At 39.1% G+C, this 130,220-nt stretch overlaps 4 protein-coding genes and 1 long non-coding RNA gene across 8 annotated transcripts in view; all 5 read left to right on the plus strand.

Annotated features, from left to right (window-relative positions):
- The window catches only part of sptlc1 (serine palmitoyltransferase, long chain base subunit 1), a 12,555-nt gene extending 10,896 nt beyond the window's left edge, over positions 1-1,659 (plus strand). The window contains exon 15 of the mRNA XM_058412531.1: positions 398-1,659. Coding sequence (XP_058268514.1) covers positions 398-491 — 94 coding nt within the window. The 3' untranslated portion in view covers positions 492-1,659. The remainder of the gene's footprint in view (positions 1-397) is intronic.
- A 720-nt stretch (positions 1,660-2,379) lies between these two features.
- ror2 (receptor tyrosine kinase-like orphan receptor 2) lies at positions 2,380-68,805 on the plus strand. Of its 2 annotated transcripts, none has more exons than XM_058412110.1 (9): positions 2,380-2,766; positions 45,726-45,806; positions 53,030-53,317; positions 54,623-54,653; positions 63,460-63,581; positions 64,685-64,999; positions 65,505-65,762; positions 65,888-66,093; positions 66,442-68,805. In XM_058412110.1, exons 1-9 carry the CDS (start codon positions 2,610-2,612, stop codon positions 67,867-67,869), a joined length of 2,886 nt encoding a protein of 961 aa, XP_058268093.1. In that variant the 5' UTR covers positions 2,380-2,609; the 3' UTR covers positions 67,870-68,805. The 2 variants fall into 2 exon arrangements, with proteins under 2 accessions (XP_058268093.1, XP_058268094.1); XM_058412111.1 differs by having other exon boundaries at positions 65,517-65,762.
- Positions 68,806-72,324: 3,519 nt separating this feature from the next.
- nfil3 (nuclear factor, interleukin 3 regulated) lies at positions 72,325-77,810 on the plus strand. Its single transcript, XM_058412178.1, has 2 exons — positions 72,325-72,464; positions 75,786-77,810. Exon 2 carries the CDS (start codon positions 75,914-75,916, stop codon positions 77,270-77,272), a length of 1,359 nt encoding a protein of 452 aa, XP_058268161.1. The 5' UTR covers positions 72,325-72,464; positions 75,786-75,913; the 3' UTR covers positions 77,273-77,810.
- auh (AU RNA binding protein/enoyl-CoA hydratase) lies at positions 72,325-103,976 on the plus strand. Of its 3 annotated transcripts, XM_058412179.1 has the most exons (10): positions 79,673-79,954; positions 80,986-81,053; positions 81,155-81,242; positions 81,411-81,497; positions 84,186-84,278; positions 85,251-85,307; positions 98,699-98,886; positions 100,611-100,661; positions 102,817-102,864; positions 103,295-103,976. In XM_058412179.1, the coding sequence occupies exons 1-10, from the start codon at positions 79,741-79,743 to the stop codon at positions 103,370-103,372; spliced, it is 972 nt and encodes a 323-aa protein (XP_058268162.1). In that variant the 5' UTR covers positions 79,673-79,740; the 3' UTR covers positions 103,373-103,976. The 3 variants fall into 3 exon arrangements, with proteins under 3 accessions (XP_058268165.1, XP_058268164.1, XP_058268162.1); XM_058412182.1 differs by lacking the exons at positions 79,673-79,954; positions 80,986-81,053 and adding an exon at positions 72,325-72,464; XM_058412181.1 differs by lacking the exon at positions 85,251-85,307 and having other exon boundaries at positions 79,671-79,954.
- Positions 103,977-106,137: 2,161 nt separating this feature from the next.
- Positions 106,138-118,109, plus strand: LOC131367014 (uncharacterized). The gene is made up of 3 exons (XR_009206875.1): positions 106,138-107,196; positions 109,452-109,562; positions 109,703-118,109. It is a non-coding gene; the product is annotated as an uncharacterized LOC131367014 (long non-coding RNA).
- The last annotated feature ends 12,111 nt before the right edge of the window (positions 118,110-130,220 follow it).

The following is a 130,220-nucleotide window of genomic DNA, read 5'->3' on the forward strand; positions in this document are numbered from 1 at the left end:
ATGGCATCTTAATGAGACAAACTCCTGCACCACTGATGACCTAGAAAATAATGTAATTCTCTGTAAAAATACAAATATATTCCATTTTATAACAAAAACCCTGATATTTATTATGCTTTTAAATTAATTTCATATAGTATAATGACAGTTTCTGATATAAAAGGGAAACACTTTTTTTTTAACTCTTTCTAAATATTTACTTTTTTTTAATGAAGATGTTTACTGGCGAATTCTCTTATCTGTCTTTAAAATAGTAAAATAATAGTAAAATGTTTTTTTCATGCCTCAATAAATATCTTATTTGCATATGTTTAGTATGCATGTTACACATACTTTTTTTTTTTTTTAATCTTGTGCCTGAAATGTCTTCTGCTTGAATTCCCTTCCCTCTCTCTAGCATCAGAGTGGTGGTGACTGTTGAGCAGACGGAGGAGGAAATTGAGAAAGCCGCATCCTGTATTCGAGAGGCAGCTCTTGTGACACTTAAGTAATTGCGAATGCCTCCAGCCTGGTGACAGACACTGAAATCAACAATAACATGTCTGTGGATGTGCAGACCATCTCCCGTTCTCCTCGTGATGGTGAATTAGCCATGGCTGTGGGAACTGCAGACCTCAGTCCACCGTGGGACATTCAGTGTGTCATGCATCATGAGAACTGAATTAATAGTTGCAGCTTTTTGTCTCATTATAAATATTATTTCTAAAACACTGATCTGTTTTGTGTTGCAGTTTCACACTGAAATGAATGTAGAAGTTCCATTCACCAAATATCTTTTTCATCTGATGCCTTGAATGAAAGTTGTTCAAACTGCAGTAAATACTAAAAACCTATAGATAGAATACATTATACTCCAGTTCCTTTTATACACATCTTCCCCCAACATTTCCACAAGAAAGACATTTCACAATGCTTTTTTATTTTAATGAAAAGTACATTTGGTTTTTTTTTTTTTTTTTATTAAAATGAGAACATTTTTTAATCCAGGAAAAATGAAATTATTTTTTACATGATTTTTTTTTTTCTTTTTTCATACCTTGCATGAAACTGTCAGCTTCTTTTGACAGCATGACTGCACATAGCATTATGGACACATTTTACATTTATTTTTTTAATACTGATGTATTATTGAAATAATTTCAGTCTTGGATTTCAAAAAAAAAAAAAAAGTACCAGTAAGCAACATTAAGAGTTCTTGTGTTTATCAGAACCCTACAACAGAAAGAGCTTTCAGAACTTGTTTAATGTTGAACCCTGTAAAAAGAATACAAAAAGGACCTTATATTAATATTATTTATTTTCTTATTATTACTGGATATCATGTTTATTTTTTGATAACAAAATGGCTACTTAACATTTTTTTTTTGGTTTACAAATAAATTATAAATTTTGGCCTTAATCCAATTCTTCTCTCTTAAAAAGAGCTATTCAGCACTATTAAAGGTTCTTTGGTTCTCAGACAGGGGGGAAGCATTAAAGGTTCTATCAGAATCTGAGAACAGAGGGTTTCCTTTAAGAAAATAGTGTCCTTAAAAAAAAAAAGCTAGAACCGTTAACATCCAAAGAACTCTTGATGTGTCTTCTTCCCCAAAAGAGTATATCCTGTGTTGCTGCTAACTGTGTGGGGTTTTCTTTAATAAAATCAATTTATAAATTGGGCGTTGTGTTTTGTCTGTAATTTTGTTCTTTTAGAAAGTAAAAATGAAGTCTTTGGTTCATGTCACACTGAAGAAAGTTCCTCCAGGTTTCTATAATAACCTTAAAGGAAAAAATCCACGCTGAAAAACATAAGTGCTTGTTTTTACTGAAATATTTGTGATGTGTTCAGTGATTCTGCTGCTAATTTGGGTTTAAGTTAACGGTCGATGAGACGAGCAGGATGCAGTGTTAGTGTGAAATCTTAGGAACCTTATCTGACCACAGAGTAGAGATAAGGAGGTGAGACAGCTGAATAAACTAAAGGATTAAAGCGCTGCAGCATCGCTCTCTATAGGCAAAGGTGAATTCACATTCAGCAGGCAGTTTGATAGCATTGTGAGTAATTTCAGAAACTTGACCAGAAAATAGTCGATGGAAAGTTTAAAAACGTCTAATCAAACGTATATAATAAAAAAACGTCGATTTTCCTTACAAAATAAATCACTTCAGACTCCATTGAAGAGCACGTGTTCATCATAAAGAGGGTGGATGTTTGATTTTATTTCACTAAGAACTTGTGTTACAATACTTCTTACCTTTCATTGTCCTCTGACTAGTGCGCAGTCACTACACTTTATCACCCGTAGGTGGCGCGTTTCATTCATTCCAGGATCCCGGATCCATGTTATCCCGCTTCCCTCCCTCAGGATCGATCCTTGCTACGTCACGAAACACCTCCGTTCCTCTCCACTCACAGTTTCAGTATTGAGAAGCGCAGACGCGGTGTTCACTTCGCCCGGAATGAAACGCGCAGTTCTTTTGGAAATCAGCCATCACCAACAAGAGCTTTATTCACAGCGCACCTGTTATTTTTCAACCAAAACTTGGCCTGTTTTCCCAGACTTTTAAATCAATCTCGGAGTAGTTTGTTCCTCCTAACTGACCGAACTGACTGTCCATACCTGTGCTGGATGTCGGATGCCCTGTCTATAGATTTCCCCCCATCTACCTGGCAGAGATTATTTCCTGGAAGGATGCATATTTCAAGGATTACTCGTTTTGCTTTTCGCAATTCTTTGAAAACTTTTCTTCTGGCGTTGTCCGTCTTGACCACTGCGAGAGTCGCAGGTAAGGGATCTCCTTGTTTTTCTAAATAAGCAGATAAAAGTAACCGACCTCTCATGGAGCATGGTAACCAAGAAGCTGTGAAGATGCAGTAGAAACACAAATACAGTTTTAGGTTGCATTGTTTAATGTGCTGAGAGTTTGTGATAAAGTGTGCACGGATAGAGTGAAGTAATCTAGCAAGCCTAATAAATCTGGTGCCTCAGGCTGTGCGTAATTGTTTCAAGTGAATTTTCCATCTCCCTGAAAATGTGTGTGTGTGTGTGTGTGTGTGTGTGCGCATATCCAACACCCATCCATAGCCAATACAAACTGAGATCCAATTCCTCAACATATTCCAGAGATTTCCTGTCCAATCAATAAGATTATTTGAAAGTGATCTCTTTCCTTTGTTGAAGTCACTAATTCATTTAGTTCACTGCAGGGGTGGGGGTGACAGATGTCCATGTTTCCTGTTTTGAGCTTGCCCTCTCCAGCCTTGCTGTTCCATTTGGTTAAAGAGTTTAGGGGGTGGTGGTGGGGTTGGGGCAGATGTTGAGACCTGGATGGTGTCTCCTAACCCTTTTATCACCCTTTCCAGCAGTGTAGATTCTTGTCTCTCCCCTAAAAGAGGTTCACAGCATAAGGAACACAGTTTGGCTGGTTAAGTCTGAAGCCTGGGATTTAGCACCGTTACTACTCTGAGTATGATGAATAAATTGGACTTTATCAGTGAATAAATGTGTGAGTAAGCGACAGCCACATCACTGCTTTGAGTTAAAGGCTCATGGGGGGCGTTTGTGCCTAACCACAGGAGGCTGAGCTCTTTTGGCCAGCACCACTCACCCCCCGTGAACAAGGTGTGGGGATATTCAACAAGGTCATTGACATGCTAATTGATTCACTTGCTAAGAAGAGTCCTCGAATCCAGAGCCGATTGTCTCGGAGCCAAACAAAGGAGGACTTTTGGTTAAAAAAAAAAAAAAAAAAAAAGTGGGATGGATTTTTCAAACATGAATCTTTAATTTACATTTTGACCTCCCTAATTTAATAGAATATCTGTAACCCTATTTGTGGTGAGTCTGTTTTGTTTGGGCTATGGCTTTTATGATAACTAATTGGATGCTATTAAACTGAGGGTCAGTTAAGGGCTTGAAATTAAGACTTGTTAACTTTGTCATCAAATGCTGTTTGAGTCAGTGAGGTTGGTGTTCTGGGCATACAACCATGACATTCCAATTTCCCATCATGCCCAAGACTAATCCAGCAAGGCGAATGTGAACAATAACAGCCAGTCAGAATGATTGATGTTGAGTTTCCCGCTGTGCAGCTTACTTGAGCCCTGCTTCCAAAGAGGTCCTCACTGACGCTAAATTAGTATAGGACTTTTTAATAACAGATCTACCCGGATTGGAAGGAGCACATCTGGGGTATATTTACAGTACTTATAGAAATCTCCCCCCACTGGTGTATAAAAATGGGTTCTGCCAATCTGCCAACAAACACGACCACTCTGGCCTGATTTATGAGGGTCTAAGTTGTTACAGCACTTTTGGTATGATGAAACAAAGAAGAAAAGTGCACATTGTTTTGTTTTTTTTTTTTTTTTTTTTTGTTTTTTTTTTTTTTATAACAACACCTTCCTCCCCCCAATCCATGCCTCGCTTCTGAGCTGTGAAAATAAGCAGAGCAAGAAGGAGTGGACATGGTTGAGGAGTTCACTGTGTTAATCCTGTGTTAACCAGGGCAAGGGCGTAAATCTACAAAGAGCCTAACACCCTGAGCCACAACAGAGGATTTGCAAGTGGAAATCCATGAAAAGGATAGTTGATCCTTTAGGATCATTGGATATAGAGAGTATCTTCATCAATAGTCTGCCAACCCCTTAAACTGATCAGCATGGACAAGGGTTAAACGAGGATTAGACATCAAAGTGCCTCTGCCTGACCGATGAGAGTGTTTGGACCAGTGAAAATGAGCATTAAATACACTTTTTTCTCCATTAAAAGGTAGTTACAAAGTATGGACCTGTCATGATGATGATCTGCACGCAGTGTGACTTTTGAACACTTTTTGAGTTGTGGGCAAAACTGAGAGAGAGGGTGGGGATTTGTACAGTAGGGTGCATTAATCAGCACAGTCTGCATTGCTAATAAAGTTGCTTGCACTGCTTCTGGAAAGACCTGTCATGATGATGAAAGGCATCCCTTGATTTCCAACATGCAAAAGACTGCATTTAAGAGGGCTGCGGTCAGCAGGCTGGGTATGAAATGGAAATGTTTTTCGAATGGTTTTAAGCTTTGAGTCTACGGTTCCAGAGAATCTCAATTCCAAACATACGTGACTTGCTTTTTTATTCCCCTCAGTGCAGTGACGTGCCAGGGAAGGCACCAAAGGTGACAAACTTACCGTCCATAACTTGGGAGATGCTCCGAAGGATGGCTGTGGTTTGTGTAACGCAGAAGTCTATAGATATGAGATCACAGCTGCATGGCTGTAGATATCCTGCTGCACCTTTTCTTCAGAAAAAAGCTTTAATAAGAGTGGTGTAGTACTGTGGAAATATGATGAATTGGAAGTGATCTGGATTATTATTATTAATATTATTATTATAGGCTTAATACTAAAATCTGGTCTGATTTAAAAAAAAAAAAAAATACCTGGTCTCGATTGTTCTGAATAATCCAAAAAAGCTGTACTGAAGATTTATAAGCACATTCCTGGAACTTTGCAGCAAAACTTGAATTACTTGAAACTCTCCACTCCTTGAATTGCTGTCTGCAGTTTTCTAAAACTATAGACATTTGCTTCTGTCACTGTTGTTTATGATCCTTTACATTTTATGTAAGGCATATGTTTAATAGTCTTACTGACAATCATGTTCTTGCATTTAAACTGTTCTATTCCCTTCTTTGTTTCTGTTGGTGGATGACTTAAGTCTGTGGAATTTCTACTGTCTCCAGCTTCTAAGATTTCATCTGACAGTTTAAGGACCCCAATTCATCCAGACTCCATGTTAAGCCCATAAAGCGACATTTTTCCAAGGGCCACCCAGCTTTAGCTCGCGAATAAACTCCCTAAGCCTAGCGGAGCCAGGGATCAGTCTGAATCAACAGTGAGTGTATTTTTATTATTAATAGAAAAATTTCCTCCCCTTATAAACCTCTCAACCTTTACCTCCAGCAAGGGCTCTTTTTAACGGTCTAGAAAGCTTGTACAGGTTAGGGATGTTTTCTGACTGTTGTGCTTGGGAAACATTTAGAGTTGTAGTTATATTACCTGTATTTATTTAAAAGAAGCTTTTATTCTAAGCAAGTCAGAGTATAATTCAAGTACAGCGACATTGCTAAGCTAGAATTTCAGCAAAATAAAGTCATTGCATAATGTGCACTTTTTTGCCTGGATGCCAGACTGTAGTAGGAAAAGCAGTGGTGATATTCAGAATTGGCCATTAAATGAAAATAACCAAAAAATAACATGATGCTAGTAATAGGGGAGGAAATGAGATCTCGCATTATAATACCAGATCTACCCTTCTTTATTTTCGTCTTACAATAAACCTCCAGTACTTCTCAAGCTTTCATCTTAATATCCCTTCACTTACAGTACATTTAACTGGCTAGTAGATTTGAAACAGAAATGGGGGGAAAAAGTCATGAACCCCACTGATTAGTTCTGATTCTCCTCATTGCAGCTGGTAGGTAGTAAAGTATGCTTAAACAAAACTGAACCATGTGTTTGTTTGTAGTCTTTTATGGATAGATATGGAATAATAACTTTTACAAACATCAGTATTGTGTTGTCACTGGGCAAAGTATGTTATTTGAGATGTATGTGATCAGTGGTGCTGTATGTTATTATAAAGCTATGAAACTGTTTCTGACCTCTGACCTTTTAAGATGCTGTTAAATGCTACAAGTTAAATCATTCAAGTGCTGTATGATTAAGGATCCACCAGCTGACCACAAACATGTAGAAGATAAAACAGAATGTTTAGCATTTAGTACTTGTAACTATGAACGATGGACTAGTTTGACATGTGAGACCGTCATAAATCCCATAACAGGTATCAACTGATATATGACGAGTTTAACAGATTTTGTGTATTTCACCAGTAAATTATTCATGATTTGGTTTGTACTCCGTCTGTCCCGAGTCCGTATGAAAAAGTGCATACTGCAGTTTCTGAATAGATGATCGTACCTGGCTATGAATTTTACAATAAAAGAAGTTGTTTTCTTAATCCTGAACAGATGATGGCTCTGATGACGGTATATACATGCAGTTCTTATCTCCCTCTGATGTGCCAGGCGATGATCCTCTGACATAAACCAGAATTTCCTATCTTCTTACCTAAACATTGACACATCATTATCTTGTCTAACGCATGCTTCCTCGAAGCTGTGTGGAAGACATATGTTTCATTTGTACTGAAATAGCACAAACAGTATGTCATATCAAGACTCAAGACTGGCTGATTTTTTTTTTCCATCTTAAGCACCGGTAGCTTAGCAGGAGTCACCATGACTTATTGTAGAGCTGACATGGCAATTTTTGTTACAAAGACCCATCAGCAATGGAGCACGTTCAGCCCCAGTAGAGAAATATTAATGCGGTTGCCTTCTGTTGGAAAATTGGATCAAGTCTTAGCCCATGGTGAAATACTGATGTGAATTCTTTATCTGGTAATTTGCAGGAAGCTCTGTATGTTAAACATGTTTAAAGCCATTTTTAAAAGTCTTGTATTTGTTCTTGGTTTGTCTGGAGAGATTGCCTGGAATAATGTAATACATCACTAAGGATAAGCATAGTGTCTTCTAGCCTTCAGACCGTGAAGTGTTCTTCTTTCTGCTATGAAGAATACTGAAGCAATGCAGTTCACTCAGAGTTGTTAGTTTGTGGTCGAAATGGAAACAAATCCAGCATCATTTATTATTATTCCAATACATCAGCAAAAAATCTCACATTTCTTTTAAACGTACCATCATTTTTGGCCTCATTTTCTTCGTTAATGATGGTGAAATATGTTGCGAGATTGCTCTCAGGCCTCAACCATAATCACTGCAGTCCAAAACTGTTGTTTTATTGCTCGGCTGTTAAACAGCATCTCTGGATTTGGAATTTGATTTGTGCCTGTAAAAGTTTTACATTTGAAATGTATTATATTATTTTAAATTTAACATGTTTACCTCGAAGTACATAACATGGCTCAAAGAACTAATTACAAAGTTCTAAGTGCGTTAAATGTAAAAGCAAACACCCTGCTGGGGAAAAAAGACCCCAAAACAAGTCCAGCCTGTCTATAAATACCATGAGGGGTTTTTTCAGAGGAAATGACTGATTATTTGGCCGGTGTCTTATCAGAGTCTTAAAATTAAATGTTTTCAAATGTTTTTAAATATGATGTATCTTCAGTCCAGTGCCTTAATGCTAATCAAAAGCATTATGTAATGACATTGAGGTTTGGTTGGACTGTGTGTGTCTGGAAGAGCTGCTAATCTTTTCCAAGCTGAGGGATAAAGAATGGTATGCTCAGGGGCTGGTTTAGGGGTGCAACTTGCAAATGTGGATAAAAGGAGGCATTTTGAATGTGAGTGACATCAAATAGATTTGACAAGCCACAAATGTCCAGTCAGATTGTTAAACACATGGAAAGGGAGGTGCAAGCGCCAGTTTGACGACTTTGAACTAGAGATACGGTTTATGAGGGATTTTTTTGGCTGCAGTTTGCTCGTTAATAATTTTAGCAATATGAAAACAGGTGTTACTGCTCACTCAGTCAAGTGGTTTGTGGTTTCTCTGCCTTGCTCTTGGAAAACGTGTAAGAATAACTTGACAACAATCGTGTTCTTCATTTCACATCTTTAAAGCAAATATATGCATAAGGAGTGAGAACTAGCTGTTCCATAATGAGAACTCGTCAGGTTTATTGTGCTTTTCATTTTAAAAGTTATTGCCATAACACCCTGTTTTCAAGATATTTCATTACGTCTCATTTACTTTGATTTGCGAGTCAGGTTTTATTGGCCTTTCTTCTTTTCGTTTTGACACGACCTCACATTTTCTTGTCAAATGAACATTTTTATAGCTCGCTCTTGAAGATGATCCACACCTAGGATAGACACGAACTGTCAGAAAACCTCAGACCTTCTTGGTGCCCCCCCTTCAGTAACACACCCCTCCGGTTTGGCCTGTCCAGATAACATCTGTTACTGCCCCGCTCACCCTCCTCCAAATGAATTCACCAGGGATGTGTAGAGGATCATCTGCTCGAGACCTGAAACAGATTGTGAAAGTCAGCCAGATGACGATGGAGCACAGAGAGTCTTTTATTAGTGTCCGTCATGTATCTGTCCTCGCTGATTTGAGGTCCCAGCTGTTTTCTCCAGAGAACTGGCATTTTATCAGGTGGCACCTCAGCCTGGCACTGAAGCAGACGGGGGAAGCTGAAAGTGAAAAGACGGGAGGGAAGGAAGGAAGGAAGGAAGAAAGAAAGAAAGAAAGAAAAAGAAGCTGATGAGTGAAAATAGTTTTTTTTTGCAGTCATGGCACAGAACAAAGAATGTACTTGAAATGTCCTCCAATTATGTGCTGCACTGACAGACATAAGAGGATGAAATACCTTTTGTTTAACATTGGAGATCCTGGTGTTAGGCACTGCACGGAATATGGTTTGTTTCTAGTGAACTTGAAATGAACTCTTCAATAGTATTTAAATGTATTAAGACTATGGGTGGACCTTTAGAAAAGTTCTGGGGACTGGAATGATGACATGACAGATAAATAAATCAAGATAAAAACATGCGTGAACAACGAGGCACCAGGTTAATTTGCACTAAAAGGTTTTCTAAAGAATTACCCTCATCTGTATCGAGCATGTTTCACAGAAAATATGTTTTGATTTTAACTAGTGTTTAAAAGAGCACCAGCTTTTTAAATATTTCCAGCATTCATGGATGACGGAAGCTTTGGAAGTCTTTTAAAAGTTAGTTGCTGTGGTTTACATCACTGACATTGTCTCTTAGTGAACCTGTTAGAAGAAAAAAATAAAGTAAACCAAAGAGTGTGGTCTCACATGCTGATGATTATAATTGGCCATTATGACGGCTACATCTGGGTTTAAACCTCACACTTTATATTTGCCTTCATGCAGTGATTGCAGTTTCCTATAAATAAATATCTGATAGAAGTGATCATATTGCTGTGTCACGCAAACCTCCAAGGAGCCTTATAGAACCTCGCCTGCGCCATGCTTATTTATCCAGATGTAAGAGTTTTATTATAGAGACGACATTTTTATCATGGACGTCACCCTGAGAAACTAACATCCTCAAAAAGAAATAAACTAAATTTAAAAAACATATGCATCAGATTCTGCCACATTCTTTTATAGGAATAAAACATAAAATGGTGTGCTGGGAGAGGAAAATAAAGTTGCTAATGGTCCAGAAGTCGATAGTTGAACTGTAGTGTTTTATTCACAATTCAGCAATTTTACCAGTGATGAATTTTTTTTCAGTTAGTAGAGAACTGGCCACCTCCACGGTCCTTCAGTAAAAACAAAAAGTTCACAGCTTTACCTCCAGCACTGACATTGGAAACTCCTTCTAGAAAAACTGAACAAATGCCAACTCACAAAAATGGCACCATATCAACAATTATACACGTTTGTAATCTGTTTATGTGGCGCATCTGCCATTTAAGGCCCTTTTTCTATAAAAATATAACACATTAGTATAATGGTATTCATTTCAACTTGTACAGCCAGAACTCCTGTAAGCATTATAGTGTGCTGCCATAGAACATTAATCAATGCCTTCTGAATCAAGACTATTACAGCACTTTTATATAAACGTTTTAAATATACTACCCTTTCAAAAATGGATGGATTTGTGAGCTCAGCACCCTCTGCATGCTTTACACTTATGCTTCGATGATGTAGAACGTCGTTATTCTTGTTTACATTATACACATGTTCATGAAGAAGGAGAAAGTGATATTGCAAATAGTTTAGTCTGTTTAATCTGACTTTTTGAAATATCTTAGTCTTTAGGAAATAGACATTCTTTTCATCTTTCTTTGAGTTTCCAGTCAGCCTTGGGAAATTCCTTGGTTTAAGAAACATGAGGAAATTTCTGACGCAGCTGAGACTTTGCTGGTCTTTAATCCACAGTTTGAACCTTCACATGTTTTGAATGAACCACCAACATGGAGAGCAACACAACAGATTGGTACACTCTTAAGGAATAAAATTTCCTCTAGGGTTTTTGGATGGTTAATGCATCTAACTCTCAAAGAGGGTTAAAATTGTTTTTAACATAAATCTTTCTTTTGCAGGGCTCTACATAAAACCATTAAGGCATTCTTTATACGGATAAATTTACAAATGTTTTGGGGAACTAGATTGAACCTAAAAGTGTAGACTGAGAGATGTAGGTTTGTGTGCTAAAGTCTATATTATTCTTTAAGAGTCGAATTGGGAAATTGTCCGCACCATCCTTGTGCAATCTCTTTGTAACTAAATGTGCTTTTCAGCATCTGTGCCTCTGTTTTTGTGATACTAAGGAATTGAAAACCAGTTTTAAAAGTGGCATACTTTCCCAATGCATCGGAGCTTGGCTTTTAATCGGTTACTATTGTTTGTTTTTTATTCAGTTTCCATCTGATAGGATTGGACATTTCCATCCTTTTTTCCACATGTGCTTTGGAGACTTTTTGGAGGCGGCGTTAAGCAGTTCGGTCCTATAACGAGTCATTTTTTGTAGCGTTCTGCCGTCTGTTCTTAATTTAGCCTGTAAACACACACACACACACTTAGGACACTGTCTTATTGTGGATTGTGCATACTTGTTCAAGTGTGTAACTGTATGTCATAGAGTTTGTGAGGTTATGTCTATTTTTTTCGTTCTTGATTCTTTGGCTCTTCTCTGCTGCTATCTAGTTAATTAGAACAAATGGGTCTGAATCCAAACAGGCAGGTTTTTTCTTTTTGGCTGTTCCATTTCTTGATGGTTTCTGTGTAAGAAAATCCACTTGAAAGAGAGGTGTACTTAATAACAGAGTGCCTTAAACGCATGGCCATGAATTGAAGTTCTAATGAAAATTATTTCATATTGTGGTTGAATTTAAACCCTCTCCTGCTCTTTAGGCTTTTCTACTGTTGTCTTTTTCAGTGTAGTTACAAAGCTATACCAGGAAATGACATACGAGTAGCAGAAGTTTAACAATCTGTTAGACAAAGTTGACTGCTCTTTACACTCAGGCGCTTTGCTAATCATAGTTTGGTGATGGAGGCCAGAGAGAATTGTACAGCTAGCAGCTGCATGCAATGTTTTTAGTGTTCTAAAATACTAATCCCTAAACACATCTCACAATGATTTTTAGTTAAATTCACGAACCAACCAAAGCTCCTAAGCTGTTTACTCCGTTAGTACTTTTTCAACTTTCTTTCCCCACCCCCGTTTTAACATTTTTTTTTTTTTTTGCTTTGACTTCAAGAGAAGGTCCTGTATTTACGAGATGGAGACTGTTGTTTTAACCCAGGCATTGGGATGAAATTACCCTCCGTAAGCTACCTTAACGATGAGGGTTATCCCTGCTGCTGGTTGGAGATAACATCTGGGGGTTTTTGCGATCGGTGAAAATACCATTAGCATGCAGACAGTGATAAAATCTCCCAGCAGACGAAAAGCTTTGTTGTAGCTGAACCACTCGGCTCTCACCGACATACCGTTGCCGTAATGACAGAAATGGATCTGCTGATGGCTGTGTTCGATCAACAACATATCCAGATCGTGCTCGACAACGTTGATGGAGCCGATCAAACAACACTATGCGCCCTTTGAGAAAACCCACTTAAGTGTTGGCATGGTGTTGATGTTGTATGTACGTGTGCGTAATGCTATGTTTTATCAACAATAATTGTCTATGAGACACAAATTTAGGAAACGTGTAAAGATGTGCAGGTTTCTGTATGACACATTAGCATGGCTAACCTGATGGCACAGAGAAAGGGTGTGATTCCAGAAATCCCTTTATATTAAAATGACTAAATTGTAAAGGAGAAACATCTGTGTCGACTTGGCAGGAATCTACAGGTTGACTAATCACGCCTGACCCGTTTTGACAAGTCTGCAGCCTGTTTTGGGATATGTATTGCATTTCTTCAATCATTGAATTGCCTGCTTTTTTTCTCAAGGTTATTAATGGATACAAAGGCACTGATTGTGAAAGTAAGAAAATATTAATCATTTTGTTTGGAGGGGAGAGTATCTGTAACGTGAAAAACTGTTTAGTGGCATCTGCTTTTAATTACACTGCATCTGCAGACATTCGTGGCTTATGTTTAGAGCTCACTAACCCTCTCAGGCTATTCTCTCTCTCTCTCTCTCTCTCTCTCTCTCATTCTTTCGTTCACATACGGGCACATCTGATGTCATAATGTTTAGCACAAACTGACTCACTCACACATGCACCCATACTTACATTTTTCCATATTTTCCTGACAGATTCCCAGGCTGGAATTTTACCTTGGGACCACATCTCACTGGTCAGCAGTCAGAAGTGACTTGTTCTGTTTTGCTAGACAACTCACACACATCCCCTCTTCCAGCTCAGATTTCACTGAACCCTCACCACACACACACACTCTGTAGGCACTCCTAAACTTAGCCAATTAATAGGAGCCAGATGATGAAGACTTTGCATGCAGCAGCTTTAAGAAGATTTCTGACCAACCATATCCCCGTTTTTTCCTCATGTCTTATTACTCAAGTCGCTGTGATCTGTTCTCTCAGGCAGTCAAATTTCATGCTTGTCTTTTATTAATCTGTATTTCCAAATAGTTTGTGGAAGTTCATATCCAAGTGTATCCATGTTTTTATCCTTGGCTTTTGTGTTTGTTTAGGTTAGTTAATACTTTTAGCCTATAATCTCAAGCAGGATTTAAAACTTAAACCTGGAGAGGTAACCGCTGTGTTACTAAGAATTTATTTGTATTTTGTGAAAAATTGGCCACTCTTCCATTTATCATTTTGTGTATGCAAGATATATTTATTAACGATAATCAGTTATACAATATCTGCACACCTTATATAGTAGAATAATCGGTGGCAGGTCGGTGATATGTGAAATGTTAATGTTACCAGCCCGAAGTTGTTTATTTTCCAATACCAGCGTGTCCAATAGTGTTTTATTCTTCTCTGTTTTTTTTAAACACAGAAGTTTACTTTGCTAGCAGTCCTAACAATTTCTTATTTATTAAAGAACACATTGTACTTTTTATCAGCTTATAGTTAACATTTGAGAACATTCACAGAACAAGTTAACTTCTGTTATCTAACAGCTATAAACAGTTGTTCCCTCACCAGCTTTTCTTCTTCTCTCTTTCTCCAAGTTAATTCTACAAAAAAGGCAGCTTGTCATGCTACTGAGAAAACACAAAGCTCTCTGTCCTGTGAACCTTCCCTTGTCTGAAAATTTAAAGGAACAGACTTGTGACCAGCTCTTACAAAACAATGGCACTGGAGACTTCTTCCCATAATGTTAGATACATGTCTGTTTACAGAAAATTCACCATATCAACACTCACCTGTATAAAAAAAGAAAAAAAAATTTATGTGGAGTAACTAACATGCAAGTCCTTGTGAAGTAGCTGGTGTAGCTGAAACCGCTGTCAGAGCAGCTGGTATAGTGATTAGCAGTCACATGTTCATAGAGCGTTCATAAATTTGTTCTTAGATGTTTTTTCTAAAATCTGAGATGGTAAGTGATCATTTTGTATATTGAAATGGAACTGAATTTATTTCAGCAAGCAAATTTAGCTAGCTAATATAACATGACCCAGCGTGCAGCACTGGTTAGCTAGTTGTTTGTCAGCTTTCTCTTGGTACAGAATTAAACCTTGGGCAATTTAAAAGGCTGTAAATATATAACTCCTGAACATTTATAATAAATGCCAGGTTTATGTGTGTTGTGTACTGTAGTGCAAACATGGAAGCATAATTAGCGCTGCTGTATGTTTTTAGTTTGCTAAATGGCCTTCTCCTCGGTGAAAATGAATGGGACTACTTTGGCATCGGAAGCATTGCTCACACAAGCCAACAGCAGCTGCCTTTCACTACAAAACCGTTTCAAGCAGGTTTGCCCTTAGGGGCTTTTGTTTTGGATTTTTCTTCTTTCTCTACACCTGTATTAGCCCATAATCACTTCATTCAGCAGAGGACAATAGTTTTGCCGTCAGTACTGAATCTTTTGGTAGTGTTTCAGGACTTCTCTCTGTTGTGGGAGACACTAACTCAGTGTAACAAATTACATGTTTGCATCAGCGCCAGTGTATAGTCTGACTTCCCTTCTGTTGTTTAGTGAAAACATGACTGTAGAGTCCGTGCTAAAGAAACGTCTAGACAGACAGATTCATTAATTTGTCTCTTTATTTGCTTCTTCATTGCATGTGTGGCATGATTTTGTAATTCTTGCCATCACACTTTCCTCATTCCTTATCCACCTGTCCAGACTATGTCTTAGAGGATGTTGTATTTTTCTAGAAAATAACAGTCAACAAGAGTCAACATGAGAAGACTGATTGATTGGCATTCCATGGGTTTGTCTAAAAATGAGCCCTAAATGTCAGAGGGAGATGATCTGATCCCTACCCAGGATGTGTCTGAGCCCTTCAATTAAACTGACGGCGGTTGTGACGTTCCATGTCTGAGCGGCATCGGTGCTTGGAAAAGCGATCAGGATGCCACGATTATGGAACTCTGACTGCTTTTCCAGTTGACCTGCTTGGTTTTTCTTTTCTCTCTGTAAGAGTGGATGGTGAGGCTTTTTGTACGATGAGGTTTTAGAAGAGTAACGGTGCCGTCTTTACAGTGATATGTAAATGATTTTTCTTAGAATTGTCTCTACGTAAGGATTCGTCAGATTTACGACTTTAAATAACACTTTACTGATTTTACATGTCAGTTTAAGCAATCATTAAGCATCATTACCTCAATGTAGAATGAACATATAATGACAAATACTTTGTTCTACATTTATGAAGCATATGCAGTGGCTACTTCAGTCAAGTAAGACGACACTTGACCCTCCACAGAGACAGTGCCAGGGGGATTTTTAAATGCATTCGGACGCTTAAAGAAATCCCTTTGTTCTGTAATCTGGGACAGAGTCGTTGACTGAAGAGACCCATTATCGGCATGGCCACCTAGATCATTCCTCATTCGCTCTCCTTGCTAAGAGAGATACTCAATCCTTCTCTATTGTGTGCACCAAGTGGCTCCTGTTGTGTTTTCTTTTCCTCAGTTGGTTCACCGTTTCCCTCCAAGGGGCTTTGGTCTCATTCAGTTTAGTCAGTGTGTGGTGTCGCCATTTTGTTCCTGCTTGTATTGTTAGGAAGTCTTTATCGTGTGGTTGTTAAATGTGGTGTTTATACTGTAGAATGAATGTTGTGGAGTAGGTACCTTTTTTATTGTCTGTTCTCACTGCTCTTGGTGTTTATAAGAGAAGTGAAAAGAATGAATCCACCCTGAATCACCTGCATATTAATTTCTATAATAATAATGATCGTCACTGGCATACAAGACTTATTTTATTACTTCAAATTTCATAATCTACATATTTTCCCATTGGTGAAGATTTTCTTTACCCAGAATACACAGAATTCCGTTTTACTACCAGCTGATGGTGGCGCCAATGGAGTTGCATCTTGCATCACTACGTAACTAAAAAGAACCATGCAGCAGGACTTTTGTTGTTTAGTCTCTCCTGTGTTCTCATCTCCTCATCAGTACATGCTGCTCAAGCAAGCAAGCTTCCAAAACTTTCATGCTGACACCACCATCAGCACCATCCTGCTTTTCATCTCATAGATTGCTATGGGTTATTTAGTGGTAATTATAAAAAAGTGCTGTTGCTTGTGCAGACTTAGAAAACATGTCACCAGGAATAGAGATATTCTGGAGATTTTATGAATAAGAACAGGAAAGATTTCACTGAATAAGATAACAATAAAAATAGACATCAGACAAAGGTGGGAAAATTACCAAGTTGTTACCAAATGTCTGAAATCTGCAGAGTGTTTCCATCAGGATTGTGCAAGGATTGTTGAGCTTTATCCAGGTCTAAAATGATGGCCATACACACCAGTACTTCTCATCAATTTCCAGATGATTTGCATCATCTGCAGCAGCAGCATGTCTACCAGACCTTCATGTCTTTCATCTGGTGCAAAAACACCGCATAGCAGGCTGACTAAATTTAGGTAAGGGGAATGGTCTGTAATTATTTAGTTTTTGTGGAACAAATGTTCTGCTGGAGGATGGGCTTTTGTAATTTAAATGCTAAGTAAATTTGATTAGGAAAACAGGTGGAATCTGATTATAAACCAACTCTAAAAATATGTGCATATGCTAAAGTTGTCTAGAAATGCTAACTAACCTTTTTTTTTTAAAAAAAACATTGGCAATGTTAGCATGCTAGTTTACATTATTTGACAAAACATATTGGTTCAGCTCAACAAAATTGAGCTGAACTGAATTTACAGTTGCACAAATAACTAGAGGTCATCATGTATGATGGAAGGCAAGATTAGGTTTTATTTTATTTCATTTATATTGTTTGAATCGTAAATAACATTATATATTAAAATTTTATTAAGATAAACAGTATTGCTGTTTGCCAATATATAGAAAGGAATTCAGTTCTGTTTTTGACATATAAAAAGCAACATAAACAAGCCAAGAATGGACAACACTCACTTCCAGGTTGTATTCTTCTGCAATACATCTCGAAATAAATACATTTATATACGAAAGATATTTCATGAAGCTTGGAGACATTATACAGTATGTATTACAGTATATAGGTTTGCTACCAGACTCCCAGCAAAACAGTAGTGTTGCATTAAAAACATTTATTTATCTCCAGAAAATTGACAAACAAAAAACATTGATCTATAAGAAATTCATTACAAAAGGTTAATTATAAAATTTTAACATCCAATCAGCTGCTTCCAAAAGAGTGAGGGTTATACGAATATAGTAACTAATAATACCTGCAAGAGGTATATTTCCATAATTCCTCCTGTTCTTATGTTTTGTGTTTGTGTTGGTAATTGATGGTAATTGATTATCTGCACAAATTCAGCTTCACCAAAACAATCTATCTTTTCCTGTTACAGATATAATAAAGGTCTGTTTAACTGCAGCTGCTCCACTGCTGCATACTTGTTTATTATTCATTTTTAATTTTGGGGCCTGGTGTTACTGTCTGAAATTTTCTTAGCCAGTCACATGATCTGGACTAGCACGGACATTAAATCATTTTGAGTGCTCTTTTATTACTGTCTGTTATGCCTGCTTTTGATTGCCAGAACCAAACACTCCTCCAAGTTGGGTACCAGGTCAATCCCTAAATAAGACCTGAATAATTAAACCTTATTGGCGAATGTAATGTTTTATGTTCTACTGGAAACATGGTGTTCCTATTAAACTGCTGAACAATACCAGAGCTGGCTGTTCCTGTCAGCTCTGTTGTTTGTCCAAGTTTAATATCCCCAGGATGTTAATGTTGGAATTGTGTCAGCATGCCGAACGCACATCATAACATCTCATAAATCTAAAGAAATAATTTAAACACTTTAAGAACCCATCAAATCTTTTGAGGAAAGAAAATTCTTGGCGGTCTGTGTGTGATGTGATGCTGTATTTTTTGAAATGTTCCATTCGCATCTTAAGGAACAGTTTAAAACATTTTCCTTTCGATGATCAGATACACTGACGTATTTTAAACGAACTCCTCTGAAGTCATTTCTGGAAAGCAGAAGCACTGAGCCTTTGAGATGCACTTTGAGTTCATTTTGTTATACTGCTAGATCTTTTAGTTGGCAATAACAAAAAAATGGTCATTATTTCTTGGTGTTGTTGCATAGTCAAAGCACATTATTTAAAATTAGACTAGCTAGCATTTTTATTATATTTAAATGATATGGTGGTCATAGATTACATGGCTCTTTTTTATTTTATTTGTCTCTACAATTTAATAATTTATTATTTTAAAAAGTCAGTGAATGTAATTCTTAATTTCTATTTTGCTGATTTTTCTCTGGATTTTTTTTTTTTTTTTTTTTGATTTGTAAATGTCTGTTCGGCACTGACTTGTGGTTTTGCTCCTTGTTCCTGGAGTGTGCTGTGGGTTTTGGGACAGACTTAGTGAGCCTTTAGGAGTTCTTGAGGTCTTCTGAGACAGCTAAATAGAGTTTACATAAACATTTCTTTAAATAAATCTTTTTTTTTTTTTTTCTTTTTTTTTTTACATTTATACAGTTGGCAGAAAGCCTTCATCCAAAACGACTAACAACTGAGGCGGAATGCGAGCCAGCGTTACAGCTAGTAAAGGGGCTGACAGGGAGGCAGATTCCTCTCAGTTGACTAAAAGTAAAAGACAATAAAGTTTATGAATAGAATTAAAAGCCCCTTAATGTAGAAGTGATATAAACACTAATCACAGTGTGGGCAGTTCAATTGATCTTATCCTGTGAGTCAAATAAGGCTTGAAATTATAATACTGATAGTAATAATATTAATAAAAATTATATAATAACAATAATAATAATAATTAAGCAGGAGAAACTCAAACCATCGATCACAATAAAGACCACCGTTAGACCATAAAACGCAGTAACATGGCCAAAAAGAAAGCACACCTATACATGTACCTACCCGAACACAGTAAAAAGGACAGATTTATTTCAATGTGTTCATTCTAAAACATTATCATTACTATAGCAACAACCTATTCTCAGTGATCTGTGTAGAAAACACTGTATGTAGCCTAACAGTGAACTAATTATAAAGCATGCTGTTATTTAACAAAGGGAAGTATATAGTCAGTGGCATGCTGTGGCTTTCTTTTAACATTTCTAGATGATTTCTAGATTATTTAACATTTCTAAATGAAGTCTGCAATGGCAAAACTTTGCAACAGTCATGAGGTTGTCTACCACAAGAGTCTTATTAACTTATTAAGTTCATGCAAAAGCAGAAGCTACTATAAATAGCCCCCTGACTCACCAGTTTCTTTTTTCTGCTTTCTCTTGAAGTTAACAGGACAAAAATAATAATTCTTTCACGTTACTGAGAAACCACAGTTCTCTGACAAACGACTGACTTTTAAATCAGTAAAAAATGTCAAATAAATGAAGTTAAATAAAGATCTCTTTAAAGAAAGCTACACCATTTTGTTGCATTTGTTTTATCTTATTAAATTCAAGAGAAAGCAGAAAAAAGACACTGTTGAGCCAGCGAGTATTTATAGTAGCTATAATTTAACAGGACAGGAATTTGTTTTGTGGATGTTTCACAACATTAAATGTAACTATAAACAATTAAAAAATTGTAATCATTGTCAAATTCCCTAGGAGAACATAAAAAAGGATTACGAGTCATATCGGAATGTGCTGTTGTAGGAAAATAATCAACTCCGGGGTGGTAACAGTTTTATGTCAATTACATAATGGTAGTAGCGTGTTTTTGTCGAATGACTAGATTGCTAAGAACATTTTGTTATCTTGAGTTGCAACTGGCCATCTTGTTGAAAAATAGCTATTATACCTAATTGCATTCCAGTTTCATGGTCCAAGTAAACACTTGGACAAAGAAAGTTTTGCAGCCACAAAGGCAATTTGTAATTTTGATGTAATTATGAGTCATATTATTTAAGAAGATTATTTTGCCAAATAATCTATCATATATCATGATGTTGGATTCTAGTATGCTAGCATTGTAAAATATGGAGTGAATGATGTTAAGGCTGATGAGTCTTGTGTTAAAGCTCCAGACTGAAGGAGGAAGCATGTCTCACATGCCTGCCAAAGGATGTCAAATATTATAGAGAGATAAAGCTCTCAGAATTCTGCCAGTCCAACATTTCGGTTCCAGGTTTTGTCAGGATGGGTTCCAGTTATGTTACTCTCTTTCCCTCCCTGCTAATCTGTTTGAGTAACACCTGGAAGACCTCCTTCTCTCTTGCCATTGGCTGCCTCCACTGTGAGGTAAACTTAAAGTGGCTGTGGTCTTGGCTTAACCATCTGGCGTGTGGACGATTGTGCAAATATGACTGCCAAGACCCCTCATATAAGACATTTAAGCACCTAATTTCAGAAAAGCTCTGCCAACACAACGCTTGGGTGTGCCAGTGCTTGGTTTAACCCAACAGAAAGTACGAACCAAAGAAAGGAACAAGAATATAGAGTGCAATTTTTTTATTAAACAAGCTGGATGTACCTTTAAGGTGTCTGTTCAATCTGGATCATTTCGCCATGTCAAGCCAAGAAGCTTTTATTGTCATTTCAACCACATATACCTGATGCAGTATAGGGTGAAATGAGACATCGTTCCTCCAAGACCCTGGTTCTACATAGACAACATAACAACATATAGCTACAGAACAAATACAACAACACAGAGCTAAGGACAGAAAGTAAGATGTCCTAGCTACATAAAGTGCAACGTGTGCAAGACAGAAAATACAACACAAAACGTTACAGGACACAAAAAAGTGCAAACTAGAAGAACTGTAAACAAGTGGTTTCTTGTAACATACATGTTTGTAAACATATACGTATAGCAGCAGTTGATGGCAGTATAAAATGTGTAAAAATAGCATCAATTGAAATAGTGTACAAATACAAGCATGTAAACAGTTATGATATGGCTGGAGGTATTGATGTACAGTATGTGTCTGGTCTCGGGTTCGGAACAGGTCAGTTCACACAGTTAAGTGTGTGTGTGTGTGATCTTTAAGTTAGTCCTACTGATAAACTACCATGGGTAATTTCAAAACTCAAAATTTTTAAAATCAGCTCTTCGTTGCTGAAGGCCCAAATCACAGCAACTGCAACCTGCCAACCACTGTGTAGATTTTGAGCAAATGCTTGAACTGCTTCCTGTGCTCTGATTTAGCAGACTTAGCATCACACCTTCTTTGGCCTTGCCTGCCTTGCCTTGGCAATTCTTTTTTTTTTTTTTTTTTTTTTACAGTATCTGCTGAACCACTTAGCAAGGTAGACCATGAGCTAATTCTTTTACCGGTATTTTGACAAAATAGAGGTCGAGCTTGAAGGCCTTAAAAAACACTGACAGGCCCATGTGAATCTCCTCACCAGGTGGCCACAAACCAGACCACACTAAATCTTCCAGCCCCCTCCTTACCTGTGCTCAGGTGTCCATGGTGAATTACTCTTAGCTCACTGACCATGTAGGCTGAGCCCTCTTTTCATTTGGAGTTTTCAGCTTCCTTCTTCGAATGTGAGGTTGGTACAGAACCCTGCTGTTCTCCCAGTGGGAACCATAGTCTCTCTGACTTAAGCAGCCTTGGAAATAACAAGGGGAAGACGTCTGTCTCTGTGATTGAAGACTGCCTTGGGATTTCTGCGCTGGCTTGAAACGTGCCCCCGTGCACAGTTGACATGGGCTCTAGTTTATTAGGAATGAATGGGGCAGACCCATGGGGAGCATTTCCTATAATGTTTAATGTTTCATCAGTGGAGAGAACACAACACATGAAAACTCACAGCAGCAGCTCGATGAATTAACATTATATAATTCTAAGAGTAAACCCATTATAATAATCTGAATTTTTGCACAAACCTGAAAAAGGAAACATACACAAACCTTTACGGTAATAGCCTAAAAATGGTAATTGAATTCAGGTGTTCTAATCAGTCCAGGTATATATTTGACCTGCCATGGACTTGAAGAAACCACATATATCTAGTTATTCATGCTTGACCGTGGAAATCCATTCCTATATAATATTGTTTAATCAAAAGATTTTAAGAAAGATCTTAGAAGAATAGAAGTTGTTGAACCTCATAAACTCTCATACATGATTTACAGAAAGACGAAAACAATGAATCAAGAATCTAAAGAACATTAAAGAACCTCAGTTTGGAAGATTAGTTTGTGAGGATGTCACTCTCCTGTGAGACTGGGATGAAGATTGTGGCAGAGGAAAAAGTACACTACAGTAGTGCCCCGTTTTACGTCGTTTCGACTCATGTCGATTTCGACTTTACATCGCTCATCCTTAAATATTAAATTGAAGAATTAAATCCATTTTACGGCGCTTCACACAGCCTTACGTCGGTCCCTCTGTCATATAGTAACAATGAAAAATGGCTAATAAAACCAAACTAAACAAAATACTTTTTTATAAAATAAGAAAATACATGCATTCATTCATGTGTCAGTATAGAGAAGCCGCTTCTCAACCTAAAAGCCTGCTGTATGTATAGAAGTATGATAGGTACTTAAAGCTTCCTTTGGAGTGTTAAAAGAACAAATGTCATGTTACCAGATTTTATTAATTTCTTTTTTGCTAAATCGCAAAAGCTGTTACCAGCTGTAAAACATCGCAACAGCATTGTGATGTAGAGCTGAGTCAGGACCTCAACAGCTTGTAACCATTGAGAAATCCGGAAATTCTGCAGCAGAATGTGAGGGCGTCTGTCTGTGATCTGAAGCTCAACAGAGGGTCAGGAATTCAACATGACTGATCCAAAACACAGGACTTAATCCTCAACAGAGGTTCAGGAATTCAACATAACAGTGGTGGAAAGCACAGCGCTTAATCAACAGCACATCAGTTTAGACAGAGGAAATGCATTCCTCTGCAGTAAATTCCTTATCCCCGTCAGATGAGGCTGTCTATCATGGAAACACTGAGTATGAGGCAGGAATACACCATACAATAGGATGCCAAACTATTTACTTTCCAGTAAAAATACAGTACTGTGTATATATCTCGTTTTAAAATGTTACCCCCTCTTCTTCCAGTTCAGTCATTTGCCAGTTCCCAGCTCATGATACATCACTGGGAACATGTGTGTTTTGGGGGGGGGCCTTAACTGCCCTCTTCCACATACATGAGCTCAGACACCCATGAACATTTTTCTAGGCCCTTTATAAGTATTTTTATATATTCTTATGACTTCCAGAGAATTCCAGAGTCTTTAACAAACCTTTTTTTTTTCCAGCACTAGAACTAAATAAATCATTTAAGCCCAAACAGCATTTTCAGTAGGAAGTAATTACTGTCTGGTTTAGCATCTTTACTTAAGGAGGGTATTTTAACCTTCCTCTCCTTTTGAGGGAGTCTGATTGCTTAATAAGCTCTGATCTAGGATTAGCAAGTTGTTAGTCCTCGGCCCGAACACCTCGGCAGTGTTATGACAAGCACTCATCAAATAAACACCTCCTTTATGAGATGACCTTTGGAATTGCGTAGTGGACATCTGATTAATGCTGCAATTAAAAAGCAGTTTGCGAAGGTAGCAATGGCATCCAGATGTTATGCCAAAAAAAAACCCATCCGAGTTTCCATTGAAAGTGTGGATCATATTCCCATCAGTTTGGCTGACAGTTGCCAGTCTTTCCATTTTTACTGTATCTGACATTCCCCTTATCTGTAATATACTCATTCTGGGTTTTTTTTTAATAGTTGCACACTGTTTTCATTTATTCATGCTTTTGTTGGTTTCCAGAACTGAAATTAGTTTAAGATTTAAGACGCCTTTAGAAGAAAAGAGAAATTATACCAAACACAATGTGCCGTCTTCTCCTTTAAAGTTGCCCTTGTTGAGGGTTTCCTGCATATCAATTATGATGTGGTTTGGCTCTGTTTTGGACAGGATGGAGATCAAAGACAGCAAGCAAACAACATCAGTTCAGCCATCTCAGGCAGTGGCTTGGAGAAACCAAAATCTTGCTCTTTTCACACTTACCTTGTGGCCCTAATTTTGATTCATGGAATATACCATGGAATCGGGACCTTTGTTTTGTCACCCACACAGTTAATCTCTTGCTAGTTTTATCTCAGGCTAGTTTGAGCTCACTAATTAGTGGTGTGGAGCCATGGAATGGTTGGCACTCTGGATTCTCACTATCCCTTAGTCGTGATCTTGGTTCCCGCCCACTCACTGAACTGTGACAGAGGTTTTCTGACTGTCCACATGGCAGTTGTGTTTGGACTTTGCAGGTGGTTGAGATTCTCTAAATCCCTGCCATATTGACCCAATCCTGTCATGTCTACATGAACACGATGCCCCTCAGAGATTTGAAGAGACTGTAAACTTTGTGTGAGGTGCTGAATGAAACACAAGTGAAGGCCTTGAAGCTAGGAGAGGCATGCACTAAGAAAACAACAGATCCAAGCACTGGCCAACCACACTGCTCTGTATATATGGAAACTGAAATAATTACAATATTACACACAAAACCAGAGGGCTGTTGAACTGTTTGTTCCAGTCCTGGGTTTTATCATGAGAGGCCTGCCAGAAAGGAGATGACTAGCAGTTAGCAGTGATGAATTTTTCGCACTGGTGTGTGGTCCTCTTGGAGAGGATATATAAGCTGCTTAAAACCCTGCTCGATGGTTGCTACTGTTTTTTTTTAATGTCTCTTAATTTGTAATTCATACAGTTGGAGGGACATCACCGATTTAGAAAGTCCAGGACAAAAGGTGCTTGCTGCTGGGTCAAAAGTGAAACGGTGGGCAGGGACAAGGCCATTAAGGGGGTCTCAATGTGACCAGCGATGGAAATCAACAAAGAACAAAGAGCCAAAAAGGGAGGGAATGTGGGGGGGAGTAGGAGGAAAAACACCTATTGAAAAGGAGTTTGAACTGAGAGAGGTAGAGGAGAGGGATGAGGCTTACCAGACGACCCTCTCATGTGCCCCTGTAGATGGAGTGGTCTGGCTCTCCATTTCTCAATGGATGTATTCATGGTCTGGCCAGTTGGCTGGAGGAATGCAACTAGAGCAGATATTGCCTCTCACTGGACTAATGGCAGTATCTTACTATACGCATGAGGAATTTATGAAAGATATATTATTAGCCTGTTATTGGAATACTGTAAAGCTAAAAAATTAGAACAAAAAAGGTATTCTGTAGGAGAGGTAACATTTACAATAATGTAGATATGGATTCTTGAAAAAATAAAGACGAATGTCAGGCAGACATTATCTTTTTCAGCAGTATGTAGACCATTCAATTGACCTCTCATTATGTCTTGCTTTATTTCTTATGTTTATTGAAAGTAGAAGATGTGGGTGGGAGAAGAGATGTGCTGCTGTTAGTGGGCTCAGACCCTTTTAAGTTTAATTGCAGTTGTTCACAGACACTAAAGACTTCCTCTGGTGACTTCTAGACCATAAATGCTTTCCTCCAACTTCAGCTTTGTGATGTTTTTTTTCTTCTTCTTTTTTTGTAATTCAGTAACTACATGTTCAAATGTGGTCAGCTCACTTGGGAACAAATTGAAGGAAATAGGCCTTATCTGACTTAGTGAGGTTATTAAATGTGGAAGGGGGCAAACAAAGCTCTTGTGTACAATCATTTATTTCAGTGTAGAATTGGTAATGTTATTTTAATCAGCAATGGATATTTTTGGCTCAGCAATGGATTGAGGGAAAATGGATTGAGATTCTAATGTGCTTAGTTGTGGTTGGACCTACAACATAGTTGTTTACTGAACGAGTCTCCAATGCTGACTTCATTCATTTTTCTGGAAACAAAAAAATTTTCATGTAACAGCTGCTGTGGACTGAACTTCAGGATGGAAGGATGGACTGCAATTTATATTAAAATGCTCCTGTCAGAAAGAAGGGAATGCTTAATACTGTTATAGCAGGTTTCAGACAGATTGCATAAAATGTATAATATAATTTACTTGGACAGTTTATATATCTTTTTAATTATAGAGTTTTTTTTACTTTATATAGATTCTTTAGATATATTTGTTTTTTTGAATGACTCCTTAAACCCCTGTCCAAAATGGGAAATGGTCAAAAGAGTACCATTGCCATTGACAGGTCCTAGTTTGTATTGGTCTGCATGGACATGTCTTCACAAGTGCCTGTTTGTTTAGCATTAACCTTCCTCTAAACTGCTCAGTGCAATGTTTGCAAAAAGTTACTGCCTCATTCGACATGGCTTTTAGTGAATTAAGTGGATTAAATTATCATGAAAAGAGTATTCAGCACCACCAAACATGCCTGCCACCAAACATCCACCAAACATCACAAGTCTATCCAGGTAATAAACCTTTAATTTTAACATGAGAACATTTACATGCATGTGAGTCATAATAAAAGCCAGGCAGCCATTTCACTGCTATGTAAATTGGCATCACAGTTTAATTAACAAGTATTCAGGTCATAGTTCAGATTCTGTAGGCAAAACCACTACACAAATGGGGTGGGGGGGTGGGGGGGCTTGGGATAAAACAAGAAAGCACTAGGCTTTGTTTCCTCACACATCTGCTGAGCACATGGCAGTGCCATGCAAGAGCAAATGGGAGATTGGAGTGCAGTTGCTGTATATCCCTGGGACTGATTACAGCTCATGAGGAACCAGAGATTCAAACAGTCATTCACATGGAATCTGTCCTGATTCTGAAGCACATATAGATATACCGAACTTTAATGGTTTGACTTCATACTGTGAATAAATACTTAAATGGATGAATATAAGTAGCTGTAGGAATAACTGTGATGGAATCAGAAACTTCAATAAAGCGCTAATTACACATACACTTCATACTAATGCTCTGAATATTCCAAAATCGCATACTCAAGCTCTCAGCCTCAGCATCAGTGTGAGAATTCTAAGCTTTATTTTGGCAACCTAAGGTTTCAGAATGTTAAACATGCTGGCTTGCTGCTCTGTTTTTACCCATGATTGACCCTTCTGGCTTCTTCCTAGCCACACATTTCTGGTTTGGTTTAGTTTGCTTGAGTCCACTCACTTTGGCCTGGCCTCGGCTTCATTTAAACTCGAACAGACAGTCCCACACACAGAAGCCCTAAGCACAGAGACTTTGATCAGTTCTTTCTCCTCTAAGGCCTTTGGATCCTGTTTGATGTTGCCCTCACTGATATGTTTCCCATCAGTGAGCTGGGTTTGTAGTATAGCACATGTGCATCATTGATGGAGGGAAGGGGGTGGGGCTTAGTGCAGAAGTTGTTAAAAGTAGAAAAACACTTGTTGGTCTGCAACTAGTCATGGAGAAGTCTGCACAGTTAGCCTTTGTTTTCTCAAATGGGGGCTGAGCGGTGAAGTTTCTCACTGGTTTTGAGTTCAAAATTGGGATCTTGAGTGAGACCCTAAATCAACTATGACATGCTTGGATTGGATTCTGCCTTGTTGCTATGTCTGCCTTGTGCTATGATAAAAGCATCTGCCAGAAATTGTGTTCATATCATGTGCAAGAAACATCAGTCCGAAATAAAAATAAAAAGACCAAACCCCCCCCCCCCCTGAAAGCTTTTAATTACTCATGAGGCATCCTTCATCTTCAGCCTGATATGATCCCATTGGGCTTTGGTTTGTGTGAGCTAAGATTTGGCCTGTCTACAGATTCCAGTCATATCTTAACAACAATCCTACATGTCACCTACATACTTTCTAACAGTTTTCAGAATGGTGTTGTGGTGTGGTTCAGAGGGAACATTGCTGCCTCACAGCTCTACAAGTGAGCTTGGGTTTCTGTCTGTGTGGAGATTTACATGGTCTCTCTGTGAAAAGTGGGGTTTTATCTGGGACCTCTGGTTTCCTCCCACCTCCCAAACTCATACCAGTACATAGACTGGTGAATATATGTTGTCCCTAGGTGTGAATGAGTGTGTGAATCCTTCTGGACTCTCTTCAGGTCAGCTTCTAGATCCATTGAAACTCTGACCAGTATAAAGCATTATACCAAGTGAATCGTTATACTAAAGGTAGAGTCAGAACACATGTTTAGTAAAACAATAACATTAAATCCCCCTCACTCAACTCATGCTAATAGCATTATCTTTCTATTGCATTTTCAGTTTGGCAAGAAACATGTGGACTTTATATTGTTTTAAATTGGTTGAACACCATCCCCTCAGCGATCATAGTAAGACATTTTGGGATCGTCAGGCTAACAACAGGCTTTTCCTTGCTGCTTTCTTCTTCTTGAAGTTCTACTGAGATTCCTCTGTATTTCCACCCGTGGGTGAGAACAAGGTTATGGTTAACTTAGAATAAAACCTTAATAGTAGAATCTTACAGCCAGTACCCAAAAGCACTCCTTTTGTTTTTCTCATATCCTCTGTAATGTCCTGGTATCTTCTAGAGTTACTGTAAATGATGGAGTTTTCACTTCACTGTGGTCAGAGAGATCTTGTTTTTGCTATGCTCCAGTGTGCTTGGACATGTGGTGCTTGAGGTCTGTTTACAGATGGTTTTGTTCATGTTGATTTTGGTTTATAACATCTTAACAGTTATTTGAACATTTGCAGAGCTTGCACTGTTAGAGGTGCACCACCCCATGTGGCACTGAAACAAACAGGACTGGCACTTGCTGAACTGATGGGTAGAAGTTTTATTCTACACCAATCATTCAGTGAAATCCTTAGATGAAGGTGAAATGGTTAAATACTGAATATGTTTTGTGTTTGATTGAGGTCCCAAAAAATAATGTTTTTCTTCAATTTCAGCATTTGACTCTGAAAGGTTTCTGGCACCACAGACCAAGAGCTTTTTAAACACCAATGCCTCCAAGGACTTTACTGGCCTCTGTACTGACCAGCATTAAATTGGTTGTTTGGAAATAACTTGTAACCATTAGAAAGAATGATCAAACAATACATAAGTACTACTTTGCTCACATCTGAGACTTTCTTTAAGAACATAAATAAGCTGTTGTTTTGACTCACATCTTTGACATTTTTTAAACCACTTCACGGTGGAGTGTGTACCATGTGTCTGGTGCGGCCCTCCCTTCCCCTTAGGAAGCTCGCACTGGGGAACTTGGAGAGAAGTGCACTGGTAAAGAATTAAAAGGAACCGCATTACAAAATATAAGGGTATTTTTGTAATTTCCACAAGTACCTGCCAAATCCTGAAGGCAAAAAGGACACCATAAAAGAACCATTTCCTGTCAAGAAAATGGAGATCCAAACTTTGACCCACACTTACCTTCGCTGAAGGTATATATATCTAAGCATGATGTAAATTTTGGTTAAATAAATCATGTTATTTACCTCTCAGGTAGAGACATTGTCTTTACATCAAAACAAATGAACTCCTGGAAGCCTCATTTAAATGTTATATAGTCTGAATTCTGAAGATTGGGAGGCTTTATGTAGTTAGCTGTCGGAAGTCCCAGTCATAATGGGGTTTTTAAAGATTTTTTTCAGATTTGTCCTTGGCATAAAGACAGAATATCTTTGCCTATTTTGGTTTAAAAAAGCGTAAAGACGACCTCATTTAAATTTGCCAATAGCATATACTATCTAATAGATTATGTGGGATAGAATTCCAAATATTAGAAGCTGTGGCACTGGGTTCTCTGGCTTCAACAGGGACAGTGTGGTTTTAAAAAGGACCACCAGTACTGTAGACCCACAACAGGATACCACAAAGCATTTTTCATTTAACCCTAGTGTTGCATTGTAAATGGTATCACAGTCACACAATCCCCAGAGAACTTCTATTTTCAAGGATACCATCATGCACTGCGATACAGAAAACAGGCCATAAACAACAGCACAAATTGTTCAGGATTTGTAAACATACAGTGCTATACTACATCTTTCAGTAGAGAAGTAGGCTTAGTGTGTTAGATGGGGTGTAAAAGTGTCAGAGCTCATACACATAAAAAGGACGAGACCATGCAGTGCTTGGCAGTAGTTACAAATGTAATGTGAGCCGAACAGAGAAGTTAGAAGTAGTTGGAGTTTATTAGGGTTTTTCTAATGTAGAGCAGTGAAAAGGGAATTGTAAAGCATGCAATGGGGTTTGGTGTCTTTTGGACCAAGAGAAAATAAATTTGACCAGAGACACAAAGTTGGAGAAAAGCAATTCCAATACATGACCTAATATTAGTTTTAAAATATAGGGCAGAAAAAAGTGAATATTAAATGTCACAAAGCCTAATAAGCCCACTTTCCTTAATTTTAAGACTCAAGATAATTGTGTCTATATGCTGTTCAGTTAAATGTCTTGCAAATTGAATGTTTTCATCTCATAGAACTTTTGGTATCTGTAAAGCAGGATTTCCTGGAGCCAGGAATCAACATAAATTTTGTGGGGGATAAAGAGGCAAAAATATCATTCTTCACTGAGGAAAAATGTAATAAACAGAGCAAGAACACTAATCTCTGAATTAGTATTTCATTTTAAATTCAAAGCTCTGGAGTAGAAAGATGAAAGAACAAAAAATGGTGTCTAATTACTTCCTGACTGCCCGATATGCCCCGCTTCCTCTCGGACACTCGGACACCCAGTACAGCACCTTCTAGAACATTCTAAATTTATCAGCTGTGTATGTAATCTCTATAACATTATATTTAAGTGCATACTCATTGACATTGTAATAAAACATATTACTTGGATGTAAAGGTTTGTTGTTAGTACTGTTATCAGTGTTATTTCTGTTTACATCTGATCCACTCAGATGAAAAAATAGTACATACTAACTCAACTTCCATAAAACTTCCATAAAATCAACTTCCATAACTTCCTGCTCTGATAAACAAAGCATCTAGGAATCTGTGTAATCACAGTGTGATATAAAATAACTGTGTGAAATGCTCGTGAAGTGAGGATGATGATGATTACACAGAAAGCCTGGTCATTCCAGGGCCCTAAAAGCCTAGTTTTGCCCAGAGCATTGAAGACAATTTGCACATACACTGAAGAAAGCTTTTGGTCCTTTAAGACTGAAAGAGACTGAACAGCTGATGTCAGTGAATCCTTTGTTGTTTACATGTTCTTGAAAAAGAAAATTGCATTTAGTGTGCAGTCTATTAACTAAGTATTTTTGTAAGTTATTGATTCAAGGTTACACTAGGAAAGACTCAAACCCTCATCATCAAGGCTCTTTCATTTGAAATCAATTGGGCAATGGACTGGCAGTTTGTTTAATAACTGCTTTTCAATGACTGATAAAATCATATAGAATAGCGACGTACTGTGGATGATTTCAGAGTAAATTATTCTGATACCCTTTCAGTGCCTTTTGGTATTTTGACCTATAACCATATTTGCAGCTGGTGGAATTCACATGAAAGACAAGGCATGGAGGAAACGGACAAACATTTACAATACACAATCAACAGACCATCTGAAATGCCTTACCATTTGTCTATACACCCCTGTCTAATGCATGAAACACACAGGCCCTTCATTTACCTCCAGAGTCATGAGGTGAACCATGCAAAGCTACACACTACTGGCCCCAAGCTCGTCCTCTTTGTTTAGTTTTCAGGCCTCCCTCCTTGTTCCCCCAGTCGTTGAAGTTGTCTATGATGGGTAAGCAAATTGCCTGATTTATTTGTACAAATTCCTGAAAAATAGTTGTTTTGTATTTGTATAAAATCTTTTTTTTATACATCTTTCTAGTCGTGAATACAGGTCCGTATCTGCTTAATTTCTTTCTTGGTTTCAGAGTAAACCAAGTAAGTTTTGAACACGGTGTGTTCAGCATGTGTGCAGGTTGTGTTGTGAGGACTGTAACATCTGCACAGCATGGGTATGGGTTTGAGTTTTTCATTTTAAGTGTTGAAAACCAGCTTTCTGTCCTATTCCGAATGAGCAAAAACCAGCTCTACAACTTTACTGCTGCAAGGAGTAAGATTTGCAGTTATAAGCCGGTGTCAGTCTTCTTTGTACAAGCCAAATACCAATCTCTCTTCAGTCCCTACAAGGCAACCGGCATCATATATTTACACAGATCTGTAGCACCCCTTTATTTCTGTCAGATTGTTTTCAGAGAGTGCGTATGACTGTAAGGATGGCACACAGATGTGTACGACCTGGCAGAGTTCCTCTCATGTAAACAAAGTTTGTCTCTTCACTGTTTGTAACAGCACAGTTTGTAAAATAAACTTGCTCGCTGGGGAAAAAAAAAAATTAACAACACAGAGCAGTCTGTAAATTCTCATAGATGAACTGCTCTGCCAGCCAGCTGTCCCTGCCCCTTTTCATCCACAAACCTATGCCTGACTGCCTTCCTCAAAACATCACATCAGTCACCCAGCTACGGAGCACCATAGTGGTTCTCTCTGGTGGGAGGTTTAGGTTCAGCCTCTGCCAGTGGGAATAATGTGAACCACAGAGATATGCTGGAGCTCAGTGTTTGGTTAATGTGTACTTTGTCAACTTTCCAGTGGGAGAATTAAATACGGGAGGAGCCACAGTCTGTACCTTCCAAGACCAGCTGGTAGTGTGCTTAAAATAAGACATTGTTTCTGGGCTTTCTGTTTTCAATGCCCGTGCTCAACAAGCTAACTTTCTAAAAGAGGAAGCTTTGATAACTGCTTTGGAGAAAAAAGCAAAAAGTGATTTGATGTGTAGAAGTTAACATTTAACACCATGAATTAAAGCATGGTTAGGGTGTTTAAGGGAAGATTCAAAGGTCTAACAGTACTATGACAGTGACTTTCAACACCATTTATAGCTATTGTCTTCATAACAATATACACAATATACATACTATTAAATTCTGTTTTGGTTCACAGCATATCATAAAATACTTAAAGTAGATGCTTAGAAGATATGTAAAGGAAGCAAAAGCCTTGGATGATGAATGATGTAAGTGCTTCTCCATGTCCTGTAGTTTGTCTCGGCTGAAAAAGGAAATGGCCATTGGGTTTCTAAGATCTGCCAAGGTCTAAAAAATGGATGGAAAATAAAATAGTCATGGCTCATGATAAAATGCTAACCATAAATTACAGAGAACCTTTGTACCTCATTGAGATCAGTATCTCCAAGTAAAGCTTTGTGTTACTGTGTAAGGAAAACTGAACCCGCCTGCTCTGCATAGAATGTTGGAGTATTGTACTACGAGTGGTCGAACTGTGAAAAGAATTCACGGGTGATGTGGGTACAAATGATTGGGTGAAGGGTGGGGAGAACATCAGAGGAGGATAGAAAAAAATTGTGAACAATCACACCCTTCTCAAATTGAGCTCAGTTGGCAAAGAAACTTACACTCTTGTTGGTTTCTCCATCATCATGGTATTTAACTACGAGTGTCCCATAATGCTGTATGAATGTTGGATGGAGGGTCCAGATGGAGTAATGTAGATTGCAGACTTTTCTTGAATGACTGCAGGTAGCCTGAGAGTTTTAGTAAGTTGATTCATTCATAATATACTGAAGAATGTTTGTTTTGTCTATCATCAACCGTACTGTATAAACTCATTTCTAAGTGTGGAGCAGTGTTTCTGGACTTCTTTTTATTCCAAGAGTCCGTTCTGCCTGCTGAGGTCATTGAAAAGTCATATGTAATTAAGTAATTTTTCTTGTTTTACATCTTTGACACCATGATAAATCTCCAAAAACAACCCATAGACCATTATTGATTTTGTTTTAAACAACCTCCCAAGTTATTCTGTGCTATAATTAGTTAATGTAGTTTATGACTTCAGTTGTTACATATAACAGTAACTCTGATAAAATATGCAATTTGCTACTTGCAGTCTAAGTTATTTAGTCAAGTATTTTTTATGTAACTGAAATGACAGTGTAAGAGAAGATTAATGGAGTTGTGTAGAATAGGTGCAGTTACTGAGGGCATTAATCTGCCATGCACACAGACACAGTTTTCCATTTTGAGCAACTTCCTGAGGTCTCTTAACATCATGTTTATTTATCCAACATTTGCAAAGTGGGGAAAAGGAGACGAAGGAGTGAGTCTCTTGTTTCTGGCTCTTTAGGGAAAAGAATTGCACTGTGTAAACCTAGCACTTTTAACTCTTACATCTAAAGGATTAACCCTTTTTTAAAAAATTTTTAACAGTCATCCACATGCACTAGTGAAAAGTTCAGTTAAGAAAAATGCACATGAGACATCACACATCATAAACTGCTACCAAAAAATAACAGCATTGTCCATCTCTAATGACCCATTCAATCTCCAGTAGGCCTCGTCAAACAGTCAAAGTCAAAAGCCAAGAATAACTTGCGTGTGTGTTACTTTGGCCTCTCACTTCAACTTTTGCTTCACATCGGGCCAAAACTGCATAAAATGGTTAGCCATAATGCCTCAACCGTGAACTGGTGGCCTTGACGGTGAGTTGTACATTCCTGTGCAACAGAATGAAAAAGCTGAAATCTCCTGCTTGTATAGTTAAATGTATGGAGGAGTTGATGTTAAAGCTTATTACATTTCATTTCGTTTCAGGGGGATTTTCTTTTTGCTCTCATAGTGCCATATTTGTAGCAATGTCATGCTTCAAATGAGACCTGAAGTTTAGTTTTACAGTTTAGATTAAAATTGACAAATTTCAGTTTTCTTGTACTTCTTTTGTAATTCCATATGTGTACTTGTTTTTAAATGTTATTGCTACTCAAGCAAAGAATAATCATTATACCTGCCCATCACACCCATACATGGTTTTCCATAACTTCCCATTTCATATTTTTCCCCTTTTTGCTAATATAATATTCTAAATTCTACTCTTCTTGGATGAGAAGGTACTGGGGTGCAGTTTGTGTTCAGGTGTATTCAGTGGGGTTGAGTTCAGGGCTTAAAGGCCACTTGAGTTCTTCTCTGCATCCTTGGCTAACTGTTTTCTTTTACCCAACTTTGCACACATGGGCATGGCCATGCTGGAAAATTGAGCTAGACCTCTTGGGTGGAAGGAAATTGTAAGGCTAAAGCATACAAAGACCATCTATACAATCGTGTGCTTCCAACTTTGTGGCAACTGTTTGAGGAAGATGTCCGTATGGGTGTGACTGTCAGTTGTACACATACTTTTGGCCATATAACGTATGTGAGTTTACAGATCAACATTGGTGGTCGGAGGTCTAAGCTACTTGTCTGTGTAATAGATCTTGGCCTGGAGGATAAGGATAGTTTTTTTGTACATTCTTCCACCATGACCTTATATGGGCAGAAGAAGAGTCCGTTGGAAGCCCAGAACCATTTAGTCCATAGTATCATTCCTATGGGATCCTATTATACATGTGTGCATAATTCTATGGATAAACATTTTACAGTTGCATAATGTGTACAGTTGCATAATGTGTGCATAATTCTATGGATAAACAGTTACATATGCAACAAATACATTCCAGAATTTCAGCATCATCCACAGACCCCTAACCACAGTAATCTTTCACATACTGACTGAATTCATTTTTGTTGAAATGAAATTCTTTTTAGGTGGGAACTTTGGTCACCAGTTCATTTTGGTGATTGTTCATATGTGCCTTAATGTTGCTTCTTGGAGGAGAGGATTTTTAATCCATTTATGAAATACCTCATGTTCATTTTAAAAGCTTTTAAACGGAATAGAGTTTGTTAGAATAGAGTCTTTGATCTTGTGCTGTTCTGCCTCGCAGATAACCCAGACATGCCATAACTGTAATCTCTGGCATGTACTCCAAGTTCCTCACTCTTTGAAGCTCTGGAACTGAAATTTTGATTAATTGCAAATACATATCGCATGAATAGTTGGGAAAATGTTTGTTTTTGGTGATGAATTTTAAACTCATCACCCCCATCATAAGTCAAAATGCTTGAACATGTTTTCTGACAAGCTGTGGGACTCAAACATAAATCATCAATGTTTGATTAATGATAATGACCATAATCTGAGCAAATGGCTGTAAAACTGTTTATGCTGGCATTTTGAAAATAAGCATTGCTATCCAACTAACCACCTGCGCTTATCATTAGAAAAAATGTGGACTTTCTGAAGACTGTATCTTTGTAGTTACATTGTCTATCAGGCTATAATACACAACATTAAGCTTTATGTCATAAAATGGCTGCATCTGCAAAACATACTAGCAAAGACCATCATTAATGAGCCAAGTTCTGCTCAACCTTTTAAATACTGGCATTCTTTTACAAAAATGGCTATTCCATATGCAACATAAACTGCCATTTTAGGGATTTATGAAGGTGTAAGTAGTGTACAATGAAATGGTTCCTGTTGTCTTGTGTATTAGCTCATTAAGAGCAGGCAGGGATGTTCCGTGAGCTCTGTTTGCTGAGATGTAAGCCTAAACTGTGTATCAGAGCCTGGCTGCTGTGTTGCTCCAAACCAAATAGAGAAATTTACTCAGGCCCTCTTCCTTTTGAAATACTATTAAGCCATGTAACTTTATTCTCATTTGCATAGCATTGCATGGAAAGCAGTTTATATTGCTCCTTTACTTGGTAATTTGTTATGTTCTGTGTTTTAAAATTTAGATTATATTTCAGGAAATTAGATGGCACCTTTTAACTTAAATCAAATCACACAATTGTTTAACAGCTTACACAAAAGACTTGATTGACCGCACATTTCTTGAAAATCAGAAATTCAGAAACATGCCCTGTGTGTTTTAAGATCTAAAATATAGCCCTGGTCAGGAATTTAAAAAGAACAACAATAAAAATTAAATAAAACCAACAGAGTTTTGATCCTTTGGACACATATGTCCAGGGACTAATGAGGTCCCCCCCCCCACACTTTTTGTCCCAAACCAAATATACACTCACTGGAAAACCTGTATGTCTACTAATTCATGGAAGTTATCCAATTAGCCATTCATGTGGCTACAGCATAGTGCATAAAAGCATGCATATTCAGGTCAAAAGATTCAGTTATTTTTCTCATCAGTGACTTTGACAGTATATTTGTTGGTGTACAATGGGCTGGTTTGAGTAGTTCAGATACTTCTGATACAGAAATCTTATAGGATTTTCATGCACAGCAGTCTTCTGAGTTTACCCATTGTAGATAACAAAACACATCCAGTGAGTAGCAGTTTTGTGGGATGAAATGCTTTAAAGAGGGACATCAGAGGAGAATGGTTAGACTGGTTTGAACTGACGAGAAGCCTATGGTAACTCAGACACTCTTTACAACCTTGGTGAATAGAAAAGAAACACTTTTCAAACACTTTGAACCTTGAACTGGATGAGGGACAAGAGTAGAAGAGCACATCAGGTTGTACTCCTGTCATTCTGTCACTGGACTGTTAAAATTAGACAAATATCAACTGGTCTTTTTCCACTTAGGTTTGATGCAGGGGTGATGCAGGGGTGATGCATGGACAAAATCAGCATTCACTTGCTGATGGTGCACTTTTTTCACTGGAGTCACTTTTGTTGCATCAGTATATGTTGTTGCAGGCTGCACAGCAATGACTTTATGTGACTGGCATTGGTGCTTGGATGCTTTTTTGATGGATACTAATAAATCCTTGAACCCAGTTTAATTGCTTGGTGTGACACATGTTGGAAAAAAATCTGGCTGATGTATAGTCAGAAACCTAATAAGCCAATTAGTAAAAATTGCTTGAGTGGTTCTTATTAATCTTCAGCAGTGGAAGGTGTGAGTTGGCTCATGTCTAACAGATTTTCCTCTTATTTACTGAGGAAGTGTGTGTGTGTGTGTGTGTGTGTACTGCAGTTGACTTACATTCAGTACTTTGACTTAAAATGTTCAGAGCCATGAAACCCCATTCATTCTTTTGGGTAGGAATTACTGGCCTCTGTTTTTCTTGGTGCTCAGCAAGTGATATGTGATATGATTTATGCCATGAGTCTGAGCAGCATGCGGTTGAATCTATAGCTCTGCTGGCACAGCATGCAGCCAGCCTAATTACAGTATAAGGTATAGGGGGCTGGCAGCACACATGTACCTGATATTGCAGTGCAGCCTCCATTTTGTTCACTTTTATATTTAGCGGCCTTGTTATGACTACCAGAATTCCTGTCGATAAACACAGAGCTTGGCGAGTTGTATGGAGTGCAGTTTATGTCTGTGGAGAGAGCTCGAAGAGCTGTTATTATCCCATCATTTGTGCAAAGGATCTGAGGAGCAGAGCTAGAGTGCTGCCATGTAATTACATTCTGGTTAAAAAAAAGCACACAGCTTTAGTAGAATCAGACCTTCCTTAAGTTCTTCATTCCTTCTCTTGTGTGTGTGTGTGTGTGTGTGTGTGTGTGTGTCTTTCTTGCTGTATTTTTAGCCAGTTGGCCACAGTGTTACATGTTGTACACTTCCGGACCTCCTTCAGTGACAAGAGTTCAGCTGCTTCTCTTTCAGGGTTTTCTGCTTACATGTGCAGTGAAGACGTCACTGTTAAAATGACATCAGCTTTGCTCCTCGCCTTTAACAAGTTAGCCATTCCAGTAGCGGTGAAAAAATTCCTGCTAGAATTGTGAAAACCTTATATAATTACGTAGTTATCTTAACATAAAGGGTTTTCCTCAGGGTCCTGGTTTAAGGTTCTTAACCTGAAGGCTGTTGCTAGCATCTCAAAAGCATCTCAGAACTCAATCACATCACACCAAAACCTATAAACTCATAATGTCTAAAACACAAATAATTATTTTCTGTCACTGTCCATTCTGTGGACTATTTTCAAAGACCTGGCCAAATCTTTACAAAAAGTATGCTACAGAACAGAGTCATTTAGGCAAGGCTTTGCTGAAGGTTCTTTGGGTAGACATCAGTCTAGCAGTAGCAAGGTGCACATCAAAAATAACACACACATTCTGTCCATGCTGTTGTGTATATAACTATACTTTGCAGATACTGATGACTAGTTTGGTAGCTTGCCAGCTAACTTTGCAAAGTTCTGGTTTAACATGACTAGGAAGAGATCAGGTTAAAATTTAATGGTCCCAAAAAATTGTAATCTTATTTTTAAGTGTTTACTTAAAATTAATAATCCCATTCTCTTTCTTAGAGAAACATAGCTAATTCAGCTAATTTGACTCCCATCTTTATGCTTTTCACAGTTGACATGATTAGCCATCTTGGAAAAGCAGCCTACAGATCTTTTTTCCTGTTTTCCTGATTCTTTTCCTGGGCTTACTACAATTTTTGCAGTAGATCATGTTCTGCTGAATGCTTTCTTATGATCTGGCCTCATCCCTCGTCAAAGAGTGCTAAACTTTATCTAGAGTTTGGTTTCCCACTGCAGTTTGGTTTGTGTGGATTTATGATGTGCTCCTTGATGTGGTGGAAAATTGCTGTACATTGATGTTTCCTGTAATTCCAGCACCTGTAAGTTTTACTGAGTAATAAAGAATGCTTAGTAGGAGAACATGCTATTGCTAAGTGTCTACTTTTGCAAGGTGACATGTTTCACTGTATCACATTATACAATTAGCAAATGTTTGCAGCCCAGGGTAAGAATTTGGCTTTTCCTTTCGGAGATGGATATACCATAATTATTACGTGGTGATGAAAACGTGTAGGAACCTCATTGGGTACCCTCTTGGTTGAACAATAGAGGTTTTGTGACGATGCCATTTATTCCTCCAGCCAGAAACTACAACTATGCACTTGTGCCTCACTGCGTCTGTCTCTTGGGGATGGACAGTGGTATTATGTCAACTGAGTGTCACAAGAATAACACACTTTAAAAGTTGGCATGAAATTACATCACCTCAGTCATTACAAGGTTCTTATATAGTGGTAAATTAAGTGTGTAATTCAAACCTTAGGAAATATAGTGAGGGGTCAGGAGTTTAGCATGACATTGCATTCTTGGTGAAAGGCCATTTCCAATTAGTAGGCTGGTTTAATGCAAGGCTCCAGAAGGCCATAGAGGATGTGGTCGTTCAATATTTTTTTCTTTTTCTGCAGTGTATAGTAGTAAAAGAAAAATGGCTTGGAATGGAGTGGCGATTATTGTAATGCACCACTAACATACTACTGATGTACTACTGTGCAGTTGGCTCACAGCCATCTAAACTCCGCATCCTCCCTAACATGCAGTAAAACCTCAAGACTGGCCTTCGAGACCTGAAAGTACAGGAGTCGATTCCGATGAAGGGGTCATGAGAGACTCATTGACCAGGGTCTTATTTCTTTTTGGCCTGAATTATAAACCTGAAAGGAAATGGACTCTGGTGTTCAGGTACTTCCCACCGTTCCTCTTCCAGGTCGTCGGATATGTGGGCCAGCGGATATCAGGCACCTCAGAAGAGCTGTTTCTCATAAATGTCACTCTGGGCTAAGAACATCTACAGACATACTACACCTTGGAGGGTTCCTTCTGTCCTCCAAGTGTGAGTCACGTGATTTCTGCCTGATTCCAGGTTATGTATACCAGTGCATGTTGTGTATGTCTTTGGTGTTTGGCAAAGAGAATAGTTTATGGCAAATTACACCAGATCTCAGAGCTAATCAGTCTATAGAAGACAGAATAAAATGATAGTTTGGGAAATTTGCTACCACTGCTCTGCACGACTTATTGTTATCTTTGTGTTTTTAGTGGGGGTTTTTTCCAGAAAGCAGCCAGCTACCCTAAAGTGACTGACACTTTTTCACATTTCCCTCATTTTATTTTACAACTCTGGCACCCATCTCATGACAGAACGGCCCACTGGAGGGCAAAAAAGAGTGTTAACAAGCTCCTGCATTTTCAACCTGGCCAAGAGTGCACCCTTGCCTCCTCTTTCCTCAATCCTGAGCCTGGCCATTCCCAATGGGGAGCTCGAGAAAGGGGACAGGGGCTGTTCGGTCTCTGTGCTGTTTGCCGTCACCTCTTTATGAGCGCTCGAGAGCGGCCTGCCGGTCAACGGTTGCCAGGCACAGTGTACACTGAAAAAGGAGAATGGGCCGTGAAAGGCGACGATTCAGGGCCTCGAGCACTCACAGGCATGTTGAGCCAAAATAATCAGATCAGCCTCTTGACCGAGGCTTCCACACTGGCCCTTTTGTTTTTTTTGTCCACCCTCCTTTCTGCGATTATAGGCACCCCAAACTCAGCTCTGCTTTTATAGAGGTGGAGGTAAATGGTGAAACTTTACCTTTTTCTGTTATTGTTGATTAAATGCATTTGGGTTGATTACAGGAATTCTGCTTGTAAGGATATTTAATTTATTGGGCAGTAAGAATGATTTAGTGCAAGAAAAGTTGAACATGACATTTTCAAGTAATGTATAAGACCATGTAGATTTCTGTATAGTCTTAACCTCAGATGCGGAAAGCCTCGATTCCTTTTGTACACTTCGCCGGCCAGAAGCTTCAGAATTATAAAGCATATATATGGCATATACTGTATATTTATCTGGCATATATTGAGAGGCGCTGGTGGCTCAAGTGGTTAAGGCTCTGGGTTGTTGACTGGAAGATCGGGGGCTCAAGCCCCAGCACCGCCAAGTTGCCACTGCGGGGCCCTTGAGCAAGGCCCTTAACCCTCTCTGCTCCAGGGGCGGTGCATCATGGCTGACCCTGCGCTCTGACCCCAACCCCCAAGGCTGGGATATGCGAAGAAAAGAATTTCACTGTGCTGTAATGTATATGTGACAAATAAAGGCTATTTATTTTATTTTTATTTACTATTTCAGCTGTTCATTAGGGAAAACAAGACGGTAACACTTATGACCGCTAGGTTTTCATTGCTAATGGTTGTTATGGGAGCAATTTGTGAGAAAATGTAAGGGAAAAAGAGCTTATCAACATTCTTGGAACTCTATGAAATAAATCTCGATGGTATTACATCAGCCATTTTAAATAAATCTGAGTTGATTTCCTGCAACTTTAGGAGCTTTCTCTAAAATGTGTTGTTTCTCTGTACACTTAACAAACTAAACATCTATTGATGCATCCACAGTTATTACTTTAAGCAGAATGCAATTACTCCCTGCATTTTTTTAAATATAGAAATTGTTCTATGCAGCAGACATCTGGTACAAGAAACAGGCAATGTGCAAGGTTTTAAAAAGATATTTCAGAGTTTTGCTTTAGGCCATTAGTGGCAAGTAAGTATCACATGGATACTAGCGCTTTACTACAAGAATATGTGGCTTGTTCTTTTAGGAAAAAAATTTGACTGAAAATGCGAAGAGGTTTTTGGCAAAGTCTTTGTCAAAATTTACCAAACTCCCTTAACTTACAGACAACTTTAGAGTCTAGCATAAGATTTGAAGTTTTATATAGCACAAATATTTAACAACAAAATCTCAAAATGATCTTTAGACAAAAAAAATTCATTTTCATATTATGTGAAATATTTGTATGAGATATTTGAAGTATTATATAAGATATTTGGTGTGATGTTACAATTTCCGGTGGCTGTTGATACATTCCATACTACTGCAGGTTTATAATGCTCTACTGTAAGAGCCACGTTTGGGAAAGCAGTTGTTCACACTTTCAAACATTTGTTAGCTCAAAGCCATGTGATGGAAGAGCTGATTTTGAACAAGCTGACAGCGAGCTATTGAGCTGATGTTAGCACTCAAACAATTAACGGCTCTGTCTTCATTTGTCAACCCGTGTGAGTTTAAATCGCTTTGGTTCCCAGCCAAATAACAGAGTTACTCATTCATCTTAGTTCATTCCCTCAGGACACGGCATAGCAGCATGGCCTGCACATTCTCTCCTTGTTTTTCCCTTGAGGGAGCTGCAAAATCTGTACTACGTGTTCAGAGGTTGGAAACTTGTTCACATTCCAGATGTGGCGAAATAAGTGTTGTTTTATCTCATTTATGTTTAATTTTTGAGATGGATAAATGTCATTTCTTATTCCTTGTTTTTAACTAAAGACCATGAAAACCAACAGTCTTTCCCAGGACAGTTCCCAGTGGTATGACCTAAACATTGTGGGAACTGCTTATTTTCAGCTTTCTTTGGATTTGTGTGAAGTTGTTACTTATCCTCCTACCTCACAACACATGGATAAGTCGCATCCTCCCTCTGTACATCCCCGTGGACTCGAACATTTGTAATGGTTCGGCTCATCCAGCCTGGTAGGCTGAGTTCTTCATCCAGCAATAACATTCCAAACTGCTTGTAGTCTGATTTTATTAGCGAGATCTGCTCAGCTAATCACGAGCTGCAAGAGGTCTTGTTTTGTCAGTCATCGTAATGGTCTCATAAAATCCGCCTTGGTTTTCAGCATATCATTCAGCTGTGCTTGAAGGAAAAGAAACATTCTAGGGGCAGTGATGAACTTATTCATTTTCAGAAAAACTGGTACTAAACTGTTTTGGGTTTGTTTTCCATGAGCCTGTCATGATGCCCTCAAGCATACACCTATTGTACATACACTATGTGTGTTTTTGCCAATTGTAGCTTTTAAATCTTTACTCAAAACGGAAATGACGGCTCAATTATCTACCTTAAATCTTTCTAAAGGTGCACGATGTCCACATTTCCAAGTTATAATTTCCAAGATATATATTAAAGCTTCAAAAGATCACTTCAAAAGCACACTTACCCAGCAACAAGGACAGCTTCAGTTTATTACCTTTTATTATTTGTGTATTCTGTGTGGGTTTTTATGGCATTTTGAAGGCAGATGGAATGTGCAGTTATAATAATAATAAAGGTTTTTAAATAAGTTTCTGCTTGGGCTGATTTTAATGTCTGTAAAATGTGCACTGAATTTGTGTAATAAATTAATGTGCTACTTGCTCCAGTCACATAGCTATAATAATCATTTTGAAAGCTAATGGTCGATTCACCACAACAGGTTCAATAAAACATTTAATCCAGGAACATATACTACAGATACCTTAAAATTCCCTTTCTTGACAAAATAATTGTTCCGAACTCTAGTAAACCCAGCAGATGTTCTTAAATCTTTATTCTCCCTCATGTTGTACAACCAGTGAGTGCAGGACTAGACGAGACACTCCTGATTAGACTTCATTACCCTTTGTTCATTGATGCTAATAGTCAGAGCAGTCGGCAGTGTATTCTTGCACACTCCATGCTAATAGAGTGCTGTGTAATTATGTGGGCGATTCCAGCATGGACCAGCTGCTTACTGCATGCCAAATGTGGTTTCCTACTCACACACTCCTAAAGCGATTATATACGAGGCAGTCATAAAGATTAGCAAAACGAAGAATAACAGTTGCATAAATCTTGACCTTCTGAGCGTTAGCCCGTTTTGATGTCTCGCTCTATCAGATGAGAGAGAAAAAGAAAGGTCAGAGGGATGTGTTTTAGTGTGAGTGTTTTCAGAAATAACATGTTATTAGGACTTTTAACCCCTCGGCACAAAATAACTCCCTGCCTTGTACAAATATAATGGTCCTTACGTATTATTTATTTCCAGAAGGAAGCCATTCTTCAGTTAAACAAGATTGTAATTAGCCTGTGATTATTTAAGGATGAGAATCTCCCGAAACCTCATATGAGCTACTATTCATGTGTTAGATGTAGCCCTTCACACTGCGTAGTCTTTTTCAGGTGCTTGTTGTTTTTGGACAGAAAGCCTCATTCCTCTTCGGTGTGTCAGAGGCATCAGTGCTTTTATCTCTCGTTTCTGTTTTCGATTTGCATGTGTTTTGCATTACATCAGAGCTGCACTAATCTCCCATGCTATGTTTTGTGATTAATTGAGCATTCCTATAGGTAAAGTCGCAGGGATGAACTCAACTGTTACTAAATCCCAGCTTTTGGCAACGTTTACTCTCATCAGCATCACAGTGATTGGGTATTTTATTGCTAAACATCTACCCACATACCCACGTAATGCATCTTCAGGTTTCAGTGTGAAATTTGTGTTTCTGTGAGGTCCACGCCTCTTGGATCCGAGTTGATTTTCTCCTGCAGCTAAACATTTTCTATGATTTGCCTCTCTGGTCATTGAATCTTTATAGAGTGGCTAATACTTAAATTTATTTCAACAGCATGCAGAAATAATGTTGGCGCATCCTGTACTGGGATTTGTCTTAAGTGCTCTTAACGGATAGCTTGTGTTATTTCTTGCTGAGTGACTCTTGTTGTGCATGTCTGTCTGCTGTTAAAAAGGGAGAATTGAGGTGAAAAAGCAGGAATTTTATTTCCATCATATCAAACCTGCTTGCCAAAACATGGAGCATTAGTTTCAGTTTAGACAAACATAAAGAGATTTTTAATCATTAAATCTTTCAACACTTACAAATAATTTGAAAACACGAAGTCCAGCTTTTATCCAAGATCATGTCAGTGAGAATCCACTAACTCTTTCTCTCTCTGTGATTTCTGCAGCAGCCAGCGTGAACCTGTCAGAGTCTGGAGAGATCGAGCCACTGGCCGAAGCCCAGAGCGGAGGCTTGCCAACATCTGAAGGTACACTCAACTCTGACCTCCTACATGCAGCCTACATGTATTTAAAAAAAAAATAGGCTCCTTTTAAATTATTGCTCCATCAACAGGCTGATTGTGTGGCGATTTTTCTTTTATCTGTTAATGGTTTATTTAAGGATTGCTGTTCTTGGTCAGTACCTCGGCCTCCAGCCTTTTCTCAGTCTTGGTCCATCTTTAGTTTTAGTCTGCTTTCACTAAGGTCTTGTTTCCTCAGCTGCTAGCACACGTTTTTTTTTTTTTTTTTTTATATAAAGTAATCATTTGGGAACTTTAAAAAAAAATCTTTTTTTTTTTTAAATTACCCAACCAATCAGGTTACAGTTCATGGTCAAGCAAGAAAAACTAACTAACTGCCTGTAGAAGAATCGTGTTGTTAATATGCCTGGTTTTGCTATTGCAGATGAAAATCTCTTGAAAAATTCTTGGCTTAATCTGTTACCTTTTCAGATGCTATTTTTTTCCTCTGTACTTCCTGATCTCTCTCTCTCTCTCTCTCTCTCTCTCTCTCTCAAGTGCACTTTGACAGTTGCAGTCCCTGATTCTCATACAATGCTAATCCTCTCATTTAAAGTTTAGGCCCATGACACGCTCGACTCTAGTTCTTCATGATTGCGAGTTACAGAAGTCATTATCCTTTAATTAAGCATAAGGTCAGATAGGTCACTTTTCCACCCTTCCTTTCTTGACTTATTTCTGTTCATGCCACTATCTCTGACCTGGAGGCAAAACAGGACGTCTGCTCCTCCTTAAAAGCGGTGACAACGAACCACCCCTCAGACATCATTCTGCAAGGAAATAATGACTTTAGGAGCGTTTACAATGCTCTGGTTCATCACATGTATGTCAGACCGCTTACGAAGGCTCCTCATGAAGATTTGGATCTTGATATATGTCTTTATGTGGTCGTGCAGGGCCACACGCCTTTACTCAAGCCTTCGACCCACATAAATCATGTAGAAAGGAAAATGCACCACTTGGTCCTGCCAGGCCCGTTTAAGAGCAGCTGAAGAAAAGGGAACGTTGCACCGTGGAGAATTACTATATTTGTGTTGGCCATGATGTGAAGGGTCTGGAAATTAACATAATCAGCAACGGGTTTTGAAAATGAGCACAAGACAAAGTGATGAGGAACGTGTTTCAAAAGCATGCTTTTATAACAGATGGCAGTGTGAAGTAAAATGTAAAGCTATTAACATGAGGTTTGACCTTTTGCTAAGGGCTGTTTGAGATCTGGGTTTTGTTTGGAGTTGTTAATTTTGAATCCTTCAAGGCAAAGTTGATACTCTGGAGTGTGTTTAAATTTCACTTTATTTGCATTTTTACACACTATAGTCAACGTGAGAGGGAAAGGAAAAAGTCACACACTAAGGAGTGAGGTCAGGAGTGAAAGCAGTGTAGTGTTTCAAATCCAACTGATTTACAAACGAAACCATGTAAGAATAATAACCTAGTCTGTTGCTATCCTGAGCAAGTGCTCATCTGTCATCACTTCATATTGCGTGGGACTTTGGACTTGTTAAGTGTATCTCATTGACTGTTTTGGCCATGCTGTTCATTTTCATCACACTCTCTGGATGGCCATTTACACAGCTGAGTATGTGTTGGCTTGAAGGAAGAGATGGCATTACCTGAAAGAGGAAGGAGTCTTGTCGTTCTGATTTATTCCTTTTGAAATTCAGAGTCACTGAGCTCCTTTCTGACATCTCTGTGCCAAAGATGAGACTTCATCTAGAGAATTCAACTTTTGACCAGTATTAACTATGAACTGCACCTAAATTACAAGCCAGAAACATATTTTGGTTCAATGCCTCAAGCTTAGTACAGTATTTGTGGTCGTGGTTGTTGTTGTTTTAAAAGCCTCTGCCACTGAGTGGAGGAAGTGCTATATTTTCAGTTCGTCGGACCGTCCATCTGTCCGAGATTCTCGTTAGTGGTTTTAAAGTGGCTGTGTGAGACACCTAACTATTCCATCTATTGGAACCGCTGCTCATGCTGCATCACAGGGCAGTGTAACACACTTATAGGAAAGCATTGTTAGCCCTCTTCCGCATACACAAGGCCACAGACACTCACAGTTAGCTAGTGCTCTAATTGTCAGGGGTGAAAGAGAGAACATTTGCCTTCCTTGTGATTGCTTTTATGATGTTCCACCAATGCACCTTAGGTGAACTGGTCTTGCTTTGAGTAAGAAGTCAGTGTCAAGTGGCCTGTAGCTGGTATGGTGGTTGGGTCAGGGAGGGCTATAGTGGCTTGTCAACAGCGTCTACATTGTTTAACACCTCAGTCATGGCCAGCCACAAAGCAAGCAAACTTGTGCTGACCAGTGTGCCAGCTCCTCTGACCGAGTAGCTGAATAGGTCTCAATGAGGAAGAAACAAATGGGGACTTTTCAGAGGATGAGGGGGAAAATAGAAAAAGGGGACAGCAAAATGGTAAAATAGACAGGCTGTGTTTCAGTGGGCTAGGAAACATTAATTAAACATTGTGGTGACATCATGGGTGAGTGCTCTTTTGTGGTGATGGGCGCCGTTAGCAGAGTTTCCATTGCGTCAGGTCTGAATCTGCCTCGAGCCCCTGCTGTACACCCATTTTAAGCACCCTCTCGTGTAGCTGGTGGCCTGGCTGCATGATCTGTGCGCATTCCTGTGCTGATTCAGTTGACTGTAATTTGCATTGGAGCAACCGAGGTGAAAGTATAGTTAAATCTGTCTGCGGTGGAATTCTTCAGATGGGTCATAAAAGTAAGTGCTGCCATTGGCGAATGCACTGTCCATGTACAACACAACTTTGCAGTATCACGGTTAGCGTGGTTTCTTAAAAATCCTTGAAGAAGTATGCCAAATCTTTCACCACTCGAGAGGTTGTTTTTGCCAATTCGGTTTATTCATGCTTTCTCTCACCAAAAATACAATTAGCAGATTTAAATGAATATTTAAGCTTTTTAGTATTTCATGTTTAAGCTTATTTGATATTTTTCTATTGACATTTGTACAGAATGTGCATTTACAACGAACAATAAAATAAATAAATTTCGTCTAGTAGAAAAAGATAATCCAGTTTATTATTTTAATGCTTATTAAAAGGACAATCTAAGGGAAGCTGTTTTGAGAGAAAGGTGCATTTGGTAAATACTCGACCATACAATTTTGAAAGTGATAAATTTCTGAAGTGTTTATTTTTGACAGCATCAGAGGGTGCTTCAGATTGGAGCCCGTGTGTTGTGCTACACTTTTTTTCCATTTGTTGTTTAAGCAGTCCCTCCAGAATTTTGAGTTTTATTGTTATTGTGGTTGAATTTTCTGCAGCTTGTTTGAAAAAAAAAATTGATGCAGCTTGCAGAGGGTTTTTTGTTGTTGTTGTTTTATAGAAAACTACTTGAATTGGTCAAATTGCAAGCACTGGAGTCTTCTTTTAAGCTACTACCAGTGAAGACCTGTGTAATTACTTGCTTTGATAGCTGTGCTCATGTTTGATGCACTTGAATTAAAAAGGGCTTTGGCTGAATGTGTATTGTGTTGAAGTCACATGATGTCATTGTAGCCCAAATCTGCAGAAAATGTGCAATAATTTTGAAAAATTTGGAGCTGAATTGTGTATGATTTTGTGTTAAACTCTGCTAAGGCTGAACATATTCAGAATGTAATGTCTGTTAACACAAATACATATATTCATGAAAAATTAACTGATAAGCTGAATGTAAATGTAAGAAAGTGCAATAAAACTGAAGCAAACCAGTTGCTCTTTCTCATTGCCTGGTGTTTACACAACCTATCTGGTGTGAATTCAGGATTAGGCTGAAGGAGGAAGGAAAATATTCTAGAATAAGAACCATGTTTTTTGCTCTTAGATGTCCATTACAAGAGGAGTTATAGATCCTCTTCTTAGAATAAGGAAGTTGTTATTATTAAGTGTGTTGTGTGCTGAACAGTTTAGAGGGATGACAATGTTGCCTTGTATGACAGAAGGGGTTATGTCTGTTCTTACCATACTAGTGTACATCAACTTCTAGAAAGCACTACATCACCCATTTGAAGCAGTCTAGCAGTTCCTCCAGCAAAAGTTCTTCCTTCCTGCCAAAGAGCAGATCAGTGCTATGCCACCATTTAAGGGTACATATCATGCCATCCTCCAGCTGTATGCAGCATGTCAGAGCCTGCCCATGTCCTGTTCCAGGCAGTCTGCAGGGGAAAACAGACAGCATGTGCTCTCATTTCTGTGGCTGTGAACTGGTCAGAGCTTAATTGAAATATGCGTGTCCAGCAACAGGTGTGGATTCTGTTAATCAGAATTCAACATTAAATCAGCATCACTGTCAGCTAAATTTCCCCATGTACGGATGATACAAAGCAAAATGTTAAACTCATTCAAATAGAAGTGGCTTGTCCCCACTCACCCTTTAGAAAGATGTTGTTTATTTATGCTTGTTCCAATCAGCAGATGGGCATCGTCCAACAGACCTGTTGCCTGTGGGAGGGGAAAAAACAAAGCAAATTATTCCACATTTGGAATTAGACTCTGATCTGCCCTTGCGTTTGCCTGCTTACTAACTGCACAAGTTTTTCATTTACTTTATCCAATTCAAAACCAAATTGTGTCTTGGCAAAGGGGAATAAGCAGTCTGGCTAAGTTGCCAAGTACGATGCGTCCCCCTTCGCTGTGTTTGCTGCCCTGTCCTTGCCCTTTGAGTGATGTATCTCCCATAATCCAAGTTCCTGGATTCAACTGGACAAGAACATGACTGTAGTTTTCCCACATAAACCACTATAGCTTGCTGTATCGGTCCCACATTTAACGTCTTATCAGTACTGTCCATCACTCAGGCGCATCAGAGCTCTAAATGAGCGTGCCCAGTACAGGCAGTTTGCAAATCATTTGCACCCACACTGATGAGAGATTGCTAAGAACCTGTAAGAACCTGCCCAATGTTGCACAATGTGTCACTTGCACTTTCTTTTTCTGTCTCTCTTGTGCTTTCTCTGTGTGCTGTTTTGGACAGGATGTATTACTGAAATGTCTACCCCACACCTCTTGTCTGTTTTTCTTTTTCTACCTCCTTTCTCATGGGATGAATATCATCCTCTGGATTACCCTGAGGCACGTCTTGTCAACACTCCTCTTTTTGTCAAGCCTAGTGGTTTCTGTAGCTTTTGTAGGACTTCCCATTTAAAGGATCTTAGCTTTTGCTGTGTTTGAGCTTCTGTTTATTGTCTTTTGTCACATGTGTGATTGTAAGTAGGGTAAAGTTCCATATATGGCTGTTCTTCTTGTCAGCCTTGTGCTTGGCCTTGTGGGTAAGGCCAGCACTGGGCCACAGAGACATAACCTCGGCTAGGTTTGGGAAGGACAGGGGGCTGGTGAGAACACGCTGATTGGCAGAGTGGGTCCTAATGTCTAGGTGATAAGATGGAGGTCCTGTGCTCCCGTCTCTCAGTGTTTATTTGAGCTTCGTCTGGCTCCTCACATGATCTGAGGTCATACCCTTCACACACTGAGGCTGACCAGAGCCCCCACCTTCCTTCCTTCCCTCCATTTTTTCTACCTCTGCTTCTCCCTTTCTTTTGCTCTCTTTCTTTGAATCCTGAATTCAATCTGACTTTCTCACTTTCAAAATGCATCTTGTTTTTTTATTCCTTAAATCCCTTTCACACATACAGTTGTGCTGTATGTTTATAAGATTTGCTAAGAAAAAAGAAAATATCCAAAAAGAAAAGAATAAAATGTTTATTAAAAAAATTAGAACAGTGTTTGGGAAGTGTGTTGGAGTAGCTTGGGCAGTGTTGTAACCTGAGCTGTATATTACTGTAGTTGGGGCGCAGTATGTAATTTGCGCAGTGTGTTATAGTTTAGACAGTGTTATGGTGTGTTTTTGTTTAGGCCACATGTTATCAAGTAATGTGTTGTAATTTGGCCAGGGTGTTGTTTTATGTACAGTTTATTGTAGTTTGGGCCGTGTGTTGTAGTTTAGTTTGTGTAAGTAGAGTTTGTTGTAGTTTAGCTAGAGTGTGTTGTAGTTTAGGTATTAGGTATTTTCTTTTCATTTACATCACAAATGAAACTGCCGATAAAAATAAATGCACATTATCTGTAAACAGAATCCAAAACCTTTCCTCTTATAGTGATGATATTTTTAAAGGTATATTTTAGCAAACACATTTTAAGACTGAAAAGAATTGCTTTCTTCTTATTTTTTTTTTTCCGTCAGTCACGTATCCTAACGTCACCTCTGCACTAATGTGTCATCTCTCACTCCTGTGTGAGGCTCTGACCTGTACTCACTCTTGCTTGCCGAAATTGAAACCTGCTGGATTCCGAGGCTGTGCTTGGTGAACCGCAGTTAGTCTCCGTCACATGTGAAGAGTAAAAACAGATTTCAGTCACTTTGTGTATGCTATGAAAACATTCGATACCATTAACCCCTCATCTTACTCTCTTTTGTTGGTTTAGAATAGCACTAATAATAGAACTCTAATTTGCATATGAGTAATTGCGATAATATTTCACACCAGTGCACAAAGTTACTGTGGGTAATCATTTTTCATAGGTTATCTGTGTTACTGTCCTGGTGTTTGTAGTAGTGATAATGTATACATAAAGATCAATATGACGTGTGTGTGTCTTACAATGGAAAAAAAAATCTCTTGCTGCAGATCCGCCAAAAACAACACAACCTTTCCTGATGCTCCATGTTCACCCTGCAGCTATCAAGCTGGAGCTGCTTAGAACAGTATGTTTGTTTCATGGGCTGAAAAAAGCTGCAGTTACTTAATCCAGATGTGGCAGATCACGCTCTCTGGAATTTTGTGCTTTGTGAAAGATCAGACCTTCAAAAGCAGGGTCGCTGGCCTGTAACTGCTAAATCTGATCTGCCACATTTCTGGCATGTGAAGGACAGAGATGCAGATGTGCACATAAAGAGAAATCTCGCAAATGATTCAAAATCACTGGGTTAGTGCATTGGCCTTTCCGTTGTGTTGTAGTTTGGGTGTGTTATTATTGTCATTAAGCAATGTCTGGTTGTATGGGCAGTGTGTTGTAGTCTTGACAGTGTGTTGTAGTTTGGGCCATATGTTGTAGTCTGTATAGTGTGGTGGTGTTTGTGCTGTCGTATGGGCCGTGTGTTGTAATCAGACTGTAATTCATTCCTTAATATCTAAATGTCTGCACTGATTCCAACTTTTGCTCTGTTCTTCAATTTTCATCACTAGGGTACTTCCTGGAATTTGTGGAGCCCCCAAACAACATGACCATCATGCAGGGTCAGACAGCTACGCTGCACTGCAAAGTGGCAGGTAACCCACGGCCCACAATCAAATGGCTGAAGAACGACGCACCAGTGGTGCCTGAGCAGGGCCGCATCTCGATCCGCAAAACTGAGTCTGGCTCAAAACTCCGCATCCAGGATCTGGACACTACTGACACTGGATATTATCAGTGTGTAGCCTCCAATGCCCTCAAGGTGATCACGGCCACCGGTGTTCTCTATGTGCGCCTCGGTAAGAGCTCTTTTTGGTTTCTAATACTAAGTATGTAGTTGTTTCTTCTTCATTGATGTTGAAGGTAGGTATCTATTTTAATGGATCCAAAAAATTGAAGAAAATCAGCAATGAATGATGATGCTGTCAAACAACATGCCTGTGGTTAGTGTCCAAAAACAAAGCTCTCTCTGATTTTGAAGGTATAATGTCCTTTTACTTCATCACATTTCTGAGAAGACCATTAACCATCATAATAACCGTATTCTCTTCAACTAAACGTCCACATCATAGGGGCAGTGTTTTCTTTCCTGTCTGCTTAATTTAGCTTATTATATGAATAGCCTGTTGGTTTGTAGCTTGAACTGAAGCAGCTCTGTTAAGAACCATATGCACAAAATCAGTACTGGGTATCAGAGCATTTGAGGTTTATAGCACAGCACTGGTATAAATCTCCGAGTCACACTGTTAGGGCTCCACTTTGGAAACAACTTCCCCACTGTTTTGGCTGCAATTCGTCCTTTAACAAGGAAACAACTCCTTTGTGTTCATATGGTTTGCTATCTAGTAGAAGTGAATTCTGTATTTAACACCTTGTTCCTGACAGCTTTAGGAGTGCTTTTGAGTGAAGCTCTGCCTTCTCTCTGCATGCAAAGCCATGTTAGTGTAGGAATACTGTTATTTTCCCTCCACTGAAATGCAAGATCAGGCCTCTTGAAAGCATTAGGTGGCTTTGCAAAGCTGATGTGGAAAGGCTGGAGGAGATAAAAGATCTGGTGCAGTTCTTCCTGGCTCAGATCAGTGTTGTATTACTGTACTCATGATGAAAGCTTTGCGCAGATGGAATGGTCTCCTCAGATGATGGTTGGAGTTTTAGCTTGCAACTTTAGGTAGTTGACCTTACATGCCACTTTGACACGTGTTTGAGGTGATTAGTGGTGATTATGGAGTTTAGACGTAGAGCTTTTTTTAGCTGATCTAATGAATTCAGCCTGATTTACACTGCGATTACAGCTGTTTATGTTTACTTAAATTAAAGATGGCTGTTTTATGCCTACATCACTGATCAGTGCAACGGCATAAACTGAAACATTCTGCTAAGTGGCCTTAACACTCACAGAACTTTTCTACAGCTGTCTGGTCACAGTAGCGCTAAATCAAACACTGGTTAGTGTATTATATTTTGTGTTCTCAGCCTGACATTGATATTAATTTAAGGACTAGGTTGTGCGATTTTTGTCTGCGACTATACAGTGTAAAACTGGCTTTAGTTACTTTACAGTTTATTTTAATTCTAAAATCCTCTTTATTTTTTCATCTTTACAGGCCAGTCACCTACCCCTGGTTCAGATGAAGGGTAAGTCTTGTGTGTGTGTGTGTGTCTGATGACATTTGACATCACTCTTTCAGAACAATTCCCTGCAGCCTTCATCATCTTCTTTTACATTTGAATGGAGAAAATCCTCCAGTAAATTAGTCATAAAGCAGTGCTCACTCATTAGCAGTGATAACGAGAGGCGACTGCTTGCTGGGGTCAGTGTGTGTTAAAAAACGGAGTCACCACAGTTCCAGTCAGCAATAGACAGTCATCTGGGTGTAACTCGTATCTGACAGCTCATCTCTGCTGAAGCCAAAACAAATCATTAAGAAGTGGGAAAAGCGGTGGTTTCTATCTCTTCTGTGCCTTAAAGAGCATTCAGTAGGAGCAGGACAGATGAAGGACAAGGTAGTGGCAATTCCATCAGCCCTTCTTACCCCTATATTTTATGCTTTAGAACGTAAAACACATCAGAGCTGAGTCATGAACAGGACGTTTATTCAGATATTTGTAACTGAGCAGATGTCATGACATCACTCTTCTTCTTTTCTTCTCTGTGCTGAGGTTCATGAGCCTGAGGAGCTGTGTGTACCCAAGTCCCCATACTCCTCAATGTTTGAAGTACTTTTTATTCCATCATATTAGTGCTGTAACATGAGCTGGTGCAGGTACAGGGCTCCAGACTACTTTTGTAAGACCTGTGCCACATTTCCACCACTTTAAGAAGTTTCTAAATGAATGACTTAAAATTTGATAAGTGGGGAAAAAATGGAAAGATTTGCGAGTTTTACCTCTCATTAAGAACATGTTACATATTGTTCTAGAAAGCCTACACAGAACAGATGCAAGAGTTTTTCATTTGGTTAAACTGGTTATCGCAAAGCACTTTAATTCTTTTCGTTATTAGCCTATTCTACTGGTCCCTTGGACTGAATGACTTTATTCCAAACCTCAGGAACTCAAAAACGTATTCAAGCAAACCATTAAACAGTCAGCTTAGACCTAGTGTGTTCAGGTTAATGATTTCAAAAAGTTAAAATTAAAAAAAAAAAAAAAAAAAAAAAATGAAATAAAAGCTATTGTTCTATGCCTATAATAAACACATATACACAATTAAAATAATGTTAATCATCTAATCGTACTGAGCAGGGTCCTAGGATTTTTTTTTAACAGTTAAATAGGTCTGTGGCTAGGAAAAAAGTTATGTGATTATAGATTTTTATGCTAATTATGTGAGAAGAATACAATTTGATGTTTTTATTAGAGCCTTCACTTGGTGTTTCTGTATGTGGTTGCTGAAAGGAAAATTTAGTTCGCAGTGTAGCTCCTCTTCATGCTTTATTTTAGTGGAAATTCCTCAGTCACTTCTCTGAATGTATAAAAGATTATGGAGGCTACATTACCTTCCTAGCTTTAGCAAAGCTGTGTAGTTTGTAATAATCATCAGTATAAAGTTTTCCCACTGCCGCTATTGTTTTTAATTACGGTTAGTATAACGTGTTTAATGTTTAATGTGGGAGTTCGTAATACACAGCACAGAAATAATAATCATGGAGAGCTTTGCAAATTGCAAAAATTTTTAAATGCTTTTTAATAAAAGTTGAAGCCTGAAGCAACCTAATGTATCTTCATTGAAAATACTTGCTGGAACAAAAGGCATGAACAAGGTTGAATTGCTTTTAGCTAATTATTTAGAAATGGTAAGTGCTTAAAGGAACATTTGTATTAGCAAATAAGCTCCTGTTTCGTTTGTTGTAATTCCCAGTTAATGAGGTTGTTGATTGTTGACCCCCATCTTTAAAAAGCCCACAAGGTGAAGTAACATTGCTGCAGTTGTTCGTTGTCATGACCCTGAAATCCTGACATCACTGTTTTGTTGTGGGGCTGCAAGCAAACTGTTTCTAAACTCTGCTCCTGCTCCTTTTTTTTGGTGGAAAAGGAGACAGTGTTCCCCAGTTTCTCACCTCTCATCTCCTGCCTCCATTATTCCATACTCCGTCTCTCCTTGTCCTCTGCCAGCTTTGCCGCAGCACTGCACTTCTTGTTTGTTTTGGCCATAAAACCCTGTGAGAGAGAGACTAAAACGTGTTAGCCCTGGAGCACTCTCCATAGATGCTGTGTGTACAGGGACCGTGGCTGGAGTCGGTGCTGCATAAGCAACAAAGGGCCTTTCTCACTCGGAGCAAGTTTTGGCTAAATTTCCCTGAGAACCAGGGAGCTGGTGGTCACCATGGCCTGAGGGAAGAAAGCACAGGGTGAGGGCCAAATTGATCCTTTTCCAACTTTTAAATAAAGGGTGTAATGTCTGAAGGGACATTCAGTGACAACTACGCTGACATTCAAAGTTGTTTTTAAACAAATTGTGGTTTTAGAGGCTTTCTAGATATTATGCTCTTGGAAATAAATGTGTATAGAACGGTCCTTGTTTCATGTTTTAAATGATATTTTACCTAGAAAAAGTGCATATGGCTAACTTTAATGAAAGTCTTACTTATTATACACCTTCAGTGGTTCTTAAAGGTTTCCAGATAAAAGATTCGGTGTACAGCATACATCTCGACACTGGCTTACCAGCAGCATGGAGCAGTACAGTTTAGTGCCTTTATTTCTGAGAGCGTAACAGGTAGGATTATGAAGTGCAAAGATTCTTCCACTGCCTGCTAGTTTCCTGTGTAATGTTTCCCTTAAAGGCTATGTAGGGGCTGTGAGGGGCTCAGCTGGTCTTCGGGTGGGTTGTAGGCACATAGGGGAGATCTTCTGTAGTGGGGAGTGGGTTGATGGTTTCAGCATATACATTCACTGTTACTGAAGCACAAAATACATCAGGGAATAAGTGTGTGTCTGTGTGTGTCTGTGTGTGTCTGTGTGTGTGTGTGTGTGTCTGTGTGTGTGTGTGAGAGAGGGAGGGAGGGAGGGAGGGAGAGAAAGGGATGGAGATAAGTGTTATTTCCATGATGCCAGAGCAGGCCCAGTGCTTACTCACAGGTCAGACTGATTAGGAGTGTGTTGTAAATTCCATTGTGCAGGAATGCTTTTGTCTGTCTCATTGCTCCTCCATCTATTGCCTTTCCTTTGAATTACTGCTGCCCTGTTCCTTAAGTGTGTGTGTGTGTGTGTGTGTGTTTGCTGATTATAGATATATGTAACACATAACACAATATCTGATACTGCCAACCTTTGGCAGTAGAAATCTAAGTAAGGATATGATTGGCTCTTTCACTCTGACTATGAGGCAATGTCTAAGCGTCAGGCCAGCGGCAGGGGGCGATATGAAGAAAAATTCCGAACACCATTTCTGTGATACCTGATTAACAATATTATTAACAGTAAGAAATTTTAAACACTGAAAAGGGGAAAAAATCAGTTTTAGCAAGGTTTTACCATTTAAAAATCCTATCAGCTAATCTGTTCAGTTTGTAATTATAAGTAATAATAATAATCATTCTAAAGGGATATCTCAAGATCCATAACATCTCAGGAAAGAATATTGTGTTGTTTTTTTATGATTTGATAGCGATATCATCATGCCCAACTCTGTTATGTCCCTGTTCTGGATCCATGTGTTAGTCAGCGCTTATTTTAGGGGTATTTATTGCCATCTTGTGGTGTAACAGATGCTGTACAATGACTTGGAATGAATGTTCTCAGTGCTCTGATTGTGCAGGAGGCCCCAGAGCACCATCATGTCCTGAATCCTCCATAAAGTGCAGTGTTTTATCACTTTGTGTTCTTTACAGAGATTCCCGGTCATTACCGTGTTTGTTTGGGAGAAATTTAAAGGCTCTCTTCCAATTAGTTGCTTCCTCCACTCAGCGCTCCAACTTTGAAATGTTCTCAGCAGTATTTGCTAAGTATTCCCAGCTTACTTCTGGCTCTGTTTACAGAATGCTCTCTGTTCTTGGCACAGGTCATGTTTGTTTGCTTGTATCCTTGCGTTTGCTCTCAGCATTGCTGGATGGAGATTCCCTTTAAGCTGTCCAGTTGGACGTCCACTCTAGCACGCCTGCCACTCAGTGTGAAGTGTTTAAATTAGCTCCAGGAAACATGGTCCTACTCAGGTACAATGGATCAGGCATTAGTTGGCATCAGTATTACCATCTGGTCTTCGTCAGAGCCTGACTAGGCCGACTGCCCGCTGGGATCAATCAGGCACATGTTTGTTTTCAGCCTTGTTCTTTTTTTCCTCTTATCCTCTTTGGTCTGTGTATCATTCATTTTCCATTTCAAAATACATTTGGGGAAACAAGGAAATAGATCTTTATTTAGCAGTTATGTTCCTTGGCATATACTTAAATTGGAAATTAATCTTTTTTTAATTTTTTTACTTGTAAAACTTATTTTTATTTGTTTTGCACACAAAGGCCAAATATCAAATGTTTATGAATTCTGTTATGGAAAAAATGCTTTTTCATCTGGTCATTGCTAATAATAAGACCTTACTCTGTTTTCATTAATAATATGATAAATAAATATATATGGATATGGAGAATTCAGTTTGGGTGGAATATTAAAGTAGTCTTAAATTGATTTTTGATATGAATTAAAATATATATAATTATATTTTAGTGAGTGTGTGTGTGTGTGTGTGTGTGTGTGCGCCCTGCGATGGGTTGGCACTCCGTCCAGGGTGTATCCTGCCTTGATCCCCAATGACGCCTGAGGCTCCCCGTGACCCGAGGATAGATCAGATAGACGATACAGACAAAGAAAATAATTATATTTTATAAAATATATAAAATAGATAATTATTTTTAATATTGAAAATACTTTTTATGTATTAATTATATGAATAATATGACTATATTACACAGTAATGTTGTGTAATGAAGTAGCAGCACAGTCAGCACTAATGATGTTCTGGGTCTCTGAAGTACAGCACAGACCTTCTGTGTTATCATTAATTTGATTACTTTGGTTAAACAATGCTCCATCCTAACGAGGACCTTTGAGCAGAAGACGTGTTTTTGTTGCTGAGGTGGTGAAGATTCTGTCAGCTTTTTGAATGAGGACATTGTTCCTGATGTGCAGCAGTGGGAGGGAGAGCTGATGAGTGTTGGCCCTCGGCAGGTACAGGCTCTGGGCTGCAGGTTCCACACAACACCTCCTCTGTTCCTATAAACTTCCTTCAAGGCCAGACCTTAAGCGTGAAGGCCGGTTCTTCATGTCACGTTTTTGCCGACAACGTGACATGGTTCAGGTCTCTGTATCAGATCTCTTCCCCATGTTTCCTGGCATCATCCTGAACTAATATCGATTTATTTCCTCAAAACCAACCTCCAGGGACTTGTTAGTTACGATCTGCTCTGTTTTCCCATCAACTCTTTTAATTATGAAAAATGGCTAAACGCAACCAGCATGTGATGGCCTGCAAAACATTATCTAAATGTGTTTATCTGTTACGTGCAGTCACAAAGCGACTTTGTTTTTTGAAGCAGAACAACCCGAGATCATTTTACATAAATACGGAGTCTGGAATGATTATATTACTTTCAGTGAGGAGAGTAATTGGTGGAGATTTGATCAAGGATCAAAAGCATTACTCTCAGTATATGAGCTTTGAGAGATGAGACAATTTAAAATGACCACATGAAGGCTTGTGTTTTGTTTTGTTTTTTTCCTAATAAAGGCTCAGAATATTTTAGTGGGATAAACAACCGAACTTTTTACAACAGACACAAAAATAAAAAGTGTTAAAAATCTACAGCTCTTCATTTAAGTTGAAATCTGTTCACATAAAGGTATTACTAAATGTTATGGTGTGAGTGTGTATATGGAAAAAGAAAGACAGTTCTTTGTAAAACTAAAACACTGCGAGTAAATTCATGTACTTTGGTACTCAGGCACTGTTCCAGTTCTTCAGTCCACTTTCTGTTTATGCAGGTATGTTCTTCCCCAATATCTTTTTTTTTTTTTTAACCGAAAGATGTAGGAAGTAAATCTAAATCTTGTTAAGCTGAAGTCTTCAGACATTTTCTGGAGAGACAAAATTCCTTCCCGTCGCTTTAGACTGCAGTAAAATTATAACCATATGTGATATGGATGTGAGCAGGACCAGCCGTTTTCTGGACATTACAGCATTCCGAGGCTTGAGCAAAATGCAATGCGAATTGTGCAAGACAAGTTCGGAAGAAAGGTTTTAAAAAGGTTTTTCCAACCCTCGCACAATATCAAATTTTTTATTTAAATTAGCAAATGAGAGGATGCCCCAATCTTCAAAGTCTGACAAGTCCAGCATGTGTTGGAGATCACGTTGCTTCTGGATTTTTAGAAAAGACTTGGAAACAGTTGCGGGGTTAGAGAAATTGCCAGGTTGCTTCCAAATCTCTCTTTTAACCGGGCGAAAATGATGCTGTACAGAACCTGCTGCATTCAAAACACAGGAACGTGAAGTCTGTCGTATCTGCCACTTTAAATTATAATACCTCTGTATCTTTCACACTCTGTTGTTGTAGGTCCTTTTATAGTAATACATGCAGTCCTGGAATTCATTACAGATCTTTGTGTTTATTTTCCGAAAATGAAATTCATAATGTGACACCAGCAGGTGGGTCCATGTCAAGCCTGCTTAAGTGTTATAACAGACAATTTGTATATGCTTCTGTAAATTTCATCCACTTTCAGATGATAGGCATGTCCATTAGGGCAGACTGATTTCATCCAAGTATAATGACAAAAACAACAAAGCCCAAAGGCAATACAATGAGCAACTGACCTCACTTCTCGCTGCAGGGGAACAAGGTCATCACAGGTGAAGACACCGAACACATCACTATAGCTGATCTGCTGAAACTCCCGGGTGTGGACTAAAAACAGATTGCGGTGGCCTTCCGATGTTTTACGAAAGATTATGAACCAACTATTGAACACAAACAGCTAAATGCTCATCAGAAGCAGCTTTTGTAGCATTTATGATTCTTCCCATGTAATGTGAGCGATGCCAAAAAAATGCTGTTGCTGATCGATTGGCTGCATTCCAATCACTTAACTGCCATTGTAATCTAATTCGGTCAAACAGCTCTTAATTATCTTGCGTCATTGCTCATTACAAACTCCGGAATTATGGAATAAAACATAACAGACTATTACCATCTGAGAATTCTCCTGTAACTGGACATCACAAAGTTGCTGTGGTTCCTGTCAAACCACATTTCCTTCATCACAGAAGGAAACTTTAACAACCATTAACAGGGTCAGGGGTCTCTGCATTAGAGCACTGAGATAAATATATTTCTTATTTAATCATGTTAAATGGAGCATCTGCCATATATGTCCTGTGACTACTGAAATGATTATATACACCGGTCAGCCATAACACTATGAGCAGTGAGAGGTGACGTGAATAAGACTGAGTATCTCCTCATCATGGCACCTGTTAGTGGGTGGGATATATTAGGCAGCAAGTCAACATTTTGTCCTCAAAGTTGATGTTAGAAGCAGGAAAAATGGACAAGTGTAAGGATTTGAGCTTTGAGTTTGACCAAAGGGCCAAATTGTGATGGCTAGACCACTGGATCAGAGCATCTCCAAAACTGCAGCTCTTGTGGTGTGTTCCCGGTCTGCAGTGGTCAGTATCTATCAAAAGTGGTCCAAGGAAGGAACAGTGGTGAACCGGTGACAGGGTCATTGGCGGTCGAGGGTCATTGATGCACGTGGGGAGAGAAGGCTGGCCCGTGTGATCCGATCCAACAGACGAGCTACTGTTGCTCAAATTACTGAAGAAGTTAATGCTGGTTCTGATAGAAAGGGGTCAGAATACACAGTGCAGGACGGGTCAGGGCTGTTTTGGCAGCAAAAAGGGGACCAACACAATATTAGACCGGTGGTCATAATGTTATGGCTGGTTGGTGTATTAAAACAAATTAATTCATTTAAACTTTTAAACAATTAATCAACACCTTCTGATGAATCAGATTTGAGGATTTAATGATGCTGTTGTATGAGGTTAATATAAGTGAGAATGCTGTTTTGTTTGTTTTGTGTACACGCGTGTGGGCATGTGCTCCTGCCCCATGTGGAAAGTCCTTTTGTGTTTTCCACTGCAGCATTTACGCGCCACTGAACTTGTCATTAAAATTCCAAGGTGTGTTGTGGTTGTTTCGCATAACAAAAGTGTTGTATTCCATATTGAGACACTTTAGTGAGTCAATCAGACGCATCAATGAAACTGTTTTATTCTAATTAGAGAAAACACTGGATGTTGTATTTTGGCAACATGAAGTTTATATGAACTGGGAAACATTTACCTTCACAGGAAATGTCCGGTGTTTGTAGACAATTTCAACGCTCAAACTAACAGATATTTGCTATTTCTGTAATTTAGTTACTAGAAGAATTAGGATTGTTCATAATGTGCTGACTAAAAGTCAGCGAGTCCATATATCCTTTGCTGAGGTCTGAATCCGCAGCTCTGGATGTAGTAGTAGTCTGTGTTCCGCTCTGCAGCGTTATTCATGTCTAAAGGGGCTGATGCTGATCATCAATTTTTGCATGTCTGTATTTGCTGCTGGCAATAAAGATACTGATGTTTTGGGTTTGTTACAATTAAGCATAACTGTGGTCAGTTCTGGGGTTCTGTGTAGAGTCCACAAGTAAGGCTGTTCATCTGGAACATATTACGATTCATGTCATACTGCCAAGAAATATGAGTCGTAATACGGAACTGATGCTAATATTTTGATTCTAAGCTTTTGTTCACATATGTGATTATGAAGTTTTTCTGTTCTATAATACCACAATCTAATTACAGCACATATGTAGCTATGTATAAGATAGAAGCTGTTAACATAATGGTTTGTAAGATGTACATGAATACTAACTTTTTGGTTTCTTGTTGTATGTGTTGCAGGACCCATGAGAAGGGTTTCTGTCAGCCGTATCGCGGCATCGCATGTGCACGATTTATCGGGAACAGAAGCATCTATGTGGAGTCTCTGCAGATGCAAGGAGAAAGTGAGAACCGCATCACGGGTAAGTGCTAATCATTTTCAGCGCAGAACATTTTATTTTACATCAGTTCTTACTTTTTTTTTTTGTATTCACCAGCTGGACGTTGTTGCTCTCTCCTTATCTCACATCATGTTCAAAGCAGTTGTTAATTTAGGTCCTTTTAGGTGACTCACAGAAACATGGTCAGTTCTAGGCAAGTCATTTCGTCTGACATTTTAGATAAACATCCCAGTTGTTCCTTCCCTCAGGAATTGCTGCCATGTCAGCCTTGCACTTTACACTGGGTGTTTTTCCCATATCCTGTATGTCTAACCTCAGGCACTCCTCTCATGCAGAGTCATATGGAATGTATTATGTGTAGGAGTTATGTGTATACTGTATTTATTTAAAAGTATGTAGTGCATCAAATATGACTAGTGGACAAAAAGTGTACACATTGAGAAGGATCATTCGATCGTTGCAACTTCATAAAGTTTCTGAAAAGCCAAGTTAAATAAGGTTTGTTGAAAACTCATGTTTGTTTAAAAAATCACTTAATATAAAAAAGAAGATCAGGACAGTAAATGAAAACTGAGCTTAATTCTGCATTCAGGCACAGATATTAAAGCAGTCTTTACATAAGAACAGTAACTCCAAGAGATTCTTCTGTTTTTCTGATTTGAATCAGCTTCTTTTTTCTCTCTGGAAAACTAAGAGTTATATTTACATGTCAGATCTCTAAACCAAAGATTTCATTGGAAAATAACAACAACAACAACAACAAAAATCTATTTTTAACTATTGTGGAAAACCTGAATAACTAAAGAAAATATGGGGAAGATGGATCTGATGATTTTTATTGATGAGTCCCAGAAATATCTGTAATATATTGTTGTTAAGTATAAGCCAAAGTTTAAAAATAAACTCATGGAACAGTTTCGTTATCACTTAAAAAAAAAAAAAAGTTTCCTGTAACTTAAAGCAGTCCAGGGATAGGTCACTGGGATAGTGGTGTGAATCTCTCATGTCGACAAAACCTGACCTCACATTTAACACCACCCAGTACTGTCAGTTACCTAAATATGCAGTAATGTATTTATCTGTGTCTTTGCCTCACCTCTCTCCTCCCTTTTTCTCACTCCTAGCTGCATTAACTATGATCGGCACCTCCACCCAGCTGTCAGATCAGTGTTCACAGTTTGCCATCCCCTCATTTTGCCACTATGTCTTCCCCCTGTGTGAGGAAGGCACAAGGGGCCCTCGGCAGCGCCAGCTCTGCAGGGACGAATGCGAGGCCCTTGAGAATGACTTGTGCCATGCCGAGTACACCATCGCCCGCTCCAACCCACTCATCCTCATGCAGCTGGAGCTGCCCAACTGCCAGCTGCTCCCTCACCCAAGCTCACCAGATGCTGCCAGCTGCATGCGCATCGGAGTGCCCACCAACCGTCTGGAGACATGTAGGTGGACCGGCTGTAATTTATGGGTGCTGTCTTGAAGCCTGGTGTTAACAAAAAGCTCTTTGTAATGCATGCCATAATTAAAAAAAAAATCCAAAGCAGTTCTAGTACGCTCTGAGCCAGTTTGCGTTTTTGTTCTGTTTCACATTTCAGTATGCCTGATATGCATAACTCAAGTTACCTGGATTGCATGGGTTGGGCATAGAAGCAGAAGGTTTTTTAGGAATTTCCAGCAAGAAATGGTTGCAATAATGCATATATAACAGCAATGTAATACAGCATATTGTATGACCAAAGTGTTTGATAAACCTGACATGATATAAGCAAGCAGAATGATTACTGTAATAAGTATGTTACAGAATCTAATGGAAACATGAATCGATAGGGCCCTCTAGTGGTCTTTGGTGTGGGATGTCTTGTTCTTTTTTGTTGTTTACCGTACTTTGTTTATTGTAATGTGAAATGTTGTCCATTTCTACTCCCTAATTTTAAATCCTTGTGAAAGATTCTCCCCCAGATCACAGCTGTTATAATGACAGCGGTGCCAATTACAGAGGCACTGTCCGTACAACAAAGTCTGGCCAACAATGTCAGCCCTGGACTACGCAGTACCCTCACAGCCACCATATGACACCTGCAGACTATCCAGAGCTCAGAGGGGGGCATAATTTCTGCAGGAACCCAGGAGGGCAAATGGAGGCTCCATGGTGTTTCACTCTTGATCCCCATGTGAGGGTCGAGCTCTGTGATGTCCGTCCATGCAGTAAGTAGAACCTTCCATCATGATAAGTAAACAATAACACAGTAATGTATCTGCATACTAAAGCCTTCTGTAAAGCCTTGTGGCCGTTACTCAGTGTATTTTGTATTGATTGTTTTTAACTCCAGAGCCCCCTGAAAACATGAAGAAGGAGATATTGTATATCCTCATCCCCAGTATTGCTATCCCGCTGGTCATCGCCTGCTTGTTCTTCCTGGTATGCATGTGCCGTAACAAGCAGAAGGAGTCTGTCGACACTCCCCCTCGTCGGCAACTTACTGCCTCTCCCAGTCAGGACATGGAGATGCCACTCCTCAACCAGCACAAGCATCAGGTATTACTCTCAACAGTCTAACCCTAACCTTGGTCTCATTTTAAGCTAGGTGTGATCTTGTTAAACTGAACATACACTAAATTGGGTCAGCAGAAGATTACATGATCTTCTGATGGTTGGTTATTTTAGGCTAATCTGTTAGAGCTAACTAGTTATGTATGCAGTATAATGGCTAATAGGTCATTCTTTAGTGGCTTTATTGTCATACAGTAGTATTTTCCACCCGTAACATAATTTAAGACTACACTAGGTCAGTAAAATGAAGAAGCATCGAAAATTTGCATCCATTTTATTTGACCAAAACTGTATATTTATAATACATAAATCCATATGATCTTTTTCTATCAGGCAAAACTCAGAGAAATCAACCTATCAGCTGTACGCTTCATGGAGGAGCTTGGAGATGACCGTTTTGGAAAAGTCTACAAAGGTCACCTTTATGGCACAGCCCCAGGAGAGCAGACCCAGGTGGTGGCCATTAGGACTATCAAAGACAAAGATGAGGGAACGCTGCAAGAAGAGTTCCGTCATGAGGCTACGCTCCGTTCCAGGCTCCAGCACCCAAACATTGTGTGTCTCTTGGGTATGGTGACCAAAGACCAGCCCATGAGCATGATTTTCAGCTACTCAGGCCATGGTGACCTCCATGAGTTCCTGGTCATGCGCTCACCCCACTCAGATGTTGGCAGCTCTGATGATGACAAAACAGTCAAGTCGGCTCTTGAGCAGGCGGACTTCCTGCACATCGTCACTCAGGTGGCGGCTGGGATGGAGTACCTGTCCAGTCATCATGTTGTCCACAAAGATCTGGCTGCTCGAAACATTCTGGTCTGCGACAAACTCAATGTAAAGATTCTTGACCTTGGACTGTTCCGCGAGGTCTACTCTGCTGACTACTACAAGCTGATGGGCAACAGTCCCTTCCCTATCCGCTGGATGTCCCCAGAGGCCATAATGTATGGCAAGTTTTCCACTGACTCTGACATCTGGTCATATGGTGTGGTGTTGTGGGAAATCTTCAGCTATGGCCTGCAGCCCTACTGTGGCTACTCCAACCAGGATGTGATCGAGATGGTACGTAACAGACAAGTCCTCTCCTGCCCTGATGACTGCCCTTCCTGGATCTACACTCTTATGCTGGAGTGCTGGAATGAATTCCCAGCGCGCCGGCCACGCTTTAAGGACATCCACGCACGCTTACGCACGTGGGAAAGCTTGTCCAACTACAACAGCTCGGCGCAGACTTCTGGGGCAAGCAACACCACCCAGACCAGCTCTCTGAGCACAAGCCCTGTCAGCAATATCAGTGCTGCCCGCTATGTCACCCCTAAGAAGACCTCTCCTTTCCCACAACCCCAGTTTATGCCTATGAAGGGCCAGATGAGGCCTATGGTACCGCCCCAGCTTTACATCCCCGTCAACGGTTATCAGCCTGTGCCTGCCTATCCATACCTCCAGAACTTCTACCCCATGCAGATCCCTATGCAGATGCCCACACAGCAGATGCACCCGCAGATGGTACCCAAAGCAGGCTCGCACCACAGCGGCAGTGGCTCCACCAGCACAGGTTACGTCACCACAGCGCCGTCCAACGCATCTGGCACAGAGAAGACCGGCCTGCTGAGCGAGGATGCTAAGGCAGCTGAGGACAACATGGCTGATGGAGCATCTCAAAATGGTCTGCACAATGATGACACATCTGTCCCTGAAACAGAGCTTCTAGGGGACAATGACAGCCCACAGATTGATGACAATGAGATGCATTCAGAAGCATAGGAAGCCTTTTGGGACCTAATGACAGCCAAGAGCTGTTCTCTGAAGTGTGACTGTAGCTTCTGCCAGCTTAACCACACAGTGAAGGGAAATCATTGATTGAGACAAAAACTGAATGTTATTTATGGGTAATTTGGCAGTCACTAAAACAACGTTTCTACTTTTGGAGGCTATACCTCTAGGTCTAGTGACAGCTGTACCCTTATGCTGCTTTTCAGCTGCAATGAAGATTCTAACTTCTCACCTTTTGACAGTAGGTGGGTTGTTGATGTGACACACTGACGGTGTTCGTTTTTCATCAGATTTGTTGCAAAGCCATTCAGAAGAATTTGAGTTCTTACTGTTGCTGTGCAACATGGACCATTGTATCTTTATATGGATTTCTATAGCTGCCATCAGTTCATTCGATTAACATTCCGGGGTTTTTTGGATGGGGTAAAAACAATTACATAGGAATTTATTATGCATTTTTAGGCAACCTAAGTGCCTTATGTTAATCTAATTCTCAGAAACAATGAGAATAAGACTGTGTTTACTACATTGAAACTTACATTTGTTATGTCCCACTGAAACTGAATGTGGCCAAAGGGCTAATAAAACACCTATTTTAACTGACTCAAAACTATGCAACATTCAGGTCTAAACTGCCTTACACATTATGGAGAAACAGTGAGCTGTCCCCAAAACATTTTTAATACTTGTTTTTAAGGTTGAAACTCTGTTGTAAAAATTTGTAATTTATAGCATTGATTCTCTTAAAGAAATTTTTAATTTTTTCTTGTCTCTCTTTGTTTAGCCAATGATATTACTTAAATTTAGTTTAAAACTAGATATTTGTTTTTGTTTTTTTTTTAAACCAAACTGCTATAACAGAACTTAATCATATATTGTGTATGTGCAGGACGAGGAAGTGTCAAATAAAGTGATAGGTGAAATGCTGTATTGTGTTTTTTTTTTTTCTCTACATTAGTCTTAATGTAAGTAAAAAATAATCATGGCATGTAAATGACTGGACATTGAGTGAATTTCTGATACACTTCCTTGAACTACCCTTGACCTCTGAAATGGTCCAGTCCAAATAATTGGATTGATGCGTCATTAGTTCATTATACTGCTTTTCTTATTAGCGTTGTGTTCTAAATGTAATGAATAAATATGAATAAAGGCAGCAGTTAAACAAGAGTGAGTGAGGCGCGTGGTGAGAACATGAAAGTCCTTAAGGAGTGCCACTTGGGGAAAAATGACGACATTCACACAACCTGTTTGCTAAGTCTGTAACTGCCTGAAATGTCCCTGTTCACACCCAGCTAAATGGACAGTGATTGTCGTTCCAGTAATAAATTAGGAGATAGGAACTAAAGATCTATGAAGGTGAACCTTCAGCCTGCTCAGTGGGCGGTTTTTTACTTTTGCGGGTCCAGATGAGAGGTGTGGCTAACCTGCTTTAAACCCATCGCCTTGTTCTATAGGCTTAACTTCTTTCGCTCGGCACTTTGCCAAGATTGTTTAAAAAAATGTGCATCATCGCATCTGTACATCAGATGAAGTGATCGGTTGCACGTGCTGCGTTTCTGCCGCGATGTCATCCAGCACTTGTTGTTCTACACGGGATTCAAACACCTACGAGTGCCACTGGAACAGCGACCATGGATTTAAATGTGATTTAACCGTAAAGGCAAATGTCCCAACTCGTCGAAAAAGAGAGTTCACGCCAGACGAGCTGAAAGACGAAAACTACTGGATGAAACGCAGTCGCAACAACGAGGCGGCCAAAAGGTCGCGCGAGCGCCGGCGCATGGAAGAGCGGCTCCTGGAAGAGCGCGCGCTCCAACTCCTCCGAGAAAACGAGAAACTCAAAGCGGCTCTTTCGGCCATGAGTTATCACGGTGTCGGCAAAGAAACTTCGTACGATACTTTTATGGACTATTCCCCTGTCCGAGAGCTGGCACAAGACTCTTACATACGGACTGTGGTAGACTTCCCGGGAGCAAACTGTACACCCCATTACGCTCTCTCTAGTCGGTGCGACTTCACTTCTGCTTACGACTCCGTGCCTCTCCCGAGAATGCACAGCTTTCCTGCTGCTTCATTCCCTGCAGTAGATAATACGCTCCAGAGAGACAGACACCTGGGATTCAATGCGCTTAGTAATGGAAACGTTCCGTCGAGCTCGTACAACAACCTCCCATATGCAATTACTCAGAGAAAATGGGGTCACGGTCATGCACATCCTACGATGAACATTTACTCTGCACCTTTCTCTCTAAATGAAATGGTGCCTGGTTACCAGTGCCCGGCAGGAACCACACCTAGCTGCACCACTCATGCACGCATGAATGAAACTTACGTGGCGCAACGTTCATTCGTGACCGAGCCCAAAGATATTTGCAAAGAAATGGGAACAGTCAAAGAGGCAGAGCGTGCCTCGACATCTCCACTCCTGCCGCACAAACTGCGCTACAAAGTCAAAGCGCGCCACCGCGCAGAGCGCGCGCTCTCCTCGTCCGGGATTTCTCATCATCTCCAGGGATAATTCTGTAGATCACATGAGCTACATGATCTGCATCGGACATGACCACATTCTCAGTAATAAGGGTGTTGTGTTAAGAAAGCTTAAGCATATGAAGTTACCCACATTTTGGTATGTAAGGATTTATTCACAAATAAAAGATTTTGACATGGCTTACAGCTTCTGCCTTGTTTCTGTATTGTCTTCTGGTAGGATACACGAGATCACGCTGGACACAAAGTGCAGTTCATTAAAGCATATCCAATGCAGTGGTCTTATCTAAAACCCAAACCTAGTACAGCCCATGACCACTTTAACTGTAAACACACATGCACAGATCCCCTTATGACAGATCTATAACTACTGTCATGTGTGCAATAATATTCCGAATGTTTAATGTAGCCATAAACATGTTTTGTTTTGTTTTTTTAATCCCTGAACTCTCCACGGACAGAGCACATTAGGTCACTATTGGATATTAGACATTATTTATAGGCCTGTTGGTTGAAATAAATCTATTTAATTCACTGAGCAGTGAGAAGACAGGTTAATGAAAAGGTTGACTTATGTTCGCTGCTGTAGCACAAAAACAAACAAATAAACTAGGATTTACTCAACTACTGCAGGAGATTTGTTATTTTATTATTTTATTTATTGACTTAGTGAAAATTACATTTACTAAGGTGTAACATCTACTCACTATACACTATAATAAAATATCATTATAGACTAATATCAAGACTGCATAATAAGCTATAAGTGTGTAGTAATATAACATTTTTTGTATTACATCATTATTGCTGCGGTAGGATACTGTCCCCGCGCATGCGCAGTGAGCGTGCGACATAACCTACTGACCTGCACACAGTTTTGCTCGGAGTTTTATTTAACCCTTGTGTGGTGTTCGGGGTTCAAACCTGTTATATATTTTTACCAGACGTCTTTTGCATTTGTTCTGAATCGTCTGAATTTGCAGATGTATTTTTAAGTGATTTTATTGTTGTTTAGCTCTATTTGATCAGTTTAGAATAATAAACATGACATCTTACTTCAGCTTACTTCACATCACAAAGGCGATAATCACTACGATAAGATATAACATGACGCATGGCCTCTTACCTAATTAGGTTTTAATTGAGTTTTTTTTTTTTTTTTTACTACGAATCACATTTTGGTTTAGTATTAAAGTACTTTAAAACATATCGTGTTATTGAGACAGTTCACATTTACTTCACGTGACCTGTTATTATAGAGGCTTGGATTTTTTGTGTTTCTGAACAGCAGTAGACTGACCGCACAACAGGACTGAGAATAAAAGGTGATAATCCGATGCGTTGTGTTTTTAGGACACCAGAGGGCGCCATTACTGTGTCTGTCAGAACTGCAGTAACAAAGCGTTGTTAAAGTGATATAAAGTCTGTCATTAAAAACGCGTTGATTTCAGAATGTGTGATTATAGTAAAGTTGTTTGATCAACACGGTAATTTAGTGTTTGTACCACGCAGGAGTGCATGGTACCCTAACTCTAGTTTGACTTTGAGTTGCATAATTACAAAAGAAGCCACGTGACCATGATGTCATTTCACAGCTCACCTTTTTTTGCTAATTGTTACATTACACGACCACATGTTGGTATTTTTTTGACTTTCATCATTTGACCTGGTTTACACTGACTGTGGTTCTGTGTGTGTGAATTTTCCAGTGTTTTTATGTAACTGCACCACTTGATCTGCTCACTCATTCTCGCCGCATGGTTATCCCAACATACAGTAAAGCCCCAAGTAGAGCTCATTTATTTGCATTAGATTCCCGATATATCCACGAGAAAGGCGAGGCATTGGTTCAAATTGGAAAATGCCGCAATCCGATTGGATGACCTTCCTGTCAGTCACAGCACGCTGCCAATACACTTCTTCAGTGACCTACTAACACAGATCCATGAGGCAGCAGTCAGTTCAGGAGGAAACGAGGAACAGGGAAACATTACCTCACCCTTAACGGAATTTCAACGCTGCTTATGAAACACTTATTATTCTCCAAACGGTTTTTTAATCTACGGACTACATAAAAGAGCTCGTGCTATTTAAAGGTAGGGGAAATCTTTTCTTTACACGTTTCTGTCTGAGTCATGTGGGCAGTTTGGATTGTATGGGTCAGTGTGTTACATGGTAACTGTTACACTGTCCAGTTTGTGAACTGTGTCTGCTTTAGGACAGTAGAGAATATTTACATGTAGCTGATCCACATGAATCTATCACATTTCCATAGAAACTTCAGTCCTAGAATTCCGCATGGGATTCAGTTCATGTTGCGCGTGCTGTGTCCAAACACGTCTGGATTTGTAACCCAACTATTCACACCGCACACTTCACCTACTGACTCCTAAACATTTGGACCGTGTAGGTTGGGAAGATGACCACAGCAGTGTGTATGGCACAGTGACCCATAGTACACGCGGGTGGGTGTATACACCTCGCTGCATATTTACAGCATGCTCCACTTGTGTGCTTATGAACAGTAATTTCCTTGTAGTCGTAACATTAATACATTACATTCATATACGTAACATTCAAATAGTTTTGTTTAAAAATAAAAAAATAAACAAAATAAATAAAAAACAAGGTCAAAATGTAAAAGCCTTGGGAATGCGTTTTTTACCTAGTCATAATGCAGTCTATACGATGTTTACTATTTATATCCCATCTATTTAAAGTAACTGTGTGTGTTATTACTCGTGTTGGTGACGCGTAATGAATGCTTAATTCGCTTTATATGGCGACTGATGGCATTATAATCTGTAGAAATGAAGGATCAAGGAATCCGGAGTTTAACTGGGTAGTGAATGAAGACTTTGTGAAAATAGACTTTATATTCTAATAAATGCGTTTCGTGACTTTTACTAAACAAGCTTTTATGGTTAGAGCTGGTTTAATATTTAACAAAACTGAAAGTCCAGCCGTATCCCGGTCCGAAACTCTAACGGGGGGCATGTTGACCAGGGTTATGAAGAAGCATTTTCTCGGAGCGGCCTGTCAAAAAGCATCCGCGTGCTGCATTGTTTAAACACTCGGGCTCGGACTGCGTTTAATCACTCTGTCCAGCTCAACGTGTGTCCCGCGTTTTGAATAATGGACCCACGCAAGCGTCGATAATCACTCCGATGGTGAGGAGGTGAACGGGCGATGTGACCGGATTACAAAACCCCAAACCGCACACCTGAAACGTAAGCCGCGCTCGCGCACACGTCTAGCCAAAACAAGGAGATTAATCTGAGACAAAGCTTCTTCTCTGTTACACTGCTGTGTCCTGTTGCATGTTTCGGGCGATTCCCGTTTGTTTGTATTGTCTCGGGTCTGTTCAGCCACGTGTGATGATGGTGACCATGATGATGATGATGATGATGGCTGCTCGCATTCCTTTGTTCTGCGCTCTGATCACGGGAGGCGCACAGACCCGTACCTACAACATTAAAAATATCTGCCACATGTCTTTAGATGAGCGTGTGTGAGAGAGTGTGTGTGTGAGAGTGTGTGTGTGTGAGAGTGTGTGACATTTTTTGTACGTTTTGGAAGACACCATATCAGCACGATCGCTTCCACGTTGCAGGTATGGACACTTCTGAAACCGTCGCCCTGGTCAGAAACCTTTAGCCAAAGCGCTCGGTGTGCCATGAACGACACGTTGAAGGTCAATGGCATAAAAAACAAACTAACATATCTGTCTAAACCGTTAATGAGCATTATCAAGTATGTTCAGAATGCGGATATGAGATATTTCAGCCCTTATTCTGGTGGTTAGATAATGTTTAATTTGTCAAGAGAGACAGAGAAAGAGAAAGAGAGAGATTGTGCCGATTCAATGTTACTCTTTTGCGTAACCAACCTTCATGGATGACGTCATGCGGGTGCTTTAGTGGCGCTGCGCCGTTGCGTAATTAGAAGTGGGGCACACCAAGATTTAGTTTAAAATGAACTCTTTGATATTTATTTATTTATTTATTTGTTTGTTTATTTTGAGCAGGGTTAAATCAACTTACTTTTAAATTATACAATTTAATAAAATTCATTTTGGTGTTAAATCAGGTGAACCTGTTGTTGTAGGAGTCAGGCTTTACTGAGTTTCCTGTAAAAGATACAAAAGTGTTGATTACTTTTTTTTTATAAAATAAAATAAAATATATTGATTTAGTATGTTTTTATCTTGGGATCAACAAAATGAGGATATCACATACAGTCAATTATGTAAACAAGACGAACAAATCTATATTACATATATTTATGTATAGGATTGCATCAAACCAGAAAAAAAAACTAGATGTATATTTTACCAGCTTGTTGTTGTATGAGGAAGTTGATGGTTGCATTTTATAACAAATCACCTTGAGGTCACCTCTTCCATTTATATTTACTCTGCTTTATTCCTGCTTTGATTTGTGTGTCCTTTTTTACTGACCACTTTGAGAAAACTACAATAAAACATCTGAAACATTCAAATCCTTCCAAAACACATGGTTTCATTTCTTCAACCCACTAACTCGTTTGAGAAAGTGTATACATTTGTTCTACGGGATGAAGATCCAACTGTCAATTAAGTTGTGCTGTGCAAAATGAGACCAGTCCACATCGTAGTCCAGGTCGTAGGAGTTGGTTGCTGTGCGATCGAGAGCAGTAGAGCAGAAACTCAGCAAAATTTGCATAATGTTACTTTATCAGCTGACAAATTTTCTGAATGTCAAAGAGCCAGCGGCAGGAGCAAGCCTGCCTCAGACTCCGTGATGTCACGCCTCAGAAACACTGAGGAATTCAAAGAGTGAGAGCACAATGTGCTGCTGTTCCTACCGAACTGCTGGAATTAGCCTCTGAACCTGACTCACAAATACTCATTCATAACGCACTGAAACTGGACCTTTAAAATAAACATGTATATAAATTCACATTGCAGTTTCTTATTGTTATTTTCACGTGGCGCGTTTAGTTTGCGTATTATTTACTTATAAAGAGTGCAATTGTTCTAAAACTTCATAGTGATTTAGTTGTTTTAAAATAACAGAGAGTATAATTTGGTTGTTCAGCTAACACCAATTACTTTTAATAAAGCTTTATGAAGGCTATTCACTTTCTTATGGGTGGAATTATGTTGTATTCAGAGACGAATAGTCTTAGTCATAATCCACTGTAGGGTGTTTGAGTGTTTCATTGTACCTGATAAACACTGTCAGTAACAAGGCTCCTTGTAATTAAGAATGAATTATGATCGATGATTCATGCTTTTCTTCTTGTGGGAAGCAGATGTTCTTGTTTGGAATATCTGATGTCAGCTTTTTTTTTTATCAAACCAGTTTTACATAACATATTATTAATCTATTATGTGTCTAACTGCTATGAATGTTTTCTTTGTGTCTCTTCAACAGGTCCATCCAGGAATCGTAATCCTGGCACCCATGATATCTGCAGCACTTAGTTTATGATGATGACATGTCTCCTCAACACAAGTGAGAACTAATGAGCTTATGCGATCTGGATCACACCCTTGTGTAATATGCAGGCTATTAAGAAAGAGCCGTCCTACGGTGGAGACGAAGACCTGGTCTTAGCTGTGGCTCTGCAGGGCACGGATAGAGACGTCATCAATCAGAAGTTGTCCAGCATGCCCTTCAAGGCAAAACCGAACTCGTGCCGCAGAAAGCGGGAGTTTATCCCGGAGGAGAAGAAGGACACGTTGTACTGGGAGCGGAGACGTAAGAACAACGAGGCGGCAAAGCGCTCACGGGAGAAGAGGCGGCTCAATGACATGGTGCTAGAGAACAAGCTGATGGTGTTGGGTGAGGAGAATGCTTCACTCAAAGCTGAGCTTCTGTCCCTCAAGCTGAAATTTGGCCTGATGAGCTCTGCCGCCTATGCTCAGGAGGTGCAGAAGATCACCACCTCTACTAACGCCTTGTACCAGGAATTTGTGCCCCCAAACGGTGTCAAAGGCTCCTACTCCAGCGAGCCTGAGCCATCATGCCTGAGCAGTAGCTGCATATCAGTGATCAAGCACTCACCTCACAGCACCTTATCAGACGGATCTGACTCGAGCACTATGAACACATGCAGGACACCGGAAACCATCAAGCAAGAGCCATTGGAGAATGGCAACTACTCCAGAGACCGAGCCAGTCCGTATGAACTGTACAGAAATTACCTGAATAGTCCTTTCGCTGGAGGCTACTCCCAGCCAAATCCATTCCTGCAGCTCACCAGGTCATCAAGTAACTCGCCCCGGACCTCTGATGGCGATGATGGAACCGTGAGCAAGTCATCGGACGGGGAAGATGAACAGCAGGTCCCCAAAGGTCTGGCACCGTCCGCTGTTGACCAAAAAAGCGTGATAGTCTCTGCTGTAAAAGTTCCAGATGCCAACGCTTCAGCTCTGCCCCACAAGCTGCGCATCAAAGCCCGGGCCATCCAGATCAAAGTAGAGGCTATCGATCCTGACTATGACTCATCTGGGAAGTTCTCTTCCCCCGTTGACATGTCCGCACGGGCATGCTACCAGGTGGGTCGGGGATCTCCGCTCGAATACACCCAGTCATCACTTAGCCCGCTCTCCGTGCAGGTGAACAGTGTTCAGGACTGGATCCAACAACCCGAGTACTGGCACAAAGACCAAACGGAGGCTCCGCCAAGCGGTTACAAGAACAGACTTTGCCCCGACTCACCTGGGCCTATGACTAACAAACTCGTTGTAGATCTTAAGGATGGCTGCTATGCCATCTCAGAGTCTGAGAACTTGTACTTGAAAAAAGGCATCGCTGACCTGTCGGCAGAAGTGGCCTCCCTCAAAAAGTTGATTGCAACGCGGCAGGGTTCTGTCATCGAGTCCACCAAAAGCACTACTGAACACCTTGGTATCTAAAGGATGTTACTCAAACTGAGGCTTCTCTGTTTGCACAACACCTGTTTTCCACTGTGTCTGCTACTGCACCATTCTCTCTGAGAAATGGTGTCTAAAAGCTGCAGTTCATCCAGATGAATAGTGGTTTTGTGCACTTACTGTAGTAGATTGGCGTGTCCTCCCAGTGACTCCTTCTGGTAGCCCAGAAGCCAAAATGGTAGGCTACTACATGCAAAGTTAATGCTGTCTTCTTCAGAATTTGTTGTACATTATTGTTCTTTTTTTGTTTGTTTGTTTACAATAAATGTATGTAAGCACTGAAGCACCATTTTGTTTTTTTGTTTTTTTCACCTACACAGGATGTATTGAAAACTGCAATGTACCATGAATTGTCTACAGGAACTGCAGATCCAGACTGTCAGTGCCTCCTTAATGATTTGTTTTTACTGTGCCATTTCTTTGGAGGTTCACCGTTTTTACCCTGTGTTCTCTTTGAGGAACAATAGGTAGCATTTTTCATGTTGATAAACTGTCAATAAAATAAATATTTCACAAAGCACATTATTGAATGTGTTCCAATACTGTACATGAAATATCTCTGAGAAATATACAGTTTCTCCCAAGGCTAGGAGGAAGCGTGTTGTCTCCACTGTACTCTAGCAGATTTATAGTTATATATTGTTCACAGAGATATATGTATATAGAGAGAGATATGTATCTATCTATCTATATCATATATATATATATATATATATATATATAATATATATATATATATATATGTATCTATATATATATATATATATATATATATATATATATATATATATATATATATATATATATATATATGTATATGTATGTATGTATAACTAATAGGGACCATCAAGACACAGACTAAAAAATTTACATGCTTTACTAAAAAATAGTCGCTGCTCAGCATAAATGGTGGTTACGCTAAACTACAGGATCAAAAATGATCATAAATGTTTGTGTTCACATGAAAACCAAGAACAAAATAAGGTCTTTCTCAATTCATCCATCATGAATGCATGACTATAATATAGACAGGTTACAAATTAACAGGGAAAAAACTGCTTTCAGTGCATCCCAGCACAGATTCTCTGGAAGTCTGCTGGAATATGATCAGCCACGGTTGGTGTTTTGATGATGAGGTGGAAAGTGCTGTCTGATACGTTGCATTAAAGTCTAAAACTGATCTAACATTTCTAGCATTTATCATTTCACACTCATGAGAACCTTCAGTGCGCCCTAATGACCCGTGGTTGGGGGTGGGTTCATCCTGAAAGAGACCGCACCCATCAGTATAGAAATGTTTCATCGTAGGATAAAGGGGATCAATCATAATACTTTCTTTTATTGATTACCAGTAACCAGTAATCCCGGGAGAGCCACAGTGTGCCAGCACTCCCCACAGCTTTACAGAGACACGAGACCCCTTCACTGTAAAGGTCAAGCCTTCAGGTCTGTATTGTTCTCTTGGTGGAGGTCATATGTGCTGAAGGATGCCTCAATTATCTGTTGCTTTTCCCCCTCATTTCACTGACCAGTGCTTATAATTTTATGACCACTCTCCTCTCAAATGTGCATTTATCCTTGTAATGACAGGTCTATGCACTGCAGCCTGTTTTTTTGTTCCTCGACTCTCCTGCCCTTTGTGTCCTAACAGTGTAGTCACTGACATCTTTTTATTTTGCAATCCTGTTCTAAAATCAAGCTGGGCTTACCCTGATCAGCAGTTTTCACATGCCACAGAGCATGGTAATTGCCTAATTATATCATCCACTGGTTCTGTTTCTTAAATGATTTATTCAAGATTTTATTCTAATTTGTTACTGATCTACGTGTATGTGTGCACATTTTTGGGGTGGTGCTGTTAAGGGTACATCTTTTGTACTTTTAGCATCTATTATATGGTCATGTAAATGTAGTGTGCCTTTTTATAAGGATTTAAAGTACATAACTGGACCTTAATGACCTAAAGCTAATACAGTAACACTAAACTACATGCATCATTTCAAGTTAAAGTTAAGACAATAAGGTAGAAAAGCTTTATCCTTTTAAAAGTGCCAAGAGGTGCAGGTTAATAATAATGAACAGCTAACAGACTAATTAACTCGAGCCAATGTATATACAATAATATTCAGAGGAAATTGCGTCATTAAGATACGGTAAACAGATGATGTTGAAATAACAAAACAAAAAAAATCGCAGCTACGGTTGAATCCCAAATAGCTCCTCACTCCATCCCTAAGTGCACTATATAGGCGCTGAAATAAAGGTTTTTACGCCCTGCCCAGTGCACTCCTCTTCCACAGCGGGGGTGTTTGGGATAGCTCTCTGTTTTGGACGCGTCGAAGGGGGAAATCCACCAGGCCGCTGGGACGCGAGTCACGTGACCAGCAATTGCGTCACCGGCAGTTCAAAGTTGAAAGTCGAAAGACGCACGCACTCTGCAGCGAGGCGGTATGGCGCTGCTCGTGGGGTCCAGAGTCGTTTTTCAGACGTTTCGACCCCAAACCTCGACGACTGTCCACTACTTTTGCAGATTTCAAGATGTTATGCCTCGCGTTGCAGCCGGAAGTGGTGGACGCGCGTGCCGGGTATCCAGTGGCGGCTTGCGGCAGTTTAGCTCCGACGCTAATGACCTGAGCGTTAGGTATTTGGACGGAGATGACTCAGGTAGAGGCCAGATGGCTATTCGTAGTCGCAGTGTTGTATCTTGGACACACGGCGTTAAGAGTTGTTTAAATGTCCGGTGCATTAGGCAAACCACGATCCCGGTGCAGTTTTGAGCTTTGAAACGTGTAAAGTGTGCGAGAAGCTCGGCTTGAGGGAGATCCTCATGGATCACGCTGATCTGGTCAGTCACCTGTCATGGTCGATCACTGCCCAGCTCCTTGAGGGTCACTGGAGAATTGGGGTTGACCTCTTGCTGTTCTCACAAGACATTTACTAAATTCTGAATAAAGAAATAAATAATAAAGACAATAATACCAAAGTACTTACTAAAGATTTTCATGGAGATAAACATTAATATGTTTTTACTTTAGAAGGCTTTACACTTGCAAAGCTGAGTTTTTTTTTAGTGTCCTCATTCATTCAGGAACTGCTTTATCTTGGTCAGGGTTGCAGTGGACCCAAATTCCGTCCCAGTCCCTTGCAGGAGGTCATGTACACTCACTCATTCACACCATGGGTCGATTTCGTATAGCCAGTCAGCTTATTGGCATTTTATGGGAGGAGGGAGGAAACTGGAGAACCCAGAGAAAACCCACGTGGACATGGGGAGTAACCCAAACTCAGGAGCTGTGAGGTGACCGCTCTACCTGCTGCATCACTGCACTGTTACTGGGCTCATGCATGACGAATTCATGTAATAAAATGTGGGTTTATATCTGAGTGTTGTCATATGTGCTTGGGGTACCAGCGGTGCTCTCAGTCTACTGACCATAACGTTGGACACTCTTCCACTGTTTCTATCATCTATTACTGTTTACATGTGTGAAGGAGAGGTATCAGGATGTACGAAGTGAAAAATTCCTATTTAGGAATAAATTTGTAAATAAGAATTCTACTCTTAAAATAAAGCTCCTGAATTCATGAGTTTGTTAGAAATTTTAGATTTGTAAAACCCCCAAAACAACTGGCATGATTAAAATGGATTGATATACAGATTGAATTCTGCTCACTGAGGTCTTCTATACTTTTAGGGATCGTCGTCTTTGGCCTTAATCGACCGAAAGCTAAAAATGCAATTAGTAAAAATCTTGTTAAGGAGGTAAGTCTCTCGTGCAGTACTGCCTGTGTCACTTGGTGGTCTTGTTGGTCTCTGAGATTGGATTCTGGGTGATTTTGTGCCCATTGTATTATTTCCATTAGATGTCTGAAGCTGTTGAATCGGTGAAAAAGAACAATAAGGTGCGCTCTGTCATCTTGTGCAGCATGGTGCCTGGAGTCTTCTGTGCAGGTATTTTAATTTAGATTTATTTATTATTTGAAGAATGAAGCTCATATTAATTTCCACTCTGATTAATGGTGGACAGTGTGGGTCAGTTTACTGCAGTGCTTAGTGTAGTATTAGTGCAGTGACCTTTACAGCCCTAATGGTAATGGCTTCATGTGTTTCCATGAACAGGTGCTGACTTGAAAGAACGAGCAAAAATGCACCAGAGTGAAGTTGGGCCTTTTGTCTCTAAAGCAAGAGCTCTTATTACAGAACTAGGTAAGTTATGCTGAAGGCAATGAGCACTGTTCTGTAATGTCATTTTACATCTATTAACTATTTTCTAATGTTTAAAGTAGTTAAAGTGCTCACACATGCATTTTAATTTGCTATATTTTATTTATTTAGATGTATGTAAACATAGCTATCAAACAGAAGATCTCCATCTGTACACTAGAAGAATTGTGTAATTTAAAAACTTATATTGAACAGTAACGTGTGTGTGTGTGTGTGTGTGTGTGTGTGAGAGATGTGGGCTAGTGCAAAGCTGAGTCACTGTACCAGCATAAAGTGGATTATTTTCTAATAACATCACACCATGAAGTGTTTTATTCCTCTCATGTCACAGCAAGATGATAATGTTGTGGAAGTTTGTGAAACAAGTTGCTGTACAGGGTACAGCTGATACAGACTGATAAGACTCCTTCCAAAAAAAAAACAAACAAACAAAAAAAAAAAAACATACAGTAACAACATATCAACAATTACACACTGTCACTGTACAAGTATGTGTAAGTAGAATATATATAAAATCAATTCTTTTGCAGTTGACAGTTCTGTGGCATAAAATGAAATGATGTAGGGTTTTATTAAAATTACTCTGCTCCATTTAGTAAAATGCTTTAAACACTTAGAGTTTGATGATTTAATGCAGTGTTAGAGTCTTGCTAGAGGGAAATGTTCATTTTTAGTGACTTTACTAAAAAGTAAATCAGATTATTGACATGCTCATGAAGGCCAGAGGTTGTAATTTGTAAGTTCTTGTAAATGCATGGACCAATATTTTTACAAAAAATCTATTGTTTGACTTTATTTGGGATTTATATCTCTATTTGTGATTTCACTAAATTTTTCTATTTGTTTGTTTTCCATGAACATAGTCTATATTTGCTAATATAGTAAGAGCACTTTCCTGTCCTGGGAAACACTGGAAAATTTAGAAAACCATTTATCATTTTCCTTCCACTTCACAGTTATGTGCCACTTATGTGTTGGTCTATCATATAAAATCTCAGTAAAATACATTGTTTGTGGGTTTAACGTGACAAAATGTGGAAAAGTTGAAGGAGTATGAATACTTTTGCAAGTCTCTGTAAAACTAGACACTGTTTGCATAAAAAGGTTCAGCTTTTTTCAGCTTCAGTTTAATGTTCATCAACCTCATACTCTCACTTCATCTGTTTCTGCGCTGAATTCCTCCAACATTCCCGTAATATCTAAATCAGCCCATACACACAAAAAGAGTTCAACTTCAAAGGTATGTTACATTGCTATTAATCTAGACAACGTCAAGTAGAATCATGTTTAATTGCATCACTTGCCATCCTGTGCAAGCAGAAAGGGTGTACAGTGCATTGCTTCACGAAGACAAACCGTTTCATAGATAGATTATTCTAGAGTGATGAATGACAGACCTCTCAGATGTAGTGCAGATTTATTTATTGCTCCAGGAAATGGCTGGGAAGCACATGTCTCTTTATTCTGCTCGTTAGGAGCCATCTGTCAGAGTGTGGACCAGGTGGAGCTCTTCTTTACCTGCCAACAGTCATAAACATGTTCATGGCTTCATGAGAACTGTATTTATATATGCTTTTGAGAGGAACAGCCATAGCTTCGGAGTTTAGTTTATATTCTACCTGGGAACAGTAAACATTGATGAGATGGTGTGATGTCGTCGCTAAAGCTGATAAGAGTACAGTACAACTTTTTGCAATTACTCGTACCTTTTTATTTCTTTTGTAGTTCATGTTTAATGTTGTGGATCGTCTGTGAAACAAGTTAGTTCCTGTTGTCACTTACAGTATAGCAGCTCTATAAATGTTCCCTCATCAGCAACTTTTATTTTCTTTCTTGATGTTAAGAAAACAAATAAATGCAGCTCATCATTTTACAGAGAAAACACCAAAACTAAGAAATTCTCAGAAATCTTCACCGTATCAACAGTTATACACTTCTTAACCCATCTAGATTCTCCGTCAGACAAGTTCCTAATTTGTTAGTCTAATCTATGGAGGACTAACTAACCAGTTTTATTCTCTGCTATATTATTATGAAGTTGCCAGGTTTGAGAGCCAAATGAGATTAAGTTAAACAGTGGTTCTTGTTCATTTAGAGTATTAAAACATCAGCAAAGAATAACAAAGAATTATAAAAATATTGAAACTGAAATTTATAATATCTAGCTGAACCACACAACCAGTTAACAAAACCAGTTTAGAATCCCTTTTTAGACTACTCTGCTAACAAATTTGACCGCGTTTCTAACCCGTTATTTGTTTCTCTATTACTTTTTTCTTTTCTGACAGTGTGCTCCATCTCCCTTTGGTCATTATGGTGTAGCCATAAATAAAAAAGTATGTTTTTGACCCTCTTTAAGGATTTTTTTTTCTTTTTCTTTCTCTTATATTGAAAACCAAAAGCGATTAGAAATAACACTAAGCAAAGTATGAAATTGTACTGATTTGTCATTTTGTCTGTTTACCCATCTGGTGTTGGTGTAGTGTTTTGTTTTCTTAGTGCTCAGACAGTTGACCCTTGCGTACTAACATCGGCTTATACATGAGCCGTAAGAATTGTGAGAGTGCACTGAATAACGTCCATGCCATTCTGTCCAGTGCAGTATTACATTTCTAATACAATAAATGTACTGCTATAAATAATACTTGTTTTCCTTCCGTCTGGGTTTAGGTAACCTCCCCATGCCGACCATTGCAGCTCTAGATGGAGCAGCGCTGGGAGGAGGACTTGAGATGGCTCTGGCCTGTGATATAAGAATAGCAGGTGATACACCTCCACTGTTGAATGAATATTAAAGTGTTATTGACGAATGTGACTGTATTTCCACATGGAGCAACACAGAGCTTTCTACACAGTGCAAAGTTAATTCAGGGCTACATTACATAATGTATTCTTATTACGTTAATATTACATAGAGACAGGTGACAGATTTAATGAAAAACCTGGGGTGGTTGTGCTGTAGAGGGGAAGGAGCAGACTTCAAACAAATTGAGCAATTATAGGAGATTTTAAAATGCTGCGTTTGATAGAGCTCAACATCATCATTATCGAAACGCTGACTGAGGGAATATCTTTGGGATGAATTATCATTGTACAGTTTACACACTGTACACAATACAATTCCAGAGATGTGTAGAAGGTAAACTGATGGTGTTGCTGGTGGTAGCCCAACACCTTAATAAGACACATTTTTATTGGTTTTGCTTTTAATTTGTCACCTGTCTGTGTGTTAGAATCCCAAATAGCATAGATAGTAAGGGTGCCACTTTGGTTTACCCACTGTGTGTGTGTGTGTGTGTGTGTGTGTGTGTGTGTGTGTGTGTGTGTGTGAGTGAGTGAGTGAGTTAACACCCACATATTGCACTGACAGTGAGCAGATGTCTTGCTTTCTCACACACCCAAGTTTGGGCTTGGAAATCTGTTTATTATGCCTTAGCACATATCCCACTTAACAGAAATGACACACCATATGTGTTCACACTCATCAGTGATGCTCCTTAAAGCACATGTTAATTTTTTTAGTGTTATAAATATATTTATTTTAGGGTTCATTCTTGTTACCACCAGAGGATTGCTATTTCTGAATCATCCTAGGCAGAATTAAATTTCAGCTAATGTAGTGTGTGTCTTTGTATACTTTTCAGTGAGGCCAGTTATGTAGGAGGTGCTGAATATGTGAGAATGAAATTATAATGTCATCATACATTATTTCCCCCTTTTTAACTGCCTTTGTAGCGACGTCTGCTAAAATGGGACTGGTTGAAACAAAACTAGCCATCATTCCAGGTGCAGGTAAGACTCCTGTGTTTCAGTACTCGTTTTTACTGATGAAAGTGTTGAAGTAAAGTGTAAGTATTTGGCTTTTGGTATTTATAATATTACAAGCCGTTATGCATCAACCTCAAAATTTTATTAATTGCATGATGCTGTTTTTATTGGACATGGTGTGTGTGTGTGTGTGTGTGTATAGAACATGGCATATGAAAATGTTTAATGTATTGAACATGGCATTAGATCATGCACATGCAGGTCAGGAGCTTCAGGTCATGTTCACAGCAAACGTCAGAAAGGGGAAGAATGAACACTGTGACTTTAACAATGCATTTTGGTACTTTGGATCGAGAAAGGCGTTTTCCAGTCTTCCTGCTGTCCAGTTTTGGTCAGCTTGTGCTCATATTCCTCTTCTTGACTGACAGATGTGGAACCTGATGCAGTCTTCTGCTGTTCTGCTGCTCACTCATGGTTGAATTTGTTGTGCATTCTGGGAGATGTTTTTCTGCTCACCATGGTTGCAGTGAGTGGTTATTTGAGTTACATTATATGGCCATAAGTATGTGGACACCAGAACAGCCAAATCTATATGTTCTTTGTAACATCGTTTCCACTTTGGCTGTTTTAATAACCTTCACTTATTGTGAAAGATTTCCACGAGCTATTGAAATGCGTCTGTGGAGACTTCCTGTTCTGCCACAATAGCATTAGTGATGTCACTCACTGATATCGGGTGAGAAGCCTGGCATGCAATCAGGAGGCAAATGTCTGTCCACTTTTTGCTCTGTCCTGTTATCATCAAAAATAAATTTGCCCTATTCCAGTTTTCATCCGATTGGCCTTTTACTGATAAAATGGTATAATATGGTCATCATATGGTATGTCATCCTATAAATGAATGAATGAATGAATGAATGAATGAATGAATAAATAAATAAGCAAGCCTTTTTCACTTTTTTTTTTTTTTGCTTTTATGTAAACTGTGGAGTGTTTAGGATGGGAATCTCAGGAGCACCAGGCATGGTCAGAGTTACTGAGATCACATTTTATCCCCATTTTAATGATCATTATGAAGATTAACTACATGAACCTGTACAGGTGTAACTAGTTCCTGTGGTTAGTGTAGCAGTGGTTAAGGTGTGGTTAGTATAGTATGGTGGTTAGTGTTCATGAATATAAAATGTAATATATCATATTTTAATGTTAATGCATGTAAAAGAGAACCTTAATATGTACCGCGTTGAGCTGCAGAGTCGCTTCACATAGATTATCTTCACTCCACTCTCTGTTTTTTTGAAGAATTGACACAAATGGCTTTGCTCTGCAATCTGTTGGTCATTGTTTGCTGAACTGTCAGCAGTTTACTGCAGCAAATTAAACATTGTTCCATAAGGTCATGCTATGAATAGTGGGTTTGGAGGGAATGGGTCAATCCATGACTGCTGCTAAGCATTATCTAAGGAATTTTTAATAAAAGAAGATTAGTGCTTCTGCCTTCTCATTCTAAAAATAAAAATATAACCAGCCAACAAACAGAGCCCTATCTGTTTCTGGCATCAGGACTGGGGAAAAAGATGACAAAGTAAACAAGAATTATTCACAGCCACATGTTGAGTGGTCATAATTATGAGGTGTGATTTAGTCCTTTTGTGCTTAGGGTCACTGAGAACACACTTTCGTAACGCGATTACATGGAGATGGCATTCAGCAGTATGAGACTTTTAATGGATTTATGGCTGAACATGGGGCCTTTGCCTTGTGTTTATTAGAGTGAAAAGGCCAGTGATCCTCAGAGGCTGCTTTTGAGAGTGGTGATGTTAATGTCAGGGAAGGTGTCATGTTTTAATTAGACTTATGGCGATGCTCGGTCCGTTGGAGTGGGTCTCGTCTCAAATGTAGATCCAGGTGCCCTTTGTTTTTCTTTCCTATTTCGCCTGAGGGATCAGGCTCCTGACATTTCAGCTCTTCCTTCACGCGAACACTTCCCCAGGGAATTTATATTAAGTGGCACCATAATATATAGCATTTTACAAGAACAGGTTGAAGTAGCACTTTAATCATTCATTCTGAAAAAGCTTGGCTTTGAATCACTGCAGAATTTAACCATAGAGAGCTTTTTTCTTTATCTTTATTCATTCATTTTCCTTCAGCATTTCCTGGTAGTGGTCGTGGTGTCAGCAGGCTTAATGGATCAGCCCAGACTTTTCTATCCCTGGCTGAAGATTGCAGATCCTTTTGGGAAATCCCCAGACATTCCCAGGCCAACTGTGAGAGATAATCTCTCCAGGAGGTCCTTCCTCCACTTGCTAACCACAGTGACCATAGATGTGCATATGGGTGTATACTTTTTTTTTTTTTTTTTATGGTTGTTGTTTTTTGTTTTCCTGTTTTCTCACGGTTTGGTCATTTTCCCAAATCCCACCCACTAGTGAGTTCTCCTCTATCACAGGACAGTGTGGCATCTTCATAGGGCAGCCGGACACACTGAGACGACAGCACTAACTGCCCTCTTCCACAGACATGAGCTCACAGATGTCAGCAGTTGGCTAATATTGTTGTAAATGACAGTGGAGAGAGTAATATTATCCCTCCCATCCAGCCAATTTTGCTCTCTTTGATTCTTGGCCATTCTGTAGCATCTTTTGGATCGAAGCGCTCGATCACTCAGGGATGAGGTGGTCATGTTTCCATTGTGAAGCTCGAGAGCTTTAGTCTCTCTCTCTTTCTCTGATTGTCCTTAGTCTTTTTTGTCTGTTGCCATGAAACAGCTAATTCTTCCAGAGCTAAACTTGTGATACACGCTCACTAAATAAACATCAGAACATAGATCTAGTTGCTATGGGTTGCGCTAGACACTTATTTTGATGTCAGAAATATTGCTGTCCATTTTTAATTCACAAGCACAAGCAAAGCCACTGAGGTTGCCCATTGCCCCACAGTTTCTCTCCCGAATGTAACTGGGTCACCAGAGACGTGGCACAGTGCCAGCCTTTTGCATCTTACTCAACATGCTCTGGCTCTCTGGAAATAGAGCGAGGCCGAGACATAAGCAGAAAACATTTTTCCTTTGGGTGATGAGCAGTTTAGTGCCCTGGAATGAATTTGCTCACTGACCTGTTATTAAGCGCAATCCATCTGAAAGAGAAAACTGCCAAGTATCTCTCCGGCCTGCTTCATTCCTCGCTTTTCTGTCCTTCTTCTGTTACTTTCATTACTGTCTTCTCCTTGACCTCATCCCAGAGCTGTTAATAACCCAAAGGAGTGCCTTGTCTTGCACCACCAACCAGTAGGCCTTTTTTGCCACATACTCACTGCTGCTGCTGGATTTTCCTCTCAGCAGGAAAGTTCTATTTAGACTCAGATGAGTGATCTAAGAAGTGGAGTTAATAAGAATTCAGTCATTGTTTTTCCTAGCAAGGGCAAAGAATTACATTGCTCACTTCCTGCTAATGCAATCATGGCTCCATTGGAAGTCACTATCAGCTTTACAGTCTTGTGTGAGTGTATGTCTAGAGTTACTGATCCTGAATGACGTTTTGGGGGGAAAATGTGCCCTAATGCCCTAGTTTTATACAGTAAAGCTAACTGGGGGTTATATGTTAGAAGAGCCTGGATAAGCTGTGTGGACGTCTGAAAGCAATTTTCCACCGGACATTAAGAGTACAGTACAAACCCATGATGAGTAATCATTCTGAATTTAGTGTCTGTTCTTACCAAGGTACCATGAGAAGCAAACATTTGTGTAGAGCTAAAATTAGTTCAGGTCATCGATTAGTCGAATGCAATCATCCATCCTTTAACGTCTGCGGTTTGAATCATGTCTCTACCAGATGGTAAAATACTGCAGGGTTCAGTAGTGTACTGACTGACTGCCTACTGACGTGGTTTCATTTCATCATTCAAATTTAGATTTTGTCTTTAAAATTATTTATTCTGAAAGATATTCAGAAAGATTTTGCATTTTTTCACAAGCAATAAATCTTGTTACCATTAAAGACCAAATTTTGGAAAAAAAAAAATCACATTATATGCAGTTTTTTTAAAGTGGTTTAAAGTTTCTTTGGTTAATTGTGTTCAGTGTTTTAGATTGCTGTCCTCTTTAAAATGGTTTTGAAGACCCGGTGAGCCGAGCTGACTCGGCTCGGTGATTGTGTCCCGTCTCGTATGATGCCCCCAGATATTTTTTAAATAGTCTCTACATTCTTTCTAATTTTTTTGATATCTTTTAAAAAAAAAAGTTTACTAATTTGGGACCTTGGTATAAAAAAAACCCTAGTATTCAGGGGAACCACAGGAACATGCATACTGCATAGTTACTTCCAAGTTCCAGGTTTATTTTGGTGCTGCTTTTTTTAGTCATGAAACTAAATAAATAATAGCACGCAGCTCTGACAGGCCTGAATGCGGTGTACTTGTGGTTTATTTAGCAAAGAATGATCAGGTTTTCCCTTAAACATGTTCCACCTGCTGCTTCCAACTGACACTCTGTGCAGTGATGCAAACGACCAATCGCAGACAGAGGAAGGTTGGAGAACAAAGGACAAGGTGGTTAGTTCTGTTTGGAAAATTGCGCACACTGTGGTGAACAAACTGAAACCACTGTCTCTGTCTTGTGCAAAAAAAAAAAACGGGTTGGAACGTCTTTTTTTTGTATCTAAAGTAAACCACCAACTCATTAACACAAGGTCTAGTACTGTGCTAAGCACTAACTGAGGTCACTCTTAAGAGGAATTTATTATAAACTTCCTAAGTACACTTATGACTGAGCAGCTTGTCGTAATGTTTCCATTGTCTGGTGTGGTAACATGTCTAGTGTGGACATATCTGTTAGCAACTTGACGGCTTACATGACTTTAACATGGCGTCACTGCTGCTCCTGCCAGCGCCTTGGCAACACGAGCCTCTTTCCTAGTAGCTTGGCATTCGTACTCGGCCTAAGTATGGCTGGCATGATGAGTCTCGATTCAGAACATGGGCTTGGCCATCATTTGCTAGCATGCCTGGGGCAGATGAGGAGTTTGTACAGGCATGGGGCATGTACACTGCACTCTAGAATTATTGCCACCCTTCATCAGATGGACTTCCATCTTCAAATCAGACTGCAGGTTTACAGGGAAGGGTGTTACAGGACACTGGTTGTGTGTTGTGATGTGGAAGTATGTTTAGATCAGTTTGTTGAAAGCTTTACCTATGGTCGAGTCTGAACCCTTCTTGCAGAGGCGACAAGGTGGTGGTGATTTATTTATTTATTTATTTATTTATTTTTTATGGACTAAAAATCAAACGGTGTTTTATAATCATTACCGTTAAGCAGCTCCCAGGTATGTCATGTTCTTCTGTCTCATTGTTGGCATTGGTTATGGGTCTAGTTTTCTTTAAAAAAAACTTCTTTGTCTCACTCACTTCCCCTGACCCTGACCCTGACCATTAAGTAACCAAAATGCACAAAAAAAAAGACAAAATATACTTGGATCAGTCTGGATATTGAACAATGACTTGGACTTGAACCATGTCTGTATAAACAACAGAACAATAAAGTATTAGATAAATGCTTTCAAATTGAACTGAAGCTTTAGGTTTTCTTCCCAAGAAAAAAAAAAACAAGGGTGTCTCTGCTTGGGAAAGACTGGCTTCCTGGTAGTCGTCCATCTGGTGTATTTTGAAATATTATTGGTGTTAGCCATTGCTTTCGATGAACTGACTCTCACACTTCAGTGGAATCGGCTGCAGGTTCAGAGCTGCTTGAGCTGATAAGATAATATATGAGAAACTGCAAATGTGAATCCATTTCTTCATCTGTTCTGTGTGTACTGCTGCATTAATAAGTGATGCAATCACACACACACACTCTCTCTCTCTCTCTCTCTCTCTCTCTCTCTCTCTCTCAAAAGTCTGATACTGTATCAGAATGTGCAAGACCTCTATTTGCAAACCCACTCTCTGAGCCCTGAAAGAATTCCTTGTTATCCGTGCGACATGGAGAGAAATAGAAATGTTCCTTTATTAGGCTTGACATATTTCTGTGGTCACACTTCTGCAAGTGCATCCAAATTCGTGGAAATGAAACAGCTCTTATTTCTGAGATGATGTTATTTTTAATACTCGGTCAGTTTGAAACTGTTCTGACCAGAGTCTGAGCTCACTGTGCAGCCGATGCAGAAACCTCCCAGCATTTGTCCTAATCCACTTTTTATACATCATGTGTAACATCACAAATCCAATAATGCTTTAAATTCACCTGCTCACTGAATGCACTTTAGGAGACATATAATCAGGGATCTTCTGGATGTCTGTTAGGTTCAGTGTAGTTTCTCTGTGACCTTTCCTTTTAGGTGAGTAGAACATATTCCTTATGTTTGGTGTGCTTTTCTGGACACAGGCTTCAGGATCATGAAATTGGGTTTTCGTACCTCAGTGTGTTTGTAGTTTCAGGTTATAATCACATAGTTGAGCAGGCGTAGTCACAGGACTGAAAAAAAATGTGTTTGGAATCCTATTTTAGCTTTTGTACTTTGAAGCACAAATGCTGAGTAAACTCTGTGTGAGCAGTGCCTCAGTGGTTAAGGCAATTGTTCTAATGATCAGAAGGTTGTGAGTTTAAATCCCCAGGTCATCAGGCTGCCATTGCTGGACCCTTGAGCAAAGCCCTTATCCTCAGTTGTGCTCTGGATAAGGACGTCTGCTAAATGCAGTAAATGTAAATGCGTGGCTTTATGCAGAGGTCTGTGTTTGACTGCCATTTCAGCTTTGACCATATTTAGGTGGATTTCCCGCTGTATGGGTTGGAGTTAAATTCATGGGAATCCTGGCACCGTTCCAGTGCAAATGAACTCTGACCATCTAATACAGCCAGAGTCACATTCGGTGTGCTTCCTGGTTCACGTGACAGAGTTCACATGAACAACTTTTCATGCACACTGTGATGTTTCAGAATAAACCTCCAGTGTGAAATTCTCCTTATTGACATAACTTGCCAGGCTCACCAGTGAAGCTTGAGGTCTGGCTTGTTAGACTTTAAAATATTTTAAATCATAATACTGATGTGACCCAAACAATATCTAATGATCTCGACTGGAATCTCATTTTATTTCATTTCATTTACATTTCATTGCACGTTCTTTTTCTTTTTTTTTTCGGCACTAAGTGTCCTGTGTTTTTATGTGGCTTGGACGAACTTTCGGTCCTAGCTCTGTGTTGTTCTTGTGTTTGATCTTTATGTTGTATGTTTCTGTAGCACCAGGTCCTGGAGAAACGCTGTTTCATTTCACTCTGTACTGCGTCAGATACATGTGGGGGAAATGACAGTAAAGCTTCTTGAATCTTGAATCTTGAATGATAGATTGCTCTCCCAAACTGCAGTTAGAAGCAGTTCATCTGTGTGACACAGCCCATATCTCACATGCAGCTTGACTAGCTAGTCTAATGAAAACAAATTTTTTTTCCCACTGTCTGAACTCATTCTTTCTTTCTTTGTCACACAAAGCCAGCAGATTATTAGATTGCTAGGGCACATCAGTTCATTTATGAAGAACTGAGTCAAGCTGTTCCACATAATTGAGGAAAACATTTCATGGATGTTCATTGATTTGTCACAGAAACCTGCCACCAATCCTCTGACCTACTTCTAGTTTCTTCCCACACCACTGTTCTCCTGGCCCAGATCCTCAGCAGGGCTGCAGCAGTGGCTCACAAACACAGTTTTTCCCCTCTTACAGTAGGTAGCCTCGTGTTAACGGATACTCTTGTCCGGAACATAACAACAGCTGTTACGAACTGACCGGAACAGAACTAGGGAGTTTTATTTTAAGCCTATGGGAAAGCGAGACCTGTGACTTTACTTTACAACATGGCAATTAAGCAAATACTTGGCTATTAAGCACTCGTTAAATCTAGTCTCAATCTGATGGGTGAAAGATAATAATAGATATCCACTCTGGCTCATGGCTTTCTTAGTAAGCTTCAGCTAGCTGAGACTGTAGCTCCATCCTTACCAGGAATAGAACCTCAGAACCCGTAACCAGTATGATATTCAATCTACATGGGCTTCCATGTTAAGTTCTGCACTGATGACAAAATCCTGCTCATGATCTTTTAATGCTCTGGAAGCAGTAAAGTCCATCCTGAGCACCTCAATCAGGCCTACTGTTAGTCCCATTGACCGCTCATAGCTCAGCCAGTGGAAGATGTTTTTGTGTTTTTAAATCTGGAAATACATAAACATGCTTGTTTGGGTCATTTATTATGTTCATTAATTCTTTGTTTATTAAAGCAAACTCACAAAAGGTGAGCTTTTTTAACTAAAGGGGTTGCAAAAGAAACTGTCAATCTCCTCCTTTGTTTCATTTAAATAATATTATTAATGAATAGAAATATTGAAGACAGATTTTGTTTTGAAACATCACTGGGTGTCACATTAGTCCTCTTCGCTATTTGGAAACGCTACACTAATGTCTCCCAGAAATAAAAAAAAATAAAAAAATGAAGATTAAAATCTACCTCTGCTAAGGACACTAACACTGTGTCTCAAGTCATACACCGATTTGCTATTCTGGACCATTATTGAGCACTGACACTACCCAGGGGGTCTTCTACAGGTGTTTTGCCAACCTCTCATGTAAGCTTTAAACCTTCTGGACCGTTTTGTGTACCAGCCTTCTGGATTTTAAGACATTTTTTAAAATATATTTTAATTTATATTTCTAAGACATTTTTTAAGGTTCAGCCCATAACAATAATCTGGACACCAGAGGAAAGTTTTGTGTTTAACTCCTCTGTGCATATGATTGTGAAACCTAATGGACGGGTTCTGATATGCTAATAATAATGATCTGATAAACGTTGCTTCGAAACGTTCTTTATATGCATATGATACGCAGACGAGTGTGTAAACACTGCAGACATGCACACATCATCATCTGACCATCTGACCATACAGTATCCCAGAGTGTGAGTTTTACTATAATGACTCAACACTTCCTACTGATAAATCAATGTAAAGTAGATTTGTTTAGCTTTTAGTCACTTACACACTACACATACACACATCACTGACATCATAAAGTATATTTAAATGATACAGTAGTGTTAATTATAAACATGGACTTAAAAAGAATGTATAGTGGTCAGGGAAAAAAAAATGTTCAAAATTTGGGATTGTAGAATGTTTTTGACATGTTCTTTTATAATAATGATGACGATGATGATGCTTTGTTTACATTTTCTTAGTATATACGTTAATGCTCCAGAAGAAAAAGCACACACACAAAAAACTCATCAAAATTACTGGCACAAAATGTGACATAGCTCATTGAACAAAACAAGGAGATTATCAAGATAAATTGGACAAATTGAATAATACAAACAGCTTAGTTAAAAGAAAGAGGCTAGAGAAAGGAAAGGAAAAGGATAGAAACAAGTGCTCTTTAAACGAAGCCCAAAAATAGCTCCATGTGGATGGGTGGTGATGACAACCTGTTAAAAGTGGTCCAATTCCATGTGACACAGCATTAAAACGCTGTTTAACTCTGCTGTTCTGGTGTCAGTGTGATAAGTGGTGAGAGAAAATCTTAAATGAACTCCAGCATTGCAAACTGTCTCTGATGTTTAATGTGCCATTGAGTATTTTATATTCTCCCATAAAGACAGTACAACCATGGAACATTACTTCAAGAAACGATTGACCGTTTTCCCCAAATCATCTTAACATCTGTGGCAAGCAGTCATCCATCACGGCAGCTTTCATCAAGTTAAATGTGCTCGGAGGAGCTCGTATGCCAGAGACCATGAAGATTGATTACATCATTCACAACCTGACATGCTCTGCATGGCTAATATAGGAACCGGTCATACAGAGGAGTTTGTCTTTCAAGTTAATATCTCATGTGTGGGATTTAATTTAAACCCAGGAATAATGTCTCCGGGTAAGTTAGACTTTGCTAAACACTTTTATTATGTACAGAAGGCTTGCTTTTATTCGTTTTATGGAGTATATTTCTCTGTTGTGTGTATGTAGCTGTAATAACTTCTTCAGTTCAGAGCACTAATCAGACGTGTGTCTCATGAGAGCCTTAGGAAAAAAATCAATTGAGGTTAAATATATATATTAATGATAATATTTCTACTTATTTAATTTATTCAGGAATTTCCTTTTTTTCTTATATAATCACCTGCTATCCTACACTAGTATTTTGAGTCTATAACCATGAAACATGAATTTTTCGTGGAGAGCATACAGTTCTTCAGTAAACCGAGAGATGATATAAACTCCGTGCTAAAGCAGGACGTATACACCATCAGGGAGCTTTGTGGATTTCTGTATGCTCTGACCGGATGAGCTTCTTGTGTAATACGGAATGATTGAAGTGAAATCCAGGCGTTTTGTAATTGGAGCCGTGTGTGTGTGTGTGTGTGTGTGTGTGTGTGTGTGTGTGTGTGAGACTGTACAAGCACAGAAGCAGTATGACATCACCTGTTCATAAAGAGGAATGTGGAGCTGTAACATACGCTCTGTTCAGACTAGTGCCTTTTGATTTTTTTAAGCAAGTTCTCAAAACACCTCTATAGACACCCTGAAGACATTTCCTTTCTTTCCTACCTCTGTGTGTGTGAGTGGGAATGTCCCATCCACCTGTCTAACGGTCCCCTGTAAGTTCTTAGAAAGCCCAAAGATTCTCCGTAAATCAGCGGGGACTGATGTGGCCTGAGTGAACTCCTGCTGCATGTCTGAGTGCAGAGAGTTACCAGGTTAAGGTTTGTGCCAGTGAAGTTCAGTTCCAGGAGCTGTCCTTCTTCAGAAGGGTTAGAACTGCACTGACCCTCACCTCTGAACAGTTCTGGGAATGCAGTATGTTATAATCATCTCGCTGACTGGGACATACAGACGATTTCCAAACAGCTCAGGGCAAAGCTCCAGGTCAACCACCCTGACAGTATATCATGCTTTCACAAACATGTCCAGACAGCAAGCTTAGTCTTTTTTACCCTGAACTTAAAAAAAGATCCCTTTCCAAACACATGCTGTAACTAGGATGGGCCATTTTCCATGCTGGCTACGACTGTGCTGTGATGCAAGGTTTTCCTCGAATCTCTTGCAAAATTTCTGCCATGTTAAGAAAACGTTGCGTTGCGTAAGGACACAAGTTCACTCGCTGGAACTTGTTAGATATCTTTGTTTGTGTAAGTGGCTAAAAAGACTACTCTGTTCATAGATGTTTATTGACATAGAAATGACATTAATAGCTGAATCATGTGTGTTCTCTTTCCCTTTCCTGCTATCACAGTGAGTCAGATCTGAAAATAAGATCTGAAAACAACAACAAAAAAACTTCCTCGTCTATAAATTCACTTTTGAACCTTCCAGGTTTTTGATTGTCCCACATTTCTTTCCTCAACTGTTACACTCTTATGTAATTAATGTTGATGAGCTTGTTTTCCCACAAATATTGGGAAACATTCAGGGCAATCATCAGATTTCCTGGAAAAAAATTACAAACACAACAGTCAGTCTGTTTGTCAGCGATGCGAGATGCGCCCAGATGTGCATGATTTCGTTTGATTTATCGTCAAGGCACTAAGAGGGAACTGAAGGTTCATCTGTAGTGTGGTGAAAGTGGAAGGTTGCTTCATCACTGAGAGTTTATGCAACATGTAGCTGAATCTTCAAGTGTAAACATTTTTCCCTCGTGAACTTGGGTGAGAGTTGTGCAAGCCAGTAAAAAGACTGAAAACCTGAGAACATTGTGTGATGATGTGACCTGTGGTGTTAGTGAGGTTCTCTGCAATGCTCCTGGTGCAGTGATTGCTGGCTACAGAAAAAACTCATTCTCCTTCAATTTCTGCCATCTCATTAAAGATGGGTGGAACACTGAAGTATTTTTAAGTTTTTTGTCCATTAATGCAAGCTGCTAATTATTTATCATGTCTAGCCCTGAAGTCTGAAGATGACCTAATAGAATAAAATATATATTCTTATAAAAATATCATGTACTCTTAAACAATGCCAGGTTTGAACATGTGGGGATGTTTTATTATAGCTTAGTTGCTATTAATAATTTAATAAGGAATATTAAACAAGTTTTGAATTAAAGGACTTATTCATTTTCCATTCTCAGATTCTAATGGGACTCTAAATTAGTGCTTCATTAAAGGCAGCAGCAATTGTTTGGTGAAAGAGCTTAATTAGTGGGAGTTACTGTAAGCTTAGATTTGTCTAGAGTTGACGGTGTGGTGTTTTAATAAGTCTAATCCAGGTCAGACTTTCAGTTAGATCTAAAATAAGATAGAGATGATAGATGATATAGGATCACATAATAAATTATATATATATGTATGTGTGTGTGTGTGTGTGTGTATGTATGTATATATATATATATATGTGTGTGTATATATATATATGTATATATATATATGTATATGTGTATATATGTATATGTATATATATGTATGTTATGATTATTTGGATGGGTGAGCGAATACTTTTGGCAATATAGTGTGTGTATGTATGTGTATATATATATATATATATATATATATATATATATATATATATATATATATATATATATATATATATATATATATATATATATATATATATATATATATATATATATATATATATATATATATATATATATATATATATATATATATGAGAGAGAGAGAGAGAGAGAGCTAGCACTTGCTTCCTATGACACACACACACAGGATAATCAGCATCTGCCCTCTTCTGCATACCCTACTCCCAGACACCTAAGATTGGTCACACTGATTGGCAGGGGGCAGTTCTGTCATCTTGCCTATTCTACTGCATTTTCTCCTGTGCCACTCAGGAGCCTCTTTGCATTAAATTCTTAAAATATTTCTCTGGTGTGAATACAGAACTTGGGTTCACTAAAAAGAGTCTGTAAAAAGCTGGATATCTGTCATCATATACCAAGAAACTTTTCCATGTTGCCAATAAACAAGGGTTGATTGGTCAGTGTCTCATCTGGAATTCCTCCTGTTATATCTGTAGAGCTTGGTTCATGGGTATTTCTGGAGCTTAGAAATCGAGAACTCATCTCATCCTTGAGGTTGACATTATCTTAATAATCCAACTCCGGGAGCTGCAGGGGGATTTAGGTTTCACTGTGCTAATGCATTGACGTAATGGAGCCGACTCGGTGAATATGTATGTCAGCAAGACACTGCGGCTTTCACTTATCACAGAAGTTAAGAGCTTTCTCAAGAGTGTCCATTTGCTTTCTGAAAGGTCATACAGTTTATTTTTATTATGTCTGACAGTCTTTTGTTTATTATTGGAACTGAGTGTCATTGTGTGATTCTTCAGATTTTATTCAAACACAGTAAATGGAACTGGTTGTGTGTGTGTGTGTGTGTGTGTGTGTGTACGTGCGTGTGTGCATGCGCAGGGGGAACCCAGCGTCTCCCACGGACTATAGGAGTGTCCTTGGCTAAGGAACTGATCTTTGCTGCACGGGTGGTTGATGGTGCTGAGGCGAAGACTCTGGGGCTCGTTAACCACGCTGTGGAGCAAAACAAGAGCGGCGATGCAGCGTACCTGAGAGCTCTGGAGCTAGCCCGAGAGTTTAACCCACAGGTACAGCTCACCTTCTCTCCAGTTCTGGATGGACACAGTTTGTACACTGCACACTAAGGTCACAAAACAATATTTTTTTAATTTAAATTTTATCTTTTTGTTGACTTGTTGAACAATCTCCCAAATGTGTTAGAAAGCCTAATGAAAACTTAGACATTTACAGAGGAAAAATGAAACCCAAAATACATCATGTCAGATTATCACAAGCAACAGAATTCAAGTGAAAAACAAATAGAAATGTTTTAGGGGAAAAAAGGAAAGTGCGCACAACCATTACCTAATACTTTGAGAAAGCATCTTCTGCCTGAACGCAGCTTTCGGGCTTTCTGGGTAAAGAGTCTGCCAACTTCTTGATTTTGCGATTTTATTGCACTTTACCTTGCAAAAATTGTGAGGCAATCTCCTGTGCACAGCTTTCTACAAGTCATTCCGTGAGTTTAGGATAGGGTTTAGATTCGGGCGAACTTCTTCAAAATATTGATCCTCCATTCTCAAGCTATTCTTCTGTTGACTTGGATTTGTTTTTTGGGATGTTCTTATGCTAGGGTTAGCTTCACCTTCAGCTGTCTAACAGAGGGCTACATGTTTTGTACTGAAATAGATATTATTATTAGTTTTTTTTGGAGCTATCTTTGATGCAGTATAATGCTACAGTCCCACTGCCGTGGGTATATGGTGTTCTCTGAAGGATCATCTTTTAGGATTTTGACCATAAACCTCTACCTTGGTCTCATCAGACCATTCTGCCACATGGTTTGGGGTAATTGCATGTATGGTTTTACAGAATTTTGGATGATTTGAATGTTTTTAAGAGAGATTGATGTAGGGAGTTGCCAGTAGACTACTTGCCAGATATTCTTGCAGCTCCTTGATTGTTGTTGTAGGTGTCTTGGCAGCCTTCCTGGGAAGATTTTGTCTTGTTCCTTTGTCAATTTTGGAAGGACGTCCTGTTCTTTTAATGTCACTGTGGAGCTCCATTTTACTCCACATTTTGATCATGTCCTTCATGTTGTTCCATGGTTCAGGTAATGTTTTGGAGATTTTTTGTACCTGTGTACCCTTCTACCATTCAACAGTGAGAATCTGTACATGCTTTGTAAGCTCTCAGTCGATGATGGCTTTAGCAGTTCCACAAAACCAAAAAGATGTCAAGAAAACCCTACAGAAACAGCTACTCTTTATTTGGACTTCATTAGAATCACTTCATTGGTGAGACACATATGATGATATCCTGAATGACTGTTAGTTCTGAGCACAGTCACATGCCCCACTATAAAAAGGCGTACACACATTAGTTTCTGTTTGTTTTTCACATGATTTTCTTTGCTTGTTTTATCACATTAAAGATTGGAAAAGTTCTACAATAATTCATCTTGGCTTGACAAAAGTACAGACTTTTTATATTCACTGGATTTTGATTATGTGCATGAGGTTTACTGAGTACTGCCAGAGCTGCTGTTATAGAAAATAACAACAACTAGAAAACTTCTAACCAATCAGAATTCAACAGTTCAGTGGTCCAAAAGAACCAGGAGAAAAGAATATTTGAAAAGGTAAATGTTTTAGAACGAAGTTTAACGTAGGTTTGGCCATTCTGGTGTACAATGTTTGGTAACACTTCTCACTGCGTTAATGTCACAGCCAGAGCGAGGTGATGTGAATTAAATGGTCTGTAGGAGAAGCTTCATGCAATTTCTGATTACATGCTGTGCTCGTCCTTTTAGGGGCCGATTGCGGTCCGGATGGCCAAGCTGGCCATCAACCAGGGCATAGAGGTAAGAATATACAGATTGTAATATCATATTTTCATTTGTGAACTGGAAAATAAAATCCTAGTCATTTGTGTTCATTTCCTCCGAACCTCTAATGGATTAGACAAGTGGTGTATTAAGTATTTTTGGTCTTGATGAATGAAAAAGCCTCGTGCATAAGCTTTTAGTATTTATCAGACCAAGGTTGTCTTTGTTGTTGTTTTAAGAGAACTGAACTGGGGGATCATATGAATGTGGTGTTTCTTCAGTGGCAACCCAACTACTGGCTTCAGCTGCTACACTAGATGCCAGTGAGAGTCTGCTCCATGACACCACCTTGAACCCAGGGGCCGGTCTGTCAGCGCCATGCAGCCTTTAGGTCAAAGGAAGTCATTAATTAGGCTGATGCCCTGACAAGTGTTGTCATTTTTGTCATTTTTTACATAGCACCTACTTTTAAAACCCCAGTAGGGAATTTGGACAACTGGGTTTAAATACAGCAAATACTTTGGAAATGATGCAGCTGGTAATGCTTACGATGCTGTAGATTAGAGGTGCGGATTGGGATTTGGTGCCAAGCTGGACAGCATTATGGACTTTAATGCTTATTGAACATTAATTGTGTTATAAGGATCCAGAAGCTGCTTTCGATGCATTACGTCTCAGACGCTCAAATATCATCATTATTTATAGCCCTATATCCATGAGGGTCAGATTTTACAGCTCCTCCATTGTGAATTTACATTCCATGCATTATACAGAGGAGTTTTACTGAAATAATTCATCTTAAATGTTAGTGTTTACATATTCTGTACATGTACACGTGCATGGAGCAAGACCTGCTTGGGAAGAGATTTAGTGTTTTTAATATGGCATAAACAACTTTAGGAAATGCTGTTATAGGAAAATAATCAACAGTGTGTGTTATTTCTTTTACACTGCAGTCACTTGCCAACACTTGCATTTTTATTCATAATGAGATGGTAGAGTAGAGAGTACTGTATTAATTCTCGTGGAGATGTTTGTGAACAGGACGCAACAAATTAGCACAAATAAGAAAATATTAATATTTATAACTCACCACATTATTTACAGACTAAAGATTAACTGTACATTATACATTACAGGTATAAAATGTGTATGGTAAATATGTGAGATGCGCAGCTGTGGTAATGTGTATAAAAATGTACAGTAGTCGTAATTAACATCATAAATAAATAAAGTGGTTGTGTGTGTGTGAGAATATAAAGTGAAATATGGGGGGAAAAAATAATTCTACTTTGTTCCCCAGGATAGAAGAGATGAAAGAATCTGCAGATTAAAGAGTGTGTGTTTTATGTGTTGTGGATTGTCTGAGACACAAGTTCCAGTCCAGCTACAAACAGGCGTCCCATCACCAGCCTCTCGCTGGAATTTATTAAGACCAAAAAAATGCATTGGCTCACGTGACTGAGAAGATGATCTTCTTTCCTGAAGCCCTCCTTAGGTTAAAAACTCTGAGAATTAGTTTTGCCTGTGACTGTTACTAAGCACAGGAGACTAATACGATGTATTTGAGTAGTGTAATAATAAAAGGATTGCAGCTGGAAGTATGATCAGAGCCACTAGCCGTAATTACTCAACACATTTTGATCCATCAGCATCATGAGAGAGTGGGCTTTAGCATCGATCTGGCTCTGTGGAAGAAGCTGTCCTTAACTGTAAGGTTATTTGTCTGGTGTAGTTTGGGGCTGTGGAGATATTTCTGGGATATTTCAGTAAAATGCCAAGGTAACCTATAAAGGTCAGTCTCCTGTCCATCCCTATTGTCACCTGGTAGACTTTACTATAAAGCTTGCATTAGATATGAAAAGGAAATGTTCATGACATTTATTTTAAAGTTGTTTTTTGGGTAGAAATATCAGTGCTCATTATAGGAAGTGAAAGTCAGCGTCGTCACTGACACAGTAACCGCTACTGTTTCTATAGTGACTTACTGTTTTATGTAAAAACGCTAAAATATACTCTTATACAAACTCTTCATGTGTGCTGACGAGCAGAAGCTTGTTGTTATAAACGACAGTGACAATCCTAGCACCGTGTCTCTTTTTCGTGTTCTTCCACTGCGTTGCATTGCCACATGTATTACTGGTTTTTCGGCTTCAGCTTATTTACACTCTGTTTGTTTTTCGTCCCTCAGGTGGATTTAACGACAGGATTAGCGATTGAGGAGGCATGCTACGCTCAGGTATGACCTCCATTCAAACCACATGCTGTGAATATACAGAAAGTCAAAAGTCATTGGTTGGAATAGCAGTTTCATTTCACTGCAGTAAAATATAGCTCTATATATTTAGGTCACTTAGAAAAAACAAAACAAAAAAAACACAACCCTCAGTACATAGTCCAACTATTTAAATATTATGCAAACACGTGCAGTAATACTTTTTACTATTGATTAAGGACAGAATTTAAAAAGCTACACATATTATGCATTTTTCATGCACCGAATATTACATTAAAATTATCATTTATTTATTTATTTATTTATTTATTTATTTATTTATTTATTTTTTGGCTGCACTAAATTTTAAAAATCACAGACACCCTGAACCCCACCACCCACACCCCCTTTAGGAGAACCCTGACTTTTTCTACATTGATGTACCATCCTTTAGGTCATCCCAACAAAGGACAGACTCGAAGGCCTGGCAGCGTTTAAAGAGAAGAGACCCCCTCGCTTTAAGGGCGAGTAAATTGGGAGCAAATCCGATCCGCTGCCTTCCGAATTTCCTTTCACGGCTACTGACAGAAGTCACAGAGAAAGCACTAGCCTGCTGCCACGCGCCTGCCTGACCAGCTCTTGGCCCTCTGTCAGAAAAAGACCAGTGATCTCACTCACACGGACTTGAGGTTGATGGAGGGAGAGAAGGAGTGTCTGTCCATAACATGTTCCTCACATATGAATGAAACTGCATGGTGTGTCTCTCTGTCCTTCTTTTGTTCCTTACCGGTTACTCTTTTCTTTAGTTTTGTGTCGTGAAAATGTGTCCCTGTCTTTCCAAGGGTCTTTAAATGTTCAATCAAGTGTTTCAAAATTCAGGCCACCAATAAAACAGATATATAGTTGCTGTATAGCTGCTTAAAAGCCAGTGTCTAATATCAAATGCAACCATAGCCAATATCTAATGCAACAGATCCAGTGCATTAAACAAGCCTGCTCGCTTTTCCCTAAAGCATATGTTATGTATTATAAGCATATGATGTATATCTTAACACTGTCACTATTCCATAGTATCTGACTTGTGATTTTTTTTTGTAGGGAGAACAAATGCAATAAAACTCACAAAAATGATGAAATCCTGTATGTTTCTTCAGTATAAATCAAGCAAAAGTGCTTTTTTTTTCATTCCTGCAATCTTCATAATTACAGCTCACACTGATCGATGATTTAAGCAGAATATGGTTTAAAGCAGAATACAGTCTGATGCTGAGGACATTTTACTGCAGTCTGCTAGATACTCCAGACATTTTTTAGGGATTATTTTACAGTGTGGCAAGTAATCATCTTGAAAGTCTGCTCAACAGTGTGAAATGGGCTTTACATGACAGTCAGTAAGCTGAAGTCTTTTGCTATTTTTTTTACCTATGTCCTAGACCTATTGCATCATTCAGTCCAAGTCTGGAGCGAATAAAGCGAACAGTATGGTTCTTGAGTCATTAAATTGTGCCTTCTCTCTGGAAAGTCCTTCCCACACACAGTAAGAAAACCACACCTAAAGCACACAGCATTCCACTTTCAAAAAGCTTCGGCAAATCTGCAGTCTATTTCAGCCAGCCGGCCTGCCACAGGAAGTGGCTGAGCAGTTTAACATTAATACCACATTCCACAAATGCATGTCTTATTTGGTTTCGGGGCTCTGTTCACCTCTCGAAGAAAAAAGAGTTATGCAGTAGATGTTAAAGAAAAGGGATTAGTATGTATGCTAAGGGTCGGCCGCCAAGAAACATGGGCTTGCACTTGTCAGTTGACTGAGGACAGAGATGAAGAGAAAAAGAGAAAATCCCAGTCTGGTGCAAGAGCTGCTGTGTCAGCCAACAGGAACGCTGCCCTGGGGGTCATAGGGGGATGGACTTCTGCCTCCGCAGCATTCTGGGAATGATTAAACCAGTGATGTAATGCTTATCTAATAAACCTCAATAACAGGAAAAAAGGAATGACTGGCAAATTGTACCACGTTGGCTGGTTACTCATGGTCTTATCAGGCCTCTGGGACATCCTGCAGACATTGAGGTATAGTGAGTAACACCATATGTTGTGGTGTATCATATAAAATTCCATTATTAGTTTATTCACTTCATTCTGCACTGCTGTGTATGGTGGAATAGATCTGTGAAAGTGATTGTAATTTCATGGAGCTTTAGTTTAGCCCCAATTTTAGAAGTTTTATATAACTTCCATTCCCAGCCCACATGCCGGCTCTTCAACGGATTCCTCTTCCGGACGTTTTACACATAGCGTGTCCTCACTCGTCAGCTTGGGGTGTAACTGGCTGTTTCCCATCAGACTTACAGTCAGACGGATTGTTCTCCCTTGAAGTGGTCTGCTGCGCCACACCTGAAGAAACCTCTGGAATGCGGCAAATAGTCGCTGCAGTGCTGCTCGGGAGGAATGATAACAGGACTCATATCATTCACACCTCCTGAAATGGGCTTTAAGTGGGTTTCAAAAGTACCAGAGTGATTTACTCACTGTAATGCTTGGCTACGAGCTCTGAAGAGAGAAAACGCTGACTTTGTGTCTGCAGCCTGCGATCAATTCTTTTGTTGTGGTTTGTAGAGCTTATCTGGCCACGGTGTCCAAAAACCCTCTGTACTGTGTGGGTGTAGGGTACAGCTTTGGCTAGCTGGGACGTTAGTTTGAAATGGTTTTGGATCAGCACTGTCTGCCTGAATGCTGCCGAAACAGCAAAACATTCTACACAGCCAAGTATGTTTTTCTTGTGTGTGTGTGTGTGTGTGTCACACTTGGCCTGTTTGGGTGCCCTACTTTTTTCTCTCAAGGTAACTATGCTACGTGGGACTCAAATGTGCTGACCTGGTTCTCATAAACATTTAATATCTGGTTCACATGCATGATGAAGGTAACGTATTAAGTTCCCACTGTGAATAAAAATCCCTGTATTTCACAGACCCATGACCTATTATTTATTACTGCAAATATAAAGCGCTGCACATAAGTGTTTTCAGCCTTGCCCTATTTCAGCAGATAATATATTTATACCCGTAGTATATTTATTTGCCGATGTCTGCACCTCATTCAAGGCTTTGTTTAAAAAAAAACACACACACAAAACAAAAGGCTGGCTGCTGTGCACATGAGAATGAGACCACGTGAGAATGAGACCACGTGAGAATGAGACCACGTGAGAATGAGACCACGTGAGAATGAGACCACGTGAGAATGAGACCACGTGAGAATGAGACCACGTGAGAATGAGACCACGTGTCATGCGAATACACTGTTTAAAGACAAACACAGTGGACGTCAAGAACAGCAAAAGGCACCGTAAAGTATATTTCTCTGCCTTGTTAATAACAATAAGTGAAAAAGTAATGACCTGGTTACTGATGTCCAGATGAGTTTCTCAGTAAGATATTGACATGTTAAAGAACTTCCTCCTGCCCTTTCCTCTTACTTTCCTAAGAACGATTGACAAGTGCTGTAGTGTTCTGTATTTGTACAAGGCTGTGCCAGAAAAGGTCAACTTTTCATCGCTGTATTGCACCACAGACTTGCTTCAGACACACACACACACACACACACACACACACACACACACACACACATGCATACTTGAGCTCTGTTTAGTCTCCCTGCTGTGTTGAGTAAGAAACCCTTGGCCAGCTCTGTTGTTTGGACTGTTAAAACAATCGTGTGAGCGCATAAAACAATTCTCTCTGATGCCCCACACAGAGGTGGTGACTGTGTGTGTGTGTGTGTGTGTGTGTGTGTGCGTGTGCGGTTAGGCCTTTGGACTCTAACTCCAGCACCTCCTCCAACGCGCTGACCCAATACTTCACATTCCTTCCTGGAATAGAGAGGCCTATTAATACCACCCCTCTTCCAGGGCTTTAGAATTTATTTATTCACTTCTTTGTCTTCACATGAGTGCGTTTCTCATTACGCTTTCACAATCAAGTGTCTCATCGCCACAACACGGCATGACTTTGTGGCATTAAACATGTCTGTGTCAGTTTTCTTTCAGCTGCCTTCTTACTAGACTACACATACGCGTTATTCGGACACAGATTGGCGGCTTGATAGTTTTATTACTCTTCATGCGTTTGATCATTCGTGCCAAATAAATGACCAAATCAAAGTCCAGGAATATACATTCTCAGTGATAAGTACTACTTGTGTTGTCACAAGTTTGTGCTCATACACTCCATTCAGTGGACTTTATCTCCAGCTTATTCGTAAGGCACAGCATAGGATGGATTTGCATTTTAACAGACAACCCATTTTCCAGAGAAACCATTTGAATTCCCATTATGGCTGTATAAACTGAATAAATCGGTGAGTAGGGGTGTGTGTGTGTGTGTTGGGGGGGGGGGTATTACCAAACGTCTATGTGTTTATTATTTTTGGAACATTTGGTTTCTCTACATTCCTCTTTATAAAATCCTGCTTTTTAAATGGTAAATAGTAGGTGTACAGGAAGATACATAAACAGAAGTATCCCACAAATACAAGAATGCACATCTTTATATGGTTATATCTTGGTGGGGACCAAATTTTCCCGGTCAATCACAGTGAGGCTAGCCAATCATGGGCGTCTGTGAGCTGATATATGAGGAATATATGAGGAAAAGGACAGATCTTACTTTCCTCCAGTTGGGCCATGCTGTCCTGTGACGAAGCATGAGCAGCAGTTAGAACAGATGTGGTTGGTTGGATTTACGTGTCTTGGAGGAAACTGATTTTAGCTTTCACCATCTCTGGTGGTAACTGGTGTGTGTTTGGAGACCGTGGGTGGGAGGAAAGTGGCAATAAATTGAGGAGAAATGCGGAATGCGGCAAAGAATAAGAAGAAATTCATTTACAGTTTTTACGTGGCTCAGACCTTTGGTTGGTCCTTTGAGGAATTTTATTTATTTATTCATTTTATGTTAAAAATGTGGCAAAATGTTTCCTGTTAGTTACTGAGGTTAAGGTTAGAGGAAGTCAGTGGAAGGTACTTACAAGAATAGTAAAACTGTGTGTGTGTGTGTGTGTGTGTTTTACATGACTTCTCAATCTCTCCAGCCATCAACATACCTTTTATGGTGTAACCGACCCCCAGCTGCATCAGACAGCACAACTTTGCGTCATATGCTTATAACTTTAATGTGCTCCTCATCTGTTCTTGCGGCTTCAAATGCATTCCAGACTCGCAAACGAATGGCGACTCAAACTCCGGGTGTTCCACCAATACTGCGTTCTTTTTTCCAGTGTTTGTGGTGGAGCCGGTGTTATATTATGACCTGCAATGTTTGGAATTAGTCTGTCATACATTTTATACCCTATCTCCTCTAGTTGTTTTCTGCTTCTCCTAAGCAGTTGTACATTCTGAATATGTCCAAATAAGATCTACTGTATATCAGATACATTTGAGGAGTATGTATATGAATAGGTTGTTTCCGTATATGACTGGAATTAAAGATGTTGCTTTATTATTATAACGTCACAGTAAGCACAGGAAATCTGAACGGATGGAGAGTTAATGCATGATCACATTCCTCAGTGTTAGTCTGATATTCCTGTCCCCCACAACGACAGCTCTCTCTGTCTTTCTCTTTCACATGTGCTCTATTCCTGGCCTCACCCTATGTCTAAAAATAGAAGCTTTCAAAACAGTCACTTAGAAACATGTGCCGTCAGCTCCTGCAGGAGCATGTGTGTGTGTGTGTGTGTGTGTGTGTGTGTGTGTGTGTATACCAGGAGATGTGGGGAAGGCTGAATCTTTCCACTGTTGAGAAATTGGACCCATGTGATTTTTAAGAAAAGCTTTTAACTGGAAGTGTTGTGATAACGTGTGTGTGTGTGTTTGTATGTGCGTGTGTGTGTGTGTGTGCGTGTGTGTGTGCGCGTGTGTGTGTGTGTGTGCGTGTGTGTGTGTGTGTGTGTGTGTGTGTGTGTGGGTGTGTGCGTGCGTGTGTGTGTGTGTGTGCGCGTGTGTGTGTGCACACGTGTGTATGGGATTGGGTGAAGTTGAGGTAACATTTCTTGGAGGATTTTGTGTTTTTAAAGTCTTTCTGTGTTTTGTGAGCTTATTTCTGTGGCACAGTAGATGATTTAGCCTTGGATTTGACCAGCAGTAATAAAAGCACTATGGCTTTGTTACTAAAAACAAAAACATTTTCTTTTCCATCACTAACTAATCTCATGATTTATTTTGTGTGAGTCTGTGAAAAGATTTTTGTGTGTGTGTTCGTCATTCAAACACAACCATGATGTTTACTGTACACACGTGGGTGTCGTATTTTGAGCAGAGGTCATTGTACAGCATGCGGTTCAGAGAAACCGAGGAATGGCCACAATGCTCACAGTTAGCTCAGATATCTGATAGTGTCTGCTCTTCTGTCTGTGTCAGCATTGCAACATGCTGACCGTAGCATGGCTCTCTCTAACATAGTTGAGGCTGACGCATGAAAGAGTATGAAATCTACTGACCTGTAGAGTCAGCATACAATAGCATAGGTTCTTGGCTTCGTGCAAAAACTACATCCTTGCATACTACCTAGTCTGTTGCAATACAAAGATACGTGGTCAGTAGTCCGTTTCATCCACAGGGTGAGCCACATGGAAGGATACTGTAGCTGCAACCGGTGACATAAGCTCTGCCACCACGACTGTCACCACAGCCTGACGAAATAATATCCAGCATCATTGTGGTGTTTCAGGTATTTTGACTAAACCCTCTTTAGTATAAATTAAGCGTTTGTCCATTTATTTTGCATCAGAGAACAGATATCACATATTCTACAAAATGCAACATCATTGTTAAGTTGTCTTTATTTGTCATATATACATTACTGCACAGTGAAATTCTTCATCCCTGGAGGTTGGGGTCAGACAGGGTCAGCCATGATGGTGTCCCAGGAGCAGGGTGGGTTGGGGGCCTTGCTCAAGGGCCCAACAGTGGCAGCTTGGTGGTGCTGGGGCTTGAACCCTGATCTTCCGGTCAATGACCCAGAGCCTTAACTACTTGAGGTACCACCGGCCCCCCAGAAATTTGCTGTGCATTGTGGTTTTCCTTCCATTCTCCTCTCTCCATCTGGACTTCACCATTCCCTTTCATATCTGTGTGTATAAAATTATACAAGGGCCTGGGATTCAATAATAAGCAGTAGCCCTACTATAAGACTGTGAGATTTATGTAATATATTATAATCACGTTTTTAAATCTGATATAATGACCTTTGAGTCATTGGCACATGTGTAATGGCTACTGTCTGCTGAGATTCTGTATTCTCTCGGACAGACTACACAAAATTACCCTTAAGTGTGAATTGTGTGTGTGTGTGTGTGTGTGTGTGTGTGTGTGTGTGTGTGGGTGGGTGTGTGATGTGACTGGTGTCTCATCCAGGGTGTATTCTCGTGTCACCCCCAGTGTTCCTGGGCTCGGCCCCGGATCCACAGCCACTCTGAGCAGGATAAAGCAGCAACTGAAGATGAATCATTCTGCATTCACTGCTTTTAGAATTTACAATATTAATACTCCAAAAGTATTGGACTGGCATCATTGGTTTGTAGATCAAAAATGACTATGAGACAACAGATCATTTCAGCTTTAATCTTAATTTACATGGAGATATGTTAAACAACCTTTGTTTGGCACCTTTCGTTTAGACCCACCAATTTTTCAAGTGATCAAAAATAATGGAACACATGACTGACAGGTGTTTCTTGATGCCCAGGTGTGTTTTGTTAGATTAATCAGTTAAATAATTACCCACTCTGAATGTCTGCCCTGGGTTTCACCTGTGAAGAATGTATTTGTGGTTAAAAAGTGATAAACTAATATGAATTCCAGAGTGCAGTCTGTGGGAGAAAAGTAAGCGATTTTAAAGCTTTAAAACGAGAGTAAAGCATCCAGAGCAATTGCACAAGTGCTGAGAATAGACAGAACAGCAATTTGGAATTTCCCAAAAATGAAAGAGACCACTGGTATGCTAACAACCAGACACTGAACAGATAGGCAAAAGAAAACACAAGCAGTTACAAGCATTGTGAGAACTGTGAAGAAAACCCAAAACAACAGTCAATGACATCATCAACTGCCTCCACAGGGCAGGGGCTGAAAGTGTTATAATCCACAGTCATAAGAAGACTTTGAGAGCAGAAATATAGAAGCCATGTCACAAGATGCAGACCATCTCATCAGAAATAATAACCAGATGATCCACGATAGTTCTGGATCCAAGATTAACTTCTACCAAAATGATGGAAAGGCCAAAGTGTAAAGAAAGAATGAACGTGTATTGGAGAGATATTTTACCAGAAGTGATTTATTCTCTTGTTTTAACCAATAAAAAAACAGCCATGTTTTCTTCAAAAACACATACTGACCATATAATATGTTATACGGCAAATCCTCACACCCCTGAAAACATACTTAGTGAATCTGATGAGCTAAAAATAACGATGCTGTACAAGATGCCTTGGTCAGTCCATGTTGGTTTACCTTCACGTGTGAGGATTTAGGTGAAGATGAGTTGCTCGGCAACTGTGTGCACGAGTGAGGAGTGGGAGTGCACACTAACTAGGCGGAATGACGCAAAACGGCATTATTTGTCGCCGGCCAATTCTAAATGACAGCTGCACTACAAATCCTCTAATGTATCCTCTCATCCCTCACAAAGCTGAGTGCTCCCGATCAACGGCAGAGAAAATGGGGTGTCACGGTAATGCTAGCTCCATCGAGGGACAGTGTGTCACAAAGACAAAAGCAAAGGAAAAAGGCAACAAAACCTACTGGACCTTTAGAAAACATTGTACCGTACAACAAACAATGAAAGACTTGATCCTTCTGAAAAAATTTTGAAACTAGCAGAACCTACAGATAAATAGCTGATAAACAGCTAAATACAGAGCAGTCACATGTTTATATCACACAAAAAAAAATGGTCCCATTAGCAGTGGACCAAGCGACCACAACTCAGTGACTGTAGAGAAAAGTCAAATTAGTGACTACAAAACAGCACAAATACCCAAGCATGCCACTTTCCCTCCTTGATTCCTGAAAGTAATAAACTTGTTTACTTTGATCATTGACTGATATACACTGCTACACTGCATCTTCATGGCTCGACTCTGATGTGTGGCAGAAAATACTCAAGGTTGCCAGATGTAAGTGACAAAAATGAACACAAAGTTCAATTAAACCAGTGCAATTAAAAAAACAACTGACTTTCTAAAATCATATATTAAACCAAATGACTATGATGGCCATATAAATAGTACAACAAAGCAGCATCATATTACACTTTAAATAAAACAGAACTGAATACAGTATCAGCAAGACGATGTACACTGATCAGGTATAACACTGTGAGCAGTGCCCGGTGAAGTGAATAAGACTGAGTATCTCCTCATCATGGCACCTGTTAGTGGGTGGGATATATTAGGCAGCAAGTCAACATTTTGTCCTCAAAGTTGATGTTAGAAGCAGGAAAAATGGACAAGTGTAAGGATTTGAGCTTTGAGTTTGATGAAGGACCAAATTGTGATGGCTAGACCACTGGATCAGAACATCTCCAAAACTGCAGCTCTTGTGGGGTGTTCCCGGTCTGCAGTGGTCAGTATCTATCAAAAGTGGTCCAAGGAAGGAACAGTGGTGAACCGGAGACAGGGTCATTGGCGGTCAAGGCTCACTGATGCACGTGGGGAGTGAAGGCTGGCCCGTGTGATCCGATCCAACAGACGAGCTACTGTTGCTCAAATTGCTGAAGAAGTTAATGCTGGTTCTGATAGAAAGGGGTCAGAATACACAGTGCAGGACGGGTCAGGGCTGTTTTAGCAGCAAAAAGGGGACCAACACAATATTAGTCATAATGTTATGGCTGATCAGTGTATAGCCAAACAATTCCTCATTTACTCTAATACTCTAATTATTTCCACACTTCTCAGAATGGATTCCACCAGAATTTGGAACATAGCTGTGGGGATTTGTCCATTCTGCCACAAGAGCAGCGTTATAGTGTGCAGTGTTTTGCAGTGATTTGGCAAACCAAATCTTCATCGAGCTCACACTGTGTGTGTGTGTGTGTGTGTGTTATAGACATTTACTGTTTGGATTAAAAAAACAAACAGAAAAACTCCAATTCACCTATTTGCCTTGCAAAGTGCCGGTATCTAAAGTATGCAAAATGTTTACCTCTAATCCGAGTATAAAATTCATTCTGCAGCAGTGGGAAAAGTCATTTTCAAGTCAAACAGTACATCTTCATATAAGTCCATTAAGTAAAATTCACAAGAAAATTTAGAAATTTTAGAAATAAAATTCAGTCAAATTCAGTAGTTTATTGGAGAGGGCGTATAAAAGAAGGGGAAAAAAACGATACAAAAGTGAGTTTCCATGCAGTGGACACACCTAGGGTACTTTAGCAGATTCATGCAATTTCAAGTGTCACCATAGCAACAAGTGAAGATGATCCAGGCCACCTCGCATACCTGACAATCCGCCATGTTCACTTGTTGCTATGGTAAATACTTTAATGAGAACATTTCCAAAAGCAGGTTTATTAAGCTCAGTGTTTTCACTCGACAGCAGCGCAGTGATCAATCACAGTGTTCTGGGGCATGGAGGCACTTCCTTGGGAGGATTATTAACATACCCAAAACACCCCCCCCCCCACCCCCCACATACAAACACATTAAGGCTAACTCTTCTTAAATGACGCTGTACATAGAGCACATAGATCAGGGGTTCCCTAATTTTTTGCAAACTGAAGCCCTTAATTTTTTAACCTATATGATACTTTAACCAGACTAATATTTTAAATGTTTCTTTTTAATGACTAATATTACTATTCAGTTTGTGAAATATTTTCATCTGTACTATATTTATACCTGTATTGTTCCAATTTGTATTAGATATAAAGAAATATTTGGACACATAGCTTTAATTTGAAGGTATTTACATTCCAATCAGATGAAGAGTTTAGGAATTTCAGCACCTTTTATTTGTGGTTCCCTCTTCTCAAGAGACCAAAAGTAATTGGACATCTGGCTGCTCAGCTGTTCCATTTCCATGTGTGTTTTTTTCCCTCATTATATCACTTACAACATTTTATTTCAGCCCTGCATTTGCATTTGGAGTCTGTTACTAGCCACTCTCAATATGCAGACCAACACACTATCACTGCCTGAGCATTAGAGCTTTACATAACCTTTACAGCTTAACAGAAAAATATACATTTTAGATATATATTTTAACTTATCTTTAATGAGCAAGCCAGAGGCTATAGTGGCTCCCTGAGACGATATTAGAAAGGAATCTCCAGAGGAACCTGACTGAAAAGGGAACCTCATCCTCAACTGGCTGACACCAGATAGTGCAATTATAAATAATTTCCCTTTTATAACTGAACTATATGGTCAAAACCCTTTTTAGTAATAACATGAAGTCTATTTTGTTATCAGCTGTTTAGTGATGGAGACTTGAGTGCAAAACTCTAGTAGTTACAGTCTAAAGCCATCTCTACAGTAAGTGGTATCTTAGCAGCGCATTAAAAAAAACTGTTTGTTAAGTAAGAAAAGAAAACAATTTTTTCTTCATATGATGAAGACATTAATGTAAAATTTTTTGGAATGAGTCTCCAGTGTCAGCATTTCGTATCAGTCCGCAAGGAAGACATTCATGATTTCTGATTTCTTTGTGACATGCTGCATATGTGTGTGTGTGTGTGTGTGTGTGTGTGTGTTTTGTCCTGCACTGAGAGAGAAAAAAATGGCAAGGCTTTTGAAGAAAAGACAAGCTGCATAATATAATTAAAAACAAGAAGTAACTTTGAGGAAGTTTCTCAACATTACATGTAGCTACAAATACCTAAAAAAAATTATAAAATAATGTCATTCTTTAATTAAGGAATCATTAGTGAACTGCTGTGCTGTAATAGAAATAATTTTGGGATGTGCTGTTATGGGAAAATAATCAACTTTTGGATACTCTGAAGGCTGCTTCACACACAACATTGTTGGTTGTTTGTCTACAGCAGCACATCCTGTCAGGTTTTATTTCTCACGGTGCTCTGTATGATCGCTGTGGAGCTTTCTGGAATCTCTTTCAGTGTCCAGGAGTGAAATATACAGCAGATCTGTGTAACTGAAACCTTCATTATTTGGCAGATATCTGCTCTGGAATTCATTATATAATGTCCACATAGTGTATTGCACAGTTACATAAAAAAATATTTCGCTGTTAGCTTCTAATAATCAAAATTCAAGAGCGTGTTTTCATACTCAACATTTTCCTGCAATGTTCAGCAGAGTGCACAGAGCAGGAGGTGAGAGAGCTGGACAGAACTAAAGCACTGCTGCATCACTCTTCTTAAGTAGAGATGAAGCAAGGGGAAAAGTCCCACTTGCAAAGGGAAAATAGTAATTTAAAGTAATTTTAGTGCAATTAAAAGATCACATATTGATTATAAATATTAAAATTCAGTTCATTCTTATTTTAATCCCCAGTAGGGATTATTTTATTATTTATTTATTTCAGATCCATCAGTCCCTTTATTAAAGTTCCTGTTCAAGATCCTAACTACAATCTGCAAATTCTTATCAGTGGATCTGCAGATATGTGTAGTTTATGTAGTTTGGCAGAAAGATAAACACAGCTGTTCCTTACATCATTTATTTGTATCACGTGAAGAGAACCATCGATCTACCCACAAGTCCAGTTATGATCTAGCCTGAGCCATGACATTTCAGCTGTTTGTCTAACGTTAAAGCTTACTAACAAGATAAATCATTTCACTCCTTCATCACAAAAGTCAATATAATTGACTTCACAGTCGTCCCAGCATCTTCTGACTCTTAACACTGACATGAGACCAGGAAGCAGAAATCTTCTCTTATTTACACACCTATTGTGCTCCAATTGCTAAAGACTTCTATTATTAACTTCATCTCATTAAACACTGCAGATATACGCAGAGCTTCGTATGATGGTCCCTGACTGTCACGTGATATGTTTTTTATGTGAACATGATTTAAGGTGATTTTACCTGTTTATTTTTTAGTCATAGCCCCATTGTTGTTTTCAAATGTCACATTCAGTTGGCATATCAATAATCAAAGGTTCATTACATCCATTTTCTCAGAAAAGCTGACGTCAAGCCGAGCACACAGTGAGTCACCTGGTAAAAGCTAGAACCGTCATTTAAGCTGTGTTCAGCTATAGATATGAAGAAGTAGATACCTCACCAAGTTAGCATGACGCGTTTCCAACATGATTCTCTTCATGAACAATGTTGTAGAAAGATTTAAGGAGAGTAACCTTTTCCCCATAGATGTTGGGGCTGTGTTCATGGTAAGTGCCACGTGGAACATGGAATCACTGGACCATGGAGAACGCTGTGAAAATGTATGTTCTGTGTAACACAGCAGCTACATGCTAAAAACATTAAATCTGTTCACATTTAATAAACAACAGCATACAACAAGCAAGAGTGCAGATATACTGAACACTGACATGGCTGTAATTTAGCTGTAGATTACTCACACCCTTGTGATATTCAGTATAAATACACTGTGTGATGTTGCATTTATACAACAGTTCTCTAAACAACAAATGAATATTAAGTGATATTTCTGACACAATGTACAAACTTTCAGACTTTAGCAGCAGGATCAGCAGGTAATTGAATGCCGTTGTGTTTGATATAGAAAACCATTAACCAGGGTGAAAATAGACGATTAAAAAAAACCCGTTTTGAATTGAATTGAATGCCGTTGTGTTTGATATAGAAAACCATTAACCAGGGTGAAAATAGACGATTAAAAAAAACCCTCAGAAATTCATTTCAAAATAAGTCGACAAAATTTAGTTTAATATTCAGAAATAATATTATCAACTATGGTAGGGTTTTCCTTTCATTTGTCTCAGCATAAAACTTCACAATAATATTAGGTAACAGACTGCAGAGTGACCTCTGTGTGTGTGTGTGTGTGTGTGTGTGTGTGTGTGTGTGTGTTGAACCCCTTGCCCTCAGGCTGTAGCAGTACACACAGCCGTGACTCATGGGACACGTGAACGGGGGCTATGTGATGGCCTTGGTCAGGCTGCACTACACTCTCGGTTCTCAGAAAGCGGCCTGCGGTCACCAATACATTCCAGATGCATTTAGTACAGCACTGTGGTGACATTCATCAGGACACTAACCCAGATCACCACGAGCAGCTGCAGAGCTACAGTCAAGTGGAACCTTTACACCTGAGCACAGGGCGTGGAGGAACTTAAATAGTGCAACACACGCCTTTCTCCAACAGCTTATAAATGAGAACAGTGTGTGTGTGTGTGTGTGTGTGTGTGTGTGTTGTTTTTTGTGCTATGTATATATTCATTTTGGGATTTAATTACAGCATACCGGAGGGGGCTTTTTTAAGGAGGTGGTTATAAGAGAACAGTAGATTGTGTCTGCCATGTTGGAAAGGCCAACTTCAGTCATCAGGAACAGTGTAGATGTACAATGCCGAAAATCAGTTAAAGCCCATTAGGTTTAAGTGACCTTGAGGTCAGGGTCCTGCATGTCCCCGTGTCACAGATGATAAACATACATGTCATGGAGAATTTTCTGACTGGTATCTGTTGGAAACTTTTACACCTGTACTTGATATATTTTGTAAAATGTAATATATTTTTCCGTCTTTCATCACAAAGCTAGAGTCTTGTATTAAAGCATAAAAAACGTAGTGTCATATGGTCATGTTCTGTCTATTTCTATCTGAATTAGTCTAATTATTATACAGTCCACTATTACAGTAATATTATATTTGCAAATTAATTCAATTGTCTGTAGAATTCAGATGTATTGGATTGCCAGATCAGCAGCTGATGATTATATTTATATTTCTGTTGTATATCTTGTTATTAAAATGTTATTATTATTAAAAGTTGCTACTGAGTGTTAAATGCCTGACAGTGTTTGATAGAATTAACACAAATTAGTTTATATTGAACTGTGATACACAAAAATACACAACACAACAATAAACAGTATTTAATGTACAGTGTTTTAGAAATTTTAGAGACTGATGTTGATGCTCATTTTCTTCTGTGTTTCTTTTTGTGTTATGCTGTTACTGCAAGATATATATCTGACATGTTTTTATTTTATTTTTACTAGTGTTTTGTTTTTGCTTTTGTTTTGTTTTTCCTTTAAACCTTTCATATAGAATTTTAGAAATGATTGGGGATTAATGTGAAAGCTATTTTTTATTTTAAGATTCCCTAAACCTTCTTGTTTTTTTTATTGTATTAAAAAACACAAAGATAATATCTTAGTATTTAGTGAATATAATTAATTCACAGTGTTCATAAAATATTAGAAAATGTTATGTGGCTGAATTTGGAGAAGATTTGGACACGTTTTCTTGTAAATCCAGACAGACAGACAGACAGACAGACAGACAGACAGACAGACAGACAGACAGATAGATAGATAGATAGATAGATAGATAGATAGATAGATAGATAGATAGATAGATAGATAGATAGATAAAAAATCAAACACAGCATGAGGAAATGTGGTAAACCTGTCTCAAAAAATATAAAAATAAAGATAAAAATATAAAATTAAATAAAATCAAAAATATTTGTAAATTTAAAAAAGGCTGTATATAACAAATGTTTCTTTCAGAATATGAAAAACCTATTTATTATAATATATTTTTTCTCTCATAGTAATTTTGTGATATATGAAGAGTCATATAATCATATAATAGATTCAACATGATATATTTATATGTAAGTAGATTAAAAACACACAAAAATTGCATTTCACTGCACCAAATGGTATTTGGGTTGATTAACTTCCCCATTAACAAATAAAATGAAATCATATCAATAGCAGATCAGATGGTGAAATAAAATAGAAAGAAATGCTTGAAATAATAATTAGTATATTGTAGGATAATCTATTTTCACATCATTTTTGCTTTATTTCTGTGTCCACTCTAAGGCACCATGTGACGAGAGTTAATCCAGATGTAAAGTAATCGTCCTGTTTTTGTTCACAGATGAGAGATGTCACTGCTCACAGGTAGGTGTTAATAAAAGTTAAACGTAATTAATAACTATTAGTCATAAAAACTAATCATGTTTATTCATGTCAGTGTAACAGGATCACATTCGAGCAGAGCTGCAAAAGGGGGCCGACTTTGTTGTTTGGTAAATGAAGCAGATTCACAAAGTTCAATTTAAAGATTTATTCATCACATTCACCAGCATACACATCATACTGTGCACTGAAATGCTTTCATTTCATTTTCTTTAATCCTGCTAATTATTTAGCTTCCATTACCTGCCAGGCTCATGGCATGAAGCATCATGGAAAACACCTACTCACTAAATTCATCAGTTCATATTCAGTCAGCAGAATCTGGGACATGGAGCTGAGCAGCACTCAGTTGCTAATAGACAAAATTATTGATTCAGTTTAAAGTAATAATGAACCTCCACATCATGTTTTTTTGTTCTTTTGCTCTCGCTTGAGTTGCCAAATGTAAACATTTCATTGCTATTTACTATTTTATTGCTAGTTACTATTTTTAGAGTTTTGCTGCTAGGTGAATGTCATCTCATCTTTCTGAGCTAACAGAAACAGCTCTGGACTTGGCGTTCATGTTTGGCCTGTACAGACAGAATCTTTGCACAAATGAATCAGAGAAAAAATGAGCTGACAAGCTTAATGTGATTTATATCTTGGTACCGAGCTAGAGAATTTTCTACAGCAGGGTAAATAGAAGGCTGTCAGGGGGAAAAAAAGCTTTGTTGTTGTTGCTGCTCTTGTACAAAAACCATTGTCTTGACTGTAAAGAAAATGGCACATTTGGAAATGTCATGTTAGGTTTAAATCCATCAGTGGACTAATTTTCCTAATGTTATACTCACACTAGGAAGTCGCTTGTGTCACTTGTCACTTGAGGCTGGGCAATGACCAATTAAAAGCTACTGAATGAGCAATATGCCTTTACAAATTAAAAATATAAATATGAAATTGAATTTTGAGTCTTGTAATTGAATCTCATCAAATTAAAGTTGTGTGTAATGATTTAAATGTCAGATTTAAATGTTCAGAACACTGCATGCAGGGACTTTAGGAAAGCGATTATAATCATCACCATTTCAACCAAGGATCCAGCGATGCTGAACATTTGATTATTCTAAAATCAAAAACACACACAGACATCCAGCCAACATCATCTCCTACACAGCTAACAGGTAACCTGTTTATGCAAATCTTTAGCAAATTGCAAAAAGCTATTGCTAAATTGAACTCCAAAATGGTGTCTGGTCATGTGAAATTAAATTATATGTAAAAGAAAAACTGTAATTAATTGGATCTAAAGCTGTGAGCGGAGAACTGAAAAAGTGATGGACCGCACACACCATGGAGACAGTTGTTTGAATTAGTTGCTTTACTGTCTCATAACTAATTTGCGTTGAATTCAGAAAATCTCTTTAACTTTAAATGTCACTTGCCTCACTGTCTCCAAAACACTGCTTATGTATCCTGAATGAATGCTCTTCTATCGCTTTGTCCCGTTAGTCTGAACACAGGGTAAGAAGTGCCAGAGGAAGGGTTTTGTGTAAGTTCACCTGCAGGAATAATCATTCTACACTCCGTTGCATTTCTGAAGCATTCTTTGATTCCTGATTCCTGAAAAAGGCAACACCTGAAATGTGAAAAGCAAATGAATGAATGAGATTTCACATGGGCCGTGAAAGACAATGTACTTCTCACTTTGCCGTGACTTTGTCTAGGTGAACCTGGGAATTTAAGAACTTCCTTGTTGTGCACCAGCAAACAACAGAACCCACAAGGTGAGTGTTCAGTGTTAGTGAGTTGCTAAATTTGTCGTTCAGTGAAAAAATCACAGGGTAAAATATGTTGCACACCATAATTTTATACCTTTTTCTTGTGCGCTTCCAAATGTATTGCAACAGTTTGGAGAAGAACCACATATGTTCATGGTCATGTGTCCCAAATCTTTTGGTCTTAGTCCTTAAAGCCAAGCGTTTAGAATTGAAGTGTGAGTTTGAATGTTTTAGTGTTTTTGCTATGAGAAAGACATTTGTTGCATGACCTCGTATAGCTCATAGACATCCAGCCAACATCAGCACCTGCACAGATGAGTTAACCTGTCCATGCAAATCCTCAGCAGATTGCAGCAGAGGATGTCACATCTGTCTTTGTTGGACTCTGGAACTGGTCATGTCTAGTCATGTACCTATAGCTTACAGTTACATAGATCTTAAGCAAAAGGACTTCATTTGAATTCCACACAAATCTTATTTCCGATCCTATTAAAATGCACATGGTTGTTAATATTCATCCAGCAGGACAGACAGGAAGCTCTTAGGACTAGACCATCCATGTTCAACAGTGTGCAGAATGCTGACTTCATCCAGCCTAAAATACATCTGAACTCTAGAAACCTATAAATCAAATACACTGTATTTATACACAGAACTACATGACATTCCTCACCTTTTTACTTCAGTTGACCTTCAGGTTCTCAGAAAAGCCTTCACTTTCTTTCACTAACAATCGTATCCTGCCAGATTTCCTTAACCGATCCCTTTCCTGAAGAGCAAAGACAAAAAACCTTCCCATTGCGTAAACAACTTGTCTTGATTACTCTTTCCTCATAAATATAACCATGACTTTCGACTTTCTGCTGTTCCACTTGTTATGCTTGCTCAACCTCCTTCACTGCTGCCAAGGATATTTTCTTAGTTAAGGTGTTAGTCACTGGGAGATGATCTTCACCACATCTTCCCTCCAAGCATTACATTCAATTTTAGCAGACACCCTTATCCAGAGCAACTTACAATTTATCTCATTTTATGCAACTGAGCAATCAAGGGCCTTGGGATTCAAACTTACAACCCTCTGCACTAGTCCAACACCTTAACCACTGAGCTACCATATCCCCAGCACAGCATCTTCATTTTGTCCTTCACATTCCCTTATTGACAGTGAAGGTTTATCCAGTCAGGCCTCCACATATCTCTTGGACTTTAGTTCTTGCTGGTCATGTCCGTTAGTCATGTTCTCAGTCATCCACATCCTCAGTAATTGTTCATGTATAGCATGTTTACAGAATTACCTACTAGATCCAAACCCAGCCTAATGTGTGGCCCTTCCACCAAGATCGTCCTTCTGACTGTTGTGAACACCCCATAGAAGCTCTCTGAAATTACATTTCGTTCTACCCCTGGATGCATCTCCAGCTTTCAGTAACCACCAGATGATCCTGGACACTATGTCCAATATTTGACTCACAGGACTGTACTTAAAAGGTTTATATCCTAACTCTCACGATAATCTTACAGGGTATCATGAATTAGCAAGGAGTCCAAGCTGCATCAGTCAACAAAAAATAATCCTCAAAGATTTGTACTTGGCACGTCTTACTGTGCAGTATTTTGTTGGGAACAGTCAGCCACATTCACAGCTTCTCTCATCACTGCTATACTATACTGCTCAGCTCTCTCTGTCCTTCACTTTTTAGGACGCTGCATCATGGCTGACCTGTGCTCTGACCCCAACCCCCAAAGATGGGATATGCGAAGAAAGAATTTTATTGTGCATAATGTATATGTGACAAATAAAGACAACTTAAACCTAAACCTTATTTGCCTACACCCATTTCAAGCATGCTTGTACACATGCACCAATGCTTGCAGGTCCTCTTGCTCATATTTAGCATGGATGATGGTTCGTCACCTGTAACTCCAACACCACATTACTGTTTAACACGGATTGTTATTATTCTCATCAAGAACTGTTACCTTGGGGTCACAACCAATGACAGTGTTGCCTGCCTGAGCTACTTTATGGCATCTTTCAGGTCTGAGTAGTATAATATCAGGAACATTGACCTACACCTGTCATGTATAATAAGTGAAATAACTCCAGGCATTAACCATTTCATTTGATTCACCTGGCTGGCCTATGATCTTACAGTATTAAGCCATTACAGCTTATTGAAAAATTGGGTGGTACATCTAGATTTCCATCAGCCAAACAGTTTTTACTGTTTTACTACTCTGAATTTAGAGTAACATGTACAAAAACTTGTTAACTCCTATGGGACTGTGTTCCAACCTGAACCGTATTAGCACATGAATGAATTGTATCTGGTCAAACCGTCACTGTGGGGTCAAACCAAACTCTTCTTCCTCATGGATCTGTGATGTTGGTCTCATGGTGGTCACAGAATTCTGCAATACATAGGTCACATTTAGTTAGTAGTGTCCATTTACTTTGGATAAAAGCATCAGTGAAAGATCGCCATAAAAATGTCTTTAACCCGAGACAGACAACTTTGAAGTTTACCTTTTTTTTTATTGCTTGAATGCAGGATCTAACATCTTTAGGACAATTTGCCAAGTCTTTCTGGACAGTCATTTTAAAAGTATGCTCAGTTGTCCACTCAGTGGGTCACTGTTTTGTTTTCGTCTGCTCCTTTACTCCCACTTGCATAATGCAAAGCAAACTCCACCGTCACATCTGACATAAAGCTTAATATCCATAGCCTATTTTGTTTGATGTTTCAGCATCTCCCTTGTGACTTTATTTGTTTAGTTAACTTTAGGATGTTGCATAACTATTATAGTAATGCAATAAAACATTAGGGGACAGGATGTAGCAAGAGAGAGAGCTATCTGCATAGTGCACTGGTGAATCATCCATGAGGGCCTGGCTGTGTCCACAATCATTTCCTGTCTAATATGCTACAGAGTACAGAGCAGCAGTACAGTATATTGACCATGTAAGGGCCTGTGTAAACAGCTAAGTACACACAAAATTCATAGGAAGAATGCGATGAAACATGCAAACTTTGAGACATGCAGATAGGTGATAAGTTAAAGGAAAGAACAACATAAAGTGCCTTAGTGAGCTGTTTCACCATCATTAGACAACAGGACAGCTTCATGACAAACTCATGATGTTGGTATAGATTGCAATGTCGACTTTGCTCCTAGAGTTCATCCAGCGTTGATCCCAGGGTCGCGATCGGGTGAGTGTGAAGGGCAAAGGATATAAATGACCTCATTTACATAGTCAGCAAACCATTCCGTGAGCGCTAATGCCCTGTGGATGGAAGCACTGCCATCCTAGAAGAGACCGTCATGAATGGGAAAGGCACCACCCCACCCCACACCAAAGCACTAAGCACACTGTACAACAAAAAATCCGCTTGGTTTTCCTTTATTTTGTCTCTCTTCTGTAAAGGAAGAATTTGGGAAGGGAATAGGGGGAAAGGCAAACTGTGTGACTCCAGGACTTTAAGAACAGCATTCTACACCTATCCTAGTGCAAGCAGTTCTGTTGTACATTGAAAATGAGTACAGAAGGAAGCAGGTTCACTACATAACCATGTAGTTAGGAATACATGCCTTATTTGGTGCAGCTGTAGTTAATGAACTCATGAACCATAAGTAGTAAAACACCCATAAGGGAATAGAGTATAATAAAGTATCTAAAGTATATTTAGCCCACTATTCCAATCTCTAACTGATAAGAGTAACAGTATTAGGTTATATAACACATTATCTCCAGCCTCTGCTACTATGAGATATTCCTCCATCTTAGAGCTGCTACATTCCCAGCAGTTTTTCTATCAGACAAGTTCATGAATCAAAGTCGAACCTCAAGCAAATTTCAGACTTGAACTTTCAACTGAAGCAAAATGTCAGAGTTTCACATCGACAGAGGCCAGGATTTACATTACAATGCATGTCATTTTGCATACAAAAAGAAACATTTTCATTTCTCTTTCTTTACATTATGCATCAATATGCTAATCCTGCTAGTTGCTCTAGATTTGACTTCTGAGCCGCTATTTATTTTTTAAATGTAAAAATTTTACTTCAATTGATATTTATATAATTTTGAGGTCAGAAGATCTGTAGGTAGATGTAATTAATGTCTTGTTAGTAATCATTTTAGTTTTCAAGCGATCTGATCACTGTCAATGTGCTCATTTCTCATTTATTTATAATCAGATGTGAGCAATTAACCATAACATCCACCAGTGTTTAGAGAAATACTGAACACTTTATTACTGGACTTTAGTACTGGACGGTTCTGGTCATTTTCTTTACGATCGATGTGTTCAGCACAGCTATGTGCTGGATTTGCAGAATAATCAGAAATAATCTTTTTTTATGGTTTCAGTAAAAAACGAGAGAAAGAAATTCTGTATGACTGGAGAAAAGGAATTATTTAGAGAGAGATTAAGAAAGTATTTAGCCGTTCTTAAACGCATGAGTGCCCCCTTGTGGTGTAAGTGAATATTTGTGCTTTGTTTCAGAAAGGATCACCTTGGCTGAACTCAGTAATCATTCATGTTCATCCTTTGTTTCATGAACAAAACATGTGAAGACTATTGTGACCTACATTAAAGAAGAAGTCACGGGTCAGCCCTGGGAAACTGACCAGTGCATCAAACACTTTCTCATGCTTCAAGGTCTTTCACCATGTGAATCAGGTGAAAAAGTGAACAATATTTCATATTCAGCAAATGGTGACCTGTAGTCAATGTGCAGTTGTGGAGTGAGAGAGAGATTTGGGTTCAGGGTTAGAGGTACTACCTGAGAAAAAGAATCTAACGAAGGTAATTGTGTTCTTATGTGAAATGCTTGAAAAGGCGGCATTAATTTGTGTACACGTGTACTTCTGTTGTATTAGTCAAAAGAATGAAATCAAGGGTTACAGCATGTAGGTCATGTATTAACTCTAATCTCTCTGAGACTGACACTTGATTAGTGTACTTGGAACAGATATATTAATGGAGGATTTACTACTTTTGAATTTGAAATAAAAAATCGGCCTTGAACAACTCAAATATAAATCTTTATAATTCAGATTCCAATTTTTTATTTGTCACATATGAAATCATACACAGTACGACGTAGTAATTGTGTAATTGAGACACAATGGCTGCCAGGATTTTTATTAGAATTCAATTTTATTTTAAACTTCTACCATTGACTAGTTGGTCTAATTTAACTGTAGTTAATGGTTTCTTACATTACCCACAATGCCGTTTGACTCCCCACTGATAGTAACACCTGTAGGAATTAGCCCTAGCTTCATAAGAGTGATGCAGCAGCACTGTCTCTCTGTCCAGCTCTCAGAGCTCCTCATCTGTACACTCTGCTCAAACAGATCAGCGTCCAAAGCTTCAAACACCACAGTCTTCTTACAGATAACTAGTTATGTCCCCAAGTGACATCATTGTGGTACACAACTGTTAACTTTGCATGGGAATAATGAAAATACAGAACAAACCAACAAATTACTACCAGATTCACAAACTTTAAACATATTCAATGTGGTTTAGCGTGGAGATTTTTTTTCAAACTATCTTAATGCATTTAGAATTCAGTCCTTCCCTCTTATAGCCTCCAGTTTAAAGCAGCACTCGCACAGTCGCTCTCAGTGTGAGTGTCGCGTGGCTCCACCGCAGGCCAACCACATCGGGCCAAGGAAAGACTCTATAGACTTCCATTGGATATCCGGTGGTTTAGCCTGGCAGCTGCAGCGACTACATAATAAATTAATCATTGAACCACATATTTTAGCGCCTCAGTCCTATTGTTAATTGGCATAGTGGCTAATTCCTCCTGCCAGTATTACACATTTTAATTTTGGTATGTTTTTAGTTGAATAATTGTTACTTTCTTGATGTCTCCCTTACAAAAATATTACAAAAATCTATCAGATATTAACGCTTAAATATGTTTTTTATGTTTATATCAGCAGACACCTTATGAAATCTGTAATGAGAAACACTGAATGTTCTTTTGCCTATAAAGTCACCTGCATTTGAGAAATCCAATATAAAGTACAATGCTACAGATGTTTAGGCCTAATGTACAAAATGTTAAATTTTTTTTTACTGTTTTTTACATTGAATTGCTGTGAACCCTTCTGAAACTGAGTGTGAGGGTGACAGTTGAGGCACCTGTCATGCAAAGAGCTCATCCCCACTGTTTGCCCCTAGAGAAGTGAAATCCTCTCAGGCCGAATGCCGAGCAGGTGACCCCCCCCTCTTGGTCACCACAAGGCCCAGCCTCAACAGAAATACACACTGGTTTACCGGCAGCGCGTGCTAGGCACCGGCATCTGCCTGCCCAACACCTTCCGAAGGCTGCTATCAGATGCCTCCAGGCAGCCTAGCCTGACCAAGGGCCATAGTTCAGCTTCGGCTGTGGCTTTCAGACCTCAGGCAACGCACAGCTCTCTGTGGGTGACCTGCATCCGGCAGATGTCCCAGATGCAGGGCCGAGGGGATCCCACCACAGGAGGGAGGGAGGAGGTGTGTGTGTGTGTGTGTGTGTGTGTGTGTGATGGGGTTTGCATAAAAGAAAGCCCCTTCTCCTGTGCAAGGCCATTTCTTCCGTTTAGTCTCGTGAGAAACTTCCAGCAAGAGCAGATGTGCAAAATAGAATTGTTTTTTTCCTTTCCATTGTTTTTTCTCTTAAATTGCTCTCTCTCTCTCTCTCTCTCTCTCTCTCTCTCTTCTGTAATAAGTTATTTCCTTTTGCTCAAAAAAAAATCAACATAAAGCAAACACTGTAAGGACTCATTCCAGGTCTGCTGGTTTTAGGTCTGTGTGAGTGGTGAGCATTTTGAATTAGATAAAGATCATGAATAAACCAAATGAACTGGATGAGCCTCTGATTAAACTAGAGCCTTTTATAAACATCCTTATCAATATGTCTAGGCATATGTTCAAAAAAGAGATGCTTACTAAATTATCTTGAGTATAATAAATGATTTACGATATGTTTATGATCAGTTAGTCACTCACTCACTGTACATCAACCCTTCTTGTATTAGGCCACAAAGGTCAACAACCATCAAAGGGCAACTAAGTGCCTGCAAGCTCTAATCCAGTTATAAGGATTATATGGTTTATTTCATATCATCGTTGTTCATCATGATGTAAGATAGGCCATACAAACACACTCACTTTTCCTATCTCATTCACCGAGATGTTATGTAACAATCAATTGCACCTGACCAAGACGTGATTAAATGTTACTTATCTAACCCATCTTTATATCACTTGGTTATTTCTGGTGACCAAGTGCTATTTTCCTGCTCCAACCAACCCCGGAAACACAAGGCAATAAACTCCGAGACCGCACTGGCTCTTTGCATGTGTGGGGCTTTCCGCTCAAATCCGATACATGACTATTGTGATATTAAAAACACGTGCATGTGTGCTTGAGTGAGATTCTAGATGGAAGAGGTTAGAGCATGTGTGAGGCCGGATGCCTGTATTCTCTGTGGTTCTGTCCTGCAGTGCTCTAGCCTAGTCAGCATGCTTTCCACTGAAGTGTGTGTGTGTGTGTGTGTATGTGTGTGTGTGTGTGTGTGTGTGTGTACCCTTGTATACTTACCTTTCTAAAGAAGTGAAAATATGTGGTAGTATACAAGGGTACACACAAACACACACACACACACACACACACACACACACACACACACACACATACACACACAGATTTCTCTCTTTGGGGACAATTGGAGTGTTAAATAAGTCATTACTCCTAAACTAGGAATGTGTTTTATTTATATAAAGGTTCATAATGAACAACTTTCTCATGTCAATTACAAACAATTATTGTGAATTCAGCCTTTTAGCAATTTTAACCATAATTCTCAGCCTCTGTTTGCACCTAGCTGCACACTGTGCACTTTACGTGGCTAAGACAAACTTCTGTCCTAGCTCTGTGGTGGTGTTTGTTGTTTTGTGTTGAACTTGTTGTTGTATGTTTCTGTAGCACCAGGTCCTGGAGAAACGTTGTTTCATTTCACTATGTACTGCGTCAGATATATGTGGTTGAAATGACAATAAAGCTTCTTGAATCTTGAATCTTGAACCTAAGGACAGTGTTCATGAGTCTTTTTTATCTGCTCAGAATTCTGTAATTATCTCTGATTTTATTTCCATTTGTTGACATTTAGGATCTTCCTGGTGTTGCTCAGATTGCTCAGGCCTGCCTTGTGATCCTGTTTGATAGCCTGTTAGTATAAACTGTTTGTTAGCACAGAAGGGGTCTTCATGACAGTTTTAATTGCAATATGGTGTACCTCAATGGTCAGCTTTAGACCCTCCTATTATTCTCCCTTTGGACATAAAAAGGAAGGCTGTATAAATGCTTAAAGAAATTTGATTCCTTTAAATTTGGATGAATCAAAAGTACTGATGTTGTGTACTAAATGTGACTGTAAAGCATATATATTATATCCAGTTCAGAATGTTAAACAATCTCTGTATTCTTAGCATAGAATTTTCTAGTTGTAAGTGAATATGTGAAGTTAATGAAATCTGGTATCTGAACACTGATATCATTAGAGCATAGTATAATTTACACACTGTACACTGTGTACAAGTTCAGGCCAGTCAGATGGGTGAATAGTGCTATCTAGTGGCCTAAAGGACAATTAACTGTTCCAAGGACAAAAGCACTGAAAGCTTGGAGATATAAGTAACCTCTTGTGCTGGTACAGTACAGTATCATTATATCTGGAGAGACATTATTCACATTAAATGTAAATGTGCCCTAGATTCTCTTAATGTTTATAATGTCCATCCAAATTTCTAGCTTTTTGTCATGTTTTTTTGTCATGTGCATACATAGTGCTTTGATCATCTACATAGAGTAAAATTTTCCTGTATATTAATCCTGATACCTATACACTGATCAGGTCTAAACAGGATAGCTATTTTATACAAGAGCAAATTTATCTCCTGGCCACATTTAACAACCATGCACAGGCTTTGTGAACACTGATGTTGGCAGCAATCAACTTAAAATAACATCATAAAACCACAGATAAGCAACACTGGAAGTTGTTAGAATGTTAAGAGCCTTCATGTCTTCATGAACTCATGAAATGAAATCATATAAGGATAGAGCCCAACATGCCAGCATATAATAATAATAATAATAATAATAAGAGGAAGAAGAAGAATACATGTAGGGAAATATCCACAAAAGAAACAGTATTTTAAAATAGTTGATTTACTTAATACTTCTCTCATATAAGAAAACAATCCAAGTTGCCTTAATTTACCAGGTGAAAGAATTAAATAAGTTTAATTAATTAATTAATTAATAATAATAAATAACCCCAGGACCATACTGTTTTAAAATAGTTGATTTATTTACTACTTCTTTACAGAACTGCTTGTGCATAGAGTAATTAAATGCTTCACATATTACATTTGAAGTCTGTGAAAGATGAAAAAAATGCATGGAAGACCAGTGGACAATAAAAACCTGGAAGAAGTCAACACTTAAA

Source organism: Hemibagrus wyckioides, linkage group LG16 (assembly GCF_019097595.1).
Source record: "Hemibagrus wyckioides isolate EC202008001 linkage group LG16, SWU_Hwy_1.0, whole genome shotgun sequence".
Classification (NCBI taxonomy): Eukaryota; Metazoa; Chordata; class Actinopteri; order Siluriformes; family Bagridae; genus Hemibagrus; species Hemibagrus wyckioides.

What these genes read in the sequence shown, in the direction of transcription:
- ror2 (XM_058412110.1), top strand. Translation starts at nt 2,610, where the DNA reads ATGTCGGATGCCCTGTCTATAGATTTCCCCCCATCTACCTGGCAGAGA. An exon ending in ACCCCTGGTTCAGATGAAGG is followed by an intron (nt 54,654 to 63,459) that starts GTAAGTCTTGTG and finishes TATGTGTTGCAG; the next exon opens with GACCCATGAGAAGGGTTTCT. An exon ending in CTGTGATGTCCGTCCATGCA is followed by an intron (nt 65,763 to 65,887) that starts GTAAGTAGAACC and finishes TTTTAACTCCAG; the next exon opens with AGCCCCCTGAAAACATGAAG.
- auh (XM_058412179.1), top strand. Translation starts at nt 79,741, where the DNA reads ATGGCGCTGCTCGTGGGGTCCAGAGTCGTTTTTCAGACGTTTCGACCC. An exon ending in GCCTGGAGTCTTCTGTGCAG is followed by an intron (nt 81,243 to 81,410) that starts GTATTTTAATTT and finishes TTCCATGAACAG; the next exon opens with GTGCTGACTTGAAAGAACGA. An exon ending in AGCCATCATTCCAGGTGCAG is followed by an intron (nt 85,308 to 98,698) that starts GTAAGACTCCTG and finishes GTGCATGCGCAG; the next exon opens with GGGGAACCCAGCGTCTCCCA.
- nfil3 (XM_058412178.1), top strand. Translation starts at nt 75,914, where the DNA reads ATGCAGGCTATTAAGAAAGAGCCGTCCTACGGTGGAGACGAAGACCTG.